Source organism: Pelecanus crispus, chromosome 4 (genome assembly GCF_030463565.1).
Source record: "Pelecanus crispus isolate bPelCri1 chromosome 4, bPelCri1.pri, whole genome shotgun sequence".
Taxonomy (NCBI): Eukaryota; Metazoa; Chordata; class Aves; order Pelecaniformes; family Pelecanidae; genus Pelecanus; species Pelecanus crispus.
The window spans coordinates 78,144,665-78,280,088 of record NC_134646.1 but is presented as its reverse complement, the minus strand read 5'-3'; the positions used below and the strand labels follow the sequence as shown (position 1 = coordinate 78,280,088).

General features: G+C 43.1%; 1 protein-coding gene across 2 annotated transcripts; it reads right to left on the bottom strand.

Annotated features, from left to right (window-relative positions):
• Window positions 1–81,879: 81,879 nt before the first annotated feature.
• On the bottom strand, window positions 81,880–114,222 carry LETM1 (leucine zipper and EF-hand containing transmembrane protein 1). Of its 2 annotated transcripts, none has more exons than XM_075708959.1 (14): window positions 114,144–114,222; window positions 109,585–109,642; window positions 107,196–107,652; window positions 102,232–102,375; window positions 101,070–101,207; window positions 97,249–97,452; window positions 96,639–96,758; window positions 95,874–96,005; window positions 94,513–94,692; window positions 93,731–93,886; window positions 90,185–90,319; window positions 89,417–89,607; window positions 87,261–87,417; window positions 81,880–85,861 (listed from the first exon to the last, which is right to left on the bottom strand). In XM_075708959.1, exons 1-14 carry the CDS (start codon window positions 114,220–114,222, stop codon window positions 85,712–85,714), a joined length of 2,301 nt encoding a protein of 766 aa, XP_075565074.1. In that variant the 3' UTR covers window positions 81,880–85,711. The 2 variants fall into 2 exon arrangements, with proteins under 2 accessions (XP_075565074.1, XP_075565075.1); XM_075708960.1 differs by having other exon boundaries at window positions 87,261–87,399.
• Between the last annotated feature and the right edge of the window lie 21,202 nt (window positions 114,223–135,424).

The following is a 135,424-nucleotide window of genomic DNA, read 5'->3' as shown; positions in this document are numbered from 1 at the left end:
GTGGAGCTGAAAAGCCACGTTGCCTGCAGGGATTCATATATTTATAAAAATATCTATATTTTTGTTGTCGTCGTTTTTATAGCTTCATGATCGTATTACCCAGCTACATAGAAGGAATCCTTTTTGGAAGAAGAAAATAAAAATAAGTAAAATGCAAATCATCATGGAGAAAGGAAAAAAAAAATGATAAAAAGAGACAGTCAAGTCATCTGAAATGGCAGCGCCTTGGCCAGGCTGGGCAGCTGCTGGCCCTTGCCCTGGGCTGGGAGCAATGGGGCCGTGCCGAGGCGGGAGCAGACCCCGGGGGCCGGCAGGGACCCAGCGGCGGCCGTGGGGGTCCCCGGGGAGGAGATCATCACCCATCCGAGAGCGGCGGGGACCTGGCTCCTGGGTGCCCACACAGCGTCTCAGGCCACATCCTGACCTTTGGGAACAGCCGTTTTGGGGGGCGGAGGGGGAGCTCTTGCTTTTTGGGGTTCGCATAGTTTGGCTTGCCAAGGGTGAGTGGGAGAGGAGCAGCTCCTCCACCTCCCCCTCGACGCCAGCGGTTTGGCTCCATCTACGTGCAGTGACTCGGAGAAAGAAGTTACGGGTACCTGTAGGCAAGAGCCTTTAACTTATATCAAAAAGGTTTATTCCAGAGAATCTGTGTATATATCTATAAATATATCCTGTATATATATAAATAAATATATTAAAAAAAAAGAATGTATAATACTAATGCAACATAAAGCAGTACTGAGAGAGAGTCTCAAAATACGAGCATTGCAATCTAGGATATACTGATCTGGGCGAAGGAAAAGATTGTTTGTTTGTTTGTTTGTTTTATATCTTCACAGTTTTGTTTTAAAAATTGTACCTTAACATGTATATTTGTAAAGTTATTTATAGACATTAACATATCTGTTCATTGGTTTAAATAGCATAGCGTTACTGTAAACTTTAAATTTCACTGAGTTTAAGGGTGGGGTTTTTTAACTTATTAAAAATGGAGAAAAAATATATTAATCAAGTTTTTCTTTTGTGTTTATGGGAAATATTGAAAGAATGTATAGGTGTACAGTGCTTTAACAAATTACATTTAATGTTATAAGTATATATATATATATATGTATTCATTTTAAAAAATATTAGTTTATCCTGGATTGCAGTGAGCAAAAGTAAGTTTATTTTTCACTACATCACCAGTGGTTAAAACCAAACAAATAGCAGCAGAGAGATGATTTTTACATATTTCAGAAAAACAGGGCCAAGAATTCTTCCATCAGTTTAACCACTGTGCATTAAGGGGGTGTGGGTGTTTATTTTTCTATTTTCAAATGAAGGTATTCTTTGTGGTCGATTTAATAACAAGTATGCAGCAAAGTGAAATGTTGACTTTGGATGATGCGGGGTAATTTTTTTTTTCCCCCTTTGCCAGTACTGTTGTATTTTGGGCTTCAGAAATGCCATGTGAGCAAAACAGCAAGAAGAGTGACACTGTTTGCAGGAGAGGTGCAACAACTGCGTATTTCTTCTGCATCTAACTCATTGGAAAATGCCAGTGATGCCTGATTTTCTGTGTTTAAAATGCTGTGCTATTTTGTTGCTTGATGTCAGATAGCTGTTTAAAAGCACAGGAGTGAACTAGGGAATTTTAGCGTGGATCAAGCTGACAAGGGGGGAGATTTGGGCTGGGTTTTTTTTTTTTTTTTTTGTCCAGAAGACTTTATCTGCTACCACGAAGAGGCAAGGCAAATTGCATCCTGAATTCTTTCTTTCCATTTTTCTCTGGTGCGTATTACATATCAATGTTTCAGAATAACAGGATGACAGCATCTCATTTTAAGATTTTTGTTTTTTTCCTTCTTAGAGCCACAAAATCCTTATCGTAAAATAAATAATTTATAGTTTGAGGTTATTTCAGTGGAAGTTTGAGAAGGTAGATTTCTATAGATTTTTGTTTTGTTGGAATAAAAAAGAAATTTTTTGTATTTTCTTACAAATGTCTGCTAATTGTGTACATTCCAAGTACTCGAAGCGTTGAGTTTTCCTGTACTGAAAAAAGAAAATGTACAAAACTGTGCATGATTTCAAATGTTACTAGATATTATAAATATATATATAATTTATTGAGTTTTTACAAGATGTATCTGTTGTAGACTTGTTGACTTTTAACATTTCTTATTCAATGCTTATATAGTTTTATAGCCTGGACTATTATCTTTAAAAGCTTAAAAAAATTAAAAATTCCAATTTCGTTACATTTTATACTGTTGATGTTACAATCCACAGGTTTGCATAGCGTGATTTTTTCAATGAGCAACTCTGTTCAGTTTATTTTAATACTGTATTTCTGTGCCTGACAGCTGCAGCTGTCGAAGGTGTGAGATGAACACTAAATAAAACTATTCTGCTTTTGTTAACATGGCAAACTTACTTTTACAAAAAAAAAAAAAATAAACAAGTTGTTAAATTTTGGGGTTTATTCCCGGTTGTGAGGGTCCTTGCAAAACAAAGTCTTCTCCGCTCTGGGATTTGTAGTGCCAGGAGTGTTTATTTTTTACAGTGCTGCTTTGCAAGTCCTGGCCAGCACAGGTTTTATATTCATAATAAATTTATAACAGGTTTGGATCAAGGGCAGTATTATTTCTTTGTTAGTGGGTATAGTTATATCCACACAAGCCACTGTGTGCATGCAGCCTATAGAGGTGTTTAACCCCCGCTCTCAGACAGGATTGAGCATGTAGCAGTAGCACAAGGGCAGGAATTGCTCATTAAACCTCTGTTCCAGATTTCATCCAGACCAGGAGTCTCCCGGCGTGATCGTGGTGGTGCTCATGACGTTGCATTCAGCCCGGCAGATGCTGGTGAAGGTGCAAGGTCCACGAGAGGAGCTCACCACCACTAGGGAAGGGGGAAGGTGGATGCATCTGGAGTGGGCACCCAGTGCCTGCTGGCATGGGCACGAGGGACCTCCTTCTGCCTGGCTTCCAAGGAGCAAGGGGAGCCCAAGTTTGGTTTTGGCTTTGGGCGGGGGGAGGTTTGAACAGGGGAGCTCAGTAAATGTTTGCTGGTAGCAGACGATGCAGGGGGATGTTTCAGCTTGGGAAACGCTGAGCCAATCCTACCGGCACTTCCATGTAATATTACCAGATCCTTACAAGTGATCCTATGAACTGCATCCCAGACACTTCCATTTTTGTATGCAAGTTTATTTACCTATGTATAGCCTGCCTACAGTAGCGGGCATTTGTAGTTTAAGTAGCTGGGCGTGGGAGTGTGTGCATCTGAGCAGGTTAGATCCACAGCACTGGGACTGGCACCACCACTGTTACATCCTAGTAGAATTTAAAAAAAAAACACACACCCGAAACATGGGGTTTAGGTCATTTCCTTGCCATTGTAAGGAAAAAAAAAAAAAAAAAAACCCAACATTCTTTTAGCTCTACTAAGATGCACTGCATTGCGGGAGGAGAAATCTTGCTATCTGGAATGGGTTGTTTCCACGCTTCAAGCACAAGCATTAATGGCCAGCCCCGCGCCCTGCCCCAGCAGGAGCAGCGTGGGCCAAGGGATGATCCCTGGCTTTCCAGGGATGCAGGTGGAGCGCTGCTGAACAGCCTTTTGTTGGCTTGTGTGCAAATGGCTTCATCATAGCAGGGTGGTGAGGATGTTGTGCACCATTTGCTGCCAGGACTTGAAAAGCAGGAGAGGGATGGATTGCTCTGCAGTTAGCTGCGGTGTGTAGCATACCCGTGCTTTATAGCTGCCCAAAAAAAAGTCCTCGACACAGAGAGAGTACAGAAGTCAAAAGTCTCAAAGAGGCAAGTCTCTGTCCCAGCACAGTGGCTGACCCACGCATGGAGCTGGCGTGATGTTTGCTTTCCCTCTTGAGTTTCATGATGTCATTCTTCCTCTGTTGACCTTCCCCCGCAGCAGTATTTGCTTGTGGATTAGGGAGGAGGGGGTAATATTTTACTTTAATTGCCCTACAATGCAGCCAGTTCTTAGCCAAGGAGGAATATTTGGCTGCAACGTGTGATGTACATTGAGCAACATGCAAAACAATCTCAAGGAACATTATAAAGCTGCTCAGCTGGGCTGTGTCACTTAGCGAATGTCCCACCGCAGCTCATCCTCCCCTTCGGTGGCCACCCAAATCGTATGCCCTTTCCACATGAAAGAGGTATTTTCCAAAGCAAAACAATGTCTTTCTTCCTCTGTGGGTGACTACACAAATAGGGCCTTGCACTGGCCCCTGTGACCTGTTTCATAGCAACATTCAAATTACTGAAATTGTGATTTATTTTTTTTAATGTGTTCCCATTGCTCATGGCTCCATGGTGAGACAGGGAGAATTTGGCAAAAGAAAGAGAAGTGTGAAGCCCTGCAGGTGTCAGTAAGAGATGGCAACTAGAACTAAAGTAGCAAAGTTTCCTGGTGGCTGGTGCCATTTTAAAACTCTTGAAGGAGGTGTCTCCTGCTGGTGGACTCCTCCAAGCCAGTTCATACCTCCCAGAGGCTACATAACCTGCAGAAAAGGAATATGGAGACACAGGTTATGTTGACATGAAAAAGGAATATAAAAGGTGAAGGATGATCTGCTCAACACCACAGAGCTACTAGCAATGGGAGGACACAAGGCAATGGCCAGAGAAGATGCCAGGACATGAAGTGCTTTCTAGGGCTTCATGGCCCAGGACCATGGGCTCACCAAGAAACAGGGAAGGGATTTGTCACTTGTCTGTACCTTCTTCTTCCCCTGCCTTCCCAGCCGTGCTAGCTCTAAGCATGGTTTCACATTCTCATGCCTCTTATTTAGTTTCTCAGTTTGATCACCATCATGTTGTTTTTCACAAGCAGCATCTTGGGTGTAAGCAACATGTCAAGCAGAAGAAGCATCAAGCCCTGCCCCAACAAGATTATTATCTAAAGCCAGGAAAGAAATCAGTGTCCTAGCACATGGTGATACAATCAGCTCCGAGCCCTGTGGGGACATTTGTGCCCACACGCACCGCTGTGTGGCCAGCGTACCTGGCTGGTGCCCACCAAAGACCACACCAGAACCATTGCACCTGTCCTAGGCCCTTGTGGGGGAGTCTGGCAACATGCAGGAGCAGGGGATGGGGAAGGAAACTATGCAAGCAGAAGAAAGATACCTTACCAAATGTGCAAGTGGGATTGGCCCAGGAATGATTTTGCTAAAGGCCAAAGTCTGCATGCATCACCCACCAACCACAGCTTGCTCCAGGTTCCTCACCAGTCCACACACAAGTGGCTTTGCCATCAAGGAGGAAGGACCCCAGCTGGGAGAGAAGAGCAGGAAAAAGGGGCAGAGTCGGGTGTATCTTCCAACCAAGGGCTACATTCAAATAGTCATTGAGCACCAAACTTGAGCAGTGAACGTGAGTTTGCAACCAGCAGAGTTAGGTACCTCCAAGGCACTGGGGTGCACCCCCTATGCATTCAGCCAGAAAATCAGGCAGCACAAACTAAAACCGGCACTAGGCAGAACAAGATAACACCATGGATAATCAACACACAGCCTCTCTGGTGATAACACACCCAGTGTAGCTGTTATTACTGGCTTTCAGCTAAATGCCACACATGTTTGCCTGTGGGGCTGCCTCACCACCCTCTGCATGCTCTCGGGGCGTGCTAGACTGAGACAGGGGCAGAAGGTGGTACCAATGCTTTACATCAAAGGTAAGCATTGTGTTTGGGTTCAGTCCGCCCTGAGCCAAAGTCAACGTGGATGTTAGGGTAATCAGAGACTTCCAGATGTTAGAGACTGTATTAAAGAGCAGGCTGCAAGCAGGGGTGGTGAAACTTCTTACTTTTTGACTCACACTGACAAGACCTCTTGATAGGAGAGGAGCAAAACTGGAAGTATTGATGGCAGAAAAATCAAGGCTGAGAAAGGCAATAGAAAACATAGCACATCCCCTGAAGACTCTGCCAGACTGGTAGAATGGGGAAAAAAAAACCAGACAAATTCCTACAAGCTCTCACTGAAGCTGCCTCAAGGAACTACCCACTTTGGAGAGTAACTTTGCAAATGCAAAGTGATCACAGCCTGCACAGAAAAAGCACAAAGCTCTGTGGAGAAGTGCTGTCGTGCACTCTTGATATGTTCACGCACATCTGAAATGGCTGCCTGGACAACCAGGATCCTGCCAGCAGCTTTCCACTTTCCCAGGAACCAGCATATCTGCCCTGTGAGATAGCTCTGGTCCTACCAAAAAAGCCTGAACCCAATCCAAGAGAAATCATTTCATGTCTTTCCTGGGTAGAACCACAGGTATCTTTTTTCCCAGTATAGCAAATAACTTGTTCAGGAAATGATTCTTGGTGCTGATCTTCCACCAGACACTTACCCAGTGTGCTCAGCAAGGCAGAAAACCCATTTATTGGTTCCAGACAGTCAATGTCAATTTTTCCACTTCCACACCAGTAACATGGAGGAGGCAGACAAATACAATTTTCTCCCAAAGTAAAAATTAGCCAGACTTTGCAGAAGTTGTTTTCAAGCAACCCCGGAATTAAACCTGCTTTAGTAGTACTGACAGGTAATCTCTTGTTATTGCAGGAATGAGAGATCTGTTTTCGTCCTCACCCTGCAGTGTTTCTGTCCTGCAGAAGATGGCAGACTCACAGATGATGGTGCCTGAGGCCATTCTGGAGGAACAAATTCAGTAAGCACTGATAGGGACTCATGGCACCCCTCCATTACAGGGTCCCAAAACAATCATCTTCCTGTTCTGGAGTGACAAATGTATGTCTTCCACATGGGAAGAACATGCATGCAAGTGCTGACATTACATGGATGATGCCCACCACACCTTCACTGTGCCCCACCATGAAGGCTGAGCAGCGGGACAGGATCAGCTCTTGAATGTGTCTGATTACATCGGGCCAGCGGCTCCAGAGGACTCCTAGTTCTCTGCCAGTCTTAAGTTTTTGCCTAATACAGTCTCCTAGGGAAGTCCCCTCTCATTTGATGCCAGTGAGGAGTTTGTCTTGTCTTAGCAGACAGCAGTGTGGCCTCCACTGCATGCTGCCTGGTCCAGCCAAGGGAACTACAGCAGAACGTTAATTACGTGGCCATGGACCTTGAGCCCTTAGGAAACCACCGAATAGGCACTGCTGAACACATCAGCAGAAAGGCACTGAGGTGTTTGGCTGGTGAGGACAGTATGGAAACCAAAGGAGAAGAGCAGCGATGGGCACATGGATGGCAAAAGCTGAGTCATCTTCATGACAGGAGGGAAACGATCAAGCTGCCAGATGGTCTCCTAAGAAAGATGCAATACCTTTCCAGGTACTTATGAGTTCACATGCTGGGAATGTGCTGCTGTCAGAAAGGGGCAGTCGTTTACACCCTGCATGTGAGAATTTCAAAGTCGTGGCAGCCTGAACGTCATCTCAGAGCTCTTGTTAGAAAAGTAATTCATATTTCTGGTGATTATTCTTCCTTGGACAGAAACCATGCAGCCAACTCTAACCTACACAAGAGATCAAGGAGGTAAATTTTAGGACTGATGGATCTGGGCATTGTAAAATGCGTTTGTGGAAATGCCCTCATCAGTATATACATTCCTACCTAATGCTTCTTTTGGAGGTTTATGGCTTGCACATGAAAAACTTCTGCAAATACCTCCCAAAGGAATTTATGGTCAAACTCTTGGAGAACACCAGGAAAATCCAGAATTGGACCATCTTAATGAGACCGTGCAGAGTCTCCCTCTTCAAAAAAGCCATTCCAGTCAGAATAACCCTCATTGCCTCAGCCTGGAGTGTATAAACATCCAACTAATAAAAATCATCTGCCAAGCAGCTCTTCACAAACTACCCAAGGAAATATTCATACCCCAGCAGGAGAAATGACAGAAACTCTTGAAAATTAGATAATGCTTTTGCAAGTATTACCACCTTCCAAATAGCCCAGGAGAGAGAAGGAAGGCTGTGCAATATACCCCTGATGACCAGGGACTTTCATCTGGCAAGGCAACCACTGAGGTCTGGAACCCTCATACTTGGCTCTTGAGCAGCACAGTGACTACTAGATAAAAAATGCAGATAAATGCAACACACGTCATGAGGCTGATGCTAAACAAACACCAAGATCCAGGCAGGGGTTCAGGTCGCAGGCTTCAAGTGAGAAAGGCAGCTCTCCTTGTACAGGCTGAGCAAAGATGTTTATGGTGGGTGGGTGAGTGGAGCTGACCAAGCTCTGGACCTCCTCCAGCCCAACAATAGCAAGAAATTGGTGTTTCTGCAAAGATCAATGTCTATGGAGAGGGCAGGCTGGTGTACCTGGAGCTGTGCCAGTAGGCATCACTCTCCTTTTCTCTGCAACAGTGGTTTTTTCTAGTAGTTAATGAAAATATAGTTATTAACATATAGTTATATCTATATGCTTGCTAGTTACAATTCCAGCATATGAAGAGTTCTGCTGTTAGGTAAATATTCTGGGAAAAAAGATGCTTTTAATATTGCTTACCAGTTTTATTGATATTTACTACTAAGATCATAATTCTGCCTTAAACTGGAGGAAGTCTCAGATGGGCTGAAACATTTTGGATATACCTCTTCCACCTCCTCCTATGCCCCCTCTAATTAGGTTGCAATGAAATTTTTCATTGAAAGGGTCTCAGAGCATAGGAGATAGGTGCACACTTGCACCACATTTTATTTTTATTCCAAATTATTATTTATTTGTGAGGATCACATTTTTTTCTCTTTTTAAAAAACAAACAGGATTTAAGAAACCTGAGCCAGTGGGAGCCTTTGGATACCAAGTCCATTTCACGCAAAGCCCCACTATCAGCTTTCACTCTTTGAGACAGATTTTAATGACATTTTCAGGAATTAGGTTTGCAAAAGCAAGGCTGTTATTGGATATTCAGAAAACAGAAAGGTAAGTGCTGTATTCATTACAACATTACAATGCTATGTTGGCACAGAAATAGTCATGACTTTTCCATCAGCCTTGTACTTAAATATAGAATTTAAGAAATTTTTACAAGGTAGAGAAAGTGCAAGAAATTATTGGCAAAAGGGGTGGTTCTGAGGTTACAGAACCCAAAATAATTTTGGTTGGCTGACCAAAAGCTAATTAATTTTTCTGAATGTGCCACAATCCTCATGTAGGTGGTACCAACTCATATTTGCCTTGCCCGGATCAGTGTATCACATAGATTTTATGAACAGGGAAGAATGTGAGAGCAGTATGAGGCCAAGGAGAGTGGGCAGCTCTCCAAAAGGGAGACACTCATCCTCATCATTAAAGTGAATCTTAAGAAACCATGTAAAAGGCCACCGTTCTAGTTGTTAAGCAAAATCTCCAGCAAAGCCAAGAGAGGTTTGCTTGTGTGGGAGGGACTGGAGAAGTAAGGCCTCCGTGCATGTGTGAGCATGTAGAACAGTGCAGAAAAACAGTTGTTTATGCAACATTAAAGTTCAGAAATGAAGCAGTCAAGCAATGCAGCGTTAGGGTTGAATGCTCAGCTGTAATGTTGCCTCCCAGTATTTAAGTGTTGGCAATGGTGGTTTTGCACATCACTCCATGCAGTAGGAAAGATCTGTGAAATATGCCGCTGTTGGGGTTGTTCAGTGACATGTCAACCTGTGATTAGCCTGCAAGGGGAAAAAAAAAAACCCAACACTTTGAGACCTCACAGTCCTTATGGCCCCATGCTTTGTGCTAGATCTCCAGGTCTGCATGAGCTGTGTCTTGGTGCAGGGGTCACTTCACACTCTCAGCAGCAGAGAATTATGCCTAAAATAAGACTGTCACTTAGCTGACCACAAACTGTTTCAGTCTGGATGCCGGAATCTGAATAAGAGTCTAAAACTGTCACTGCTGATTTTAGCTCCTGCCTGCTCTGCAGATGGGCACCAGGGAGCTGTGTCCCCCTCACTGCCTGTGCAGCCCCGCACACAGCACGTCACAGGACCAGCCTCTCCTATTCAGCATCTCCTAAGGAAGCTGTGTCTGCACTGCAGTGCCTGACTTTTCGTTATTCACTCAGTAATTAGCTGGTTTGTGCCTCTTGATCTAGGATGCTCCTCATAGCTGACATAACAAGTCAACTGTCTCTTCCTGCAAGTGCAGGAGCACCTGAAAATGGTGCTGCAGATACTCCCTTACATCCAGTCCACACCATCTCTCAGGGCTCAGCTGTGTGAGACAGCCAGGCAAGCACAGTCCCATGGCTTATGATGAGAGATTTTTTTCTCCCTTTGAGAAATGAAAATCTGTAGCTACAAAGGGACAGATCTTCCACATCCCTGTGCCTTTCAAACTTTCTGGCTTATTTTGCATATAATTCCAAATGATCAAATCTAACGCTGGTCTGACCTTCGTTTATTTTTCTTTCCTCAATGTCTGAGTGATTCGTTTGGCTCAAAAAATGGATTTAACTATCATTTCAGACAACCGCTAATTACAGTGACTGAAACCTAATACTTAATTCCAGCCTCAAAGGAGCCAACGGTTCGCATTAAATATCAGATGAGGTGAAACATCTCAATTTAGTCTGGCTATACGTTTGTCACATTTCTGTGCAGAATACACACATGAACAAGATACAACCAAGACAGAGGAAATCAAATACCACCAAGCTCTCAGTAATACTCAAGGAGCGTAACCCACACCATTTGTCTTAGGTACCTTGAAGTTCAGGCACCAATGAAGCAGATTTTGGGTGGGACATCAATTGTGCAGAGAGCAGGAACTTCAGCAACAAAATAAATTATTAATCATTCATCTCTCTATTTTCACATCTTAAAGCAGCATCTTAAAGGTGCTAAAGTGAAAAAGACTTTTGCAAATTTAGTAGAGCAAGAGCAATGCAAGCTCAACGAGCAATGTGAATTTGCAGCACGTCTCCTAGGTACAGAGAGGTAGACAGGGTCCAGTGACAAGTGGGACACAAAAGCGGCTTTTCAGATCTCTACATAATCTTTGAGGATGGTGCCAAAGCTGCCAAACTCGAGACCTGAGTTTCCACAGCTAATTACTGCAGTGTACAGACACTGAAGCTAAGGCGCATGTTTTCAGAAGGGCTGAGAGCTCAGGCTCCTAATATGGTGCAAATTAAAGAAATAGCATCGTTAACTATCTGGTCGTACATGTAACACATTGCAGCACCAGCCCTAGGGGCCGGGGCATGGGGACCATGTTGGCATGTGGTGGAGGATTAGCTTCTGGGCTCCTCCACCTTGCCTGGGTGAGGTGGCAGAGGTATTTCATATTTTTTGACCACTCCCTTAAAAAATATAAGACTTATAAGCCAAAAAAATGGCATTTTACTATTGCCAACTAACATGTGGATTTAGCTGGCTCATCTTCAAATGCTCAGGTTTGAAACTTCTCACCTTTTCTTTTTACAGGCATTTTTCTGCCGAACATTAAACCTCACATTATTCAGCATTTGCTTCAAAAACCAAACACTGCTATTTGTGGGAGGCTGCAAACTGGACACAGATTATCCCAATAATCCCATGTACAAGTATCCCAATCAGTTCCCTCAACGGGAAACCCCCATACACAGCATTTCAAGGGTTCGGGCACATCCCAGCAGTTATTTTTCCTGCAGTTCTGTTGCATCTGTGACTCTTATGCTGGAGTACGCCTAACACATCCAGCTGCCCTGGAGCCAGGGCTTTACCTGTGCTCATTCACCATAAAACCCTGTTGTTCTGTGGGAACATCTGCTCATTTGTGCTCCACCCAAACACCCCACACATTCTTCAGAAATTTCTCTTTCTACATGTCTGGTTGCTTTTTGCCAGCAGCAATGTACACTATTGACATGCTAAGAAAAATTATTTAACAGAAGAGAAAGTGCATTCCTCATAAATTATTCTCACTGCAGCATGAAGAGGAGCAAACTAACACTCCTGTACTTTAGGAAAGCTGTTTGCAAAAGGAAAGGAGCTTAACTGAGTCAGTGAAAATTAAATACCTGCCATTCCCTCTCCATAATACGCTTCAAAAAGTGTTTATGGTAATTTACCCAGGTCACTACTGGACTGAAGTGACCGGGAGGCTGTACAGCACCCTGGAAACCGCACTCCCCCCATGTGAACCCATGCTCAGTGAGAGACCGGGGAACGGATTCCTATCTGTGCTTCCGCCTTGGCTTCTGTGAAATGGGCTCTGAATTTTGGGCTGGTTTCTAGCCAACTAGGACAGCTCTCTCTCCTTAGCTCCCTGGTGGTGATCCATACCTGACACCAAAGACTGAATTTGCATGGAAAAGCAAAAGCGCTGCTCTGGTGGCTGTGGAAGAAGACACTGCTGTGCCAGAGAAATGCAGGATACAGGGTTTATAGCAGTTTTCTTTACTAATAGACCCCCACATTCACAATTCCAGCCCAAAGAAGCAGGACTTTTCATTCTTATTACTTTTCAGTCTAAGCCACCTGTTGGGGTTCTTTTTATTTGACTTTTCATTGTTGAATTTGGAGGGTACTTTCCAAGGACCATTTACAGCTTTTCTTCACAACTATAAAAACTGAAGATCATTTAATATCACTACGCCAGCATCTGAGGTTTCAAAGAAAGGAAGCAAAGATGACAGTTACCAACTCAGCTTTTCACTCGCATTTAAGATAGTGTAATTTTTTTTTTAAGACAATTTTCAGATGTGACAATATCTATAAGTTCTGAAAAACTAGCTAATATTGCAGTTCTGACTGCACTTCCCCCCCCTCCCCTTCCTCCACTGTGATGCCGGCGTTGCTTGGACTAGAACAGCCTTTTAGATGTGCAGTGGTGACTGGCAGCTAAAACTTCCGTGAGAGGTGGCATTTCACACCTGTGCTTCATGCTTGATCTTCAGCCATACAAAAGCAAGTGAGTAGTATTGTAATATTTTATGTCTGGTTGTGCTGGATTTGTTGCTAGAACCTCTCTCAGATGACGCAGGGCTGTTCTTTGGAGCTTCATTTTGTGTTTGCAGTTTCTGTGTAGTTTTCTCATCAGGATGCAAACAACAGTCTCTGTCTGAGCTGACATGGGCAGAAAGCCTTTCCTGGGCTGCTTGGTTTTAGTCTCACTATTTTATTTAAGGATCACAAGATTGAGAGCTCATGGCATTGGGCAGTGCACAAAAGCATGGCACCCAACCCCTGCCCTCCAAATGGCTGCTCCAGCAGGGGCTGAGATGGAAAAACAGGCTGTAGACAACACCAAAGGAAGTCAGGGCAAGAGCATAGGCCCTCCAGCACCCAAAAAGCCCAGCTCTGAACTTCAGACCCCTCTGCATCACTGCAAACCCCTTTTCTTAGTCCTTTGCAGAGTTACCCAACTGGTCTGAGTGTTAAGCAAAAGGGGTCATTTGTAGGAGCTACCTTCAAGCTTCAAGGTTACTCAAGAGTTGCCTCTGGTTGGATGCTCAGTGTCAGGGAGGTTTGGCAGACAGTTTCTGTGAAAACTGTTCAAACTGCAACAGTGCGCTTCTTCCCTTCGCTCCTGCAGTTTCAATTAATCCGACTTGATTTAATCTCTCATAATTGTGCAGTGCATTTTTATTTAAATTTGCCTCCAGTCTCCTACCAATTAGTACATCCATGCATAAGTGATGTCAGTACCTCAGATCTCACTGGACTGCCTCACTCATTGTTTCATCATCTTCAGCTCCTAAAATGCTCCAAGTGGCTGCCAGAAGCTGAGCGAGGGCATTTCTCCCTCAAATTCCAGACGGTCTTATGAAAAGCCTTTTGCAATCATGAGGACTACCCTGAAACAGCTCCGCATGCAGGGAAGCCCTATTAAATCACCCCCAGAGCCATGCATCTTATCAGCCATGCTTTTTCCCTGTGACTGTCAGAAGTGGTTCCCATAGGAAGCGATGTGGAGATTTTGGCTTGAAGGAGAAAGTTAAGGTTGAAGAACTGTTACTGAGCTGTTTGAACCTGGTTCCAGCTCCATCTCTGCCATGTTTAACAGCCTCCATAAATTGCTTAATTCCTCTGTAAGATTAAATGGCTGGTTATGTATGGGTCTCTCTGGATTGCCTGGTACCACAGTGGTAATGCTGGAATTTCAGCTGTGGACTGGGATGACCAGCTGATAACTGCCATCCCGGTAGAGGCTGCAGATGCATGTAGGGCATGCACCCATGTTGGCCATGATTAGGGAAAGAGTTTGGTGAAACAATCTTCAAAACCCACTTTTCTGACTCAAGCTAGAAGATTTACCAATTCCCTTAGAAGAATATTCATCGCACAAGGTTAGGCCAGCAAAGCGAGGAATGAGAGGCCGAGCACACACTTCTCAGCTCCTCACTTTATGCCCACAATGGCCTTAACCTTCTTAATGCCTGCATCCCACTTGCCCTGATGCTGGAAGGGACATTGAAGGAGCAGCAAGTTTTTCTCTAAGTCCCCCCCACTGTTCCCACTAACAATGTTGTTGAGATAAATGGGTGAATGCCTTCCTCTCTAACAAAATTTTCCATAAAAGTGGCTGGTAATTACAACCATAATGAGCACAGACACCAACTAGAGATGAATCAGTTATGTACTCTTTACCTGTCTGGAACTACAGATTATGTCTACAGTGGAAAAGTTCATCTTAGAAAATATATTCGTTAGCATGATTAGATCAACATCACCACAATATTCAATATTACTTTGCCTTTGGCAGCAGCAAGGACAGCTGGGCAAAGCAGCGTTTAACATGATGCTAGTTAAGGCATGTCAGATAATATACTTTCCAACACGAGGCAGTCTCCCACAACAGACAAGCCATAGCAAAGGAACCAGTTTCGGTGGTCACCAAATAAATGAAAATCTTTCTGAAGTTATATATATGGGATGGGTCAACACCCACGCCAGTAGGAGCCTCTCAAAGCAGGGACAGTCCTACGCAATGGCAGCTTACAGGAACAAGCCCTAGAGTACCATGCCACTGGCATCAACAGGAGCTCTGCATGCTCCCAGCAAAGTTTGAAATACAGAACTGGGCATTGCCAGGAGCTCTAGCCTGTCTGGGGAGCTCTTGGAAGTTGGTTTCCAGCTAACTAGCAAGGCACACCCGCTACAAAAGGCTTGGACACAAGAGCAGCCTGTGTCTATGCACTTGCCACAGCCTCACCCACAAGCACAATCTTCCTTGGCCTGCCCCACTTCTCTGTGCACTTCATCAGACCTGGGGCACTCTCTGCACCCTAGTTTCCATCTAATTGTGCTTCTTCCACTCTGGCCATGCTTTCTCAAAGCTGATGTTGTGAAGGTTTCAGTTGCAAATGCTGTCCATATTATTCACTTAAAAATCAAACGCTCCTTCTCTGGTTGTTACAGGCACTCTATCTGTGCAAGCAGATAGTAGATGAGGTGCAAATGCTCCTACATACTCAGGAATAGTTTCTTGGTCTGAAAGAGCTAACAAACTTTGCTGTGCCTGTAAGATGTTTCCTCACGTTGCTCCTTATGCCACCGCCCCCCTGCTCCCCCTGCCCCGCAACAAGTGAAAAGTGTCTGTTAGGTCAAAAATACACACACACCCCCTGTAACCAGTTCAGGAGATATAGAGAGACTTAAAAGCTCACAACAGTATATTACTGCAGCAAAAAAACTATTCTTCAACCATGGCAGAGATCAGCATAAGTTGGTCAACACAGCAGCAGCATCAGAGCAGCACTGGAGACCCAACCAGTGAGCATCACAACATTTTGGGCTTCACTCAATGAGCTATGGACTATGCAAAGCCAACTCTGCCAATGCATAGCCCAGCATCAGAGGTCTCTGAAGGCTGCTGTCATCATCTGAACTACATCTATATAAGCTCACTCATCATGCATCAGGATACAGGCACCACTGGCACTTTCTCCAGCTGTAATCCAGTCCACATGCTGGCAGTGGGAATTGTCCTGCACTGACTCTGCCCCACCAGAGGATTACCCAGACCATGGGAACTCTTTCCCTTGGCAGCTTAGCCAGTTTTTCTGGTTTGCTTTGCATTGCCATAGTAGAACAGAGCAGCTGGTATGGCTACTCTGACTGACTGATTCCTACCCAGCTGCCTAGGAAAACTCTACCATGGGAGCAGACATGAAAGTCAAGGTTTCAGAAATATTTGCCCTGGCTTGAGAAAAGCCAGAGAGCTGGTGTTGCAAAGAGCCTGGGGCAACAGTCTGAAAAGTCCATGTAGCAGAAGTTACCTTGCCTTCGCAGTTAGGAGAGGTTTCCTACCAGCATTTCAACCTTTGCCTTTTCTGCCAGCCTAGGTGCTTTTATGGATCCACTCAGCAGAAGACCCGCACACTGTATAGATATGCCTGGCTTAGTGCTTTCTCTTGCCTTCATTCTAAAGATGGCAAATTGAAACACAGGCTAGACTAGATAAAGGACCAAAGACTCCAAAAGAGCCTGTAGCAGAGTGGAGATAGGAACTCAGCTGAGAACCACTTCAGGACCCCAACCCAAAATCTATCTTTCCTTGACAGTGGAGTGTCTGAGCACACTGCTTAAATACCTACACACACAGGACATGCTGCTGCAGACCAGCATCCTGTCTGTAGACCCAAAAGGAAAGAAAATCCTCTACAAATCTTTGTGAACTCTTTCTGCCTGTAAGAATAAGTAAACCCTGCATTCCTTGCTATTAAAAGACAAGACTTGGTTGGTTATCTGCATGGATACAGCCCCTGCAGGCAATCATCTCCCTTTGCTCTCTAAGATTAACTCTTGTTTACACCTGTAAGTCTTTTTCCCCATGACAGGTATCAAACATTACCAAGAGGACTACAGAGTTCTCAAAAAACCTGAGTTCCCAGGTTGCAATGCCAGAAGACAAAGCCAAATTAATCTCTGAAACCCTGGGGCATCACATCAACCCTCCAGGACATCTCCCATCTCCTGGCCACACACCCTTACTCTATTCCCTATCAGACTCTTCCCTCAGCCGATTCAACACATTTGACCAGCAGAAGACTAATCTACCTCTTAAACAAAGGGGCAGCTCACTGCTGGGCTAGGAGTGAACAACTCAGAGAGGGGCAAGCCCCAGAGCTCAGGAGGGGACGTGAGAACGCATAGCCTGGGGCAGAGGTGGGAGGAAGGAGAGGAGTGAGCTAGGCAGTTGTCCTTGGAGGGGCTCTTGGGTTCTCTTAGGACGGAATCCCGGTTTGTGCTAGCAGGGGCTCTCCTCATCCTTCAGCTGTCCTCCATACGAATGGACAGATCAGATTTACCATCCCGTGCCACTATCCCCATGCCAGGGGCAAGGGTTTTCCCTCTGCAGCTGGGGACAGAACAGGAGGGGAGAAGCCCCACACTTCAGGAAGGGTTTCAAGCCTGAATCTGATATGCAAAGTGTCCCCAACAGAGTTGTGAGCTATACCGAGACAGCTCCCCCACAGCAACAGAAACAGCAGTCCCGCAAAAGAAATGTCTTTCCAGTCACAAGTTTCGAAATTATTTCTATTTGCATTGCAATGAATTTGCCACTGGCAGGGGTTGAAACTCAGGAGTTAATGTACTGCAGGTTTATGGTAAACGAATGCTTCTGGAGCCATAATTCATGTTAATTGACAGAAGCTGTCTACAACACTATGAAATATGCACATCATAGCTGCAAAACAGGAATCCCTGTGTGCATCGGAAAACAAACAGTGCCTTTTGCTTCCAAGCGCTGTGATTACTTCTCTTTTTCACATCAAATAAAAACTGCTAGTTACATTCGCATCTGAAATGAGGTGTGAATAGTCTAAGATGCATCTGTAACAAACCAGCCAAACACAAGAACTGGAAGAGGAATGTACCTAAGAAACAGCCGACCATTCCCATCCATGCCACACTTTGATCGTAAAACACACTGAACAACCACTGAGCTCAGGGCAATGAAAATCATCAGGCAATTACCATTTGTGTGACCCATTTTCATCACTTCATTAAAAAAAGGGGGCCAACTGGGGCAAACTGGCTTAGCTCCATTGACTAGAGCACAATCAGCCCCCTAAGATTTATCTGCTTGGAAAATGCATATACTCTGTGAGTAGACCACTTTTAATGACTGAACTGGATTTACAGCCTTACAGATATGTTTAGGAGAAGAGATTCAGTTTCTCAGTGAGGAAATTAGTGAAACCAGTGAGGGGATGTACCCAAGGGTCTTTACTGGGAGCGCTGAGCCATGGGTAAGTTTATTAGAAACAGAGATTTGTGAGGTGAGGTTTCAAATGTTGTGTACAGAGGGACTTCAAGGCAGCAAGGAAAACACCCTGAAATCTCCATTCTGTCAAAATGTGTCACCACATAAAATCACAGACATCCTGCAAAGACATGGGTTTGACAATGTATTTGGGAAGATTTTCTGGAAGTTTGAGGAATCCCTAGCTGAGAGAGGCATCATGGTATGGTGTGGGGTTTTTTTAAACGAGCTTTTGACCCAAAACCAGTAATGCTAACAAATCCCAGTTTAGGAAACCATTCTGAAAAAAACCTGTCTTGTTCCTATGAAAAATGAAAACTAGCTTTGAAGCTATGAAAGCTGTCATAAACAGAATTATCTGGTTACATCAATAGCTGTAGGGGACAATGTTTGGCCTTAGAAAATCCATCCTAGACCAACAAACGCAGCTAATGCAAGTTAGCTCTCACTGCAGTTGTAAATAGAGGGTTTTTTCCTCATTCAGTAATGTTCCCAAGTTCTTCCTTAACAATATTATTGAACACTAGTAACTTCAAGGAAATGTGTTGGGAAGCAAAGTGTTCTTTCTGCACAGGCAGTGGAAGCAGGCACAGGTGTCCTGGGCGGAATACAGGGAAACAGCCCGGTTGTGTAGGGAGGAGGTCAGGAAGGCCAAGGCGAGGATGGAGCTGAATTTGGCAAGGGACGTAAAGAATAACAAGAAGGGCTTCTACAGGTATATCAACCAGAAAAGGAAGGTTAAAGAAAGTGTACCCCCCTTGATGAACAAGAAAGGCGAACTTGTATCAACGGACGAGGAGAAGGCTGAGGTACTCAACAACTTCTTTGCCTCCGTCTTCACTGGCAACCTTTCTCCTCACCCCTCCCGAATCGATGGACCAAAAGATGGGGACCAGGGGGGTAAAGCCCCTCCCACTGTAAGGGAAGATCAGGTTCGAGACCACCTGAAGAACCTCAATGTACACAAGTCTATGGGACCTGATGAGATGCATCCCAGAGTCCTGAGGGAATTGGCTGATGGAGTTGCCAAGCCACTCTCCATGATATTTGAAAAGTCATGGCAGTCAGGTGAAGTCCCTGCTGACTGGAAAAGGGGGAATGTTGTGCCCATTTTTAAAAAGGGAAGAAAGGAGGACCCTGGGAACTATCAACCTGTCAGCCTCACCTCCGTGCCTGGGAAGATCATGGAACAGATCCTCCTAGAAGATATGCTCAAGCACATGGAGGACAGGGAGGTGATTCGAGACAGCCAGCACAGATTCACCAAAGGCAAGTCCTGCCTGACCAACTTAGTGGCTTTCTATGGAGGAGTGACTGCATCAGTGGACAAGGGAAAAGCAATGGGTGTCATCTACTTGGATTTCTGTAAAGTGTTCGACACAGTCCCCCACAACATCCTTCTCTCTAAATTGGGGAGATATGGGTTTGATGGGTGGACTGTTCAATGGATAAGGAATTGGTTGGATGGTCGCATCCAGAGGGTCGTGGTCAATGGCTCGATGTCCACATGGAGACCGGTGACAAGTGGGGTCCCTCAGGGGTCCATACTGGGACTGGTGCTGTTTAACATCTTCATCAATGACATAGACAGTGGGATTGAGTGCACCCTCAGCAAGTTTGCAGATGACACCAAGCTGAGTGGTGCGGTTGACACACCAGGAGGACAAGATGTCATCCAGAGGGACCTGGACAAGCTGGAGAGGTGGGCCTGTGTGAACGTCATGAGGTTCAACAAGGCCAAGTGCAAGGTCCTGCACCTGGGACGGGGCAACCCCCGGTATCAGTACAAGTTGAGGGATGAAGAGATTGAGAGCAGCCCTGTGGAGAAGGACTTGGGGGTACTGGTAGATGAAAAGCTGGACATGAGCCGGCAATGTGCGCTTGCAGCCCAGAAAGCCAACCATATCCTGGGCTGCATCAAAAGAAGCGTGGCCAGCAGGTTGAGGGAGGTGATTCTGCCCCTCTATTCTGCTCTGGTAAGACTTCATCTGGAGTACTGCGTCCAGCTCTGGGGCCCTCAGCAAAAAAAGAACATGGACCTGCTGGAGCGGGTCCAGAAGAGGGCCACAAAAATGATCCAAGGGCTGGAACACCTCTCCTATGAGACCATGCTGAGAGAGTTGGGGTTGTTCAGCCTGGAGAAGAGAAGGCTGCGAGGAGACCTTATTGCGACCTTCCAGTACTTAAAGGGGGCCCACAGGAAAGATGGGGAGAATCTTTTTAACAAGGCCTGTTGTGACAGGACAAGCAATAATGGATTTAAACTAGAGAAGAATAGATTTAGACTGGATATAAGGAAGAAATATTTTACAATGAGGGTGGTGAAGCACTGGAACAGGTTGCCCAGAGAGGTGGTAGAGGCCCCATCCCTGGCAACATTCCAGGTCAGGTTGGGTGGGGCTCTGAGCAACCTGATCTGGTTAAAGCTGTCCCTGCTCACTGCAGGGGGGCTGGGCTAGATGACCTCTAAAGGTCCCTTCCAACCCAAAGCATTCTATGATTCTATGATTCTATGATTCTATGATTCTAGATCATACACAGTGAAGGTTTTTTGCCACCACTGAACACATCAATGTAAGAGCCTAGGGGTGGCCTTAAGGAAGGTATGTTCACCAGGTATCTTACCTTTTTGCAATGACAAACAACATGCCAGCTAACCGCACCTGGCCCTACCATCCAAAACATCTTTCCAACATCTTCCCTGAGACCTGTGAAAACCCCCATGGTTTTTCTGTTGGCTGGGATCCCCTCCAGCCCACCAACTTCAGCAGAGCTCCCGCCAAAACAAGGTGCTATGCAGCTCCAGGCTGGCAAAGCAAGACTTGGGCCGATGAGGTTTGGGGCATAGCGTGGAAGGGGAGGAGGTAAAGGCGGTGTTGCTTAATCTGGGAGATTGCACAAGGCCCAGGAGGTGCTCTCACACAAAGGGTGGTTCAACTAGGTTCTACCAGATTTTGCCCTGAAATAAGTCTTGCCGTAGTCCTGCCTAAATTTTTGGACCCAGGGTCCACCTTTACATCTTACACTCCTCATGCATCAGGAGGAGCAGTGAGTATCTTGTTATTTGTTCACTAACTAATGGCAGGACTTTGTCAATCTCCTTCATATCAGGTTGTTCCTTATTCCCAAGAGGGGACCTTCAACATGAACACCCAAGGATAGAGGCGGTGCAAGTGAGCTTACTGCAGGCAGGATTTGGCCCAGACAGGACATCATATTGAGCCTTTACTTGCCCCTTTCACTAGAATAGCCGTTCTGCTGGTTCACTCCTGCATAACTAGTGAAGAACAGAGTGAACGATGATGATTCCTTCCCCAAAAGGCTTGAAACCTGTGAGCCCAGCCCTGCAAGCACCACTCCCACAGCTCTTCCTTGACTTACACAAGCAGTTCAACATGTGCATGAGGTTGGAGGATTCTTGGGATAAGACCTTAGGTAATCCTGACCCGACCTGACTCACGAAGGGGGAGGAAGGAGTTCAATCCAACTGGCCCGGGAGGTGATTCACCTTGCCAGAGGTACCCGATGCCAGTTCTTTGAAAATAAAGAATTAATCATCTTTCTGATTAAGTTTAGATACTCTTAGATGGGCAAGAAGAAATGAGTCAAAGCTGAAGACACCATCAGAAAGGAGTGGAAGAGGAACAGTAGGTGTCGGGACAAATTGTTCTCATTTGGAAGCTCAGCTGAAAAGAGGTGTTAAACTGCAGGAGGTCCGTGTTTGCAGCTAACAGCCTGGCCCGTGAAGCTTTCCTCTCCCACCCCAACCCAGACGCTAAGTGAAAGCAAACAGGGCTTTTCTCTCATTTTGAACCTGATCCTGCACCATTCAAATCAGCCAGGCTTTGTCATTAGCCCCAAGTTCACAGGTGGGGAGGGAACACAGCCCCCTACATCCTGCCTATCCTGCCAGTGGCAAAAAAAACATTTCTAAAACACGTCAGCTAAAATATTTGAACGAGCCAATTTTCAAATCCCAGTGTGGACAGAAGGAGCTGCTTTTTAGCAGGTGTTAGCAGGAAAAGATAAAGCTGCTCAGTTGAAAATATGTCATCTTTCATTTGGAAATATGTCAGTACAAGTGTCTTAGCACCTTCACGCCAAGTCTGGACAAGCCCTGGAGGAGGAGAACGGCTGAACTAGCGAGAAGAGGAAGTTGGAACTCGCTCCAGGGGCAGCCCAGTGCTGCAATACTTCAGGTAGGGGAGAGGAAGCAACTATCCTCTAATGGGAACATCTTAAAGCCAAGGGGTTTAGGAAAGGAGTTTGCAACTGCCAGCTTTTTACACCTGCTCCAAGCTAAGTCTGAGGGTTGTGTTCGAGGCAGCTGTGGCCACACAGAGTCTTTTCTGCACTAGGATTCCCAAGGCTGATGCTATTTTGGGAGCTAAACCAGGTTCAGCAGCAGTGGGACCACTACAGGAGCCAGACCCAAGTGGACGGAGCCAGAGAGGAAAGGGGTCACCTCCCAATAGCTCAAGATCTTCTTGTGCTAGCCCCTGCTGCTATAGCTGCTTTGGCATCTGAGCTGGCATTTTGAATCCCGCACACTCAGTGCAAAACCCAGCCTAGGCATCTTCATGTCCCTCCATCAATAGCCATAGCAGAGCTTCAAGTGCTGGGTTTGCTTGGCTTGTTTTGCTTCATGCAAAGTGGCTGCACAGTACCGTTCACTTGGCATTTACCCAAGCAGCTGCTGATACAGTCCCAAAGAGACACAATAAGAAGGCTGGGGGAATGTACAAATTCAGTTTAATGTGGAATGAGGGACCAGTTAATCTGATCCCTGAGGAACACAAAGATATTTATTTTCATGAGATTGTTATGAGGGTTCCTATTCCAAGACAAGAACAGCTCTCATCCCTTGGATCCACACTCCCTCTGTGCAGATATGCCCGAATGACCAGTTTGGAAGCCAGCTCCCAACCTGCTGCTTGCAACCAGATTTTGTATTTTGAGCTGTATCTCTCTTTGGCACAAACAAATGGGTATAAACGCAAGCCATGAAGACATCTGACAGCAGCAAAGACAATGTGAATTGGGATGCTCAGATTCCTATCCTGTTTCTCAGGCATACCGTGGTTCCCCTCCCATCCCAACAAATCCAGTGCAACACATCAAGTGGAGTGTCTTCTTGAATGGCTCTAAAGGATTATTAAACATATTCATGAGGTCTGAATGAAGTTATAAATAATAAATGGCCAGTGCCAATGCCTCAGTATCCGGGACACATTTCTAGGGCTATATTCCAATCCACAGCTTGCAGGAAGAAATACTTAACCTATGTACAGGGCAAACAGAACTATGAGAATATTAATCCTGATGGTCCTCTGACTATTAACATCAGCACTAATTGCCATCACCACAGCTTTCACTCCAGCCTGTTCCTCCAGGTCTGTACATTAGCTCACAGTTTCCCAAGCGAAAGCATTGCAGCCTTCCCTGCCTTGCTGCACAGCCCTGCGAGGTCTCCTAACCCTCCTCTCCACGCTCTGTGCCACAGGTATCCGGATCCTGCTGTGCCGACCCCGTGCTGGGGCAGCTGTAATTGTGTTGCCATAATATTGGATTAACAACACGGTAACTCTGAAGGTACATCACATTTTTAATTTCCTATTTGATGAAAAAAACCAGTTGCTGAAATCAACTACATTTTCATCATATTTAAGGGGGTGATCGAAGTTCTGTTACTGTGCATGACCAGAACTACCTCCTCCTTGGATAAAACAAGAAAAAACAATTTCCTGCCCAAATCCACTTGGGATACACAAGTCCCCTGAACAGGGACTTCCACCATCATGTAATGTCAGGGCCAGTTGAACATGGTGTGCTGGCATGATGAACAGCAGCTGCTGGCACCTTCACCAAAAACACATCCCAAGGGGGAGGTGGAAGCTCTCAGCACCATGGCAGCCAGGGCACCAGGCCAAGAAACAGCAAACTTGGATTCAGCTCCTTCCTCAGGGTGAGGTGACTCAAAGATATTGTTCCCATGAATCTGTGTCAACCACCATCCTGAGGAAAAGCCTAAGAGAAACCTTTAACACAGGAGTCAGGACCTCTCTGCAACCAAGAAGCACTAAGTGACCATCAAAAATGAGAACAGAAAAGGAAGAGCTGCCTTTAGCCTCCTGGCTGCAGCACTCAGCCCTGAAAAAGGGGAGATCAAAATAATTTAAAAATCAGCCCTTTGCGAAATACAAGACAGCCCCAATTCTTTACCTCCAGTGATTTTAATGGAATGACTCAGACGTTTCAAGTGCCTCAGACACCAAAATCCCCTGAAATAATTTGTAAAGGTGACATGTGGAGAAGCAGTTTTCTAAGAGGCAGTGACTGTACTGGGGGTTTAACCCTTTCCAGCAGTTCTGATTTCCACTTCTTTCAGGAGAAAAAAGTAGTTTTTAGAGCCAAATGAAACCACTTGCAAAGAAAAATCCTTCTTCCTGGTGCCATGAAGGGCTGACATGAACAGCCACACAGGGCCAGCGATGTTGATGCAGAGGCAGGGCAGGTTGGCCATGGGGACTGGCAGAGTAGGGCCAGGCTGGGCACACTGGCTTTTTGCTGCCCACAACCCACAGCTGGCAATGGGATCCCTCGAGAGCTTGGGGCAGGCCATTACCGAACTATGAAGAAGAGGAAAAAAAGCCCATGGATACCCTTGGGCCAAATTTGCTTTCTCTCCACACAGGAAAAGTTCTCAGCAGCTTTGGAGAAATAGCGTAGCAGAGTCTAAGCGTGCCGTCAACCTGAGCCCAGGTCAAATAACATAGCAACGCAAGCTCAGACATTGGTCCTCCAGAAGTCCAATAACTGAAGCAGATAAAAGGAGCTTCCTCCCCTGAGGCAAACAGTTCTTCTGAGCCATCTAGGGACAGATTTAGATATGCAGAGGAGGCAAGACAAAGTCGGTGTGTCATCTCTGTGGCTATGTGTCAAGGCAAAGCAGCTTCTCCACCACATCGGGACATGAGAAGGGACAAACCCTGCTATTACAGCCAGGTATTCTAGGTGCAGGATGAGCCCGGTAGGGCATAACTGATGAGGTTATACCTCCTAGGGTCTTCAGACACTGTGGGCTGTGTGTCGTTTGGTCCTCCCCAGTCTCTGTGCGATGGAGCCAAAGGAGGTATATTGAGGGTCTAGTCACCAATGATGCACAGGAAACTTTGGGGGGTTAAATGAGAAAAGCAATGGAGCATGAGTTGTTTAAAGCAAGGACCGTCTTTTTCCTTTGCGTTGCACAGTATAGGGGACCACAATTCCTGACTGGCAAACATAAGCACTTGTGCAATACATTGAGAACAATAACAACAGGTATGGTCATTTTAAGGAAACTGAATGAAATACAATACATTTAGGTTGAATAGCAGTCACTGTTACTGGAGTTCATTTAATAATGGAGTAACTTGCCAAAGGAAATTACAGAAGTCACATTTCAGAAGTTTTTATGGACACTGGATGAAAGAAGACAAAATATATTTTAGATACAATCCTACATTAATAGGAGGGATTGGAGGGGTTTGGGGTTTTTTTTTTATCTCTAGTTTCTGTGCATGCTCAGCCTTTTACCCAGGGGGATTATCTCTTTCTTAACATGTTAACATCAAGACTTCTCTGAAAGATACAATTCAATGAAACACAAAGTATTGAGCTTAACACAGAAGTAAATGGGTGATGTTCTGTGACCTCTCTATTTTATAGGGGATGAGACTAGATGATCTAATGGGCCCTTCTGGTCCTACTGGCTGTGATGCCATCAATGAATGACTTTTTAGAAGTGATTTCTATTTCTGGATCCTATGCAATTCTTTTTGCATCTTTACTAGGAGATAAGAGGTTTAGGGAGACCAAGTTGAATTAAAGATCCATATAACAACAAATAATTAAATATGCAGTGTTTTTGCTGACAAATTGAGGGTATCATGGATCAGCAGTTTTATTATAGTCTCAGAGAGAAAAGATCAAAAGACAGATCAACGCATCAGCTTTTAGTTGATTTTAGATGGCACGCTAAGGGATTAAGAACTCAAAGGTTTACCCTTCACTCTCAGAGAGTTTCCAGAACATGTAACAGTTTTAGGTCAAATTATAATAATTAACTTGAGATAGCATGTTGACTGGAGAGGAACTTTGCCAAAAACAATTTTGCACATCACTAAATACTGACGTTTGAATTCAGATGGGAAACTTGCTTTAGCTCACCCACAAGTTTATACAGGTTCAACCATTAAAAGGGAAGTTGGTCTTTGCAAAAAACAAGAGCTGAAAGTTGTAACGCTTCCCAAGTCAGATGGGGAGTAGTCCCAAGAGGATGACGTATAATGCAGCAGAAAGAATGTTTAAACATACATGGGATCATGCTGCTGTGCAGATAGACATAGCCTCTTAAAACTCTGATAATTAAACAGCAACAGGATCGTTAATCAGCACTTCTGTGTTCTTAAGAGATCCTCATGAAACTGGTAAATGTAAATGCCAGGGCTTATTTTTAGTAGGCAGCTCGTGTTTGATAATGAATAGATGGACACTTGGCAGGAACAGAAAATACAATCTCAGCCTGAAGTTGAAATTTTACATTCTCATTAACCAGCTGCTGTATCTCAGCCAGGTGGGATGGCCCTGCTGCAGGAGTCACCAGGTGATACCACACAGCCTGCATTAGATAAAGAGCAAAGCTTTATTAAGAGGAGAAATAGTCAGTTTTAAGGCCACAAGTAGCTGGTTTTTTAAACAGAAAGTATCCATTCCCTGTTGCTCCATATCCAAGTGAGCAAGTAGGGGGGAGCTCAAATATCTGCACTGGCCAAACATAAGTTGTGTTCCATTTTGTTTCAACCCACGTTCCTCAAACTTCAGACTATCGTTACTTCCTATTGCCCTTGCAGGCTGCTTCACCCCTTCAGAGGAGATGAGGCAGCTGGAGAAAGTCATTTCATTAAAATAAAACCACAAAAAAATCACAAAAAACCAAAAAGCAGGCATCTAGGCTCCGGCTTGAAGAATTAGACAGTCCAACAATCGCCGGGTCAATTCACATTAAGCTGAACAAAGAGCAGACTGAAACAAGAAGATGAGCTAAATGGCTCGGTGGCCGCTGCCTGTCCCTAATTCTCTGTTGACTTTCGCCAGTGCCTTGTCAGAGGGGGGCTGCAGCATTTGACCCCCCGTTTCCAGGCGCAGGCAGGGAGTTGGGGACACATGCAGCAGCGTTAAATAGGCGACTCCATCCCTGCGTGCCCCGGCCCTGCCATGGGTGACTGCTCTCCCAAGTCAGCCTATCAGGAATTTATTGCCGCTTCTCCATCACCCGGCAAAGAAACTGTCACACAGATGTTGGCATTGTAACTCATTCAGTGTCACCGTGGGGTTCTCCGCCATTGTGTCCCTGCACAATGGGGCGGCATTCAGGGAAGGGCATGGTGGGGCTGCAAAGGTAGCCCGGGGCCCGGGACGTGCTGATGCGCTCTTTGTTGCAGCTTCTTCGCCGAGGGTATCGCCTGCCCTTGCACTCCCCTGCGCCGGAGGCAAGGCCTGGAGAGGAGCTGGCAGGAAGGAAGGATTTTCTGCCTTTTGTGGGCTCTTTCTGTGCTATTTTTGTTCTCCAAGACAGCTTTTGTTGCCCAAGGTAATGATCCTTGGCCCTTATTCATATCTCTGCTTTTGTCCGGGGGCCTTTGTAGGCAATGCACCGGGGGTGAAACCCGCCAGACAGAGCACCAGGGCCAGCCCCTGCTATATATATAGCTATAAATAACTAGTTGTGAGTTATATAGTATGAAGTCATCCTCGTCAGAGTATCGGCGGCAGGTTGTACAAAAGGATTCACAAAGATACAGCAGATGCATCGTGGCTCTGCAAAGTATCCCCCAGAGCACACCCCACTGACTGCAGAGGTGAGGGGGTGATGAGCAGCATCCCAAAGCCCAGTCAGGACAGGCATCTTCACAGGCTGTCCCACAGCCACGTACTGTGGTCCCCTGGGCTTCTTTAAGTGCATGCATGCTCCTATCCATAGGGAAGGCCAAGAAAAAGGGGTTCCAGGAGTGATGTAAACCAAAGCAAAACCCTGCCCTCAAACCTCTGCTGAAACTCCTGGGATGATGCTCTCATGCCTTCTGTGTGCTCCTCCCTCGGTGCCTGCAAGGGGATGAGATGGCAGGAAACACAGGCATGCTGCTGTTTAGACACACTCATATATGCACATAAATATAAAAAAGTAAAACTGGCTTCAGTCCTTAAACGAAGAGGAGCTCCAAGGCCATGTCTTTCCTCCCCACTGCTGGCGCCAGTGGCATCCTCACCACGCTCAAGCCAGAAAGGCAAAACGCAGCGGGGACAGCCCGCGGTGACACCGCTCCTCACTAAAGCTTCCCCCCGTGCCCAGCGCGAGCTTTGCTCAGGCTCCCTACACAGAGCTCCCCCGGGCTCCAGACCTTCAAACAATTATGCAAGTTCTCACATGCATAGTATTAAGCATATTTGTTTTTGTTTTTTTCAGGTTCAAGGCCTTGCAGTGTAAGCTCCAGAGGGTAGGGAGGCTCTGCTGTTCAGACATCTAAGGCACCACACCCAGCCATGAGGAGGAGGGATTTTTTTTTTTAATATATATACTATTTTTTTTTTTAAACTCCCATCCATCAGCTCAACAGCAACAATGGTGCCAAATGCAGTCTTTCCACTCATGCAATTTTTGCGGTCTAAAATTCACCACGTGTTTAACCACGACTCCTTGGCCGGTCCCCGCAGCACCCAGGTTCCCAGGTGGTCTCCCATCCCAGCACCAGCCAAGCCTGCAACTGTTTAGTTTCTAAGATCAAGGCAGTCAGGCCAGAGTGGATACAGGCCAAATATAATATAGACACACACAGGCTTATATTATATAAAATACACACACACACTTACACATATTTTATGTATATACATATACATATGTATATAAAAATATATAAACTTACACACAATGTGTGTGTTTAAAATAGAACCCCCCAATCAGAAAATAAAATATTTTACTGCAAAGTGAATGGATTTTTTGAATGCTTAGAAAAACATGTTAAAATAAAACTAGAACATTAATGAATCCCTGTTCAAATGCCGATGAAATACACTGCTTCTTACTGACTGTAAGAGAAATTTTTACTGTTTATTTATATCACTGCTAATAGGAAAATCTCATTCGGAGTGAAATATTATACTTGCTACAGAAGGGGCCTAAGTCTTCATGGCCCACCAAGCTGTCCTCAGCAGCAAACCCATGGCACAGAGGGTCTGGAAAACTCGTGGCCTCACTGAATGCAAGCTTGAAAATCAGAACTGAACTGGAGCACATAAAGTTCACCCTCCTGGTGGGGTCCTTTTGCCCTCCTGAGACAGGCAGTTTTCTCTGAGCCTGAGCTGGGGAAAAGCCTGCCCTCCTCACCAGCCCTTTTTTCTAAGATTTCCTCTCAAACGTGTGCCGTCCACTTTGGAGAGCTGCCTCATGTCCCCGCAGGCAAGGTGACCTCCCTGAATAAAGTACTTCTCCATAGGACTGTCCATGATGTTTGCATTTGAAGAGAGGACCATCTCCACTTAACACACGCTGTTGTTTGATGGAAAGACCCTGGTGGGGGTTGGTAACCCAGCCAGAGAGGTTTTCTTGATGGAGGTAGGCTTTGCGGTCTCAGACCTTCAAACAGAAGCCACGAATTGTGTGGGCAGGTTTCCTGAATCATTACACCCTGTTATTAGGGCTTTCAGCTGGGAAGGGGAGAGACCTGGACTGTTCCAGTGGCAATTTAATTATTTTATACAAATGGAAACATCTTTAAAATTTTTAGAGCCTGGGAGAGGCTTTGAGAGCTGCGTTTGGACATTTCTTTGGGGAAAGCAAGTTCAAGTCCCATCAAGCAGAAGAAAATCACTCATGGGAGTCTCTCATATCCCAGATGAATTCTTTAATTATTGGCCTGGGCACGGGGAGGAGGTGGGGGAAGCACAGCATTACTGCTTTCTCCAGTTCTTCAACTGACAGAAGCGATTAACCCTTCTTGGGCACCAGACCAAGTCCAAGCTTGGGGCCTCCAGTTATAACAGGCACCTCTAGTCCATGCAGAAGAAACATCCAAAGGCAATAGTACACACTACTCTGAGGTGGTGATGGTCATAAGGGTCCCATTAAGCTTCCCCTGTGGTCAGTGGCCAGAGATGAGCTTCTCCAGAAGGCAAACACAACCTGAAGATGCAAATTTCCCTCTAGAGGGGTCTGTCTCTTCCCACTGAAGGAAGAGGGATCCCTGGCCACCAGACTCCTCAGGCAAGGAACCTTCTCTGGTGCTGAAACAAGGTGGGTTGAATGATAGAATCATGGAATGGTTTGGGTTGGAAAGGACCTTAAAGACTATCTAGTTCCAAGCCCCCTGCCGTGGGCAATGCGGGCACCAAACCTCAGTGTTTTCTCAGCCTTTCCCCTCCTGAGATTCATTAATCCCATCCTGCATGGTGCCCAGTTCACCACATGGATGCTCAGTTCCCCTGCATAAGGTTTATTCACACAGTGACCCATAACTTCGGCTGGATGAGAGCACTAACATATGTAAAGGATTGAGCCAAGCTCTTGGAAGCTAACGGGAAAGAAAACAAACTAATATGCTGACATAGCGCTATAATATGGAGTAATCAAGAAAAAGAGCAATGCTAACATGGCTTGAACAGCACATGAATTATGTAATGCTGACATTGAAATGCCTGAAAAATGGTGGGAGGAATCCCTTTTCCTCAGAGTTCAGAAGAACATGGTACCCTGGACTAGCTGGGGGCGGCAGCCTGCCAGGACAGGACAGCAGGCCCCTTACAAGTCTGATGAGTAGCTTGTTTTCACCAGTTTGACAAAGAAAGCTTTCAGCATGTAGATATAATGATGGTGCAACCCGAGGAGATAAAAGGAGAGGGCCAACATTCACAGTCAAAACAGGCTAGTCTGGGTCAGTTTATTATGGTGGATGTATCCGAGCTCAACCAAAGATGATTTTGAGACTTCTTGAGTAATCTGATGCAGCAAACCTGGCTAATGGCTGTGCTCAGGTCTTGTGTCAGTTGTAATTCATAATCACCATTGCATCAGGAGGAAAAATACATTAAAAGGAATTTTGCTTTGTACAAGTTAGTCTAGAACAACAACATAAATACTGAGGTTCCTCAGGGAAAAGGCTTTCTTAAGCAAAATTGATGAGCACAGCTCCCATTGATTAGGTACCTCGAAACCCCCAAGAGGAGATCCAGGCTCAGTAACCTAGGCTTTTCACCAACAGCTCTTGCCCAGGACCAAGGGTAGCTTGGGGTGTACTGAGAGCAAAGGAGTCCCAACCATAAGTGACTGGGTGACAGTCCTCCTGATACCCTCCATCAGCAACCAGAGCAAACACACACTGAGTTAGTGGAAAGAATCTCACTTACCTCAGTGGTCTTTGGATCCTGTCCCAAAGGGGAAAGCAATATCCATCACAGAAATACGCCTGCCACCTAGCTCATTCATTGCTCCTTTGTTAAATGTACTATAAAGGCTCACACAATAAAGTTCCAGAAATCATCCAATATCAACAGGTTTCAGCTGGAATGATTAACCAAAGCCCAGAAACTTGGAGAGCAAGTGTATTAATGTCTTCTGGCCACTAAATCTTTCTTGCCAAGCAATAAAAGAGCCAAAAAAAGCTAAGTAATTAGGAAGTTAGCACAATAACTCCAAATCCCAAAGAGGGTTCACTAATTGTTTACAGAAGATAGTCTGCAATGAAGGGATGATTAGAAATCTGTTAGCTGCAGGACTTTGATAGCAGCAAATCTGTCTTGGCGGGGGGAGGAATAGACTACAGAGAGCAACAGTGGTCAAATAAGCAGAGGGCAAATTACTGGTTGCTCAGCCTCAGAGATCCTGCAAACATCTATTATATTGGTCTAAATGTAAGATGGCATCAGACATATCTGATTTTTTGCATAATGGGAAACAAATTAAAAGAAATGGACACGTCGTGGAGCCATGGTATTGCCTTTCAACCCAGCTGGGACCATGTGTCCAGCTGATGAAGCAGAGACACTCCTTGGGAGCAGCACTGTACATAGCTGTTGTTGGAGCAGATGCTGGGCAGCAGTGACCCAAGGCAGCTTGTGCCATTGCAGCCATGAGAAATGAAGGCAAACTTGGGCAGCATCTAGTTCTGGTTTTCTGGACCTTGTTGGTGCTGTTGACATTAGAGGGCATGGGGACAGCCAGAGGACAAGCTCGATATCTGGGGTGCTTGCTGGGTATCATCAGTGACTACACAGTTAAGTAAATTTTTACAATCATTTTCATATGTTTGGGCCAGTGCCATATATCCAGAGCTGTGATGCTCCATAGTCCTGTTTCTTGCATGGCTGCAGCCCATCGGTAAGTGTGTATTAACACCTATAGCTTTGTGCCAGATCATGCAAACTGGAGCACAGGACAAACCTAAAGGAGCAGGTGGAGAATTCAGGGCCACTTTATCTATATAAAAAGCCAAGGCCGACCACCATCAGTCACATGAGCTCCTCTGACTGTTGCATCTCACCACTGCGGCTGTGCCAGGTACCATGTGTAGAAGCTTAAGGGATCTCTCAGAAGCACAGCCGACCAAACACACACACACAAACATCCCCATACCAAGAGGCTGATAATTTTTTCTCTCTGTTCCATGGCTTCCAGATCCAGTTGGCTCTGTTTCTATGAAATATTTTATTTTTCTAATTTTCAACACTGCAAACCCTGCCTGGAGCCCATTAAACTGTGTCCATACACCCTAAGACTCAGGGCTGTTCACAGCAGTAAAGTACAGGTTCTCAAGGGAGGGAGAAAATAGGGATGAGTTGTAATAAATAGTAACAAGGCCTGTGGGCACACAGGTTCCATGAAGAACTCTGCACCTCAGCCTGACCAACACAGCTTGTGCACCCTGCAGGATCCCCCCAGACCAAGCGGTCCCGGGCTCTCTGGTTAAACTAGCCAGCTGAAGACAATGCACTTTGCTCTGCTGTAGCTCCTTGAGACACACAGACCTTGTAGCTGGTACCGGGAATTTCTGCCAATGACTTCAAAGAGGGCAAGATTCAACTCATCGTTTGAAGCCCGGCCCCGTTCCCTGTCCTTAGGCAAGTGGAGGAGCCATGAGAACAGCTCAGAAACCTCATCTGCTTCAAAGCACATCTGCCTACCTTGGGAATCAAGAAGCGCCCTAAAAACACACCTTCCCTCTGCACCTGCAAAGCACTGGTGACCCGTTCATGCTGCCTAAGACGAGATGAATGCCCATGCCCTACTTGCCAACTGCATGGTCCTCAAATGTCTGAGTCCCTGGTATTTCACATCACATTCCAGCTCTTCCCACTGCATATTGCCACAAAAGCTGTGCCAGCCCAGAGGATTTACCCAAGTCAAACACCCATAATCAAATGAATAAAGGCATAATCCCATCTAGGATGTATGGCTTGATAGTTCGGCTTCCCTGGTAGCAGTGGTGGAAAAATAGCACAGAAATATTTTTGTAACATTATGGCAATCACCTTCTTAATTAATACGTTATTGCACTAGTTCAGCCTGCTTTCCTGCTTGCAGATCATCAGTATGAAATCACTCACGCCCAAAGGGGCTCATAATTCAGATGTTTTCCCACATGTGGTGATCCTCCCCCCATCCCATCCCATTCCACCCAGGAGTGAGGCCAAGCAGCGTCCCCATTTCCCCAGGAATTCCATGGGGGCGTTTTGCAAATGAAGTGAAACAATGCCTAAAAGGCCAAATAAAACAGGGCAAGGGGCCATTCCCCAGCCCTGGGCACACAGGAGGCTGACCAAGTGCACGTTCTCCCCCCACTAAAAGGACGAGTTTTGGGAACAGCCCTGTGCTCACATGTTCCCTTGGATGGTGCCATCTCAGAGTGTGAGTTAATGGAGGCCAAATCTGTGACAAGGCATTTGCTAACACTGAAGCTGTGTGGATGGTCTCAGGCCAGGGCACAAGACTACATGTTGGCTATGCCATGGAGCAGAAGGAAGTGCCCATATTGACCTCGTGCTGCAAGCTCAGTGCATGACTTGTTACAGACAGAGTTTAGAAAAGCAAAGGCACCAAATCTTTTGTATGAAAAAAGACCCAAAAGCAAGTTCTGAAAGAGGCTTGAGACACTGAACTACTCCTTGGAGGAGCTGGTTCAGGATGCCACTGCATGAGGAAGCACATCGCCTTGGGAAAGCTCCCTTTTGTCTCTGGGCCTCTGTTCCCCATCTGCCCAATGGGAAAAACAGCAGCACATTCCCTTCTCTCAGGGGTTGGTAGACTTGTACATCAAAGACCACAGGGTGTCCGAGTGCTGTGGGGATGGGAACCAGACAAGCACCCAACCTGAGATGAAAACACAAAGAAAGGCATTTTCAAACAGAAGTAATCTAAGTCAATTTTGTCATCTCCAACATCAAAGATACAAGCTCTATTATTTTGTCTGCTGAGGAAGTGGAAAAACATTCTTCTTGTCCAATACAGATTCATGCCGACAGCAGGCAAAACTTTGGCCTATTGAATTAATTAACATAGTTTTTAATTGAGGTTCCACATTTCACCCAGCCTGGCTTAGGGCATGTCTACACAGATGGCTGCAGACACACGCAGGCTCCTCTGTCTGCCTTTCAAGCCAGCTTGACTCAAGCTGGCTTCAGCATCACACTGTGCTCGCATGAGCTATCTGGCTACTTGAGGAGAACTAGAACATGCTCCTAACAGACAGTGTATAATATTTAAGCCTAGCACTTGGCTTCATGAACGTGGCTTCATGGCTTCTGGTTGAAGCTGGCTTGTGCCCAGTTGGCTTGGAGAGCAAGAGAGAAGCTCACATCTGTTTGCATCCATCCATGCAGGCATGCCCTTATATGCCTGTTTTCATGTTTACTAAATATCTTTTTATTTGGCCACCCACTAATGGAATTATTTTCATGACAGCTTTTAGAAACTGTACAGCTTTCCATTTTACTATTTCCTTGTACTGTACAATGCCAAAATATTGTGGTGTTCACAATAATCAGCAAAAGTCAGGAATAGAAACATACATGATCAAGACAGCATTAAATAGCAACAAATTAATTACTTTTGTAAAAAGTTTTTGTTTCTAATAATCACAGGTGCTATTTACAACACAGGTTTTACTTCATACGTGGGTATGTGCAATGATCTATTTTTTTGGTAGATTCTTTTAAAAAAGAGCACATTCATCCTTTCTTCAATAAAATACTCAACTGGAGTACAATCTATGAGACATGGAAGTATCCATGGAACTGATGCAGTCAGAGGAAAACAAACCATCCCCGTTTCATCTGTATTCGTGTTCAGCCAAGCTCAGGATAAATACACACACAGCTGACACAATCTGAGTATTTACTATGATCAGTTTTCAGCACAGGACACAGATATGTTTGGAGTGAGCCCAGTCACTGGAAAGAAATTCTCTGGACATGGAATAATAGGAAGTCCATGAAGTGTACAGAGGAAAAATGTTTTCACAGGAACACAAATAATTCAGAATTCACAGAGACATAATTTACAATGAATGTAGTAATTTACTCAGGGAAGGAGGAAACTTGCAATAATTCATTTGAAGTGGCTTTCTTTGCATAAACATTGACCAAGATAAAGCTTATCAGAGGCATTCTTATAGCTTTTGTGTGCAATCGTAGTAGTCCATGGAGTATTAGTTATTTGGCAGTTAATATGTTATTCAGATATGAAACATACAAGCCAATTAAGCAATTAAGTATATTTAACCATTCACTGTCCACAGCTGGAATAATGTCAGTGTTCCTCATGCCTCTCAACCAAAGTCTTTGCTTATGACTTTGGTATCATGATAATGTTGCCAAGAAAAGGAAAAATGAAAGTTCCTACAAAAAAAACCCATAGTCACTGGGGAAACAAATTATATGGAAAGGTTTGCAGAATTTGTCCTGTTGAAAAAAAAGCCCAGGACCACAAAACACGCTTAGTAGCACTAAGACTTTCTTCTCAACAGTAGGGTTTTTAGGCCTTTACTCAAGGCAGCCTCATAAATTCAAGCACATTCCCAGGGGACAGAAGCATTCAGAGCCACTTTGTTGAACTATGGAGATCGGATAGATCTGCCAGTCAAACGAGAATGGTTTTGCTGCTTGTGTCAGTGCCAGACAGCAACAATTTGTACAGTGATCACGAGAGATGTTGCCACTAACAGTTAGCTCTTACAATAATACAAATAGGAATTGCAATAAGGGATCAAGGCAACATCTAGCCTGTTACTACTGTTGAAAAGAAACAGATGTTTCATAGAAAGATAAAGAGAAAAAAGCCACCAAAACTCTTGTGTTTTATATTCCTCTTGTAGCCTATTCCTCTGCTGTGTACCTGTACTATTCATCCTACCATGACCCTCTAAAATCAGTAAGAAGCTTGCACGACTGAAATGCAGGTATGTTTGACCCTATGGGAGATCTCCATCCATCCTCAGATGCTGCATGGACAAGAGGTAGGAAAGGTTTATTGCTTGAACATCTGCATGGAGGCAGGAGGTGTTTCTGTAGCACCAAACCCTGATGCATCACCCAGCCTCAGAGAGACAGGGAAGAGAAAAGCAAGAGGTTTTCTCTTCTCTCATGTTTGTTATAGTCACCACTTCTTGGAGTTTAATCCAAGCTCTTCAGAGCTCACAAAGAAATAAATTAACAAGGCTGGACACTGCAGCTGCCAAAACAAAAGATTATTCTACAGTCATGAGAATTAAAACTACTCATGAGCTCAGCCAAAATCTCCTCTAAGGGGACAAATTTTCTGATCATCTCTAGAATAAAATACCCCAGTTAAATAGAGGACAGTAACTAACAGTTATTCAGACTTGGCTGAAAGGGTTTGGCCTGCAGAGATTATTGATTCCTTGTCTATAGATGACGTGCTTTACAAGACTGAGGGTTCGAAGGGCTGTGGGGCAATGTGAACAAGAAGGCTTGAGACCGTTAAACCAACAAGGTGACCGTGAGGCCTGCTCTCCCCACTGACCAAAGGTGAAGTAATGCCTCTAACTGTCATGGGATATCTAGTAGGTCTGATGAAATTCAACTTCTGACCTGAGGCCCAGCATGGTGGAATTTGATGCAAGATGAATGAGGAGACAGTTGCTTAACCAACTTCTCCTTTGAGGGTCTACCCCAAGGGTCTTTTCTGGGGACACTAGTATCAGTGGTATCTATATTTTCATTAGCTTCACTGTACCTTCAGTCAGGTCCTACTTCTATGTTTCAGCTGGGTATCAAATACAGTCTGAAGCCCACACAAGCCCAAGCTCACTAGTTGTCTTCATTGCACAGACTCCAGCTCACTTTCAGGTTCAAGACAAGCTTTGGGGAGGAAACATTCCAGCATGCAACTGTTTATAGCATGGACAGACTGGCCACAGTGTGCTGTACTATCTACCACCTTTTACTCCTCTGTTGAAGTTAACTGGTCTTAAAGACCTCAGTAGAACCTGCCACTCAGATGACTAGAAAAAATAAGTCAATCTGCTGTTGTAGAGCAGGAGCACACGTGTTTGCAGACATGCAGGTCCTGTAGTTGCCATATGGAGGTGAAGAAACAATCCAGAGTTTGCTCATAATTTGGTCCCTGCACCAAAGGATGGTATGGCCTGTCCTGCCTGCTCAAGGGCCACAAATGCACTGAGGATATCTATGGGGCTGTCAGATGCTTCCTGCTACATCACCTTTGCTACTGTGGTGCAAGCAAGGGAGGTTGATACAGACTCACCCTCTCAACTCCTTTGCCACATAAAGGGACATGAGAACAGAAGAACAGATAATGCCGCTTATACAGAGCTCCTACAAACTTTTGCAACAAAGTGCTGTAAGTAACTGCTGGTTTCAATTAGTTATTCAAAAGGCCTTTATAAGATGGTATTCTTTGCACATCAGTAGAGACTGGCAAGAGGAGGATTATTTTGATGTTCCATTTCTCTTTGAGCTTGATGTTTGTCCTGTTTGAGTACCTAAGGATGGTGGGAGCTGTACCAGGTTCTGCAGGTTTTCCCACCTGATAGGCAGGTGAGCAGATAGTTGTTGTCAACCATCACCCAACCCACAATAGCCTTACCTTGCTGCCTCACAAAAAAGCAATCTGTGCCTTCTCTCCCAAAGGATCTTACAGCGATATTTCTGACATGCGTAAGTTATTACACTGTAGAAACAACTCCCTCCTTTCTGGAACTGAATATAGCTCCACATTCACTGTCAAGCTCTACCCAAATCTTCCACTGGGATTAATTCCACTTACAAATACCGGTCTGCAATTTTCTGTCTGCTGTCAAGCTAGACCCAGCATCCGAGAAAGTTTTTCCTTGGTTTTAGCAGGAAAGTCTTGTCCTATCCCATCCAGGCAGCTCTCTCCAGATCAGGAAAGATATGCAATACTTACAACTGGAACATTCATTTTTTCTTCACACTCCACAGTTGCCAGAATAAACTGTCCATGAGATAGAGGCAAAAAAAGTTACTAACAGAGTGAGTTATGCTCTGATTGCTGCATTCCTCTCGGCATTCCCTGGGGGCTTGCTTGCTGCACAGCCCTTCAAGGAAGTGCTTTGCATACTAGGTTTATTTGTGTACCCCTTTCAGGATTTAACTCTAGCAACATCTTAAAGCAGCTCATGAATGAATGAGTGAATTAATGAATACAAAATATGAGCAAACAAAGTGCACTCAGTCCAGCTCCTGATTCTCTTTATCCCACGCTCACTGGGCCAGGCTGAGGGGGCTGGGGTATGTGTTAGTGACCCACCAGACTCGTGCTGCATGAAAGCATCCACCTTCCTATTGGTTTTGAATTCCTCACTATTGCATTTTATTGAGTCTTTCCTTACTTCTCTTTCCCTGCACTGAAAGGAAAACCAAAAGCTCTCTCATGATCATGATGCTCCCTTTCCTTCATCTTCCTTCTAGGGTAACTCATCTCAGCCCCCTCTCCAAGACATGGTGGCCAGCACCTCAGGCTGTGTGCTATATGAGGCCATGCCGCTCATCGTAGTAGGCAATACAATATTCTCCCTGTTTAGTCTCCACCTCATTCCTTTCCCTCACCTCTATTTGTTTTCTTAACTGATGAAATACACAGAGCAAAGCTTTTCCTCGCCTACAACCCTTTCCTGGTTAAAGCAGTTCATTGAAAACACTTTTCACAACCTGCACTAACCAGACCTTCTCATATCATCATATTCAGCTTTTTCATTCCTGTGGCTTTAGTCACTTTTTCAATTGTTGTTTCACCACTTTGCACGTACAGAGACGTGGCTGACTGGTTCATTCGTTCCCTGACCCTTCTTATGGTCTTTTTACACTGCAGGGCAGTTTGGGCTACACTGTGCTCCTCTGGGGTGGCATGGTGAAGGACCCACACAGCCTCACCGCTGTTGGCATCTCACTCTCAGCTCCTCTGGGAACTTGCAGCTGCCCAGGAGCTTTTTGGACAATCAATTCTATTCCGGTGACCTGAAAGACAACCAAATGGAGAGATGTCCCAGGTGTATCTCCCTTCCCCAGACCTAATGTCTTGTGCTGGACAAATCTCATGACCCCAGATTCATTATATTGTATGGACACCTCCTACTAAACACATGATTCAAAGCCTCTAAGGATTGAAGCCATATAACCATCACTCCCCTGTCCCTTCAGCAAGTTCAATACACATTTAATGTTTATAAGGACAATAGCCTAACATCAAACAAATACTAAAATCTGCTTTATGCTGCACAAGAATAGAGGCCTACCACATGGATGTGACAGTCACTCCCTTGTCATGGTGAGATGACCTTAGCACACTGATGACTACACCTATAAATAACACCATCCTTCCACAAACAACGGCAAGAAGCTGACTAGAAAATCATCTGCGTTGTGCTCCCATTCTGCTTTGTTGCAGTGTCTCCATGCTGTGCCCGAGGTTGCAGTCACAAGGTGCCAGCTGGGGTGACTGGCTGAAGCAGAGCTGGGAAACTGGGACTCTCAACCACAAATCCCTTGGGAATACTCATGTCAGGTACTTCTCAGCACTGCTGCCTGCAAGGAAGTTACTTCTGATGCCTTTTACTATGAAAACTTGCACTTCTCCATCAGTTGACCTCATCCCCTCCCTCCATTCTTGCTTCCAGCTATTTATTCACCCCAGATAACTTTCATGGCTGGCAGGGGAAAGGCGAGCCAGCTGTGAAAAGCAAACCTCCTGTTGTACACTGCATGCTGGGTGCAGATGTGTTAGCACTGCCTCTGCTCAGTGGGAGCCAGGAGCCCTTTAGATTCTGCAGATGGTGCGTGCTCCCTGCCCAAAGCCTGCCAATTTATTAATTAAAACCTGTGGTCTATGGAAAACATTGGTCTCCCAGCTGGAAGCAAGCGCTGCATCCAACCCAGGCAGGTGCCCTCCTGCCCAGCACAGCCCAGCTCCCCTGATGCTGTACACTTGCTAAAGCAGACAAGTGGCTTCATCATTTGACCTCCTCTAAGAATGAAATAGTAGCTCACTGTGATGTATTCAGGGGTGGTTTTGAGGAACAAATTTCCTTCTCCCATGACACAGATTTGCCCTGAGCAGAGGGTTGCCTGCCTTAATGGGGAAAATGCTTATTTGCTTTTAACTGTTGATGAAGATAGTTCATGTCCTCTAAAGTATCAGTAACCTCCCAGAATGACATTATTAGCTTTCTATTAAACACACTGATGTGTTATTTTTAGGAACAGATGGCACAACCTGTATAAAACCTTAAACTGCATGAATATTAAGTTTCAGAGTGGGAAGGGGACAAGTTTCTGAGCAAGCACAAGCCAGAAGAGCATTCTTAAATTAAATGGAAAGCCACTGGAATGTACAAGCACCTGGGGATGTCCTTGATATTCAAGATATGCCTTGATATCCAGTCACCACAGTGTACATATGAATTGGAACCAAGATCAGCTTCATCTTATCTATAAAGATCAATCAAACTCCTGCAACAGTTCTGGGCTTTGAACACAAGAACATTGCAACAGAAGCAAACATTTTATTCCTCAAAGCTCATTTTCTCAAGTAAACAGCAAAAATTCTGAGCTGATAAAAACCCTTTGCTTATGAAAAAAGTACCTTCAGCAATAGCAGGAGAAGTGTTGAAGATAAAAACGGTAGTTTAGGAGCATGATCTGTGCTGAAGCAGCTTTTTGAGTTGTCTGAGGATTTTAAGTTTTGCAAGACTGAGCTAAATGAGGTACATGACAGCGTGCAGAGGCAAATCACCATTAGTCTAAATGGGCACAGAAAGGATATGTGGTGTGATGAAACTCCTCAAATCGTCACTGGCAGAGGCAAGAATACAGTTTTCAGCTTCACGTTTTCTACTTTAGCCATTAAATAAAACACTCAGGCTACCACCCTGGCTCTATCTGCCGTAGTAGTCAGGCTGTGATATTTGCTAGTGGACCTGAATCCAAGAGGCGAAAAAATATCCTGAGTTTCCAGTGAAGGCAGCTATTTACAGTCTCTTTGCCTGGGATCTGTGCAGGTCCAGCTTAGCAAAGCATCTTCCTACAAACCAGGCACCAAGCAAGAATGTTCCCACCAAGTATGTTTAATCAGCATGCAAAGACTGTATAAAAGGAAAATTGGAAACTTAACCAAGGCAAACAAAATAAATGGCAGATAGAAAATAAAAACAAAGATCTAATTTTACATATCACTGGAAAATTCCACTAGCTCAAATGTCAAGATCTGCATTTAAATGCAATTTAAGCAAAAAGGGGCCGATTTTCAAACACACTTTCACTGTTTTTACCATCACCATTTGAACATCTTGTATTGGGTTTAAAACTATGGCACTAAGAGTAGATTAAACCCATGAAATTAATTCTGACTGGCTTTGATATACTAGAAAATATACCTGGTGCAGACATAAATCTATTTTATTATAGCAGCATAATGACATTAACTTTACCTTAATGCACCACACACCCGCTCAGTGCCTTGCTGAGCCTCAGTGCAGGAGATCACAGTTAATGCCAGTTCGGCTGCACCCGGGGACACAGGCAAGCAGAGATGCAGTCTGACTGCTCGGTTGGGATGGGGAGGTGGGTCCCCAAATAGTCAGATGGGAGAATAACTCACACAAGTGCTTTTGATAAAAATTCTGGGCTTAAAATAAAATGCAAAATGAGCGGGTCATTATTAGCAAGCCTTGGCTGTGGGTGCAGCCCAGGGGTTTCCACCGCGCAGAGCTGGTGTGCAATGGGCTGCTGTAGAGTCCAGCCGACAGGGATGCTCCAGCCAGCAGAGGCATCCCTGCAAAAGCCTCCCAGGGTTATCAGCACTGTGTGTCCTTCCACCTTGAATATCTCACTGAAGTTTGCAGCTGTTTGAGTCAGTTTTACATTTCTTTGCACGGACAGACACCAGCGGTGTGTCTCCACGCAAGCTGTGGCTCTGCACAAGCGCTGCAAGGCAGCCGAAGGAAATTCAGCAGCTGCCTGATGACCTCGTTGCCTTCCAGAATAACGTATTTTTCTGAGATTTTCTGGATAGAAACATGTGCTGTGCTGTGCACACCAATAAAGCTCCAGACTTTGGAGGAAAACCTCCCAAATCAGACATGCTCTGCACATGGCCTGTATACATACTGTACAGGGTTTTTGGTGAACACTTTTACCAGCAAAAGGGTTTTTAACTGCCACACGTGAGAATTGGAGGCTTTGTCAATGTTCCTACCCTGCACCTCTCCAGTCAGCTCTCCTGACGTGTTCCAGTGGATCTGTGACCTGGAGAGACACATTTGGGGGTTCAAATGTCTATTATATGGCTTCTTGCACCATGTGATCTGAATTCACCAACCCCAGTGATCAAGTCAGTTCTAGGTCTCTTAATCCTTGCTGACATGCTGCTGGTAGCTATAAAGCAAAATTTTGGGTTGCACTGACAGAAATAAGCATTACCAGCCCAGTGCCATAGGGCTGCCAGACCTGAGCTGACTGCCCTCTCTGGGGCACCACAGACCAGCTCCTGCCTGGGATGCATCCAAAGGAGAAGGAGCAGAGGCACAGAGGATTTGGGGCAGAATTTCCTGGGGCTACTCTTTCTAATATAAATAATTAAAAAAAAATTCCTGAGCAATTGTTGCAACTCTGAAACCAGACTTTTGGCTGATTGAACTTGCTAGCTTTGCAGACCTGAAAAAAAATAATAAAAGGAAACGTTCAAAAAATCCTGAAACCAAAAAGAACGGCAGTAGCTCATATGAAATCAGGCTCTGTGCACGGGACGTGTTTGGCCACGCTATTGCAACATCCACCCCGCACACAGGTTACCTCATGCAGCAGAGAATGACCCCCGTGAGACAGTTTTGGGAGATGAGATAATGCTCCTCCTTATCTTGCAGAAGATGGAAGGTGCCCGATGCAAAGGCTCACACAAGGATATTGTCACAGCCCCGAGCTACCCTATATAAAGTCTCAGGAATGCGGGCTCAGCTTTTCAGCTCCTTGCAGGAACCTCTTCCCTCCACATCAGATGTTTCTAAACAATACATAGCAACAACATTTATTATGATGCTTTTCATTAAGCATCAGTACCAAGCCTTCCTTAGCTGAAGCCTTCACAGGCTCAGCACAAAGTTATTTATTACTTTTGCTCTGTACAGGAGCTTTTGCTGACACCTTTAAGTAAAGAGCTGTGCTCCAGAAGTCATTTGCAGCTCAGCTCCCTGACAGTAACCTTAGTGTGCCGCAAACTTACAATGTTGTAATAGATTTATGGTACTCTTCTAACAAAGATGCTGCCTTGCAAGGACCATTCTCAGACCACATTTCAACATTTAAAACCAGCTGTGTCTGCTTTATCAACAGTCATTGAAGGAATTATAAGAAATAATAATGGGAGAATGAGAGAAAAGTTTCCTATCTCTCCTTAGATGCAGAGATGACTTAGTAATACTTGGCTTAAATAAGTATACACACATACATATGCTTTTTTCTAGGTGGAAAACAAGCCCAGAAAATTTCATCCCAAAAGCTGAAAATTGTAACAAATTGCTAACTGAAAACGAATTAGGATGGAAATCATTATGCAACTTTATCTTTGTTATGCTAATTTACAGCTACTATTCCCTTAGGCCTAGTATAATGCCAAACTCTAGTCTCTTATCAATCTTTCCCTAGGACAAGAGGTTCATGTGGTCTCTCATATTATAATATTATGCAAAAGGAATACTGTGAGTTGTGGTTCAATTTTGTAAGCCTGTGTCTTCAACCCCTCTTTCTGTACTGTGTTTTAGAAGAGCAAGAGCCATCAGACTGATGCTACACAGAAGTTGTCTTTCCCTGAATTCATGAGCCTTGGATAAATGTGCAGGCACACTGGGGCATGCTATGAGGAAAAATTGTACAGGTCAGAAGCACACAGCATGCTACAGACTAACTATATAAGCTATATTAACATTTTAATAGCTCAATCCCATGACAAAAATTGCGATGAGGGGGAAAGGGAGCAGGTTGAATCCACCCAAGGTGCCACGTTCATGGAGAAAAGCAAACTCTGGTTCATCATAATCCTACTGCTGCCATCCCAAAGGCTTATCCATGCTGCCCTTCCCTGAGGGACTTTTCCTGCGCACATCTGCAGGGCTCCTCTTCCCTTGCCATGCTCCCAGGTGGGCACGTGCCCAGAGGGCTCCTGTCCCACCCTCTGTTCCTCCCTTCACAGGCACTAGCAGTAGCAATTTACACCTCTAAGCTGAAGGTAATTTGCTCCAGGTGGAGGGCGTAGGAGTGATGCACAGCCCCCAGCACCACTCTCAGCCCTGTGCCCATCACCTGGTATACCGCAGGGGCAAAAATGCTCCAGGCTCACCTTCCTGAAGGCGTTTCTACCCCAGCAGCATCCACCAGGTATTTCTAAGCTCTGTCTTTTCTCACCATGCACATTAACATGCATGCAGTTGTATTTATGTAAAATGAATCAAAGTGTCCGTACTGAGCATGGCGTGGGTGAGGAGACTGGAAGAGGGGGACGGAAGGGCAGATTTGGAGCAAGGCCCCAGCAGCCTCACCATCCGAAGGGGCAGAGGGCAAGTGGTAACTTGAACGCCTGCCATTCAGCAACATGGCTTCCTCCTGAATCAGCAATTCGCTTGATGCTGTGTGGGAATGCCCACAGGACACGTTTTGGAAGGGTTAGCGAACAGTGCGAGCAACTGTACACACTTGCTTTGAAAACTTATCCTTTCCTTTCCAGGACTTTATACATATCAAGATTTAACTCTACCTGATAATCTACTCCCTGCTCTAAGGACATCCCTCACTGGCCTTTAAAATAACCATTCACCATTACATAAATGCCAGGTTGATTCTTTGCGAGCAATTTAACTTGTTTTCCACCCTTTTTTCCTGCCTGTTGAACACAAGGGAGTTATTCCCTATGTGCAGCTGCTCAGCTGGTGAGTTACCAGTGGTGCCTGAGCCCATCTGTTTGCAAACCCACATGCACAAAATCCAGCCCACATGCGCTCAGCATCACTCCAGTCCACACCTCTTGCGCTCTGTATGTTGAATATTTCTTCCAGCGGCTCCCTTCTTCCCTTAAGCTGAAGCATAACCTTTTTTTCCCCTTTCACATGAGCTCTAGGTGCAAACTTATCATCCATCTGATTTCTCTTGCTAGTGGTTACCTCTGAATAATCCTGCTGCCAAAATGGCAGCCAGCTATTGCTGATCCAAAACACATCTCTATAATTAAACCCCCTAAGTACACAGATACCTGTCCAAGACCTTTAAATGAAGATTTCTCCACTCAGTATTCAGTGCCTGATGCCAGGGGAAGGGCTGGGTTGTTCTATTTACCTTCATTTCAATGACCTACCCAGGACTGCCAAATGACACCATCATCTGTGACAATGCACAATAATGGCAGCATTTGGGACTACACACACCTGAAAAGCAAGGAATGAAGACTTAAAACCGACCTAAATTTTTTCACACTACTCCTGTGATAAGCACAAACATATCTGCATGTGTCTGGGATTGAACAACAAAATATCAAATCCTAGATATTTTGAATAGAATAGACTATTTCAGTTGGGAGGGACCTACAACAATCAGCTAGTCCAACTGCCTGACCAGTTCAGGGATGATATCTGTTGGGGTGCTTTCTTTTTCCCTTTAAAGCCATTTGGATGCACTTGAACAAAAATTAAAGCACTGTGCTATCTACTATACCATCATCTTGCAAATACTTCACAGCCATGCCCAAGAACCTTACAATTCCCATTATAATGGAGCATGAGGTCTCTTTGCAGGACTGGATTTCTATATTTAAGCCTAATGAAGACAGAGGACAGGTTGCAGATGGTCTCATAAGGCACCTGGGCGTTATTCAGAACAGTGATGAGATAATCCAGTTGACCTGACAACTCAGTTGTTTCTGTAAATCTCCTGTGCAATGGTGGAAATGGGTGGAAATTGCAAATTGGCTACAGGGATGGCTGGGTCAACAAATACTTCACCAGCAACATGAAGAGTAGTATCCCCACAACTGTCAAACTGGGCTGTACGTTGTATTTGTGGACTGGCAAACAGCATTTTATAGGAACCCTGGAAGCTGGGAGCCCAGCAGTGGTCAAACCCAGCCCTGCAGCTGGCATCTCCAGCCATGGTGGTCCGCGTTTAATTCCATGTCTCCTGGTGTCAAGGGGCACAAAAAGCTGTGCTTCACCCCAAAGACATCATGGTCCCCAGGAACCTCAGACCTCTGGGGCTTCAGCAGTGCAGAGCAGCCTGTGTAGGGGGGCACGGGGACCATCCCTTCCTGCAGCCCAGGATGTAACATGAGAAAAACCACATTGTAATCACAGTAATCCTGGGAATTTGTCACGCTTTATTCACGTGAGCGATTGTGCTGCACTTGCACTTGTGATTCCCCATAACAGCGGAAGATTTGCTCACACCAGGGTTTGAACTTCTTAATGAAAGAGGGACCCTGAGCTCCACCTGGGAACGGCACTGCTTGTTAGTCTTTAATTTGTACACAACCCACCACCACGTGGCACAAGGAAGAGGATTGGATCCAAGGGGCTGCCTGGCCCCCTGAGAAAGATTCATCTTGCTGAGGACTGCCGGAAACAGGGCTGGTGTCCTCTCCCTCTTCATGAGTTGTTGGGGGTTTTTTTTGCCTTTTTTTCTTAATTTGATGTGATCAGAGAAGACCCTGTGAATAACCTGAAGTTTTGAACCAAACCAATCCCATCTCCCTCACACACAACTCTCTACCACTCTACTTAATTTTTACAATTGTTTTTTCCCCAAAAATGTCCAGTAAGGAAAAGAATCTATAGAGAGAAAGGGTATTTCTTAAGAAACCAATTCTGCATAATTTTCTAGCTTGTATTCTTTCCTTTCTCTCTCCTATTTCAGAGAAAGCCACTTTCTTATCTCTGCTGCTGCCAACCTCCTACTTACAAGAGAATGAATCCAAAATAAACACATTAATTTCAGTGAAGATACTTTGGAACTATTTCACCATAACTCCAAGTATAATTTTCCCCCAATCTCTTTAAGCACTGTACGGATTCCTGTTATGCACTCAGATTTCAGCATGTGTCCAGCACTCTTAATAACTTAATTAATGTCACAAAAATTCAGCTATATTAGAATTTAAAGCAGAAACAGAGGCATTGCCACTGTCTTGTCTCAGTCAATAGTTGGTATTCACCTGGAGAAATGTTCAAGGCTTTTCCTTCTTTTTTTTTGTTTTTTTTAGAAAAAGAGGCATTTATTAATTCATTTAAAAAAAAAAAAAAAACCAAAAAACCAAAACAAAACAAGATTCTCTGTAACTGCCCTAGATTTAAGGGTTTTTTTCCCTGACTCATGGCAGTGTGACATGGGGAGATGCAGACAACTGGACCAGGCTGATGTCAGGATAGTGGAAGATATACTATCTTTTGGAGGTGTAGGCTATGCATTTCTGTATCCCCATTTTGGATGTGTAGCTAGCAAATGGAAACACTTACATACTATTCATATTCCCAACCTATAGGGTTTTAATTAGAGGATTTAATTTGTTGGTTTTACCTTTATTTAAAAGATATTTTAAAAAATCAAAGGTAACAATCCACATGATCATTCAATCCAATATATTCAATTCATACCATCCTGAAATTTTCTACAGGAAAAGTCAGACACGTTATTCATTCCTGTATTGGCACAAGGCTCAGAAGCTCTTGTTTAGTTCTCTTGTGTAAAATTATTAGGTACTGAAATTTGTCTCACTTTTTGTTTATGAGCACAACACACTGCAAAGCATGCAGGATACCCAATAACAACTGCGCTTCAGCTGCACGTGATCCCTATGGAAAATGGGATTGCTTAGAAGGACATGTACCAACACACAGACAACAGGATTTTTCCTTCCTAATTATCTACCCGCATGAGGGAAGGCAGGGTGTGTATATCGGTGTGTATATCGGTATATCTCTGAAGTTTGGAGAAGAATTAATACCCAGGATTAAAACTGTTACAGACACGTTATTTCTTGCCATACAACATGGAAATATCAAAGTTCACACCCTGTTATTTTGGAAGATCAAACTGAGCGCGGATGGCAGAACCTGTCTGGTTAAAAAGAGCGCCTGTTTGGGACTCATGCTCACTACATGGAAGAGGTCTGGATGGGGTTTTTTGCCCAATTTTTAATTCTTCCAAATTATGTCTAGGCCATGCATTAAACCAAGAGAAATTGCAAGGTCATTGCACCACTAGCAGTGAAGACAAAGAAGATGGACACAACCCCCTGAGCCGTCAGCGTTTCAGGACATGGTCCCCACAGCTCCATCACTCATCCCCAGATGCTCCATTTCCAGCTCTGCTCCTCCCAAATCCCACCCAAAGCCTAGGCATAGCTGATCATCACACACAGCGTTTCTGTGTTGCACTGTGCAACCATTCTCCAGTCTCAAACAGTTTTATTGCCTCCTCAAAGGCTCTTCTTCCCCCCACCCAGGAGCAGGTCGGCTTCCTTGCCCTTCCCTCGCAGCTCAGATGACTGAGACCAGCTGCACTTGTCTCAGCTGCTCAATGCTTCCCCCTCTCCTAAGCAAAAACATCCTTTTCAATTCCCCAAGCCCATCCTCGTGTGGGCCCCGCAGCTTCTGTCCACAGCTCCAAAAAAAGCATCTGCTTGCTAGATAATAGCAACAAATCGCTCTCACTGGCACAGCACAGGAGACGATGCTCCTTCCTCCTGCCTGGTCCCTAATGGGTTATTTAAATCATCCTAATCAAGTGATGGCAAACCATCACTCCCCGAGCATGGTTTTCCTGTTTCCCATTTCCCTTCTTCCCCCTCCTGAAGCCCAGGTCTTTCTGCAGGAGGGTGCAGAAGTGTAGGTGCATCAGTGCTTGCTCACCTGCCATGCAGCAGGCACCAGGCACAATGATACGGCCAAATTAAGCAGATTTAATGACTCCAGCAGCAAAAGTGCCAGAGCCCCGCACACGTGCTCTGCTTCCAGAGCCAAATGGGGAGAACCTCACTTCCACTCAAAAGGCAGTATTTTCCCATCAATAATGATAAAAGCTCAAGCTGGAGATGAACTACAGAGATTGGGCTGGAGGGTTCAAGGGTTGATAGTCAGATTAGAGGAGCTGCTTCTGCTGAGAGGAACCTGGGAGGAACTAGCACAGACTGTATCAGGAACCAGCTGTCCTCCAGAGTCTTCTTAGTAGTTTTGCTCTCATGTGCAATGTCTCTGTCTCTGTTGAGATTTGCTCCAGCTGCAGGAAAAGATGGGTTTAAGGAGAGAAGCCATAAGAACAACTGTAAGCATCATCTGGTCTCCAACACTGCCTGCTAGAAGTGCAGTTTCTAGCCTTTTTTGGTTTATTGACTAGATTTGCACTGTGGTTGTAGAGGCCTGAAGAGGAAAATGAAGTCTTGGAAGCCTCCAGAAATACCACATGGACATACTAAGTACCACGCACCAGCATGCTGTGAAGGACAGCAGTAGCTCCAGCCACAGCATGGGCTACTGGCAGGAATGGTGGCATCAAGGCATTTTGGCCAGTGTCAGACTCATTGCAAAACTTTTTTTTATTTAAAAGTCTATAAATCTCCTCTTCCCCCTCCAAAACACCAGTGTTGCCTATCAGACACTTGCAAGCAACCAGCAAAACGAAGAGGCATTGAAGAGACACGGGACATGACTGAGCTGCTGGTGCGGAGCCCACACTGTGCTGCAGACATGGATGCCACCAGAGACAGGTGGCCCATGCCACCACTGGCTGCGCAAACCTCCCAAAACCAGCTACTTCCCGAGCTGCTGATCCCGTCCAACCCTCAGCTATCAGATCCACACACTTTCCTCTGAGCTGAAGGAACTGCCCTTGGCAGCACCCTGGGATACCTCCAAATGACACTTCACAATTTAAGAAAAAAAAACAGTGCTTTTCAGAAGCAAACAAGCAACACCCCACAAGGTGCCCACAGAGTCTCAGCCTGTCTATTTTATTGCCTTTCTAATAATTTTGTCTGCTCTGGAGAAATAAAAGTTCCCCTGACAAGTGCAAAGGTGCCTGGATGGATTGAGGGGGTGGTTCAGGGACCAGCTGGCCCCTCCAAGCTCTGGTTCTCCTTCCCAGGCCCTCCAGCATCTCATCAACAAACTTTCCCAACTGGGGCACAGTCTGCTCTGCCAGGGGCTGCGGGAGAGGACATTCACTTGCAGGTGGAGGTTGTAAGGAAAACCACCAGGCAAGGCATTAAGCAATGAACTACAAGTAAACTAGAGCACAAAGTGACCACCAGCTGCAGGCAGGAGCGGTGCCAAGAAGCCAGCTAATGTCCCACAGCTACTGCATCTTGCAGCAATCCCAACTCCTCCTCTGCCAGTCCTCTGCCTTCCTCTGCCCACACCTTACCCCTCTGTGGAGCTGTGGCTTGGATTTGGAAATCTGAGAGGTAGGATTATCATCTTGGTTTGCTCTGTTGTGGTATCACAGGGCCCTGGGAATATTAGGGTACAAACAATGGCCAATTCCTCTTGCCTCGATCCAATGTGTGGCTGGCAGGCAGTGCGACAACAAAACTCCTGGCAGCAGCGCTCGCTATCACAGCCTCTTCTTGTAGCCAAAATCTCAGCACAGGCAGAACCTATGGCTGGAGATCAAAGTCACGTTTCAGACACAGCGCTCCATGGTGTGGTGGAAAAGGGCTGTTTGACCTTGTGTGCATGGGCTGCAGGCTGAGTGGCCGCAACTCTGCTTTACCCCTAAGTACCCCATCACACTGGGACCTCCAAGGAGCACCAGCCTGGAACAGGGTAACCCAGGGGCTGCTCTAGTTTGGGCTCAGTGCTAAAGAACAGGTCAAGCTAGATTCGGTTGCTTCTGCCATCTCTTCTCCATGCCTTTATTGGGAGCCACTTGGCCACTCCAAGGGCAGAAGAGGAGCCCACGGAGGCAGTGACTCACTGCCGACCCTGCTTTGAGCTGGAGGTCAGACTGGAAACCTCCAGAGGTCCCTGCCAGCCTGAATTATCCTACAACCATATTAACTCCCCGTTACCCTTCCACCCCATACTGTGACCCTCCACAGGAAAAGCCCACCCAGGTGAGGATGGGGGCACTTGGAAGCCCTTTTCCCCACAACCTGGGCACATGAGGCGGAGCTTTCATCTCAACCCCTGGTGCTTCGAAAGCCTCATGAATTTTTATCAGACACTAATGGTTTAATTCCTGCTCACATATGTAGAAACTTTGCCATGAGTCTGACCTTTTGGGGGCGGTGGGGGGAGAGGTTGTTTTGTTTCTTTTTAATTTTATAACAACTTTAATTTTACAAGTTCATAAATCAACTCTTCTTCCTTGCTTTGCCCCACACCTCTTGTCTGGGTGTGGCTATAAGCAAATGAGACCATTGAACAAAAATTAACTTTTTTCTTTCTTTCTTTTTTTTTCCCCTTCAAAAATTGCTCATGTCTCCTCACAGCCTCAAATATTTCATGCAGGTTGTGCCATGTATTTCACAAGCTAAGCCAAGCAAAACACCGCCTTCCATATACACGGCAAAAAAAAAATGTTTTCCAGGGCTCAAAGCATTTCTGTCTTTGGCAGACTCTTTTCTCAAAGCATACTGAAGGAAAAGTATGGAAATGAAATACAAAGAGTGGTTAAAATAATATTTTGGGGTAGAGATGTGCCCAAACCAAACCCCAGATTAGAAAGCCAGATACCCCCCTAGACACCATTCCCAAAATGGGGAGGTTTGTTGTGATACTTGGAGAATGACTGGGAAATGTTGCAGGTCTCCCACTGAGTTTAATTTATTAATTGAACTTATAAACGACTTAAGCCCTACTGGTCCTCACAGCTAACACAGATCCTACTGTATTTATATAATAGATTATATTTACCCAGACTGGCCCTGGGTGGACAGGCTGTGGGGGGACAGATGGGGGGCCGGCACGGCAGAGAGGATCCACAAGGCAAAGGGGCTCTGCTGAACCTGGGCTGGAGACCCAAAGCTTCCCTGGGTTTCAGTGTGGTTATATCTGCTATTTGGATCCAGCCTATCACTGACGTGAGCACAGACTGTGGTGTATTTTGGGGTTTCAGACCCAGCATTTAGGACTGGATCCAAAACTTGAATGGAAGAAATTTGGGAAAGAGGCTTTTAAGAGTTTAATTTGAAACAGAAAACCCGTGAATCTATTTTTGCCCTGGTCTTTAATTGAAATTTTTTTTTTTTTTAATCCTCTAGTATGCCCAGGCTGTTCAGGCATCCAACAGCAACTTCTCAATATTAAATAGGAGGCTTTATGCTATATGAATGGTGAACAAATGACAAACTCAGCTCTGTGTGCACCCGCTGTTCTGGAGAGGTGAATAAACAGCATGTTATGGCTTGGTGAATTTACTCAACAGTAGCCAAAGGAAAGCCAACTTTAAACAAAACCTACCTTGACAACAGATTTCAAGAGGATAATTGCACCTACTAATTCATCAATACACTGATAATGCAAGTCTTAGACTCAGAAGCATCTTTACTTTGTATCCCAGTAAAGAGTCCATGTGCGTGACCGTAAAATTAAGACAGTTTAATCATGTAAAGTGTATTTTACTCTCTAATTTAATATTTTTTATAAACCTTAAAATAACCTGAAAAATATTTGTCCTAGTACTTGACAGGATCGGGTTTGTTTTCCATTGATTCAGTGGTTGTAACATGGGTCTTGAAATAGAGTACCCCTGGGAGGGAGGGTGGTTTTTTGCTCCAGAAGCTGATTGTACACCCAGCATGTCAGCCTGCGCCAGCCCCAGTGTACGAAGCACCATGAGTCAAAATTGCCCCAGTTCCCCGCCAGCTAAGGATGGACATGCCCTGGGCTCTGGCAACTGCTCTGCTCCATCCCACACTGCACTGGGGCTGCTTGCAGCTGGTATCCACAGCACAGGCAGGTACCCGACCAAATCCTCCCCCATCTTCAGTAAGCCAGTTAACCACATCTCCGTTCCCCCACCTCGAAAACAAGGACAAGACTTGGCTAAAGTGGTGGACCTTCAGTGAAGTACACTGGATAAGTGGATGCTACCTGCTACTAGGCAAAACGAAATGTATCAGGTATGAAGGGTCTACAGGGCAGAAGAGACGACTCATTAAAAATATCCTTTTTTTCATGAGAAGCATCATGATTTTAATGTTTCGTGTTTAAATCCTTGCCCATCACAGCTTGACAATTGTTGGTCTGCAGAGTCATGTCCCACTTTTAATGCATACAAGTCCCCCCAGCACAAGCCCAGCTCTGCCCCAGCAGCAGTGCCAGCACCTCCCTGCTCCCCTCCCCAGATCCTTGCTGACACAGATGCATGGGGAGGGACTCCTGCCCCTCTCAGCCTCCCCAAGCAGTTTTGGGAACCACAGGCATCCAGGCTCAAAAGCAAACACCAGAAGCCAGTTTTGTTGCAGACAATGTTCCCGGACTCCATCAGCAACATCTTCAGACCTGGTCACCTTTAAAAAAAACCCTAACTCTGTGAACACTGCTCGCATATACATACATGCGCAAACAAAAACACTTATTAGCTTAATAGGGTGAGTATCAAAATGCAACACTAAATTATCTGACATCTTTATTGCTTAGAATGACAGATTCAAACAAAGCTAACCCTTTAATTATGTTTATATAATGTAATTTGGCATAAGTCATAAAGCACCCCTTTGGCAATGCCAGATTAAATATTTTACATTTGCTTGGGCAGCACATTACAAGATTGAAAGCGGTATTTTTGCCTGATGCTCCAGAGCAGCAACTGCAGTAGTGTGGATGGGAACAAGGCTCAGCACAGAGGCTTTCCCCGGCAGGGAGCTCTGCCATGGGAGTCACTCTGGGCTCAGGGGGAACCCAACCTCACACTGTGCTTGCAGATCTCCCCTTCACATCCTCTCATGAGGAGATCGGCAGCGCTGGTGTTTGCCAAGAGCAAAACAAAAGCCCATGCTGATGCCAATGGCACTAGAGGTGCCTCCGTTACCGCAGGCGGGGTTTCCTGGGGTAGTCACCTTTCTGCCCACTGGGGCTTCTCCAAGTCCTCCTTTTGTGTATGAAAGTGGGGGGTTTCACACTTTATGTCACAAAAATTTTGGCTAATGGGCTTTGAGAAAGTTCATACCTGAGATTTCAGAGAGAGGATGAAGCACCTAAGGCTGTTCTGCAACAAGGCAGGGAAAAAAGAACAGTCTCAATATCCAGATTCTCAGGGCCTATTTTCCCATCACTCCTAAAGTATATTCCCAAGAAAAGGGAATTCCCCATGCCAGGCTTGGTGTCTGGGTTCCGCAGTAGAAAACTCCAAGGGTCCCACCTCCAAGCTCTATAGCCTCATTCTTCACTGGTGAGCTAGAAATGTTAGTGATGCTCCTTGCCTATTTCAAAGGGATGTCAAAGAATAAACATGGCCCTTACTCCCAGAACAGGGCCCATGAAGCCACCCCTCCACTGCCAGCATATCAAGAAAGTAGATGTAGTTGAAGTTAGAACAAAATCCCTCAAGATCCAAGACAGACATTCCATTGGCCACCATAGACTTGTTGCCAGTCCCAAGGGTCTGCATTTTCCACAAGTCACCACCACCACTCTGGGGACTTCAGTCCACTCTCAGCCCGCTGAGGTACACCTGCTTACTCTGACCATAACCACCTACTCCAACATATGTAAATCCACCACTCCCAAGGACCAGGCTTGTCCAGCCTAACCACATGGGTCCTCCAGAGAGGTTTCTCTGGCCAGGTTCTGCTGCTACAATTGCATGGTAGCACAAAACAATATTCATAAGCAAATGCAACACAGTAGGACCTACCCAGTCCAGGAAGAATGCAGTTGCCCTTGGTAGATGTTTGATTGTTTGTATTACAACCTCTTCCACATTCTCCTATTAGCTTTCTTCCAACCTATATACTTCAGTAGGCTCTTTACATAGCACCAGTAGGAGCTTGAGACCATATATCCACGTTAAAACACTTACATTTAACAGGATGCATCCAAATTTGTGTGCAAGACAGACTTTCATACACCAAGCATAGATGTTTCCTGGCCTGCACGTCATTGCTACTCAAGGGTTCTTCCACACCACAAGAAGTCAGGCAGCAAGCACCCTGCCTTGGTTAGCCCATGAGCCCACACTTCACAGCCCCATCACTCCAATGTAGCCCACTAACTACATCCATGCAACTTAGTTTCTTTTACAGATGGTATGTACACCTCTTACTTTTGTCTTACCAATAGGTTGTGGCTGAGATGGTTTTGCTTGCCATTTCCCAAGTCTACCTATCTGACCCTCATGTGTCAGCTCTGATCCACACACATACCTCTTGGCCTCTGCCTTCTACTATACACCTTGCTCCCACGGTCTTGTAGTTAAGATGAAGACTGTAGCTTCACATCATTGCCTCTGTAAGTAAAGGTAGAGGAGGCAAGACAACAGTCTTACCCCTTTCTTATAGGAAATCCACTGACCCTTTCAAAACTCCAGAGATGCAAGAAGTTGTGAGGGAAAGATTTTACCCAGCCTCCATCCCAATCTCATATACTGTTGAAACTTCTTAACATAAAAGCATAAAGACCACACCTTGTAGATGGCCAAAGTGCTTTTTTTGGCGGGGGAGGAGGGTCATGTGTTTTGGGAGTTTTTGCTTTCCTTGCCATCTATGCAGTGTGAGGTTCCATCAACCATGGCAGGATCTGCATTTTTCTGAAGCTGCCACCAGTACATGAAAAACAGATGCCGCACTGCTGACGGAGATGGGAAAAAACAAAGCAAAACCAAAAATATGCAGGTGTTCAGTCCTGCAAAGAGCTGTCTGCAACAGGGAGATGGAAAGCCACATCCACAGTCTGCTGGAACACCCAGCATAAATTTAGTGAAGCCCCACTACTTTGCTTAAGTTCAGACCTTACTGTCCAGAGCTGTCAGACTTAAGCACATGCACTTCATCTAGCGTATTCATTGCACAATGTAAAGTAAGTAGCAGTTTGAATTGCTCATTATGCACATCAATTTTGATGCTGCAAGCAGTACCTGAGTCCCTCTTCACTGTCATAATAAAGCAGTGGCTGTAGAGACATCAAGAATGAATGAGGACACAGCACAGACGACAGGAACTTGAACTTCTTCAGTAACATCTGGAGCCAAACAGTGAAGACTTAACATCAAAATTAAAAAAAAAAACAAACAAATCCCAAACAAGTGGTCCCCAAAACAATGCAAAATGTACAGTTCAGAGCAGAACATTGACTAATGGAAAGAGAAGGGACCTTCAGAGTACCAAGCAGAGCTGTAGTTTACAATTCTGGAGTATGCCACGTTTTCATCAAAGTGTGTTAATTACAGAATGAATAAATCTACCCCGACGAAATTTCCTCGGGTTCTTCAAAGGCAGTCTTGACTGTTTTGTCAAAGCACTTTCCCTTTTTGCCTTCATAAAAATTACTGTGTGCAAAAAATAAGTCAATTAAGAGATAATATGAGTTATGAAATATTTGCCTGTGCATAAGCATACAAGCTTGCAAATCTCACTGAAATTCTGTTGAGTGGCATTGCCCACACAACTTGCAATCTTAGCAAAAGCCACACAAAAGGCTTTCCTCCCTATTGTTTACATGAGCATTTTGGAAACAGGGCATATATTGCTACGCAGAAAGGGAAATAGAGACAGGAGTGAAATGTAGTTTGTTGAGCTAATAAAACAGTAAGCCTTCCATTTGTTTCTTTAGTCCTATAGAGCTATTTCTGTTTAAGACTTACACGCTCTACTGTTAGCAGAGCTGGTAACAAGCGTTTTCACTGCAGATTGTTAAAGCGTGGCGGCTGGTCTAGTTTTAACTATGAGAAAGTTTCCCAGCCATTATTAATGGTAGTGGCTTAATTCGTGATTTAAGAGGTTGATATATAACAACAAAGGGGCAGAAAGCCCTAAAAAGACTGGCTCTACCATCAGCCTAACTAGCTGAACTCATCTAAAGACTACGGCAACCCTAGAAAAACATTAAATTAATCTGATTTCGGGGGTTTCTGAAGTTTGCAATGAGCTTGGCCAAAAGCAACCTAATTATTTTCATATTCTTTTACATAAAGTTACCGGTACTGCCTAATTACATGAGTAATGACAGACAACAAAGCCTCCTTCTCACACATTCAGAACTGTGGAAACACTCTTTCATGCAGCAAGGAACGGTATATATAAAATAATTAAGACGGACATCAATGAAAGCAAGAAGGGGCATGAGCTTCAGGAAATTTGCCAAACCATTGGGGCTTCTGGCAGAACACCCTGAACGTCTGTGATCTACTCGTTCAAATACAGGTGTCAATCCTACCGGACACACCCCATGCAGGTCAGCAGTCACACAAGACCACAGGACAGCAGCTGCCTCCTGCTGCCCTTACAGGTTAGCTTGCCCACTTCAGCTCTAAGACAGCAATGGCAGAGAAACTGAAAACAGATAACATAAATTCTGTAGCTTTTTTCAGAGCTATTTTCTATCAGAGGTGCACATCCTCATGTCCCAGGAATTGTGGTTGCTCCAGCTCCATCCCTCCATCTCTAGAAGGGCTCACAGATCATTTCTGAGGACACAGGCAGATACAGATGGGAAGAAGAGCCCAGGTGTCCGTCCAAGAGTTTCCTGTTTTCCCCTACCCCCAAATATTCAGATGAAATGATTGAGGAAAAATCCAATTTTACATGTATCCTTAGACCATCATGGCTGCAGCAGCTTAATGCTGCTACATACATTTGCAATGCCAATACCAAACCTTTTCACTACTCTAAGACTTATTGAAGGCAAAGGATCACCTGCTCAGCAGGGAGGGCTGCGGGTCAGCTCTAAACTGCTTCTCTTACCTCTTGGAAATCCCAGCTTATCCCCTCACTGTTGAGAAAGGAAGGAAAAAGGGATAAACAGTTCAATCTAGATCTTCAATTTCAGTATGATTGTGATCATTTGCAATAGGGGATAATGCCACCAACAGGTGAACTAGTGGGTTTTTGGTTTGGGGGGTTTTTTTGGTCATGGTGTTTTTTGGTTTAGTTTTTTTGGGGGGGTGTTTTTGGGTGGGTTTTTTTTTATTTATTTACACTAGACAGGGATGAGATTCACCACCATCAGGCAAACCATCAGGGTGTGGAAGAGGCCTCTTCAATAACCAGGTGACTTCAGTGTGTTTTACTTATGAACCTCATGTTTACACCAGAATAACCAGTCCTCTGCAAAACCTCATCTTTGTGTGTGCTGGGGGATTGGGTGAAGAATCCTGGAAGGTTTTCAGGAGAAGAAGTGAGCAAAGATCCTTTCTACAAGAAGAAAGATCCTTTCCACAGAGCAGGGCTCTAAGCACAGCCCCAAACAAGCAGAAAGCATGTTAAAGTCTGCAGCTGAGCTGGTGAAGGTCATTGGAGGTAACTGGGCAACTCCTTTCTGGCAACGCAGTCCCTTTCCTAAGCACTAACACACCACCACGCTCTTCCAATCCAGCCTTAGCAGAAACACCTCCCATCGAGCAGTACTCAGAGCTGGGTGTTTGAACCAACTCTTTTATTTTGCACCACTATCCCCCCCCGCCCCAGTCCTTGACTTGGAGTCAAAGCTTGCTTCCCATGCTTTCTCCTCACACATTCACATGACATTCCCAGATGGTTTCGTCCATGGCAATCTCAGGTGGGTGGTCACCTCCCAGCTGTGGCAGCAGTTTGCTCCTGAGCCTGCAGCCACGTGGGCCACTTGTCTGCAGCATGCACAGCTCCAGCAGCTTGGTGGGTATCAGGGAATCTGTAAACCAGAGCGATGAACTGTATGGACTCCCCAGGGAAAGTGCTTCTGGCACACGCACGCTTACACAGCTGGAATTAAAATCAGGTTTCATTTCCCTCTCTGTGTCACACAGAGTAAATCATCATTTGCCTCTTAAGCAAGGAGCCTGGGACAGCAGCTTCCCCAGCAATAAGCCTTGGCGACAGAAATACGTACCTACCAGTAGTGAAAGATCTTCTTTCATTTACAAGTGTTTTAACCTGGCCCTTCTTCCCCCACCCCTGCATGTTTTCTGCTTATGACAATTAATTGTCTCATACCTGAAGGCAGGGTTTAATCCTGCAAGCATTAATTCACAAGTACAGTGATGTGATCAGTGAGGTTTGTGGGATTAAGTCCTTGGGTCCACCAAAAATTTTCACAGGAGTATAATTATAATCAGACATGCAGCTACATGAGTGTTTAAAGGTAAGCACATGTGCAATTGCTTGCAGGTTGTTGCAGTTTTTAAAATCAGAAAAATTGTTCAGCATGAAATCAATGTCGCTGCCTGGGCAGATATGCACAGAATAGATCTGATCAGGAAAAAAAAAAAAAAAAAAAAAAATCACTTTTAGGGATCCTCCTGTTGATTCTCCTCAACCCCCAAATCCTTTCTGAAGGAGCAACTTTCCTCCATCAGGCTTTATGCTATTGCTCCTCCTGGGCTGAGCCCTTCCTGACACCACCACCAGCTGCTTTAGTCCTGAACATGAAGTCTCAGCCAAAGATGCTAAAATTTTACCTACACATCTCACTGCTTTCTTCCCTTGCAGCCCAAAGGACAAATAAGCATAAACATGCTTATTTAACATTTTGTTAATAAAGTTAACATTTTGTTAGTTATATGCTTGTTCACCTGAGCCCCCTCTATTAACCCAGAAATTCGGAAGAGAAGATCTTTACATTATCTCCAAAATGACCTGCCTGGTACAGTGTTTGTTGTGGCTCAAGAAACAGCCCTCTACTTGCCCTTTACTGAGAGCATACATCTCCCACACTTTGTTCAGCCACGTTCTGTTCCCTCTGCAGCTCAGACAAAACCCCAACCTGAGGCTGCTCACTAAAAACTGCAAGTCGCAGACGGAACAACAAGCAGGCACAGCAGTGGGAAATGCACGGGAGGAATTCCCACCAGCAAACTACAGTTTTTCATGCCAAGACTATTAAGGAAATGGCTTACAAAAGCTGCGTTCCTCAAGCAGCTGCTTTTGCAAAACCTCTTCAGTCAGACACTTTCCCCTTACCGCCTGCTGCAGCCCCAGCAGCTGCTTCTGATCTGCTCCCCAGGTCTGCCACCAAATCCATCCTTCACATCTTAAATTTCCCACATCACTGTCACAACTCCTGTACTTACAAGAATCTGGCAGTGCCAACCCACACTCTGCCTAGCCAGCTGCCTGATGCTGGTGCAATCTCCCACATGCTTTTGATCCACATTTTCAGCTGCTTCAGAGTCTTTCCAATTAAGGGCTGCACCGCAGAAGCAAACTGTCCTGACTACACCCCTCAGGGCTCTGGGGCTTGGAGCTCAGCTTTCTCCAGGTGAGCTCCATTGCAATTAGTAAATGAAAAAGACATTTCAGCTGGGCAGTCCCCCAGCCTTTCTGCCACTGAGAGCTGTAGCCCTGTTGAACACTACCTGAGACCTGTGGCTATTGCTCTGGGCTTTCCTCCAGCTCCACAGCAGGAATCAGATCATTGGGGTTGCACTTGCACCCTAACCTTGGCTTTGGACCATCAGATGTAAGCCATGGACTATGCAGCCCATGTCCTTGTTCCCTTCATGATGTTTAAAAAATAACCAGCTACAACAAATTATACAAAATTCTCACTAATTGATGTGCTACTGCAAGAGGTGGCTGCTGGGTAAAACAGACTGAATAAAAGGCACCACAGCTGCACCATAAACAGTGATCCTACATCATCAGTAAGATCTTCTAAAAATACTGGGAATGTACCTGCATCTTCCCCTTGCAGGGTCTGTGCTGGCCGCTGTCCTCTTTGACTTCTGGGCTTTGAGCCAGCGGGACAGAAATGCAGTTCTTGCACCCTGTGCAAGATTCTCCATGCCACATATACCCTGTACAAACTAACCTGAGCCTGTGTGCGCAGCATCTTGCTGATGGACTGAAATTATCACGGGTATAAGGAAAAACCTCGTACAAATTTTGCCCCCTTCTGATGGTACCAGTCATCAGCCTGTTTCATGGGCTACAGCTAAAATCTTTAAATCACAGAAGGAGCCAACTAAGTTTGATTTAACAGCAAGCAGTTTGCTTAATGAAACAGAGTGCCAAACAGGGAAATATTACTCACTCCCCTTACTAGAAGCATAATACTAATTAAAGCAAGGGTAATGAAAAAGGAAAACACATACTTAACATTTCTCCATCAGTCTGAAAATCAGACTTATTGTTCTATACCCCTTTAGAAACATTTGCCCCCTTCAGATCATGCATGCTGGGTTTTGAATGAAAAAGAACAGAGATAATCAGTATTTAAACCTCTACATAGAAGGTTTAGTTCCAAACCCACAAAAATAGCCTTAAATAATTACCTCTCCAACTATGCACTGCACAAAAATTTTGCTTTCTTAAAACGGGAATTATTAATTTCTGTACTGAGTGGCAGCTGCTCACACAGTTGTTTCTAGTGAGAATTTATGCTTGGTCCAGGCAGAGGAAAGGAGCCTGGAATTAACCTCTTGCTCTCTGCTACAGTTAATTATCTTTGCTGTAGCGTAGAGCGTGCCAAGCGCAGAGCATCCAGGCAAAGCCCTGCCATCAGCAGCAATGGCATAAATCAACATGTGACAGCATGAGGGGACAGATAAATTACTGGGGGAGAGAAGACATAGGGAAGGATAAGAGCTATAAGCAATGCAAGCAGATGAGTACATGGCCAACACCAACTGTGCTGGAGCTGTTTTGGTTGGCATCAGTTGAACATCTGGAGTTGAGCTGGGTTTGTGGTACGATCTATGCTTTGGAGACAGGAAAAATGAGATGCATTACAGGTATTAATAAAGAAATGTCCTAACAGAAACTACTTTCTTGGAAAGTAATATACAGAAGAGGCCTTTGCTCTTAAAACTATACATTGGAGCTGAGAAAATGAAGAGAAATTTTTTGTAGAGGAAGAGAGAATGAACGACAGAGAGGGATTTGGCTGTTGAGGGTATCTCATGACAGTAGGTGGCAAAGATGCCTCAGTGCTCTGTGTGACATTTTGGTGAGATGTTGTGGTTGGGAGGAAAGTGCAATTAATGCAGCAGCTTCCCAGAAATCATCTCCCAGGGTTTTATCTTAACCTCTTTCCCTCCATACTCTGACATGGACTATATTGAGGAAACCCTGAGATCAACAAAGCAGCCTGCGTTGATGCTGAAGTGTGTAACCACAGCCTAGCCCCGCTCAGCAGAAGCGATAGCAAACATCCCATTAGCTGCAGGAGCTTGAGCAGGCTCCCGGCTTTAGTTACGTCTTCACTGCCGCTGAGCCACAGACACTGTGCATGGAAATACCCACTTTGGGCTGCAGGTTCCTCCAGCGGGGAGGGTCCAAGTGCAAAGCCAGGATATTTGAGCAAGAAAGGGCAACTGCCAGCCAGCTTTATAGTTAGGGAAGGGAAATCTCTTCTTTGCTGGAAAAAGTGAAGATGCACAAATAAGCTCGCTCAGCAACTCTTCTCTTATCCCAGTGGCTAGCCTTTATACCATCAAGGTGTTTGTTTCTGGTTTGGTTTCTCATCATGAATTTGAAGACCAGGACACACTGACATACAGTGCCCAGCAAATACTGAAGATCATTACAAGTACATAAGCTGCATAATGGGGGTGAAGAAGCAGCACGACAATGACTAAGTGAAGAGAGACCATTAAACACCTGGAGGACACAGAACCAGGACCCATTAGGAGGCCAACAGGTGGCCAACATCATTTAAACTGAAAAAAAAGGAACATACAGCATTTTGTGCAAGATTCTCACTTTAGTTTGTCTCCCACAGCACTATCGAGGTCAATGGCTTGCAAAGTCCTAAAGAGAATCCAGTGATTTTGTTGGTATTAGGTCTCTGGAAGTTTTTGTTAACAAGGAATGGGAGGAGAGGGTAGGGGAGAAATTATCTGACATGTGTGTAAGGAAACACTTACAGCTGATCTATGAAAGTGATAAAACCCAACAGCACCCATAGCCAACCCCCACAGGCATTTCTCTGGGATTCCTTAACACCAGAAATTAGTTGGCTGCCCTCTAGACTAAATGGATGGTAGATCACCAGGAAAAGTCATGTTGTACTGAAAGGCGTAGGGCTGGTGTATCTCTAAAGCCAGCTTTTGATCTGTGAAACCACATTAGAATCATAGAATCACAGAATCACAGCATCATTTAGGTTGGAAAAGACCTTTAAGGTCATCGAGTCCAACTGTAACCTAACACTGCCAAGTCCACCACTAAACCATGGCCCTAAGCAAAACACCTACACGTCTTTTAAATACCTCCAGGGATGGGGACTCAAACACTTCCCTGGGCAGCCTGTTCCAATGCTTGACCACTCTTTCAGTAAAGAAATTTTTCCTAATATCCAATCTAAACTTCCCCTAGACCAACTTGAGGCCATCTTCTCTTGTCCTATCACTTGTTACCTGGGAGAAAAGACCAACACCCACCTCACTACAACCTCCTTTCAGGTAGTTGTAGAGAGCGATAAGGTCTCCCCTCAGCCTCCTCTTCTCCAGGCTAAACAACCCCAGTTCCCTCATCTGTTCTTCATAAGACTTGTGCTCTAGACCCTTCATCAGCTTTGCTGCCCTTCTTTGGACATGCTCCAGCAACTCCATGTCTTTCTTGTCATGAGGGGCCAAAACTGAACACAGTATTGGAGGTGCAGCCTCACCAATGCGAGTATAGAGGGACAATCACTTCCCTGCTCCTGCTGGCCACACTATTCCTGATACAAGCCAGGATACTGTTGGCCTTCTTAGCCACCTGGGCACACTGCTGGCTCATGTTCAGCCGGCTGTCAACCAACACCCCCAGGTCCTTTTCCACTGGGCAGCTTTCCAGCCACTCCTCCCCAAGCCTGTAGCATTGCCTGGGGTGGTTGTGACTGAAGTACAGGACCTGACATTTAGCCTTGTTGAACCTCATACAATGGGACTTGGCCCATCGATCCAGCCTGTCCAGATCCCTCTCCAGGGCCTTCCTACTCTCAAGCAGACCAACACTCCCACCCAACTTGGTGTCACCTGCAAACTTACCGAGGGTGCACTTGATCCCCTCATCCAGATCATTAAGATAGTAAACAGAACTGTCCCCAGCACTGAGCCCCAGGGAACACCACTTGTGACCGGCCACCACTTGGATTTAACTCCATTCACCCCCAACTCTTTGGCCCTGGCCATCCAGCCATTTTTTTACCCAGCGAACACTATGCCTGTCCAATCCACGAGCAGTAGAGTTTCTCCAGGAGAATGCTGTGGGAAATGGTGTCAAAGGCTTTACTACAGTCTGTGTAGGCAAAATCCACAGCCTTTCCCTCATCCACTAAGCAAGTCACCTTGTCAAGCAGGACCTGCCTTTCATGAACCCATGCTGACCAGGCCTGATCACCTGCTTGTCCTGTATGTGGCACTCAGGATGATCTGGTCCATAACCTTCCCTGGCACCGAGGTCAGACCAACAGACTTGGAGATCCCCAGATCCCCCTTCTGGCCCTTCTTGTAGATGGACATCACATTTGCTAACTTCCAGTTAACCGGCACCTCCCCAGTTAGCCAGGACTGCTGATAAATGATTGAAAATTGCTTGGTGAGCACTTCTGCCGGCTCCCTCAGTACCCTGGAGTGGATCCCGTCTGGTCCCATAGACTTCTGTGGGGCTAAGTGGTGTAGCAGGTCGCTAACCATTTCCCCTTGCATTATGGGGGATTCATTCTGTTCCCCGTCCCTGTCTTCCAGCGCAGGGGGCTGGGTACCTGGACAACAACTGCTCTTACTCTTAACGACTGAGGCAAAGAAGGCATTAAGGACCTCAGCCTTTTCCTCAGCCTTTGTCGCTATGCTTCCCCCTGCATCCAAGAAAGGATGGAGATTCTCCTTAGCCCTCCTTTTGTGGCTAATATATTTATAGAAACATTTTGATTGCCTTTTACATCAGTAGCCAGATTAAGTTCTAGTTGGGCTTTGGCCCTTCTAATTTTCTCCCTGCATGACCTCACGACATCCCTGTAGTCTTCCTCAGTTGCCTGTCCATTCTTCCAAAGGTCATCAACTCCCTTTTTTTTTTTTCCTGAGTTCCAGCCAAAGCTCGCTGTCCAGCCAGGCCGGTCTTCCCTGCTGGCTCGTCTTTCGGCACATGGGGACAGCCTGCCCTTGCACCTTTAACATTTCCTTCTTGAAGAATGTCCAGCCTTCCTGGACTCCTTTGCCCTTCAGGACTGCCTCCCAAGGGACTCTGTCAACCAGGCTCCTAAACAGGTCAAAGTCTGCCCTCCAGAAGTCCAAGTAGCAGTTCTGCTGACCCCACTCCTTACTTCTCCAGCAATCAAAAACTGTTATCATTTTGTGATCGCTGCGCCCAACACAGCCTCCAACCACCACATCACCCACAAGTCCTTCTCTGTTTGCAAACAACAGGTCCGGCGGGGCGCCTTCCCTAGCTGGCTCACTCACCAGCTGTGTCAGGAAGTTATCTTCCACACACTCCAGGAGCCTCCTGGACTGTTTCCTCTCTGATGTATTGTATTTCCAGCAGACATCTGGTAAGTTGAAGTCCCCCATGAGAACAAGGGCTAGCAATTGTGAGACTTCTCCCAGCTGCTTATAGAACATTTTGTCTGCCTCTTCATCCTGGTTGGGTGGTCTATAGCAGGCTCCCACCATGATACCTGCCTGGTTGGCCTTCCCCTGATTTTTACCCATAAACACTCAACCGTACCGTCATCATCATCAAGCTCTAGACAATCAAAACACTGCCTAATGTATGGGGCTATCCCACTGCCTCTCCTTCCTTGCCTACCCCTTCTGAAGATTTTATAGCCATCCGTTGCGGCACTCCAGTTGTGCGAGTCATCCCACCATGTTTCTGTGATTGGACTATATCATAGTTTTCCAGCTGCTTAACAGTTTCCAACTCATCCTGTTTGCTGCCCATGCTGCGTGCATTGGTGCAGATGCACTTCAGTTGGGCTATTGATCCTGCCACCTTTCTGCGGGGAGAGGCCCTAATTCCTAAGTGACCATTCTCAGGTCCTTCCATGGTTTCTAACACATCAATAACCTTCACATCTTTGCTGCCGCATGGATCTCCATCCCCTGCCTCCACTGAGATGGCAGACCAAAGGACCTCATTAGCACACCGTCCCTCAAACACTGGCATGCTGCCCCCAGGCTTATCTCTAGCAAGCCTGGCTTTATCCCTGTCGTGGTTTAACCCGAGCCAGCAACTAACCACCACGCAGCCGCTCGCTCAGTCCCCCTACCCAGGCGGGATGGGGGAGAGAATTGGAAGAGTAAGAGTGAGAAACACTCCTGGGTTGAGATAAGAACAGCTTAATAATTGAAATAAAATAAAGTAAAACAGTAGTAGTAATAATAACAATATAACAATAATAGTAATAATAATATACAAAGCAAGTGATGCACAATGCAATTGCTCACCACCCACCAACCGATACCCAGACAGTCCCTGAGCAGCGATCGCTGCTCCCCGGCCAACTCCCTGTAGCTTATATACTGAGCATGATGCCATATGGTATGGAATAGCCCTTTGGTCAGTTTGGATCAACTATCCTGGCTGTGCCCTCTCCCAGTTTCTTGTGCACCTGGCAGAGCATGGGAAGCTGAAAAGTCCTTGACTAGCATAAGCGGTACTTAGCAACAACTAAAACATCAGTGTGTTATCAGCATTCTTCTCCTACTAAATCCAAAACACAGCACTATGCCTGCTACTAGGAAGAAAATTAACTCTATCCCAGCTGAAACCAGGACAATCCCTTTCCCTCTTCAAATTGCTTCATCTGAGATTCTCAAAGGTTCAGATTTTGTTACTTCTCTATTGTTTTGGGGCTGCTGTGGATTTTTTAATTATTATTAGTTTTTACATTTAACTACTTTGAAGAACCCATCCCTGAGGACCAGAAGTCCCTTTGGAAGCTGATGGCAGCTAAGAACATAACAGCCAAAATCACGAGGTGCTTCACAAAATTTTATGCTAGCCAGGAGGGACACAAATACTTGCACTTTGGGGAATACAGCAATCATTAATTATGGATAAAAGGGGCATGCAGAGATAAAGAAAGAAGTCCATGCTATAGACAAGGAAATCTGCCACACCAACCTGCTACCCTGCTCCAGGAAAACATTTCTTACACTCCCTCCAACTCATATTTGACTTTGCGGAATCAAAATCCTGCCAGACTCCAGCTTTCTTTGCCCTTCCCCCCAGTTTTTTTGGACAGAATTACAAAATTATGGGGTTAATAGAGTGCACAGCAGCTGCAATCTATTTGGATTTCACTGAAGGACTTGATACTGTCTCCTGAAATCTTATGCTCTAAACTAATTCAAGTTGGCTGGGGCAGGAAAACACGGTCATGCCAATTGAAAGCTGCCTGAGAAGACTGTAAACATGAGGTAACGACACATGGCGATGCTTTGGCTGCGGCCATTGCAGGGCCAGAGAGCTGCTTGCTGCAGTTTAACCTCATCGGCCATCCAGGGATAAAAAAGGAATCCAAGGAGCACTGACAAGAAGTCACGGATGCAGTTAAAATAAAAGGGTGTTGCATCCATTTGGCCAGAGGGGTAAAACCCATGAGGTTGAGAGAGTTAAGAAACGTTGATAAAAGAAGTCAGCTTTCCAGTGGGAAGGGAGGGGGAGAAGGGGTGAACAACCCTGCGTACCTGTGTGGAGACAGGTGAGTGCATAACGTTTAACAGAGGAGAAAAATCCAGGAGAGACTGGTGTTAGTAGAGATCTTTCTTTCTTGCTCAAAGGCAAGCACAATAATAACTTTATTGGATTCATCAGTTTGCAGCCACGCAGCCATCCGTAAAGCCAGAGGCTGCGTGTGTTGGGTGCGTTCCCACCCGTGCTGCAGCAGGGATTCATGGCTTGCCGACGCGGGGAACTTGACCAGAATAGCTATTGCAGAATAAGCTATTCCACAATCACCGTTCTGGAACAGCTCCCTGCTCAGACCACTGTCTTCCACAATAAGAGTAATTTTACGGTGGAATAATTAATGCTCTCTTCCAGAGCAAAATAAATGCTCTGGAATACACTCCCTCAATAGGGTTCAGATGAGCAGCAGCTCCAGAGCAGCTCTTGCAAAATAGATTATTCCGGGCAATTTTGCCTGCTAGACAAGCCCCAAAATCTGAATGCTCCTGATCCATAGGCAGAAAATTCATGCAATGACTGGAGAAAGGAGTTTCATGGCTGATACAATCAGGAGTCTGCTGCCCCTGTCAGTGTCAAAATCTGCTGAGTGCCCGTCCCACCACTCCTGAAATCTAGGGGAATTTTGCTGCTTTAATAGGAGAGGATTTGATTACAGCCAGTTGAATGGTTTTCAAGGAAAAATGGCTTTTTATATTAAAATTCTTTAATCACTTTCAGGTTTAGTTGGGGATTTCTTTTTCAGTTTAATTTCAATACAATGTAAGTGTTTCAGCTTTGGAAGGGAAGGAAATTTGGACAGAAAGATAACTGAGAAGAGTTTGGGAAAGTTTAGGGGAGGGGGACATATTTAAAGAAATATGGCCAGAGAAAGATAGCTTGCATTCTCCCAAACACTGTTGATAATTGTTGTCTTTGACAGCCCTGCTTCCGCAGACACATGGTTTCCAAATTCTCCAGCAGAAAATAAAACTACAAGAAATTCCCTGGCATCTCCTGCCCAGCACTCTCCAGGCTGTGTACAAGGCACTCACCTTTGGACTTTGTGGTATTTCAGTTTTAGAGCATCCTGTGTGAAACTCTTCATCCTCTTCCTCCCTGTTTTCTAGGAGAAAACCACTGCTGCTCTGGAGGAGCTGGTACCTTTTCCTGCTCCTGCTTTGAAATACTCACCCAGTACAGTGACAGGCATTTCGCAAAGCACCCAGGTGGCTGGGGAAGCAGATTGTTCAAAGTGCTTTAAAAACTGCTTTGGTCATTTAGCTGTTGGTGTTCTTCCAGCAGTTCAGATTTTGCACCCAGAGCTCACAAGAGCAAACTAACTCCCAGCTCCACCATCTCCCCCAAGCGGGCTGCGTGTCCTGGGAGGGTTTTGGGCACCGGGTGCAGGAGACTGCTCTCATCAGTATCCCAAAGCCCAGGCTCAAGCCTGACTGAATTCACTGCAGGGGCAATTCCAGTTTCTCCTTCCAAATCCAGAAGCATCCTTCCTGTTTCTGCACATACGAAGATTAGGAATTTGGACAAAGCAGAGTGGCACTGAAGTGGGATTCGGGCAGGGTGGGTCCCCCCTGCACCCAGCAGAATGGGGATCCTTCACAGGCGAGTCCCCTGTGCTGCGCGATGCCCTGTCTCATCGCTGGTATTCACCATTGCTCAGCACTCAATACGTGGATATCTCCGGGATAGACAAAATCAACCTTAAAAAAAGCCTGATTTCTTGTTTAATGCAGACTCCATAAACAGCAAGTCACTGGGGACATGAGATTCAGCCTTCTTCATCTCTCCCTGCCTAATGTGAAGCAGATGTCTTCTATTAATGAACTAATTGCTAATTAGTAACCACTTCATTTCTCTTCCATCAGTTTTCTTCTCTAGTTCAGGCACAGAGAGGGCAGGCTGTGTAAATAAGCCAGTCCCCATAGAAATGTATTGCACGTCGAGCAATTCAAAGGCAGCAAGGTAGGAGGCGAGCAGGACAGCACCTCTTACTAGACAGGACACTTGATGGGGGTGTGGGACACCTCATTTGCCGCTTTGCATGTCTGTTGACTTGCCAAGTTGCTTAAACCTCCTGTGTTTTGGTCTCAAACCCTTGCTCATGCCTTGTCTGTTCACTCATAAACATTAAACAATGGGCATTTTTCTGATTTCAGTGCTTAGCACAAAGGGGCTGTGATGTTTCCTACCATCCTGGGAGACTGTAACAGGGCAAAATGTTATAGTAGTTTCTCCTTGCTTGCTTGCAGTGGAGCAGAGCTGAGCAATGTCAAGTCACAGCCAAATTCCCATGCCCAGCACAAACTTGTACAAAGACAACGTGAATGGACTTTGAAAGGGAACGAGGGCAAAGCCAGACCTTGTGCTCTAAGCCACAAGGACATATGGGTTAAGCTGATGTGGCATAAAACACCAGGACTTTTGCTAGCATAATTTCATCACCAAAACCAGAATTGCACACCTCCTTGGAGTCAGGTTCGCAAAGCTTCAAAAACACAGACCATCAAGGCCCTTCTCCATCGTCCCATCACCTATGGGACAGTGCATAGGGTATCATGACAGTAATACATGAGCGACTTGGACAGCACAGTGACTGAGCACCGTTAAGTGTCCCAGGCACAGAGCAACATTACTCCTGAAAGCTGGATGGGATGTGCCCTCTGTTCTTTGTCTACCCTGAATTCCCACAGGAAACTCCAACATTTGCCCCAAAAGCTTTCTGTTCAAGTTGCATCACTCTGAGCCGACACAGATATAAGCCTGTGACTTTGGATCTAGGTGGTAAATATGCCACTCATGGTCCAGAGATGAAAAATTATTCACAGTAAACATCCCCTTTTCCTGGTGGGGGTTGCAGTAAATCTGGCACAAGTCTTAAAGCAAGAGGCTGCAGCCCTCTGATCTGCTTCTGGTGCAGCATCCTCATCCCTTTGCTCCCAAGATGCTCGAGTGGGAGAGGAGAGCACCCAGCAGCTCAGACACACCACCCAGGACCCCTGAACTTGGGACTTCTGAATTCCAGTCCAAAATGTTACATCCCGGTTCAATCAAGAGAGATTATTTTCCTCTGGGCTCTGCATTCAAAAATTTGATGATGCTTATGCATTATTTATAGAAAAGGGATGACATTCTAATTCTGCCTGGGTCCCAGCCACACATTGCATCTTTCTAATGGTTTCCCAATAGAGACAGATTCCTCTTCTGGCTGCCTGACTCTCCTTTCCCCTTTCCCCCTGATACTAAGGGATCTTAAAAGCTTAGAAAGCTGCAGCCGTCTAATTTTGTAATACACTGGAACTCTTCTTTTGCATCATCCTAAGGGGGACTTACTCTAACCTGGTTCTTGGAAATAGTTTCTCCCCTCATAAAACACCCCAAATTGTAAACTTTCCAAAGAACTCCTTACATTGAGGCATTTTAAAGTTTTATTTTCGTAATCATCATAATAAACAACTCCAGTCTTTACAGAGCTTTTCATCCACAAGCATCCCAGAGTGTTTTCAACCACTGCGCAGCAACTATGGACAGGGATGAACTCATCACCCTGCGAAAAGGCAGCTCCTGGGCCTGCAGCTGGCTGCGCCAAGCAGGGCTGTGCAGGAGAGGCACCGACGTGAGAGGAAAACAGAATCTCAGCAGCTCGGCTGGTATAGTCGCCCTGTTACAATGCTCAAACCTGGCCAAAGCTGGAACGGTGCGTGCCCTCCACTTCTGCAGCATCATGAAATTGGAGCCCAGGGGCAGTTACCAAGAAACATGCTATTAATTGAGGGATTTATTAAGTAATGACTAACATTATTGATTGCACCATGATAGGGGAGAGGCAATGGACACAAGTTGCAACACAGGAAATTATAATTAAATATAAGGAAAAAGAATTCACTATAAAGGTGGTCAAATATCACAAATAGGTTGTCCACAGGGGTTGCGGCATCTCCATCCTGGGACTGAGTCCTTGAATTGAGCTGGACAAAGTCCTGAGCAACCTGGTCTGGTTGGGACCTGCTTTGTGCAGGGCATTGGATGACAGATGTCCCATGGTCCCATCCCAAATTCTTCTATGCCATAGTCTGGTGCAATAACTTAAAGCATGAGTGGTGTTGGTTTAAATTAACACATCAACTGCTGAGCTGCAGCAGCTGTCACAGCTGTTAGCTGCAAGCCTAGCAACCTCCAGCCAACACAAGAAACTGCAATGCCTCAAGTTGCGCTAGCGGGAGTCTGCAGAAACCCCACTGTTCGGTAATTTCACTGAAAATTAAATTGATTGCTCTCGTCTCACCCCAGAAGTTGTGGAGGAGAACAGAGCACCGGGCCCCGTGCAGCAAAGGTTTCTGAACTTGGGTGTTCCCTGCCTTCAGTCCCGTATTTTGTACATTAAAGCCATGCAATGCCATTAACTGTTCCTCAGAGCAACCAACCGCTCATTATTCTCACTAATCTGGACCCACTCAGGTTCATCAGTATTAGTGGTGAAGAGAAATACCCAAACCTGGCTTCAATATACTGTACTTCAGACCTCATCAACACCCGGTGTAGCCACCTCCCTTATCTCATAAGAGCTTTCCTATGAAGCTGGCCCAGAAAGCTCTTATGAGGCAGACAAACGGCGTCACGCTGTCCCACTTGGATTACAGTCTCCCATAGCTTCCAGATGTTTCTCCGTTGCTCTGCAGCCTCACCAGCTGTTGCCTCCTCTTTAGGAATTTGTGCACTGGATCGCACCTTCTTGCTTACGTCTTTGCTGAAATTTGTCTTGCTGACGGCAGGTTTGTGGTTAACGCCTTCTGAAAAGTAATTTCCCCCCCCCCCCAAGGAGTTGTGCATCCTATGCAAGGAATGACAGCTAGACCTCGGTTGGAAGACAGCACGGCAGGGAGACTCCACCACTGCCTGGGGGTTTATTTCAATAGTTAACTTCCAGCTAACCACTTTTCAGCTCACATTAGATACTCAGGAGGTTTCTATGTGGGCAAGGCTACAGCATGATGTAAAGACTTGGTAGCTAGACAGCAGCTATAGGCAAAGCCATTGCGTAAACCAAGTGTTCTGGGGCTGGGAGCCAGAGACTGTGGAACTCAATATGGAAGATATCACTGTATTTTTTGTTGATATCATTATATTTTATATTCTGTTTCATTACACTCTGAAAATACTTTTTAACCCACTGCTCTCATGGCAATCTGCAGTCACCTGATTGCTTTGTGATGCTGATCCTGAAGGATCCTCGCCTGGATTCATGCTCTGCCTAGATTTAGAAATGGACGGTTCGGGGTTTTAATCTGTTTTTTTATAACTCTTAGCTACTGTAGGGAAACAAACAACTGAACAGTCCCTACAGCTGTGGAACACTTTTTAGCAAACAGTAGCTCTGAGCTATTGAGGCAGCATTTTAATCACTGCTCTAGGGGCAGGGAGACCTGGGGCAAACAGCGTCGATATCTATAGATCGAACAAAAACCCCGAAACCCATTGACTTTGCACAAAGGTCTAGTGAGTTCCAGCTCTGCTGCACAGCAGCTTCTAAACTGCAGCTACCAGCACTGTTAAATAAGTGAAAAAAAATCTATACTGCTATAGTTCACATCTAGAAAACATGTAGGGCAGAAAACATGCGATTCGAAGGTGAATTGAAGAAAAACTTTTTGTTTAAAGTTTTACCCCATGTAGCTTAAATAATGAACAGGTCATTTTCAATTTGTAAGATGAGTATGTACAAAAATCACATAAACTTTTCAATTTATAACATTTCACGGTGATAATAAGAATACCATTATTCTTGTCATTGTAGCAACTGAACACACACCACTGCTTAACAGAAATGGGGAAAATAAAAAAGAAAACTTCCCACCAGAAAGTAATGAAAAGGAAGTTAATTACAGGACTTTAAAAAAAAAATAGTAGTTGGACATTGGCCAGAAAGCTTTCTGTTTAGACCTGGTTAAGTCTTCCTAAGGGAAGCATTATTTTTTTTTGATGCAGAGGCTTAAGTCTATTTTTAGAGCACATCTGATGAGTTTAGCACTTTCACATTTGAACCAACAGTCTATTAATATTTTTTTCAGACCTTCTATAATACCACATGGTAGTTTGGTCGCTTAATAATAATTGCGTAAATTGTCATCAATTCCATGCCTGGCATTAAACTGGCTTTACCCTGAATAACCTCTTGGATTTGACGAGTGAGACTCAACTATTCCACATTGTGCATTAACTGTGTGACCTCCTTGTTTCCATTTCAGCCCTTCTTGTTCAGTGGTGTATTCAGCGTTGCGTTCGTAATGGTCCTTACACCGGAGGGGAGGGCTGTGTGCAGAGCAGCTCAATGCACTGGAGAAACCAGCTGATGGGAACGTCAAGAGGTTGTACAAAGGCAAATGCAAAACCCTGCTTCCAGTAGGAATAACCCCATACACCAGTACTGGATGGTCATTGACCAGTTGGACAGCATCTTTGCAGAAAAGGTCCTGGTTGGAGAAGTTGACCATGAGCCAGCAATGAGCCCCTGCAGCAAGGAAGACCGACAGCGTCCTGGGTTGCATTAGGAAGGACACTGCCTGCAAGTAGAGGGAGACAGTCCTTTCCCTCTGCTCAGCACTGGTGAGATACACCTTGAGTCCTGGGTCCAGTCCAGGGCTCCTCAGCACAAGACAGACATGAACACACTGGAGTGGATCCAGCAGAGGCCCCCCGGAAGGCCGGGGACTGCAGCACACAGCGCATGAAGAGGGGCTGAGCCGGTTGGGCCTGCTGGGTCTACAGAAGAGAAGTCTTCAAGGGGACCTGACTGCGATCTGCCACTACCTAATGAGAAGGCGCAGAGAAGATGGAGCCAAACTCTTCCAGGGAGTGCACAGCAATAGGGCAAGAGGCAGCAGACACTAGCTGCAACATAGAGCGTACCCACCAGATTTTAGGAAAAAATTATCACCATGAAGGTGGTCAGACAGAGGGCCCAGGGATTTGTGTGATCTCCATCCCTAGCGACAAGCAAAACACGAGTGGACAAGTCTGGGAGCAACCTGACCTAAAATTGGACCTGCTCTGAGCAGAATGTTGGATGACCCCAAGGGTCCCTTCCACTCTGAATTATTCTGATTCTCTGATTCGTACCTTTTCACCAAGCTACATTTTTTTAAAAACATGCCTGAGTCATTTGAATCATCGCATCCAAACCGCTGAATCACGTGGATAACCCACTCTAAACTGACCTAGCATCTGATCCTAAAAATTCCTCATACCAAAGAAATGAGAGCGGACTTTCAGTTTTTGTTAACTAAGTGTTTATAGCAGTGACTAATACATTTGTTAAGCCCTTGAGACAAGAGCCGAATCTGCCTTTGTTTGCACAGGAGAGCACACCGGCACCGCTGCTTTTATAGCAACGGGAAAGTGCTGGGCTCCGTGGGAAGATGCAAACCCAGATTAGCAATTTAAACCATCACAAAAGGACCGTATCTTCAGGGGTGTTTGGATGTCACCTCTAGACGTGGAGTCAAATGGAATGCTCGGCAGCCAAGGAAGGCAAAAAACCCACAAGGCACGTTTGAACACCTTGATGGCAGTGTCGGTACTGGAGAGCTCGTAGGCAGACGCTACACGTCGCCAGCCCAGAGGGAAGGGCTCTGGGTAGGGCAGCACACAGGTCACTAACGAGAGTCAGGGAACTTTTGGAGGAGCCGTGCAGCTCCAGAGTTACCCACCTTAATGCAGCCCCACGAAGAAAACATTGTCGGCGGCTTTTCCACCAAGCCAGCTGAAGTCAAGTGAATAGAAACCGGCATTAGACAAATTCAATAGAGACAGTTTGGCTTCTTTGTTGCTTGATTTTGCAAGGGTGGGGAGATAATTTATTTTTTCTATTTTTTAAAGACTTTCCCCTCTCCCTTCCTCTGCACGAAAACCCCCACAAACCACAGAGCGATAGCAAGAAACGAGCACAAGAGCTCACCAAAGGGTTGCGGTGGATTCTCTTTCACTGTCAAATTTTAAACCGAGACCGGAGAACTTCCTAGAAATGATGCTGGAAATGATGCTGTATTTTAAAGAGGAAATTTGGGGGAGTCCAGCGGCTGCTTATACCCGGTCATTTGACCGGATAGCAAAGGTTTATTGTGGTTTGCAAGCGTTATCACGTTGGCAAGCATGAGGCGATGACACACGGGAAGAGGGGGTGCGGGGGGGCCGAGCACTGAGCGGGGAGGGGGTGCAGAAGCACGACCTTGCGTTAACAGCAGCCTCAGCGGAAGAAAAGAAAGCCTGGAGAAACAGCAAGCTGGGAAACGGGGCCCGTGAGCGCAGAACCAGACCCCGGCCGTGAGGACAGGCTGGGGAAGGCGGGGAGCGGGCTCGGCGGGGCGGGCAGGGCCTTCGCGCCGCCGCGGGGTTTCCCCGCCGGGCCGGGCCGGGCCGGGGCGCCGGGCGGTCGCGGGGCGCCACCTAGCGGGCGGCGGCCGCCCGGGCCGGGGCTGCGCTGCGGCGCCACCTAGCGGGCGGCGGCCGCCCGGGCCGGGGCTGCGCTGCGGCGCCACCTAGCGGGGGGCGGCCGCCCGGGCCGGGGCTGCGCTGCGGCGCCACCTAGCGGGGGGCGGCCGCCCGGGCCGGGGCTGCGCTGCGGGTTCGGATCCACTGCGTGCAGGGGTTTGGGGGGGGGGGGGGGTCGGATTTTTTGTTTGTTTGTTTTGGGGGGGTGTCTTGTTTTGCAGCGTGGATGTAGTTCCTGGGGTGGGAACCCCGGGGCGATGGCCGTCCCCGTGCTCGGACAGGCAAATTACCTCTCCCTCTAGCGTAGGTGACACATAGGCGCTTTATCAGCCACTGTGTTATTGCTTAATATATATAAAATCAGTTTTTAAAGACTTTATCCCATTTCCTTGAAGTCCCCGAGTCTCACCAGGGACTTCAATAAGAGTATCAAGCCTGATGGTACATTATATTTCTCTTGACTGAGGATATCTTCATATGTAAAAAAATAAAGTAAGTGCTCTAGTACCCTGCTCACTCGAGGGCAAATCACAGGGAAGAATCATAGAATCATAGAATCATAGAATTGTTTAGGTTGGAAAAGACCTTTAAGATCATCCAGTCCAACCATTAGCCTACACTACCAAGTCCACTCTAAGCCAATCAAGGGTAGACTAGACTAAACCATGTCCCAAAGTGCCACATCTACCCATTTTTTGAACACTTCCAGGGATGGTGACTCCACCACCCCTCTGGGCAGCCTGTTCCAATTCTTGACCACCCTTTCCGTAAAGAAATTTTTCCTAATTTCCAAAAATCAGTTTTAAAAGACTTTATCCCATTTCCTTGAAGTCCCCGAGTCTCACCAGGGACTTCAATAAGAGTATCAAGCCTGATGGTACATTATATTTCTCTTGACTGAGGATATCTTCATATGTAAAAAAATAAAGTAAGTGCTCTAGTACCCTGCTCACTCGAGGGCAAATCACAGGGAAGAAAGCACAACCAAAATGCTAACACCATCAGATCTCCCCCACATCTATTTCCACTCACTGCTACAGATCCTGTATGAGCCTGGGTACTTGAACTATTATTTTCCATGCCAGACTTCTCTTGATCACAAAGGTATTAGGAGGTACAAATGAGGTTTTTCTGTTAATCCTTCCTCCCCCATCAGTTATTTGAAGAGGTTTTTTGGGTTGACATCAGTCAATTGTTGAGTTTGCAAATCCAAAACCCAGATACCCAAAAGGATCTCATTTTCTGAGTGGGTGCAAAAGAGTGTCTGGGGAAAAAGATGACCCAAGTGATTTAGGTACACCTCAGCTTAAGTCATACTGAGTCACTAAGGGACCACAGTGTTAGTTTACTCACAGAATTTGGATGAGTAACTCTGGGTGCAGAATGTAGGTCTAAAAATAGGGATGGACGTGCCTTCTCTCAATGTCACTCGATTTTGAAGACTCATCCTAAGAGTGTATTTTCCGCTGAAATGCTGTGGCTTATGGAAGGGCATATGCAGTTCCCTGTGCTAAGAGCACCCAGGATTCAAAGGGAAGGATAAAAGCCTTCTGCTCTTACAAGCATTGCACGCTGAGACTGCACAGGGACCATGATGGAGCTGGTGTAATGATGACAGAGGAAGGTGAGAGCGGAGCTTGATGAAGGCAAATGAATGACTGAGTTCACACAGACCAAGCACTGAAAACCATCTAGTGAGGAGACGTTCGCTGGAAAGATTAACAGGCGCTGTATTTCAGCTCTACTTCCACCAGTGCAAAGCAAAGTACTGAGAAACTAAAGTGCAGCAAGGACTCCATAAATGTTTCCTACTTAGTCTTGCTTATTAGGTAAGGGACAGACAAAAAGGGAAAGCTTGAATGGTAGGAAGGATGGAGAAGAAAAACCTGCTGATTTGCTAACCACTTTGGGATATATTACCTGATTAAATTTTGGGTGAAAAAATCTTAAAAGTCTGGAGTAGGCTGCAGAGATCCCCAGGCTTTCTGCATACCAGGTTGATAATTCCCATCTTAATTTAGTAAGACTCTTAAGACTTTTTTTAATTACTTTTTTTTGTTGCTCATCTCCCAGTTGCCCTTCAGCTCCTTGTAGAAGCTCTCCTTAGGATGGAGTCTAAAGCTCTTGCTTAACCAAAGATCTGAAAACGTGGTTAGAAAATACTAGGAAGGAACTTGGATGGCTCTCGGGCTGGAGCTAAGACAAAAGGAGGGGGAGGGAGAATCCACAGCCCCCACAACACGCACGGGAGACCTGACATCTTGAACTGCTGGCTGCAGCATTCACTGAGACATAAATCAGGCCATTCATGAAGGGGGCTGCTCTGCCAATATACATAAAGAGAAATACTAGACGGAAAGAGGCAAATCTGAATTAGATCCATCTCTTGCATAGCAGAAATCCTTTACGCCAGTTAGATGAGAGAAACTGATGTTTGAAAACCACAGAAGGTTTGGCAAGGGTAAAATTTTACATGCTAATGAGCCCCCAAAGAATTTTGACCTGTGAAGGATATTTAACTACCGAGAAAGATTTATATCCAATAATACACAAAAATGGAAGTGAGCACAGAGTACAGGGAATTAGAAACACGCTACAAACATCCTCCTGTTCACATCAGAGTTGAGAAGTAATTCAAGAAAACACCAGAAACACTTTTCAATATATAAGCAGTGAGAAAAGTAAGATTCCTTAGCCAGAGAAACTGTTTGGTATGGTCTGTCACTGTCTCATTCAGTATTTAAAAGCCTTATCGCTACAAAATCCTATCCTAGGTCTTTGCACGGAGACACTCCGCTCTGGAGAACTTGTCATCTGCCCAGTCACCGTCAAGGAGGCTTTACGTTACAGTGGCACAAGATCCAAGCAATGCATTATTGAAATAATGGGCATTAACTGAACACAGATTTCCAAAGCCTCAGGTCCATAAAGCAACCACAAGGCTATCCATCTCTCCCCCACCGCCATGCGTACGTATTCACCCTTTAAATGGCATTTGACCAAAACCGTTTGCAACAAAACTCCTTCTACATTAATACTTTTAAGATTGTGATTTCCTGAAGTCAGAGGTTTTTCCAACCGGCTTTCTGCACACCTGCATTACCAGCCTGATGTAAAAGCAGATTCCAGCCAGTGAATTTACAGCACTATCTCCATTATCTAGTATTTCTAATTAGTGGTCAGCTACCATTCCCTCTGTACTTGCGGACAACGCACAAACTCACATCTGTAATAATGGATCATCCTCATCTGTCACAAGGGAAACATAAGAAAAAAACCCTCTTTTTTCGCCAAGAGTGATCAAACACTGGCACAGGTCGCGGAGAGGTCCATCCAGAGAGGATGCAGAGCCGTGGTGGAGTCTCCATCCTTGGAGATACTCAAACCCTGATGGAACACGGCCTGGGAAACTGGCTCTGAGCAGGGGGATGGACTACACAGCCTCCGGAGGTCCCTTCCAGCCTCAAGGTTTTCCGAGACTTGAATTTGGCTGTGCCTACCACCTACACACCAACCAGACTGGCCAGGCGCTCTGCTTGGTCCTGGGTACTACTGTTTTCTTTCCCCCCTACATCAAGGCAAGAGAGTCCAAAAAACCCCAATGTTTTTGTTAGATTGTTACAATGTTACAAATGTGTAATAAAGATTTAGAAGATAGTATAATTTCTCCAATATAACCAATTTATTTCAGCAAAGACAACACTGGATCCAGAAGTCAGTCTCTTTCTTGCCCATGTCCACATTTAATTCACAAACTCAAAGCCACAATTTCTCTGCTAGTCTGTTTTACCACACTGCTGCACAACAGTCCTAGTCACCCTATATAAGTCTGTCATTAAAGGAAATTTTTAAACAAAAGCTTAAAAGGAACAAGTTCTGCCACTTTTTAAGCCATTTATTTGATATTTGGCTTTAAGCAAAAAAAGGAAAAAGCTGCAACCGAACCTAGTATATCTATTAAGTTATTTTAAAAGCATCTCAAGGCAGGAGGCTGTTTTCAGACTCGTTGACGTACTTTGACACTAGAAAGTAGATTCAATGTTTGCGCATTCCCAAATCCTATTGGAAAGCAGGCAGGAGACTAACTGCTTATGTCAGTGCAGGCCTGTGCAACAGGACCTCCACAGCTTTTGGGTCTGGATCATCTTTGCTATGCATTGCTGTAAGCGCTGACCGCAGCTGGCCCAAGAGGAGCACCGAACCTTCCGAAACAGCAGCAATACAAATTATGTTTGAGGTAGCTTGGTTATTTCCAAGGGATCAGACGTGCACGGGGCACCTTGCTGGCTCGGGCTCTCTCTGCCTTCCTACCCAGGCTGCCAAGGCTTCAGGAAGAGAGGTAACAGCTTTTACTTGAAAAAACATATTCTTGAATATGCCCAAGACTTTTAAGTAAGTGCTGTATGCTGAGATGAACTTTGTGAAGGTTATTAGGATTACAGAGGAATACCTACAATTTTGCAAAATCAGGGGCAAGGGGCACGGTGTGTCATAAAATAACCAATCTCCGGAACCATTTCAGATGTTTTTTGTCCCCTAACTTGGACAAAGACCAAACACTGATCCTTCCTAAGGAGACTTACTTCTATTGGGAATAGATCCCAACCTTTCCATTAGTTCCTTATAGTAAAGAATACACTGCTCCCCACTTTCATACTTAAAATACAATAAAGAATGGTTTAGCACAATTCATTACACCAGGCAGGCAGTCCCACACAGGTCAAGAGAATTTCTGCAAGAATTAACACCCCCCCCCCCCAAATCCCACACAACCCACCACCCACCCTGGTTTGAAGATTTGTTCTTCACTTGCCCTATTCTACCCCAAACATTCCAGTTATAATACTCAGCTCATCACTGTCCAGCTCTGTGACTGGCATCGCATCTGAACAGCAATAAATTAACACTAAAAATCAAAAGCAACAGAAAAATAATAGAGAGATTAAGTTTCAAAATGATACATTTATTATAACTAAACAAAGGACACAAGCTCCAGTTAAATTAAAAATTTTATACTGCATTATGGCAAACACAGGACCAATATGCTCAGAGCACAGACAATGATTTTCAACTTAAATTTTTAACACAGGCTGAAATTCTTCAACTGAAAAGCAAAACTTGGAATACATACAACGAACAGAATATGGGATTATTCCTTTAATTAAATATACCCAATAATTTGATATAAACAATTTAAAAGTATTTAAATACATGCTGAAGTAGTTAAAGTTTAAATTATTAGGCAAGGTATGTAGATACAAAGTTACAAGAAGTATTTTGGAGTTGTATAAAAAAATGTAACTTTTTCCCCCAGACAAAGCCTACGTAAGTGTAAGGAACTATCCCGTCAAGAGAATATCCTCTACATGCATGCAAGTCCTGCTGACAAACTACCTATTAAATTAACTTTCTGGTACTTAACTTGCAGGCAGATTTACTCTCAAAGCATGCAGTCAGTGATGAAAATCTCACTAAAAAACACCTTTTGAGCTAATGTGAAATGGAAACAAATTTTTCAATAAAACAGGTCCTATAACCTGCTTGTTTTGAAGGGGAAAAAAAAAAATGACATCCTACTTTACTTCTTGTCCCTGTTGCTAAATTGATTTTTTTTAAAAACTTTTTAGATGTTTCACATTTTTTTCCCCTGAATAGTTTATAATCAAAATCTGATCTTATTTGAATCTGAAAGCACCCCAACAATGGTCTTCCTGATTACCTAACTCTGAGCTTAGAGGCTTTGCCTGTGTAAGTCACAAGGTCACTGAAATCTCACGCATCCTTTAGTTATTTAAACAAATATTTACATCTCCTGATTAAATATTCATTCAGGAATAAGTTCTGACCAGTTACTGTACACTTGGAATTTGTCCTTTCTCTGAAAGTACTGCAGCTTCTGGGATTTTTTGGTCAACACAAAAGACAACAAAGCACATTATCTTAAGCTAGTCCCTCAAGCCACCAACTTGCTGAAGTTGTCTGTATCGCCTGGACGGAGCTGCTCCAGAAGGTTCAAAACCAGGTAAATGGCAATCACTGAGGGCTTCCTAATCTTTTTAAGCTTGCAGAACATGTGTTGTTCAAGTCCAGCTGTCATGGGTTTGCCTACTTTCAACATCAGAAAGAAAATATTCCCTGTGAAAATGCTTCGCTACAGTTGATGCGTGTGCCCTTTAAACACTTTAGGTAACAGGGGAAAACTGACATTTGTGATTGACATTTAAATGTATTTTATGTAACCTGTTAAAATTTCACAATATGCCAAATTTCAAACAGGTCCAAAAGCTAAAAGTGTTCAATAAATGTATCACAATTATTTTAATCAGGGCATTCTTCATTTAAAAAAACCCAGCTACTTTTGGCTCCCTTATTTAATCCACAGAAAATTTAAGTGAACAGTAAACATGGAAAAAGAACAGCAGCAAAGTGTCTTAAACTCCCAAATACTAAAATCAGACAATTTACTGTAAGGACAGTTAAAGCTCTGTAAAACTTTAATCAATAAATCTTTGAAAACAGCTTTTTCTGCTACTTCCCTGTTTTAAACTTGCATGCATTAAAGTGCATACAATTCTTAGGTTTCTGATATTCCATGAAAGGTAGCAGACAATTTTAGAGTATCTTTATCATGTTTCAGGAATGTCAAGTAAGATTGTTATACATTGTTTTCAAATCGAAGATACGCAACTGTAAAATTTAGCAGACTTCAAAGCCCATTAATTCTAATTGTAAATTACACAATGTAAAATTAGTTTTTAAATTGTATTTTTGTGAAATTAGTTTTACTCTTGCATTTTCATCTAAGTTTTGGCCTAAAAAAGCATCTAGTGAAGTCCTATCTTCAAAATCTACAAAATGACTTTCATGCTGAAATCTCCAAGTTAATCTCCATTTACAAGGAAGAGAACAGCTCCCTTGTTTAGGGGTACATGAACTACAAAGATCGTACTAACTTGAAATTTCAGCTTTGTCACAGCATTTTTACACTTCAGACACAATTACAGCAATTCTCAGGAGGATCTTTCTTACTGCAAGCAGCTTTCTTTGCTAACTATACAGAATATGAACTCAGAACTAAACACTGACCCATTTTCTAGAATTACTTGTACTGTACATCTTACTGTATATCTTGCTTTGGAAACAACTAAATACAATGGTCCATCACGCAAGCCATGAGACTGTCAAAACTTTTTTTGTTCCACTAACTTCAAATAAGTTTTTACAAATAATTTAGCCAATCTAGATAAATACTGAACATGGAATTATGCTGAAATACGCTTGGGAGTCAATATTTTCTACAAAAATATGCAACTATGACTAAAAGCATAAGTACTAACTGCCCACCTTGACATCACTGTGTACAGTGCCATTGTAAGATGTGCTCTCTATAGTGTACACAAAATCAAGAATGTTCATGTATTTTACAATACTGGGTGCAAAATAAAAATAAAAGAAAAATAAACCACAACCCTGCTGGCTCAAGTCACACTGTGTATTTCATAACAGATTTTAAGAATGAGTGGAAAATTTAGGCTTCCAGGAATTATGGAACATCCCAGAGTTGGTATTTTAGTTTTTAAACTTAAAAATTTACTACTAAGGACAGACATTAATGAGTAAACCTTGACCTACTGCCAGTATTTAACCACACAGTTAAAGACAGTAACTATAAGCAATTAATCAGAAAGCCAATGATGTAATCAAATACCAGACATGACTTGCTGACTGCACATTAAGCAAGGCCATGAGATGAAAGTATTTATGTACTTTGACCATACCTGGTTAGTGATTTTATACCTGAGATGAAAGAGGTATGAGAGGTAAGAGAATTAATTATGGTGTAAATAATTATCAGATGAAAAACAACAAACATGCGAAGGTAACTGCATTTTTAAAAAAATATATGCAAAAAGATCACAACTGACATTTTCCCCTTATGATTATTTTTACTTTGCTGTTTAGACAAACACTTTAACTCACTTTACTGTGTGACAGATTGTGTTCTGAAACTATTTTAAAGGCTCCTGTGATTCTAATGCTTTAGTAATTCATGGAATTTTGAGTAGAACCGACATCCTCTACTCCCTAGACTTAAGAAATTTAAGGCACCCATAAGAAGCAAACTTCATGGGAAGTTTCCATTCTAGGGAAAAATAAATCTGATTTTCCCTTCAACAGAAAAAAATAATAATCATGAATTCATAAAAGTGATTAGAATGCCACATTCTCTGTCAGTGAGGCAACAACTTAGTGATATTTAGCTTAAATAAAACTCAATCTAAAGAGCTACTACTGAAGCCACAGAATCTTCACTAACAGGTTACAAAATATGTAGTATTGTGACAGAAGGGAAAGTTTGTATTAAATTCTGAAAAAAGTAAAAGGTAGAAGCAGAGCAAGGTTGGGGCCCATGTAATGATGAAAGAAAAATAAATGAGAAACATTTTTCCATGATAGATACACTTAATTTATGCAGGAAACTCACAAGTTTAATGGATCACTGTACCACAACAATAAGTGCAAATACATGATTTTGTGGGCAGGAGCACTGCTAAAGAAGCATATTTTGTTTTCATCTGTATGGAATGACAGTAAATCACTTCTCTGATGAACGGAAATTTCATTCCATATGTCAGAAAACGTATCTACAATTTATTACTAGAATCAGCTCAAAACACTTCCCATAATCACAAAGCTCAAGTAATATATAGCCATTAGACACAAAGATATACAAGGTTTTGGTTACAGTTGGGCTTAGCTTCAGATTCTGAAACTTAGTTCTTTGCTTCTGCAGCTTCTTTATCATGCTTCTCCTTTGCTTTCTCTTTTTCTTCCAGTTTTTCTTCTTTTTGAAGCAGTGCCATAATCTCAGCAACCTGACTGGTACCGATATCAATATCTTCTTTGTCAATCAATTCTACTACCTACATGACATAAAATAAAATTGGGAGAGCATTTAGTTTTTACATGATTGAGGCATTTTCATATCATAAATTTTTAAGACAAAAAAAGTAATCTGTTCTCTCATGTTCAAGAAAAACAGCATATTTTCTTACATGAAACAAATTCAAACCACAGCCAGTGCCTCAAACATATCCAGAGTATTAAAAAAAAAGCTAAAACTTAAAGCAAATGATCTAGAACTTTTGACCTCAGCACACAAAGACCCACATTTTAAAGCATTAGTAGAACAGACCCGTTTATTTTATCTGTTCCAATGAAAAGCTCAGATTCAGTACCTGCTGAAATAGTATTTAAGACAGTACTTATTTTATAGGCTTAATTTTATCAAAAAGACCTATTGTACTAAAGAGGCACAAGTCTACAAAAACTTGAAAGTAGAGGGGAGTAGGCCTTTCAGAAAGCAAAATGAAAAAATAATTTAGCAGGTGATTCCAAATTCCTTTATATAGCTTTTTGTACAAATGTATTCTTGGCGTAGCTCCTCAAGTTCCTAGAAGTATTCTGCATTATATGCAGAATTCAGAAGTACATTTTACCTGTGTTGCTAAATGTACAACGGCTGTTTAGAGCAACAGGGAAGATAATCACTAGTGGGACAACTTCAGTAGAGAGGAAAAATGTATTTCAAAAGGCTGATACTGTATTTTCTAGCTGGCCATAGTTTAAGTGCTATTTCTGTATTGAGCAGGAAAATAACTTGCAAGGAAGTAAGTTCCAGGACATCTCTAAATTTACCAAGTAAATTTACCAAGAAAATGAAGCAGAAATGCAGGGAAAATCTGAGAATATTCTGCAAAACGAGAAAACAGGACAGATCAAGCAAAGAACACAGGTCGTTTACAAAGGACCTAAAGGACAACTGATGTCTTTCAAGCATAGGAAATACAGGTCTCAATGAGGTATCTAAGGTATGCAAGTAGACAAGAGAAGCTGTTGTCCTGTGTTGACATAAAGTATATCTATATGCATTATGGCAAGACTTTGGCTAATAGTGTTATTCCTAAAGTACTACTTCTAAAGCTCCTTCCCATCCTCCCTCCCATTCATAAGTAGCAGAACAAAATTACCATATTTTACAGAACTTGACATAGGCATACAGGAAAACCTACAGCTTTAAAGGTAATGTGGGTAACAGACACAGGATAAAGACTCCCCCTCCCCCCACACTAAAAAATAGCCATATAAAATCTGAAGATGCTAATATGTATAAGATCTATTTACAATTTTACATTTACCAAAAACCTCACTGGCATCGACTAAAGACTCTTGCAAAAGACAGCAATATGAATTTAAGTCAAAAAAGGTACAATGTTTGAAGGATGGCTAGCCTTATTTTCTTTAAGTAGTCCACAGACTTACCTTAACAACATTATCGATATCAATTTTGCCATCCTTGTTTTCATCTAGTGCCTCTGCAATCCTAGTTAGCTTCTCCTCTGGAATCTTCTGAATTTGTTTCATTGCATTAATTAGCTCAGCAATACTGATGAGATTCTCCCTGAAGAGGAAGCACAACCTGCATGTGGCAAGCAGTTACTCCAAAGGAGTGAAGTTGACAAAAGGCAGTACTGAAAGTCACTACGCTGCAGGTCATTTGTAAAAACATTAATTATTTATTAATAATCCCGAACAGAATGCAAAAAACCAAAACTGAGTTACTGAGCAGCAAGCAGATTTCAAATGAATCTTTATCTTACCATTGAATCTTAGGCTTTTGGTCTCCATGTGCTTTATTGCAGAAATACAGGTATCCAGTAGCATTTTAAATGAAGTTTAGCACAGTTTCTGTGCTTCCGTAGATACCTAATGCCCTTTTCCCCCCGCACCCATTTACCAAAGATGCAGTGCCATGCATCTGTCATCCTTTTAGATTTAGAGAGGCTGGCCTACACAAAAGTAATTAAAGTCACAGGAAAATGAAAGCTGAGAACTAATCACTTCAGCAATTTAGCTGTTTCGTTAAAATAGGCTTTATTTGCTCATAGCAAGGAATAGACTTTGTAGAAGAAAGGACTAAACTCAACATCATGACTAGCAGGTTTCAGATGTTTCCACTGTCTGCTTACTGATCTCATGAAGCTGAAGTTGTCTGTCTCCTGCAACCCAAAGCCTCTGCTTGCCTATGTAGTTTTGTTAGTTTGAAGAACCATCTTCCAGCACAGCTCAAGCTGAAATGCAGGAGACAGTGCACCCAACAAATATTAAGCAGAAGGGCTTTATCAGTACAGTCCCAGCTCCATACCTGGCCCTAACCTCTGGGCACAGACTGACTTTTATTCAAGGAGCATTTCTCAAGCTGCCACTCAATGTCCTGGACTTGTGTTGTTTCTATGACTTTTGATGGCTTGGTAACGACTGCACCAACTTAAAGGTTAAAAAAAAGAAGCCTTTGACAATTAAGCAATATTTAAACTAATAATTTTCAGTCATCCACAATCACCTATAAAATTATCCACAAAACCATCCATTACATGAAGTATAATTACACCATACATTCAGTACAAGCAGATTCTATATTGTATTTCTAATTCACCAATTTGGATGGTTTTGATCAACAACTCTATAGCACCATTCATATGGCCACCCTAATCTTATTACGCAAAATCTAAAACAAATGACTGTTTGCCCTGGGGACTGGAAAAAACAAAGTTTGGAAGCAACAAAAGCAGAATCCTTATTTCTGTTTAGGTTATGGTCTATGGGAGCTGGGAAGCTCTTTTAATGAATCACACAAAATAGTGCAAGCATAAACTAGGTTAATACAGCATTCATAATCACAAACTGAGAATTACAGTCACAGTTTTTAGGCATTTCAGTGCCTGTAATAGGCAACATATGACCATTCAACATACGATTGCCTGAAAGACTCTCCAGTAACATTAAGACCTGGAGAAGTGTTGATAAATGACTTTTGCAATGAAACCATCAAGAAAGACCTGTCTTTAAAAACCTGCAAGTATGTCAAAGTTGAAATGAAGCAAACTTTCAGCAAGAGACCATGTAAAATCATCTCCTTAGTTCCATTAGACCTGTTCCTCCATTTCTCTCCAGAGACAGAATAGACTGTATTGCAATTTTTTTCATCACTGACATCTTCACTACTAAAGAACAAACATCAATATGCTTACCACACTGTTGCACACCTTTTCAACCAATGAGACAGGGCAAACCTATTAGGTGAGGAGCCTGACTAAAGGTATGATTTCACCTGCATCAACATTAGCGCTACAGGCATGAACAAGATGGTAAGATACTCATCGACACTTTGACTTTCAGAACCCCCTCAGAACTAGCATCTGGGGAATTATACCTGCTGTTTTCCTTCCTCATTTCAACCATATTTAACATACCTTAGAAGATAGAAAATCTACAGCACAATTTTGTTAATTTTATTTTTAAATTAAATTAACATTCTAAACACCTTCTTTGCTAATTCTTTTCTAATTGCACATCTGACAAAAGCATGACTGAAGATGAGCCGTCAGAGACACATTCAGTGCTCTCAAGTCACTTACCCAGCACGAGGACTATCGCCACCATCCAGCTTTACATCCACCGCCTTTTGACTTGTCTCTAATTCATTAATAATTTTGTCTATCTGACCAATCATTCGGTTCACTCTCTTGGTCAATCGCTTGCTTGCCTTTGACTCTTCGACTACCTCTTCCTGGCCAGTTTTAGAGAGCTCTTTTATCTCTTGCAAATCCTGAAGGAAATGGTCAAGAAAGAGAAAAGCTTTTGTCAGTGTGAATTCTCAACACCAGACACTACTGGCTTCAACTAGCGTTTCAAGACAGGAGCCATTTGTAAATGAAATCATAGATGCAAATGTATAGACATATAAAGCCAAACTAGAATTAGAACAATAAATTCTAACACTGCTGCCTTTTTCATGCACCCCTTAGATGTTATTTTCCACATCTTTCATAAGACTGGATAAGATTAATTTTACTCAACTTGAAGTATCTGTAATACTGACATCTATGCTTGATAAGAAAGAACTGCAGCATGCAGCAGTTACTCAGCACCTGTTAGTCTAGTCACGCTGGGAATAAGAGCAGGAACAGGATCCTCACCTGGTGGGAACTACACCAATGATTTTAACTAGGCTTTAAACACATTACACAAATGAGGCTCTGTATTGTCCCATATAAAGTTCATTCACTCAACTACCAGCTAGAGGCTAACAGACATCCAAGCAGGATAATCTTTTTGTGGATCACTTATGCTAAAACTAAACATGAATAGGAATAAATAAAGAACTTCCACGCCCCATTCTTCACCTCATTATACTCCTGGATATCACCCTTCAATTCCTTGAGCTCCTCCTTTTCCTTTGTCAGTGATTTTTTCTGTTCCTGCAGCTTGGTGCAAGCATCACTCAGCATGTCAATCTCCTCCTTAGTGATTTCCTCACCCTGTAACAGAAATATATAAAAATTAGTGAAAGACACATTTGTGATTTTCCTCAAGGATTTTGGGTCTTTTACCAGAAAAGACAGACTCAAGATTCTTTTTCATGTTTGGAGTCAATATCATCATAGCCATTTCCAGGCTAGTGCAGAGATCTGCATTTTGAGGCTAATGCAAAGATCTTAAATGCTAAAGCAATTAGTTTGCTATGATACATTTCTTTGCTGGGTAAAAAATCCAAACAACTAAGAAATGATTCACTATGTACAGGAAAGATAAATTACACAAAAATTTGCAGAGCAAAGTTCAGGAACTTGAGCTGGAGCAAAGTTATCTTCAACAACCTTTGAGAGAATGAGGATGAACACCCATAGATTGTGAAGTATACCTGTCTCTTGAAAAGCTAAGAATAAAAATCTAACCCCCAACTGATTACTTAAAAAATAAGACTTCAAGATGATTCATTAAAAATGCTAAAATCCCATAATACTAGCTACAATTAGCATATTAATCTTACCCAGACACCAGCTTTTATTTTGAATGGCTAAGCTCCGAACAGCCACATAAATACAGTGCATAAGTAGAAAGACATGTGCAAACAAGGATACCAGAAACAGAGCAGAAGGATAATATGCTTCCAAGAAACAACTACAGAACATTTCCAAACTAGGCATCCAGCCCCTTCGTCAACTCAGAAAGTTTCAGTGTACTGTCAATATCTAGGCATCAACCTCACTTCCGATTTTAATACAGTATCTATAGCTCACCTTAGCTGCCAAAAAAAAAAAAAAAAAGGCAAGCAACTCAGTTTGAAAACAAATTCCTCTGCCTCAAATAAAATCAGTCATCTTCAAGAAGCTGGGAGTCTTACATTTTTCCTCTAAGAGGCAAGAATGTGTTCCATGGTGTTCAAAAATCTTTGGAAGCATCTTTAGGGGACAGGCCACACTGTAACCTCGGTTAAGAAGTGCCACTCTAACTTCACTTCTTGTTTTCTCTTATCAGTTAGGGCTGTTGAAGAAGTCCTACTTGTGGCCCAGTGTCATACATTCTCACAGTGGCAGTGGCATGGCAGGCAGCAATGCGAACACGATGCCAGATACGTCAGTGTAAACTAGCTGCGAGGTCACACTTCCTTGCTGTTTCCAAACGAGATCATCCCAGCCTTGTCTGCCTCCCTCCCATGGCATTCCTCATGGCTGCACTATCATGCACCCAGGTACGCAGTCAGCCAGCTCATCACACAACAATGCATGATTTCAATGTGGATTACTTCCATTTTGTTACTACCATTAAAACCTTCTTGGCAGCATTCTAAGGTAAACAATGTTATAATAATAGCAGGTAGATAATGATGCTGTCCAGGAAAATTGACATTTTTCTACTTAAAACATCCATTTTAAAATAATATTCTTATTCTGCAGAGTAACACTAGGACTGAGAAAAATCCTGATTATCAAACCTCATGGACAAAAATAAAGTGCTCAGCTAAAAATAAAACTCAAGGTACAACTGAAACATGAAAAGGAAGCATACAAGAGGTAGAAGCAGGGACAGGTGAGCCAGGAGGAACACACAGACACTGTCTCAGCATGCATGGATGGGTTCAGGAAAGCCAAAGCCTACCCAGCATTAAATCTGGTGAAGGACAAGAAGAAGGGCTTCTACACAGAATCATTTAGGTTGGAAAAGACCTTTAAGGTCATTGAGTCCAAACCTAACGCTGCCAAACCCACCACTAAGCCATCGCCCTAAACACCACATCTACATATCTTTTAAATACCTCCAGGGATGGGGACGCAACCACTTCCCTGGGCAACCTGTTCCAGTTCTGCTGACCCCACTCCTTACTTCTCCAACAATCAAAAACTGTTATCATTTTGTGATCGCTGCGCCCAACACAGCCTCCAACCACCACATCACCCACAAGTCCTTCTCTGTTCGCAAACAACAGGTCTGGCAGGGCGACTTCCCTAGCTGGCTCACTCACCAGCTGTGTCAGGAAGTTATCTTCCACACACTCCAGGAGCCTCCTGGACTGTTTCCTCTCTGATGTATTGTATTTCCAGCAGACATCTGGTAAGTTGAAGTCCCCCATGAGAACAAGGGCTAGCAATTGTGAGACTTCTCCCAGCTGCTTATAGAACATTTTGTCTGCCTCTTCATCCTGGTTGGGTGGTCTATAGCAGGCTCCCACCATGATACCTGCCTGGTTGGCCTTACCCCTGATTCTTACCCATAAACACTCAACCGTATCGTCATCATCATCAAGCTCTAGACAGTCAAAACACTCCCTAACATACAGGGCTACAAGTACAGTGCACCATATGCAAAAGGATTACAAGAGAAAATGTGGGCCTGCTGCTGAATGGGACCAGAAACCTAATGCAAAAGGACATGGAAAAGGCAGAGGTAGTCAATGTCTTCCTCAGTCTTTACTGGTAAGACTGACCTTCAGGAAACCCAGGTCTTTGAGACCAATGGGGAAGTCTAGAGCAAGGAATATCTACCATCAGTGGAGGAGGATCAGGTTAGAGAACATTTAAACAAACTGAACACACACAAGTCCGTGAGACTTAATGGGACACAACCACAAGTGCTCAGGGAGTTGTTTGACGCCATTGAGAGCCCACTCTCCATTATCTTTGAAAGGACATGGCAATCACGGAAGATTCTTGACGACTGGAAGAAAGCAGATGTCACTCCTATCTTCAGTAAGGGCAAGGAGGAGAATCTGCAGAGCTACAGGCCAGCCAGGTAGCAAATGATTAAAACCAGCATGCTCTGACTAATAAAGCATGCTCTGATCACAGCAAAGCATGCTAATACTAGAAATTAACCTGTTACTTTAACAGTGGTATAAATTATGTTCAACATCATACTAATGAAATAGTGAAAGAGTACACTAAAAAGTTTTTATAGTGTACATACACTGCCCATATCAGTTTAGAAGAGAAAGTCGATACAAATCTAGTACAGTCTAGTCCAAACCTAGTTCCTTACTTAATTCTTTGGTCTTAGCTACACCCTTCAAGAGAATTAAACTCATCTTTACCTACTCTTGCCCTCTCCCTCCTCATGTGTTAACTATACACAGATTAAACATGCACAGGTCCATTACGTCTACAGCCAGTGTAAATGCCCCCCAAAATAGGTATATTAGTTTCAGTAACACAGATAGATAAAGGAGATACTCGGAGATATTTTGTGCTGACTTCACTTTCTGCATTGGTGGTTAAGAATTTGCAATCTACTAATTAGCCGGTTTTAACTGACAGAATGTGGTGAGAGGGTTAAAACTGAAGGACAGCCAGGCAACTTATCGTGGCCCTTACATGAATGTTTTGAATCTCAACATTAAAAAAAAAAAAAAAAAAAAAAAAAAAAATATAAAAACATACAGTTATCCAGATTACCTTAATGCCTTCCAGTACTGGTGCTGTATCTTTCAGTGTCTCTGAGTGCATCGCCATATCTGCCCTTGCCAGTTCTTGTTCCGTATCCATAGCCATCTGACTTTTTTTAACTTGCAGAGCAGCTGCTTCAAGATCTACTGCTGATTCCACCTCTTTCTAAATTTGAAAGACCCATGAAGTTTTAATTAAAACAAAGATAGCATTATCTGTATTAGCATCAGTAAAGAATGACTTCTCAAAATAGGAATGGTTGCCAAAGCAGATGCAGACATTTTTATGAGAAGACAATGTTAAAAAGCTGCAACATACTGAGTGGTTTCACATTAAAATACCCACTTGCACTTAATGAACTATGCCTGTGAGCTCCTGAGGCTTAATTCACCAGTAAAGCAGGCCAGCAGCTTTTATAGTTAAGTATTATACAATGACATTAACAGATCAATGACAAAAAGAAAGAGCCAAAGATAAGAACATTTAAAGTCTGGGGTGGGAGAAATCAAAAACCAAACAAAACCACCTTTGCTAGAGAAATAAAAGGCATCTCTTATTACTCTAATTAAGAGGAAAGAGAAATCAAAGATATGTAAGACTGAGACAATCTTTTATGTTTCACAGTGAACCGTTCTTTGTTGCAGTCTGTTTTACTATTCTCCCACATTTTCCGTATGCGGGTTTAAAGTCCAGTTTCTTGCAGGTAAAACCCAGAGCAGAGGCAGTACCTCGTAACATGCAGTTTTTATATCACTGACATTTGTTTCTCAATAGTTGAGAGCAGAACTTACCATGGCTGCAACTTGAAGGGTTTCTTTGGCTTTCTCTGCAGCTTCAGACAATCTTTCCATCTCTTTTTCTTCATTTTCTTTTCTGATGGCTTCCTCTTCCTGAAGTGTTGCTTCCAGCCGTGCCTTGTTATCTACTTTTTCACCTTCAACTTCTGCCACTTTGACCTGAGCCTCTTTGGCCTAAAAATAATGCAAGAAGTCTATTACAGTCTATATGTGTGTGTATATATATCTGTATGTCTACATAATGTAAGAAATTTAGATATCCTTACTGAGATAGGTAGTACAGGCATGCTAACAAATATAGTTAAAACCCCCCAAAGTTACCCTGGTTTTGCATTTCTCAGAAAAACATGATTGTCTGTCTTTGAAAATGAGAAGTTTTCACCCTGAAATCATAAATATTCTTCATTCTCTTTCTCTCAAGACTACCAATAATCTACTCAGATAATTTCTCTCTCTACACAACATCAACATTTTAATGCATTAATGTCTTTATATTGCCCAGAGCACAGACTGGTTTTTATATAAGTAAAAAGTATATTCTAAATCATCTTATGCTATTACTATCTACCGTCATGCAATGAAATGCCTTTTATTTCCCTCATTCTCAGATCCCTTGTCCTGGTTTTGGCTGGGATAGAGTTAATTTTCTTCCTAGTAGCTGGCATAGTGCTGTGTTTTGGATTTAGTAGGAGAAGAATGCTGATAACACACTGATGTTTTAGTTGTTGCTAAGTACCGCTCATGCTAGTCAAGGACTTTTCAGCTTCCCATGCTCTGCCAGGTGCACAAGAAACTGGGAGGGGGCACAGCTAGAATAGTTGATCCAAACTGCCCAAAGGGCTATTCCATACCATATGGCATCATGCTCAGTATAGAAACTGGGGGGGGTTGGCCAGGGGACAGTGATCGCTGCTCAGGAACTGGCTGGGTATCGGTTGGCGGGTGGTGAGCAATTGCATTGTGCATCACTTGCTTTGTATATTATTATTACTATTATTGATATATTGTTATTATTACTACTACTATTTTACTTTATTTTATTTCAATTATTAAACTGTTCTTATCTCAACCCAGGAGTGTTTCTCACTCCTACTCCTCCAATTCTCTCCCCCATCCCACCAGGGCAGGGGGAGTGAGAGAGCAGCTGCGTGGTGGTTAGTTGCTGGCTCGGGTTAAACCACGACACCCCTCCACATATAAGCCAACTTCTGTGTTTGAAGGTCACTCAAATAAACCTATCCATGGTTTAGCTTTTCAAGAAAAAGAAAGGAACCAAGAAGAACATCTACTTCTCTGAACAGATTTTCAGTGATAATACTGAAAGCTGGTTACAGACTATGTACATCAATACTTACAACACTCTCTGGTAGTGTCTGAAGTGTTGTTTTGAGTTGATCAGCTGGAGAAAGGGTATCTGGAAGATACATGGCTCTGGATAAAATAAGCAACGAAGTAGGGATTTCCTGGTTCAGGTGCAGATCTAACCACTATAAATGCAATACATAAAGAACAACTTCAACTTTTCAGTTTTTTTCTTTTTTTACAGATCAAGTCAAGCAGACACAAAAACCCCTAATCTGTTACTACCAATACTACAAAAACTACCACTACTTATCAGTCAATATCCTAGCACAGGAACTACAGGCTATAAACAGCTAAGAATTACAGCAATTGCATTGAAAATATGAAGAAGTATTTTGTTTGAAGAAGTATTTCAAGAAGCATTGAATGAATATTTGGAAAAGTGTCTTGTTTCACATGCAACTTCCTCTAAACCAGGCAACACTAAAAGAAAATGAACTGACCTACTTGGAGAAAAGTTCTTTAGAGTAATACAAATAATTAACAAGACAAACTGCCAAAATCACAAACATATTTCGGATATGTTTAAGTCCAAATATCTATTTGCATCATCAAAACACCAAGGCCCAGTCAAAAGCCAGAAACCCACTGCTACTACATACTTGCACAGTACACATGACAAAAGCTTATTAAGGAGAAAGACTGTTCTAGCCAAGTCTTTAATGAGAATAGAAGCAAAATGACTTCTCGGAATTATAACAAAAATCAGAGCTAGCAACTGAAGTTAGGTCTGTGCATTCAGTCTTGCAAAAACATACCTGTTTAAGCTGTTCCTTGAGACGCTCCTCTGTCACACCAAGAGCTCTCATACCTCGGGCACGACAAGCTGCCTGCAATTCTTTAACAGTCAGGCTATCAACCCCTTCTTCAGCAATCAGCTGCACAAAGCGTAAAATAAACTTTAGCATGTAACAACTCAAAACTGAAGAATCACCATCAATGCACACCCAGAAGTCTGTATTTTTACAACGGCCACTAGAGGCTGCTGTGATAACACAAAATAGCCTCCACTTTTTAAACGGTGAACATTATACTGCAGTCTTAACAGCTCCATAGTAGTAATGTCAATCTCTAAGTTAACATTTCTATAGGCTCCCTTACAAATTCTAGTTTCATAGAAATGCTTTTCCTTGTAACATAATTATTTTCATTGCAATTAATGGTAGACTAACAAAAGGTCAGCTTTTTCTTTACAAATAAGGCCACTTCTGATTTTAAGTTCTTCAAGTCTTTTCGTTATAAATTAGCTCAAAGATAAGACAATTAAGACAAAAAAGGAAAATGCCTAGACAAACTACATATATCCACACACACTCATTACTCTTACATGTCAAAATTATTAACCAGTGCCTATTTAGAATGACTTACTTTGTCATCTGCTTTTATGCTTCTCAACCTCATAGTCAGCTGGAAGCGGAGAAAGTTATTTGTCCCAATTGACTGAAGTTCCAACAATTTACAAAGTGCCACCAACTGAGGCCTGGTTAGATTGTCCAGGGTCAACTCATCTTCAAACAGTTTAGAGAACCTTAAGATCTCCTCATTACTGGGTCTTTCGCCAGTTTCCCTGATCTGTAAGAAAAAAACAAACACACACAAAGCTTTTCAAAGCAAATGTTATTTTGGGGCATTATACTGAACAATAAAAATACTCTCTTGGTTTGTCAGGTACTTTGCATCAATTTTGGGATAGGAAATAGGACACAAGGAAGACATGAAAGAAATTAAAAAAACCAACTTATTTACTATAAAAGGCAAAAGAGTTGATGGCTTTGATAGTTTCCAAAAAAATTGCATAATATACTTAAGATAAAACTAACTGTCCTGGTTTCGGCTGGGATAGAGTTAATTTTCTTCCTAGCAGCAGGCATAGTGCTGTGTTTTGGATTTAGTAGGAGAAGAATGTTGATAACATGCTGATGTTTTTAGTTGTTGCTGAGTACTGCTTATGCTAGTCAAGGACTTTTTCAGCTTCCCATGCTCTGCCAGGCGCACAAGAAACTGGGAGGGGGCACAGCCAGAATAGTTGATCCAAACTGACCAAAGGGCTATTCCATACCATATGACGTCATGCTCAGTATAGAAACTGGGGGGGGTTGGCCGGGGAGCAGCGATCGCTGCTCGGGAACTGTCTGGGTATCGGTCGGCGGGTGGTGAGCAATTGCATTGTGCATCACTTGCTTCGTGTATCATTATTATTATTACCATTATTATACTGTTACTATTAGCATTACTATTTTACTTTATTTCAATTATTAAACTGTTCTTATCTCAACCCAGGAGTGTTTCTCACTCTTACTCCTCCGATTCTCTCCCCCATCCCATCGGGGTAGGGGGAGTGAGCGAGCGGCTGCGTGGTACTGAGTTGCTGGCTGGGGCTAAACCACGACACTAACAAAAAATGTAGATGCACCTGTATACTAATGAGCAGGTCTGAGTTGGCACTGACATGAGATACCTCAAAAAAAAAAAAAGAAATCTGAGCAAATAAATAGTTACTACAGAAGTCACACTGGCAAGTATTCTTTCTGGTACCATACTTACTAAACATAAAAGCACATTAAAAGCATCACCCTGTGAAGATAAAGTGAGAAGTACGTCCAACAGCAAAAACTTTGCAACGTTGGTGTCCCTATGAAACACAGATTTGGACACTTACCTACCTACATTCTCTCCACAACCACATTTGTTACAATACTTCCAGTATTGTAACTTACTTCCAGTTCCTAGCTGCTCCATGGTACCTCAATGCAAATGCACTTGTACTTGAAGTTATTCCAAAGTATAAACCACTATTTGGGAAAGGACTCTGCATCCTTCTTGATGGAAGGTTCTACGTAACTGCTTGTACAAATGCAAAGTTAAGCTTTTACAAACGGCACTTCACAGTAATTAAATCCAAATACTGGAAGCAGAAATAACAGTTCAAAGAAGGAGGGAAAAAAAAAAATCATTCCCTAGTCTCATCAGGTCATAGTAAAATATTACCACCTGTATAAATGTTGATTTTTCTATCTTAAGTATACCATCAAGTGCTTATCAGTGATATTACTGAATCCAAAATCTACAGAACTTAACAATGAAGTACTCCTAGTCACTTAACACCTTCAGTCAAAACAATAAGTACACAGATATCCAGAAAACACTTTTCCCAATCCCTCTACCTTTACTTAAGCCCTGTAAAGAAAACATAAGCTGAAGTGACACCAAGTCTGAAAACCTAACATTACCTATACAGCCTGATTTATTATGCCTACCTGTTTTACTTGCCAACTCAAATCTTTTACTGAACACCTAGTGAGTACAGGAAAAGATAAAAATTTAAAAGACAAGATGGTCTTGAGTCCATTAACTGCCAGGATACTTATGTAGCAGAGAAACCAACTCAGAGAAAGAAAGGTCAAAGGCCTTGTTGTTCTGCTTCACCAGCTCCTTCACTACAGAAGCAAAAAATGGAACTTTTTTAAAAACACTGAAAGTATTTTCTTTCTTTTTTAAAGCTGAATTTTGCCAGAGCCAAGCATACATTTCTTGAGAGTACAAACCAAAACTAGTACATCACTAGCTACAAAATAACACAGATAAATTCTGGAATTCTGCAGCAAACATGTTAAGCCTGTAATCAATGGTTCTTGCAGCATCAAATACTTCACTGCAGAAGCAGCTATAAAAGAACAGCAAAAAAGTGGGAAACATTTAAGCAGCTTCTTACTCGGATATTTATTATCTAGTACAGTGAGATGAGATCAATTAAGTTTGTCTCCATGCCACAAATGAGAAATAGATAGCTGTAAAAAGCACACCCACACATAAATGCAGGGCTTGAAACTTCTTTTTAGTCATCAGAGTAACTTGGGACTTCCTCCAGCAAATGTGGAGTTATACGTCATTTATTTCCACAGAAATTAACTGCCAAATGTAAATTCTCAGTAGCAGTGCTTTCAGAAGAAAATGAAACGTTCCAAACATGAAGCATGGCAGTGGCACGCTCCCAGAGTCCGCAGTGTCAATGCTTCAGCTACTAAATGATATAACTAACCATTTAAAATTTTCTGCAGCTGAAAAAGGACAGAAACAGACGATTGCATAGAAGCTTCAAAGTACATGGACTTTGCAAGCAGATACCAACCAGCAAAACTTGCCAATATCATTATCTGAGGTAACCTACGTGGCACCATCAACAGGATCTTATTACCCCACCCTTTAAAACTTCATTCTCAGCACTGACAAGCAGAAAAAGCTCAAGCTAGCTGACAGGACTTGTAAAATTCAGGTCTGAAATCCCCAGGCTTATGTGCCTTTTTCTGTGCAAATACACACTCTCCCCAAAGGAGTGGACTACACTCTTACTTTCAACAAAGCGCCTGGTGATGGTTGTTGTCTCGACCTTGTACTCCACAGCTCCACAATTAAGAGAAATGAAAAGTGCGAGCAGACCGAGATAAATCCTATCCTGAGAAGATTTAAGAAGGCATTTTTCATGTCTCCAGGGAATACCTTACCCTTACCTACAACTTGGTGAAAGGGAACACTGTCAAACCTAAAGGCCATCAACATAGGAAGCAGGTATCTGACATTTAGTCTGTCAGCAACTACTTGTGAACGGAAAAACTTTGTACCAAACACAGCACTCACATTCTGGAAAAACCCCAGATTATACCACATTCTAGTGTGGTATACCAGAAAGGATTTCAGCAGTATAGCATCTGTGCATTTAAAAACTGTTTTTATAAGCAGAATTAATTTTGACAAAAAAACATTACTGTTCCCCCACTAAGTTTTAATCAGTTTATTAGGAAAGAACTTGTTTCTCCCACTTTTTACACCCAATGTTCAAAAAAAAAAAAAAGAGGTCAAAAACTACGTAACCACTGAGCGCATAATCCTTTTGATGTTAGAATTAACTTATTAATAAAATAAGAGAACGAGAAGAGAATAAGCAGAAACATACTGCTTCTAGAATCAAAAACAGTGAAAGTAGCAGCTAGAATACCAAAGCTAAGAACAGTAAAACTTCAGCACGCTCAAGTGTTACTTGCAAAAAAGAAATCTATCCTACAAAACCACTATTACATCCTGCTCCTTCAAATCCAACCAAATAAAGGTATCTGATGATTACCATAGACCAAACAAAACACCAAGCTATTTTTTTTGGTAGGAAGAGAAAATGGGGTTTTTAAAATTTTTACCTTTTGAAAGAACGTTGAAAAATCTTTTGTAACATTTCCTTTGGCTGCTTTATTTTTTAAGGCCATCTCCTCAATTGTGTCTTGAAGGAATTTAGCCAATTCAAGCTTTACTCTCAATTCTTTCTTCAACCTTTCCTCCTGTTAAAAAAAAATTTGGTTTTAAAAGTTCTTTCCAGAAATATGCACACTAAATACCACTTCTTCTGCCCTCAGACAAATTAGGTGGAGTACTTCTGAACTTTCCCTGTAACATACACATCACAAGAGAACATTCACTCTTACCAAAGATCCCCAAATCACACTGAAAAAATAGGTTGATCAGCTCAAAGCTCCATGAAGCATGAGATGCAATGCCAACAGAGTGAAGTGCAGCATGAGTGGCCTCACCTGCTAAAACTAACATGCACCCTATGAATTAGTAACAAAAAAAAATAGAAACTAACCAACTTTGGTTTGCGTAATTCCCAACTCTTGTATCTAGCACAGAAATCCTACACTACATCTCACCCAAACAAAGAGGAATTTATCGCAGAACCAGAAATTAATGGTTACTTAGATCCAAGTATACAATCATGATTGATTATATCTGTAACTGACTGGGAGCTCACTATGTACAAACCTCATGTAAGTATTTTGTGCTCAAAGTGAAAACTTTTGGCTTTTTGGTTTGTTTTTACAAAGCTCTAAACAATTCCCAGAAAACTTAACTAAAAGAAATAGTTTAAACAAAACAATACATCAGACACTTTTTAAATATTTAGTATACCCACAAAAAAACCTTGCATCAATAACAAAGACTACAAATGTTAAAACAAAGTCTCTCCATTTTAATACAAACTAGAAAAAGAGAGTTTCAGAGCTTTCATTTCTGCTTTGTAAGGGTCACAGAAAATGGAGATAAGGATAGCAAAAAAGACAAGAGAAGCTTACAGCCCTCACAGCTAAGCACCTGCATATATAAAAACATAAATCAAGGTAGCATCGTTTCATTATTAGATGTTAAGAGCAAGATCATCAAAACAACATAAAGAAATACAAAAGCATTCCCCAGATACCAAAGAAAAATCCTAATTTTTAGAATTTTTCTAATTTCTTTGTTTACCAAAGAAAGTTCTAATTTTTTCAAAACATATTACTGGATTATAAATTCAGACCTACTTACCTTTTTAGACTTTGTCTCAAATGTAGAGGGAAGCATATTAGGGAACAACTTAAGAGCTACTGGAAGTAAAAATTCCATAAATGGGACAACAAGAAAAACTAGGAAAGGGACCAAGCGGAAAAGATCGGCACATATTCGAAGAAACTGGAAGGGGGAAAAAAAAAGAAAAAATAAATGTATTAATAAGTGAAATGCATACATTTAAAAAATGCTTCATATGATCATCCACATTATCACTTCAACACACATATATACATTTGCTACAAAGGAAATTTAAAACACAGAAAAAGGATGTGACAAAGTCAGTTTTCAGTATCTTTTTCTTCAAGTTGCTATATACTACAGATTATACTACGGAGTGCTAGAGTTCCACCAGTTTTCAACTCTATAGAAAGTATTTCAAAAGCCTCACTGTGTCTCAATAGGATTATAGAACAAGTATCTCATTTAAACCTCTTAAAAGCACCTGAAAACAGGAGGTGGTCATTTGTTGTTGTTAAAGCTGCTTAACTTCTTTTATTCATCTTTATTTGTGCTCCACCACTTCTTACATGCATGAGCTACTATGGACTAAGTAATCAAGAATAAAATGAAAGATCCCAGCCCCTCTGCCTTATAACAATTATAATGTACATTTAAATCCAGGGTAATGAGCCTGGCTTGGTAGATTTTTTTTTTTTTAAATCACTGCTTTTCTAGAGCAGTAATCCTCTGAAGCAGGCTGATGCATTAGTTACTGAATCTTGAACTGCGTAAAATAAACATTGTCCTTCTGATTTCTGTACACCCACAAATGCATATATTAGGCTGTACAGTCTACAATCAAATCTTTCAGTACTTGTTGGAAGCTTAGTAACTTGGTTTATATTGAGGAGTACAGAACTTGCTTGACTCTACCTCATTTTACAAAGCAAATAACTGGTTATTGGGAATAATGTCAGTTCCTAAATCAGAGACTGAAGGTCAGACATACGCTACAGTACACTACTGCCACAGCACTGTCATTCAACATCATGATTTAATAAACACAGCTATGATTGGCAAAAACTGGCAACATAAATGCTATTACACAAGTAAATGCATGCTTCCCCCTCCACCCCCTCCAAAGCTCATGCCAATCCAGGGGAACAGCAGCAACAACCAGTAGATTGCATATTGCTAGGACTTCTTTGCTAGAACACAGAACCAGTAAAACCTTAACCATCATTTTCTTGGCACAAAACCAGCCAAAAATCTTAAATACAGTTTGAGGAATGCACAAACTCCACAGATCCAAAGTTCGGCATTTTTGTTAGTATATAAAAAAATACAGTTTCCCAGAAGGGATGCTTTGGTCCATTGTTTACAGGCTCAAAGATGTTTTCATTCATTACAACAATAGAAGATAAATGACTACCAGCATTCAAAAAGATGTAAGAAAGTTTGGAAGAAAATTTTAACTCAGAAAACAAGTACATCTTCCCTATAAAAAACCCTCAAAGATTTCTATAGAGTGCAATACAGAGCCCTTATTTCTACCCAGTATCTATTTTTAGACAGTGCATGCAAGTATTTGTACAAGGCAAAATCCATATCTAAAGAAGCAGTTTTACAACCGGATTAAGCTAACCTAATGCTAACCTGAGATAAGGTATAAAGAGTCATGAATGCACACCAGCAGTCACAGTGTGAAGGTACACCATTGATCCAGCTAAAACTAACACATAAATACATACACAGACAAGGGAAAAAGGATCAGTACAAACCAAAAGGGAGGGGGTGTTGGAAAACCTGATTTGAGCACCGAGCAGGACTGGCCTTTTTCACAGAGCACTGTCCTGGATCAGCTTACATAAATCATGAAACTGCACCCTCCGCTAACTCGAGGAAAACAACTTTGCACAGGAACCTAATACAATGGTGCATGATTACACACACATTATTTGGCAGCACAGCATGGAAAACTTGTGACTACTCTGTATCTGCTGCTACAGTTCATGTATTCCACTTTTCCCTCCTCTGCAGGGCTGAAGAGTTTGTAAGGCCGATATACTGGCCACAAACTCCATAGTGTTTGCCATCTCACTTCCATGTCCTGAACCGTCCTGCTGTAGCGAGCAGCACTACAGCACTAGTTTTTAACAGCCAGTACCATATTTCTCATGTTTTACTTCCTCCTGCCTTCTCTCCTAAGTGTAGATATGTGATCCTGTTAAATCCAAACCCTACCAGCAATTGTGCAGGCAGAATTTTGGAACCAACTTTTGGTTTACATAAGCAATAGCTCCCTTGCATTAGCCATGTTGCAATTGCTTGTTAATGTGGTTAGATTACTTGGATATCTTTCCATTATTGCCTCCAAAGAGGAAGGAAAGGGCAGGCAGAAATAACTCATTTGTCAGTCTGCGTGAAGATAAGATTACTCTAGGACTGTCAGTTCACATGCAGTTTAATACATTTAAAGCAGTATGCACTTTTTTTTTTAAAAAAAGTTCAGGAGCAACTTTTGCAAAGTTGTAACTAATCTGGCATCAAAGTTTTAAGACTTCTTTAAATAAGCCAGTATACTACAATTTAAGGGTGAATTGATGAAAAATGAACTGTGTTGAAACAAAATAAGGTTTAAAAAAAGCACATGTAAAGGGTTTTGTTCAGCTGTAGGCTGGTTTGCTTTTCACTGACCCTAGGTTCTATAGCCTACCATTACTCCATTCAAGAGACAGGACATTCTCTGCCTCCATATAAAGAAAAGACAAAACCTAGATTGAGAAAATAGTATTACTGTAGTTCTTAAAACTATTTTCTCTACATCATCTACATCAGACTGCGCGCATACAGACACACACACATCATTAGATAAGAGACAGGCTACATCGATATAAACACTAATTTATACCTGCACAATAAATTTCTATTGTCTTTAAAATAAGGGAATTGGTACTGAAATCACACATCTGCAAAAAAAAAAAAAAAAAAAAAAAAATTCAGGAAGGCCAAATGCCAGACCACTACATGAATATGAGAAAGACAGCTCTATCACCACTAGATGATGAAACGAAATGAATAAATCCATCTATTGACAGAATAACGCATGCATGTCCAAACATAATGTATTACTTCTAAAGGTTCATGCCTTCTAGAATACAGTCCTGATCTTTCAGCAGAAATATTTCCATGATATCCATATTTTACTGTTGTTTGTATAACTTCTCAGAAGTATGGCTCAGAGAACATGAAACAGGCAGCAAAACCAGTGGTTCCAAGTCTTGCCCTCTGGAGGATTTCTGATTCTGTTTTAAACCATGAATTAATTTGTCTCAGTTGGTTTTCCAAGTTTTCCAAAGCTCTCAATAAGCCAGCACAAGCCAGAAATGCTACTTCAAGAAGTCCTGCGGTCCTCATTCCACCCCTATCCTCAGTTACTCTTTCTTGGCACTACATAATCCCCTCTCTTATGTCAGCACAGGCTGTTATATTTATTGCTGAGCAACGTTTCAGCTGGATCAGCTGCCAAACATACTCTTGTACCAGCATAAGGAAGAGGGCAAAAACAACCAGCATGAAGATGCTGAGACCACATACCGTCAACCAGTGCTGTTGTAGAAAGAGACCAAATAATCACAGATGAAAACTGCTACATGTGCATTTAACAATTTTTGTTATTTGTCTAAGCTTGCAAATATAGGAAAAGCATTTTTGCATACTGCATTAAGATGTGATGTTTTTTAATTAGACATGAAAATGTTCAACTATGTACCAAATTTTATCAGGAAATTATTAAAAAAATGAGCAAATATTCATATTTTTGATCATTTTAACAAAATTTTTGAAGGCAGAGATGTGAACCTATGTACAGTGTACAAACTGCAGAGAACCAGACCATGACTGCAAGCTGCACTATTAACTCCTGCTGCCAAATTACATGCACTTTTCACCCTCCAACATTTCTTCTAGCACATTTTTTTCAGCAACAGCTGAAATGCCTTTTTTTTTAAAGGCAGAAAGACAGACTTGAATATTTTATCTGTATAAACTTAAACATCTTGTCGTCAAAAACAGTAAAGCAAGAACTATTATATCAGCGTGGTTGATATGTTGTTAACTGGTGAAGTTGAATACCAATACATTCTTTCTTTTAAACTACATCAGTTTTAAAACAGCTTATTATTTTGCAGTCTTTCCACACATGAGCTCACGTCAAATGTTTTTAAATATCAATGTATCTTTTAACTCTAGTTGAATACACATATTTACTTCATCCACAAACTGAAATTACTATTGAAATGCATGTATTTTATCCTAACTTGAAAGCACTCTCATTTTGCACTGCAGATTTCATCTCCATCCCCTCTTCTCTTTTCTTTAAAATTATCAGCTGCATTTTTACAGTTTCATAAATGTAAGCTACATGCCATAAAGAAAAAACAAAAGTATAAAAAAACCCCTCTTTCCTCAAATTATCTTCTTTGGACTAAAATTATCTCACAAACGTATTTATAACTGAGATTGTGCTAATAACCGATTATCATTTCATGCATTTTAGCCTGCAGCTTTTCTTCTGTTTACAAAAAAAAAAAAACCCAAACCCTGTGATAGAACTGGCACAAATCCAACCTTTACTAGAAGTGTTTTCCCTCTATTTTTCCAGCTGGAGTGAAAAAGCAGAGAAAGTGACCATGTACACAGACGAGGCACATGGATGGGAACTTGAGAACAAACCACAACTGCGGTCCACATGACAAAACATAAGAAACCTCTGCTGTTCCAGCTAGAAAATACCAAATTTATCATAAATAATGGGGAACAAGACTAAAATGTTTTGGAGTCAAATCCAAAATTTTTAGTGTCCACATAGGGAGGAGGAGGGAAATACACCTAGCAATTTTAATTCTAGGAACAGAAGACAACAGAAAGAACCAACTCAGTTCAAATAAAATGGAGCAATCACTAAGGATACTCAAATGAAATTGGTATTTACTCAGTACCTGTCTCCGTTCTCGACGAGACAAAGTGTTTCCATGAAGTATTCGCCAAAGCATCCTTGCAGCTATTTTTGTGTCAATCCACAGTAATCGAAAACCATGGTAATAGTGCTTCAGTTCATCCACAATCCTCTGTCCAATAGATTTTTTCACAACTTCCACTTCTGTTGGACTATATACAGGACCTCCTTCTTCTAACTTCTTGTTTTTGTCCTTTAAGGACTTCAGTGACTTTTCAACTATGGAGTCATCTCGAAGGGGACGTGAAGAATGCCACCATCTAACTGGAAGATACTGGGGACCTAGAACACCCATGGCTGCTAGTGGCGTCCGTGAGCCAGAAGAGCTCGTAAAAGTAAAGCATATTTGTTCAGATCCTTTAGTCCAACAACAGTAGCGATCTTTATTGGAGTATGCGTAAACAGGAGGGACACTAGTGCAATATTTAAAGTGTACAGTCCTTCAGAAGAAAAAAGCATTCAAGAATTAGTAATAGATCATAAGCTATTTATATATTTGTATATAATGCATTTGTATAGTTACGTAAATTTATGTGTTTATAAAATGCATCATTTGGGAATTATCTACCACATATTTAAGAAAAAACCCCAAACCTGTGACTCTCAAGATCAGGATGACTATATCTGAAAAGAATGCTTGGCTGTACTTTATGACAAAGAACAACCTGCAGGGAATTTTCCATTAAACAACTTTGAAAAGGTAGCTTATTTTACTCCAATTACATAAAAAGTAGGAACCAGAAGTGCTTTCCATTTAGAAAGCTACACTTGAAAATAAATCTGTAAATTCACAAGTAACACAGAGCCCCTTCTATTACTTCTCCTGTTTGAACAAAGCATGAGAGAAAAAAATACAAAGCATGAAAGAAAAAAATACAAAGCATGAGAGAAAAAAATACAAGTTGTAGGCTTGGGATAGGTGCTAAGTTAGAGGAAGAGAATTAGTATCAGAGAAACCTGATTTCATTACAGTTCCTCTTTTACTACCTCCATGCATCTAGTTTTCCTTTTTCAGCAGAAACTTTATGCACAAATTTCCATCATGGTACTGAGCTGGGGCACACAGAACCAGCACTCTTCTACCTTATTCAGAATTTTGTACAGACCAAGTTCCACCTATGTATATATCTACCTTCTGCATGCAGAGAGGAAGGGAGCTCTGCCAGCAGAACTGGTTCTGAGTCTGCAGGGGAAAAAAAATTCACAAGAACTGTGCCTCTTTGAACATACTTTCACTAGCAGGATGTCAGACATAGAACTTCTATCCAAAGCTATACTCAGTGCTTGTATCATTAGACTCCTTTACTTTTGGATCTGGGTTATATGGGTGCGGGCACTAGTTTGTTTCATTTTAAGCAGCAACATTACATTAACAGCAGCTTTTGGTTAAAAAAAGCTTCTCAAAAGAATAACAAGAATTTCTGTCTCAATATTCTGCTGCTCATATAACACACTTAAAACTGTAAGTTTCTATTTTTCCCGGAAAGAGGCCCCATATAACAATCTACTAAAAAGCAAACAGGGAATTTAAAATGCTTTATGTATTAAAAAAAACTCTCATAACTAATTATACAGTAAGTGATACAGAACTAACATGACTAAAAAAGAAAGGAATTACTTTGTTTCATATCAGAGGGTTATGTCTAGAGACACATCCTTATGCTAAAATGGAAACTTAGGAAATTGAAGAATAGTCACTGTTTCCTGAGCAGTTAGACTGTAAATAAACTAGAGAATACCTATTTTAACATTCCAAGGAAAGGCATTAGGAAATTCATATCCACAAGCATGCCTTGTGAGCCAAGTCAGGGGCAGAGAATGAATTCTGCCAACATCCAACTCCTTGAGTCCCATAAGAGCACACAGCAGCTGGACTCCTTTTCAGAAGAGGACACTATCTTCTAGGAGAGCCTCACCCAAGGCTGTAACATACAGTAAACTACTTTGGTTTAATCAGGAGACAACTTAAATGATCTACATTCCTGTCAACTATGTTTTTCAAACCAGCTTTGACTGAATGTTTACTCTATGGAATTCCACAGAGAAAGTACACAAGAAGCCCATGATATCCCGTGATGTCACCTGGAATCACTCAAGAACAAGATTAATATTCTATTGCTTTCACATCGTAAGTGAAACAAAAAAGGAGGAAGTGGGCAAAAAAAGGAAGATCTCACTTTCCTCCTCCCACACACAACCAAGCAGGTGAAGAGAGTAATACTCAGACTTCCTTTAATCTGTCAATAACACAAGCTGAAGCTAGTATTTTCACACTTTGTCTAGAAGATTTAAACCTACATTCTATGATAGCGTACTAACTGACGGTTTTGTACAGCTTTGAGTTTAGGGAAAAAAAGTTCATATTTACTCACATTTTGTTTGCCAGCCTCAGGGATGTACAGCTAAGACATGCCCGATCTCCCAAGTTACCTAGAAAAATACCAACAATTAGCATTAATTCTGAAATTCAGGAAGACATTTATCCATACAGTGAATTGTACACAATATGTGATTTAAAAGACCAACCTTTACTTAGGAATGGCTACTACTGAAAGCACAAAAAAGACGCTGCTTAACAGCAACTGGACTTCCTTATGGTGCACTGTTTGTAAGCACATTCACCTTTTGGATCACAACCAGCCAAGACTGAAAATTTTTTTGCTTTGACAATAACCATGTGAAGTACTAAAGCCCAAATACCTCATCCTATTCCAACACAAGTCAAAGCACATGCCTTGTTCTTCTAACTTCTCTCAATCTGCAATCCCAATTTACAGGATAAAAAAAGAGGAAACAGGTGGGAAGCAATTCTGTAACGCAGCTGACATCTCTGTAAGTATTCAAGCAAACTGTCCATGCACACAGTCAAACTCTGTGGACGTTTGAGGCACTGCTGCACTTGTTCAATTGCCTGATGACAGGTTTCCAAGCCCCTCAGACAAGCAACTATATTGCAGAAAAACTTCACTGAAAGCAAATGTAACTTTTTAATGGCTCTATGACAACACAGTATTAGATGAGCCAAATGGAGCACCTGGCAAGTGTCTAGGATGAAAACGTTGTGGGTTTGTTTTTTAAGCAGGACAAAGTGCAAGTATGAACCTAAACACACTTCACTAGAGAGGCAGAACCACACCACCATTTCAATATATTGCTGTCCAATTTGATTAGCACCGTATGAAAATAGCTCTATCCCTCGACCTCACTGCAAAGGACAGAAATTGTCCTGAAGGGCAAGCGACTGATCTAAGAAATATGAAAGGTTAGCTTTCCAGCAAATGGCATGTTCCCCAAAACAAATTTTATTCCAAACTTTAACTCAGAACCTGTCCTAATAATAACTAATAAAGGCCACAAAGAGGACTGACACCTATACAGGCATCCTCTCTCCACATACAGAGACAAGCAGCATCCATTCTGGCAATAAATTGAGGAGAATATCAAATGATAAATTATCTAACTCAGTTCACATGCTTCAGTAAAGGGCCACGCTTGAAAGCATTCCAACCATCTAGCACCATGGAAGCACTATCAGCTACATAAAATGCTACCTAGTGGCTGTATGCAATCTACAGCCACTGAAAATCACCCCTGAGCCCACTAGAAAAGAATCAATCTCCCTAAAAAAAATTTTTAAAAAATCTTGTATCAATACCTAGCTGCAACAACTAAAAGCGAGCTAATACCAAGTGCAAGAAGACTCCTGGACAGAAGAAATGAAGAGCACATTAACAAGACTGTAAATGCCTCTACTCTTTTGGCCAACCTTTTCAGAATTCACTATAACCAAATCAAAAATTAAAGGCTGGAGTAGGCATGCCATAGTTTGTTTCATCCATCCGGAATCCACTGTTTCTGGTCAATCCTAAGAGAAAGCAGGGTATAAAGGTCATTTTGGAGGCTAGTGGTCAACTTTTCCATCAAAGCTAAGATATAACGTAAGCTAAGATACAGCCTATGACAGAACCTGAAGTTAATTGAGAAAACACAGCACCCAAAGCTGATCACCAAAAGCCTTCTCCAAAATACCCTAAATATTAGAGGAAAAGAGATACCTCCCAAATCAGGTGGAGCAATCAGAAGGCATGGAAAGGGGGAGGAAGGGGAAAAAAAACCCAAAAAAGGTAAGTTAACTTATCAAAGAAAAATCTCAATCAAGGGATGTCCCAGGCTAAGTGGGCTTTGATGTCATTACAGCAAAAGCTATGGCATTATGAAGTCAAAGGAAAAGTATTTACCCATTTCAAGGTATATCAAACTCTTAACAGGTACTCACTGCCACTGCAAGTAGAGGCAGGGAAAAACTGTCTCTTTCTGGCTCAAAAATCAAAGCCTTGAGAATCTGTGAAGGCATTCTGATACTCCCCAATATTTCCAGAAAAATCAATAGCTGAATTTCTTGACCCAAGAGTTGAGCCATCTCAGAAGCATGTCCCTGACTTTAAGGAACAGGTGAGCAAAACAGAGAAGTACTCAAAGTCTTGAGGGATAAGTCATAGCACAGTAATCTGTCTCTCTCACCTGCGTGCCAGGAAGCACACAAAGCCTATGTGCCAAAAATAAGAGTCCTACTAGTAGAGAACATTACTCGCTATGGACAGGTGCCCCTAGGACAAAGAAGGATGATCTGGAGATCAAAACTGGCTTGGAGTTTCTTAGCTAAAACTCCATAACAGCAGGACACTTTCACTTTGCTTATCTTTTTTTTTTTCCAACCAGACTCATTAATGCTAAGGAAGGGGACAAAGAACAAAATTCCAAGGTTACCATAAGAAAACATGCTGACTCAAACACTTCCTGTCATACAGCCATTCAGAGTGTGAATGGGCACACAGAAACATCATTTCACCAAAAGATTCTGCAGATAACTGTTAATTTCAACTTTGTCAATTCTGACAACAAAAGCTCTTTATGTTTTGCAGCATCTGTTCTAACCATGTATCCAAGAGCAAGCCAGCCCTGAAATAAAAACATTTACTTTCTTCAGAAAGGAGCAAAGTCCATAGTCCTTGCTTCTTGAATACTACAGATATCCAGAAGTGTCTGAACAGGTGAATATAGCTTACCATGCTCAACACTGTTCATTTAAGAAACCTGCATTGGGATTACTTGGTTTGGAAGTAAGAAAGGCAGTAGTGCCAGAAAAGCTATGTGTTAACATACTCCTCAAGAAAAGAAGTCCTGAGAAACTTTAATTTTAAATTTAATGAAACTTCAAAAACAAATTTTTAAATGTAGAATAGCTGTGTACTGTTACTATGTTTAGAGTTTTCAAAAAGAAAAGGCTAACATGAAGTAAGTCCCTACAGTAGTATAAGCTTGCAGTACTTAACAGCTTGATCTTTAGGGGAAGAACACTTAGGATTCTTAGAAGCACTTAGCTTTAAATTAATCTTGGACTACTTACACGTAAAGCAAAGAAGATGATCTAAGTAAAGCAAAACACTATACAAAAACTTCCACCACAGAATAATGTGTTAGTAAAAGATTAACACTCCCATTAAAAACATTGATTATATCATAAGCATAGTGCATCACACCACACAAATTATTTGATTCTATCAGAGTATTTGAGCAAAGAGAATTTTCATGTGGGGTGAGATTTAAACACGCAAAAATGTAGCCATCATTAGCATTTCTTCTTATGCTACGCCACAAGAAGAATCAAAGCTTCCATTTAGTTTGAAGGTACATGGATGTGGTTCTTCCTTGGTTTAAATAAACTTTAAATAAACCGCATGGCTAAGATACCCCAGTTTTTTGTTCAGGTCACTGTGCAAGCTCAGCCTAAATAAATGTCTTTACAACAGTAGCTAAAAAAACACGAACTAAAACAAGCTACCGAACTTGACTGATTACTGGTAACAAAGAAGAAAGCTTGTTTATCGAAATGAACAAGCATCCATATGGTTGATCAGGTTCGCCAGAATCTGAATGTGCAGATACCCCGTTCTCGCTGACAGCACTTCAGTGACAAGTCAGGGCTCAATGTCAGCGACAAACCGCTGCCTGTTAAGCTTTCACTCATTCCTTGCTGCCATTCCAACTCACGGACGTAAAAAGCAGCCACAGGCCTCACACACGTCACAAGTTATCAGCTGTTTCATGTCATTAAACTCCACCGCCCAAAGATATTTAAACTGCCAAATTATCTTGATTATTAATGGAAACAGTACCACGCACTGCATTTCCTTTTTATTTTCCCAAGCTTTCAAAGCCACTTGGAAAAAAGCAAATTCCCATTTCCTTCCTGACTAAGAAAATAACCTCATGTAGTTTCCTAAAGGGTATGGAGAAGCATGTAACTAGTGACAACACAACTTCACAGCCAAGCTATACTGGGAACAAGGTAGGCAGGACTGAAACGCAGTAACTTACTCCTGTACCTCAATAAAAACCACGCGTTTTTTCTTCCTCAGCCAGCTGGCATTTAAGAGATGCACGGGTCCTGACTGCTGTTAGGGGAAAGCGTCCCCTCAAACGGCCCCGGCAGGCAAGCAGATGCGAAGGAACGAGCTGCCCGCCCCCGGCCACAGCAGCCGGGCACCGAGGGCCCCGCTGCCGAGCCGCCGCAGGAGCAGCGCGACCGGCCGAGGGCGGCAGGCAGGCCGGCCGCGCCGCGCCCAGCCCCGGCTCAGGCGGACGGAACGGCGGGGACTCAGCCTGGGCCCCGCTGCGGCCCTTCCCTCCCGCACCGACCTCTCCGCCCACACCGGGAGCCCCCAGACGTCGTCGCCGCCTCCGCCCGCCCCCCCTTCCTGCCCCCCCAGGCCTTCAGCGCCGCCGGCGGCACAGGCCTCGCGGGCCGGGCGGCAGCGCGGCCGCGCCGCACCCCAGGGCCGGGCCGTGCCGTGCCGCGCCGCGCCGTGCCGTGGGCCGGCTGCGCTTCCCTCCCCCGCCGCCGGGGCCGCCGGCCCGCGGAGAGCCTCACCCAGCCGGGGCTGGCGGCGCAGCGCTCGGGGCAGGCGGCAGGCCCGCCGGCCGCAGGTCTGTAGCAGCATGGACGCCATCTTGGCGCTCGCGCGCGGCTGGGCGTCGGGCTAGCGGCGGCGGCGGCGAGCTCCCGGCCTGCTCATGCCCCACCGCCCGGGCCCGGCGCGGCGATCCCCACACGCCCAGGAGCGCCGAGCCGCGACCGCCGGCCGCCTTTGCCTCGCTCCGCCCCGCGGCGCCGGGCACGCCGGGAAGCGTAGTCCGCGGGGGCGCCGGGTAAGCCGCCCGCGGGCGTGGGGCGCGCAGCGTGCCGGGACCTGTAGTCCCAGGTGGTGCGGCGTGAGGCGGGGCTCGCGCGGGGCGCGCTGGGAGATGCAGTCCGCCCTCAGCCGCGCCCGCCGCCGCAGCGTTTCGCCTCTCCGGCAGCTGGCGAGGGGGAGACGCGGGCGGGCGGGCGGGCGGGCAGGGTCCCGGGGACTCGCTGTCGGCAGCAGGGCCCGGGCTGCAGGCGGCTGCGTGAGCCGCCCCGGCTTGTTCACCTGAGGGGGCCGTGGAAGCGGCGTGCGGCGGCGCCGCGGCCCGCTCCCCCCCGGCGTGGCGGGAAGGTCACGCAGGCCGCGCCGCGCTGAGGGGCGGCTGCTGACCGGGAGGGCGCTGGCGCCTCACGAAGCCGACCGGAGCGGCTCGGGCCAGTGTGGCCAGCGAGCGCGTACTGGTAGCCCTCAGTACAGTACGGCAGTGCCAGACCATGCGTGCAACGATGTTCCCTCGCGTTTGGGGCCAAAATCCGGCATTTGTGCTGCTAAGTACCGCCTAGCAGCAGTTGTTTCGCTGCATGCTCGTGTACTGCTTGTGGATCTCAGGATGTGACAGAAAAAATGCCTTTCTCGTGGAGCTGGGATGCGTTTGATATAAAATAGTACACAAATCAGTCAATCGACGGATGTGCTTCTTTAATAGGTTAATTGGTTAATAGTTTGGCTACAGGTAGCACGTTATTCTTCAAATACCAGCCTACTCCTGACCAGCATTAGGATCTTTTTCAAATATTTCAGTACTCTCTGAATACGGCATTAAACAGTACCATTAATTTTGCTTAGTTTTTAAATTGTAAAGACGGATGCAGGGAATAACTGGACTCAAACTGCAGAAATTGTAATTTAATCTCAGAGTATTGAAATTTTGAAAACTATGTATGTGAGGTTTGGGTGTTAGTGCCTGCCTTGTTCTAAAAAATGGGGGAAAAGCTGCTGGAACTGTTTTTCAACAAGATGGCTGACACCCCCTGTCAACAAGATGGCTGCCTCAAGGACAGGGCTCCAAAGTGACAAGGATATCGTGGTTTCATACCTCCTATATTTCACAGGTTATTTATAATGCCAGGCATTTGTTCACCCATACACCCACCTAAGCCCCAAAGAAAATAGGTGCTATTTATCTTTATATGTAAAGGGTAGCAAAAGCTTCAGTTTTGACCCAAAACATGACTGAAACAGCGTCTCACAGCAGGAAAAAGGAAATGTGGCTGCAGTCATCCTTTCATGCTTGACACTTGGCAAATGCAAGAAATTAATTAGTAATATTTTAAAGTTATTTTATGTAGTTAAAGAAAATCCTCAGGGTTTCTCCTAAGTATGAAAAATTTAATTAAATTTATACGACTTACATTTTTAAGTCAAAAGAACATGTGAAGATGGAATATTCAATTGACCAAATCTTAAAAAAAAAGTCAAGACACTTTTTTCTCACATCTTTTGACTGTGTTGGCTACAGAAACACTATTTTTGTTTAAATTTAGTGACTATTAAAAAATTAATTGGTATTAATATTTATGTACTTACTATTAGAGCTACCTTTAGAGTGTTAGGCTCCCAAAATGTATTGCAAGCTTTTTAGGCAGCTGTGTTTGCTTTACAAGTATTTAAACATGTAGTACATTTAAATGGTTAAAATTGTTTAAAATGTGCAACTTAACAATGGTGCTTTATGTTAATATGACAATCTTAAAAAAACCAAACAACAACAACAAAAAACCCATCTTCCCAATCCACACATTTCTCTCACTAGACTGGGTTTGTAGCCTTCTCTTGTTATTCTTTTTTCTTTCTGCTTGGCTGATAACAAAACCAAATGAAATGGGGCAACTAATGGCAGTTCCTCCAACAAAGCCGCTTAATTATGTAGAAACATTATATGAAGCCTATACAAGAAGAATAATATGCTCTGAAGTCATTAAACTATTGACAAGAGGTTTCAGACAGCAAACAGATGATTACAGAGGTCTCGATACGTTTATGCAGACAAGTAACCAGTCTTTCAATAGTTTCATTAAATTCATTAGTATTCAGGGTGGCAGACAATGTAGATGCATGAGTCTTTTCAGAGCTGAATCCGTTATGTTTTTGTACAGTCTTTTGTTCCAGATTTGTTTATACCTGGAAGTTACATGGTTTTCTACCGTATATGAAAAGGAATGATAGTACATTCTGTGACAATTTTCTAAATGGATACAGTTTCAAAATACTAATTGATATTGTGCATTTACCAAGCGTCGTGAAATAACACTTAAGAAAAGACAAAGTATTAATAATTTTCAAGTAGCTGTACCAATTGTTCCCAGATGAAAAGGCCTAGTGACTGTAGGTGATACATTGGTCTTCTATGCAGGTCAATTTTTGCTTTAAAGAGAAACATCTTTCAGTCCCTTCAGACCAAGGGTCTACAGGTTCACAAAGAAAACACTCATGTGCAGAATAAACACAATACACATAGTTCCTAGGGGTTTATTTTTAAAAATCTTAAGCTGCTATGGCCATTTTAGACCTGATTCTTAAAGCAACCGTGTTGTTTGGAAGAGTCAGCCATCTTGTTGAAAATGATGTGTTTTCTAGCAGGAATAGGGTGAGAAACTAAAAGGAAGAAATGCAAACCCTTCTTTCTAGATGGATTTAATAAGGATCTGAGAATGATTAAAATAAATGTAATATTTAAACAAAATTAGGATTATTGTTTAGTATTAAACATCAAATTTTCTTTCCCTTGGATGTTAAATAGAAGCAAAAGCAAGGTGAGAGTTGTCTAAACAATTACAAAACAAACTCCAAATAACAGGACATCGTGATGCCCGTTATAGGCTGTGGGAATATTGAAACATATATTTTACTGATATTTGAGCATAGCCCAGTGGTATGCAAAAAGCAAGAATGTTTTGCTTGTCTAAAAGGTGTGTGTGTATAAGGCCTATAACAACACAGGATACGCCTACATCTGTGCTTTACTTGCATAGACATGAAAAAGGAGCAGATGAACCTATAATTCTCGCTGAGGAAGTTTAGAGATCCGTCTAGAAGTTGGGAGGCAAATGTCAATATGGACAGGGAGCAAAACTGTAAGGTAACTAGCTATATATGCAGTATTCTCTACTCACAGTGCAACATATTTCCATAGTAAATAGTTATATAGAATCATAGAATGCTTTGGGTTGGAAGGGACCTTGAGAGATCATCGAGCCCAACCCCCCCTGCAGTAAGCAGGGATTGAACCTGTGAACTTGGTGTTATTAGCACCATGTTCGAACCAACTGAGCTAACCCAGCTGGTCTATGGAATTCTTATCTGCTGTTGTCCTTTACTCCTTCCCTCTTCACCATCTAATGAGCTCTGGTGGATGGTAGGCAGATGCATATGGGGAACAGGATTCCTTTGTGGCCTGCCAAAAATACCTGCACAGTTGGAAGGGGCAGCCCTACATGGGACATGTCCTTCCCTGAGGACACGTCCCAGGAAGCACTTCCTAGATCCTGCTGATTTTTCTGGAGGATGGATAACAGGGCCCCCACGCCCAACTTCAGACACGGGGTCAGTTGCCGTATAGCTTGTGAGAGTGGCTGTGCAGCAACACCACATCTATGACACTCCTGCCAGAACCACCACGTTCCTTGCACAGGCATGGCCTCGGTTCCTCGTTACGCCCAGGTGAGAAGCCGAGCTGGCCGCAGCGGCAGCACGGGACTGGGGGGACAAGAGTCAGGGGGTGGAGGGGAAGGAGGTGCAATGCTTGATGCTCTGGGCTGTCAGCGGGAGGAGGTTCGAGCACAAGTAGCGTTTGATGAGACGGGAGACAGGTTTGCCATTTCTCTGCTGCAACGTCATGTTTGTGTATGCAGTGTGATTCTACAAACTACGTAGTGGTGCAGGTCCATATACAATATTTAAAAGTAGGATTACGGTTTTAGTCTGTAGAATCTGTTTCCATGGCAATCCCCAGGTTGTCTCCTTGAATCTATTCAACAATATGGGATTAACCTCATCTTTATTCACCGCTGTTCAGTGTAAATCTGAAGAGAAAAAAAAAAAAGACATTACTGTGTAGCAAGTTGCATTAAGTTTCCACTCGAGGGAGAAAACCAACAGATGATTAGTAGTTCTTTAAAAAATACTCCCATTCATCGTCACGAATTTTTAGGAGAGGCTCCTGGGATACTGAAGCCTGTTGCTCTGTAAATGTTAGAGCCCAAAGGTAAAAGTTCAAGTGGTCGCTGGATTACAGACTCGCTCTGTATGTACATCCAGGTCACAAGTTCACTCCTGTCTGTAACGTGCCAAAACCAAGCGGCAGTGGCTACACATTAGTGACAGCACAGAAACAATCTGCCTTGGGTGCCTTTTCAAACAATGCAGTGAAAAGCTACTCAGAGATTTCCATGACAGTAATAACGTGCTGTAAACACCCATTCCAGATCCAAGGACAATTACCTGCTCACATTCTAGTCAAAAAGTGGTATTTTAAAAGATTGCATAGGCTTGACCCAAATTAGCAATTCGGAATAACATATTAGGTTGTCATTAATTAAATTTGACGTGCAGGCAGACAAGGAGAAAACAGCTGGGAGAGTACAAACAGAAAATTCGGAAAATGTTTTCAAATTGAGGAAAAAGTAGCATTTGCAGTTCATAGCAAAAGTCCCACAGATCCTAGTTTTAACCAGCAGATGGAGCTTACGTGAAACAAACAAGCGGAAAAGATGCATAATCATCGCACAAAGCAGTGTTTTGGGGCGCTGCTGTCTACAGGGCTGGAGGAGGGCATGGGGGAAAAAGCTAGAAGGTTCTGGCCAAGGCAGGATCAAGCAGAGGTGGGAGGGCAGGCAGTGTTCAGGCTATATGCATAACAAAAAAGGAAAAGCGTAGCTATAATGAGTAAACTGATTTAGACCTTGAGAAATACGGAAGAAAAAAAGGGCAAAAGGAGCCTCCAGTGTTAAAAATGCACCTGTTAGTTCCAGCTGATATGAGACAGTCTGAGATTTTGCTGCAAAATTACCAATCCTGTATTTAAGATAACTTGTTATGCCTCCAAATGCGTCAGTGCGATTTTACGAACGACAGGCTTTAAAAATATGCATTTAGAGTTACTCTTTGCCTCCAGGTTTTTTTGAGTCTGTAAGGTTTGCAAGTTCCTGTCTGCAATTAAAAACACAGAAATCTGACAATCTTATGCCATCATCAGCCTTTCAGAGTTAGGTTTTTCGGAAAACACCAAATGTCGTGTTACTGTCAATAAAAGCCCTGAATCTGCCACCTCTGCTTTCATAAACTCATCAAGAAGCAAGACAAGACGCGCATGCGACCGGGGAAGCCCTCCCCCCACCCCATCCCAGATTTTGTAGACCTGATCCTGCACTCCTTATATATCTCCAAATTCCTGGTGAAGTCAGCCAGTATTATAGGAGTGCTGGAAAAATAGGAGGTCCCTGCAATCCAGAGATACCTTTCAGTTTGTGTCCATTAAAGAAACAGCAGAAGATCAGCACACCGTTTCAGGGGAATTTTTACTTTTGTATTCTAAAAAAGAGAAAAACCGTCTACTTCCAAGGGCCATTTTAGTGGCGATAACATAACTTTCTTTAGCAATTTGGCAAGGCTGAGGCTGCTCGTGATAAGCGCTGGTTTAGAGGGGAGAGGATTACAGCCAGCACATGCACACAGCTGTATGACTGGGTAGCAGGCAAAACGCTATGTAGTCCCATTGTCCCCCAGGCATATTCAGGCTTTGTCTGCCTCTAAGGAGGGAAGCAGAACTAAGCATTTCTGTTAAAAGAACAAATAAGAAGGATACTGAAGATGGATAGGTTGATTTGCTGAAGCCTGATGCTTAAAATTTCCTGTGCAGAATTTAGCCCTCTTGGGCCTCAGCTGCTGTTACCTCTTTCTTGCTGTTTTTGCTGATGATCTTATCAGTCCTGGCCCATATTTCTCCCTAACAATCAGCCTGAATGACCGTACCAGAATATGTCTTTCCAACCTTTGAATCGCTCTCCCTTGTTTACCTTTCAGATTTAAACTTTCTACCTTACATAATCCAGACCAAGCCTGTAACACAGATCTCACACTTTTTTATCCTGTTTTCTTTGACCTGACTAACGCTCCCATCTTCCGTGCTGCCGTACAATGACCTCCCCATTCCAGCATGCAAGCCCACAGCCCCTCCTTTATTCAAGTCAAAGAGCTGCTTTTCTCAAGAGGCCTCCCCACAGAGATAATGAAAAGCAGATTAAGAGATTTGAAAAAGGAGTTGGTTCCTTTGGAATGGTCAGTGCGCTTTCCCTTTCTACAACCGTCCTCTATACTGTAAATTTTCTAAATCAGTGTTTGTCTGGATGTCTGTGCCTTGACCTCAGCAGGACCTAAGCTGTTGGGCCCCAATCCTACACATGCATATGTATGCCATGTCCCTTTGCTATCAGTAACATTCACAGACACAGAGCGGTAAAGGAACAAGCGCAGTTATGTATTTGTAAAATCAAATCCTCGTGCTTGCCAGATAATATCATGACAGTGTTGGAAAGGGCTAAAAGTTAACATTTTTATCTTTGTTCTTGTGACACAGAAAGAACGGCAACCTCCAAGGCAAGTGAAGCGGCAGCTCTGTTGACAACACTTGGTTTGGACTGATTTGTGGGTATATGAGAATCTTGAGGGGAAATACCTGGTAAAATGCGATGCGAAGCTACAGAAAAATAACAAAGAGCCATCAGCACAAGTGCATCCCAGTGGTGCTTTGCCAGTATCCTGCCTTTTTCTTACGCGGCTGAATTTCAGGCATCAGAAACAGAAGACGCTTTGTCTGCGCTTTCCCATGTAATCAGCAACCTCTCTCCTGCCTGTCTTAGGCTTCTATTCACTTTATTACTATTATAGTATCCCCTAGAGACAGACTTAGGAGGCATTCACCCCCAAATGTCCTGTTACCTTAAAGCGATTAGTTATTTTCTCAGTAATGCATTACATGTTTTCGTCCTGGTTACGTGACTGCATAAAGTGTGGCTAGCAAGTTATATGCGTATATAAGAAAATACAAAGTTGACATAAAAGAGCTTTACTGTTGGATTTGATCAGTATCCAGGGGAAGTCAAGTCCCCCAAACCAGGCACTCCCCTCTGAAAGCAACTTCAGGAGGGAACTTTGTGTACGAACTGAAGCCTTAGCTGGGGGTTGCAGTTCATCAGCCGGAGAGAGCGAGAGGAACTCATTGGGACTAATCTGAGCAGCAGGTAAAAGTAAGCCATCCAGACTGCTCATCAGTCAGGGTGACAAGCCCCTCACTCATTCCAGTATGACATATATTGATCATTTTCTTTTTTAATCACTAATCCAACAGCTGAAAGAGGAAATACACCCAACAGATATCAACAAAAAGACTCCATTCCCCCTTGGCTCAGCCAGCAGTGCTTTCCTGTCGTGCCAAGGGAACAACCTCCTCCCCTTTCCGAGGCCTCTCCTCCCAAGGAACAGACATCTAACTCCCTGAGTGGGAAGCCTCTTTCAGCGTGCCAGCTGGGAATCAGGGCCCTGGGCTCAATCCCAGCACCTGTGCCTAGTTTTCTTACAGAGCGCAGCCAGCTGCTCTTCCAGGTCCACAAATGTCCTGTATGCCCTGTTTCTTTTCATTTCTATGTATTGCTTTGCGTAAGCAATGCAAATGTGTTGCTAATATTTGGATTTTTGCAAATACACTATTTTACATTTACCATAACCTGTTTTGTGTTAAGGACCATATAAGGGTACTGACAAACAGAGCCATGCTGTGTTTTCGGTAATCCTTCAACCAGGGTTGTTGAACCAGTACTGCCCAGAACCCCTATACTATTTTTGAGGGAATTTGAAGGTGAGCAGAATATAACTGCAGGCCACTTTGGAAACCAGTCACATGGAGTTTGGGAGGAAGAAATGGGTTTGATGGCTGGTGTTAGCGAACTTTTCTGGCATTAAGCATGGTAGCAGAGAGTATAGTTGACCCCGAGGGTTCACAGGCATTAGATAGTTGCTTTGGCTCTGACTGAGTTCACAGCACGTTATAGTCATTTCTATCTGTGACACCGAACTATCAACTGCAAACTTCCTGTGTGGAAATAATTATGCATCTTTTCCGTGTTTGCATTATGTGCTTATTTATCCAACAGTTTTTATGCAGAGAGGCAAAGTTAGAGTTAAGAGGAGACTGTTGTCACTGCTAATAGCTTGACTCTGAAAAGCCCTCATATCGTTCAAAAATCCTAGTGTAAACAGGAGCCAGACTGGGGCTTGCATTCTGTACTGCAACAGGAAGGGGATACACAGAGGTCTGGAAAATAACGAAGGTGGGAGGAAAGTGAATAGAAAATGGTTATTATCAATGCTCATAATACCATATTAATTCAAACAGTTTATCAGGGAGCAGGGTTTAAAAAAAACCAGAAGGAAATACATTTTTGTATGAACTCGTTGCCACAGGATGTTCTAAAACCCAAAAATATAAATAAAGTTCAAAAAGAAAATAGACAAATTCAAGGAAGCTAGGCTTAACGAAGTCTCTGACACGTGCTCATCTAGATGCAGCGTCTGGTTCGGAAGTTAGGAAGTCCCTAAACTCCTGATTTTCAGAAGCAGGAATGACGCAAGCGGGTAAGAGCTCCTTTTCCTATGCCCTGTTTCCAATTCTAAGCATCCATTGCTGCTCCCCTTCTTGGTTTCCCTTGAGGAAAGGACATGCCTGAGCCTGGTTTGAATTTTAAAAGCCTTCTCCATTCTGCAAATAGAGGTCAGAGTAAGAGACCATAAATGATTACCCGTGGGCAGCTAATGAAAACCATAGGACGTGAGTCCTAAATTGGAACCAAGGAGGTGTCTGAGGTGGAGTGAAGAGTCACTCTTGGTGGGTCTCAAGCCACTTGACTTGAGGCATGCATGGCTCGCCCCGTGGTGGGGGGGTATGGCAGTTCAGTTAGTCCTAGACAAGCACAACACTGTTTCTGCTGTCCTTACAACTCCAGGTGTTGCTGTCACCAAGAAAAGAACAAACAGATTAATAGTGATGGGGATTTTTTGAAGAAAAGTGTAATGAAACCCAGGTCAGGAAGGAAAAGGATTTCAGTCCAGTTGGTAACTTACACAGAACTTTGCAGCACGAAACTCTACCAGGGTAGGGAACCTGCATCTTCTTTGGCTGTCTTACCACAGTTTTCCTCTTCGGACTTCACAAAGTCCAACTTCTGCCATAATCCACCTGGCAACAACTTACAGTCTGTCTCCCTCTAGTGGGTAGTAACCCATGAAGGCCATGAGGAGACATGCATTAAAAATTTGCCTTGCACTTACTTTCCATTATCTTCTTTCTTCAGTTTGCTTTCTTCTTTCCTCTGTGATCTTTCTCACAAATACATTCAGTGTTTTCTTAATACCCTCTAAACATCATGTCTGCTCTTCCTCCATTCTTGTGCTATGTGAGGAGTTGGGCTGTTTAAGGGTTTTCTATTTGACTTTAAATGGAAATGAAAGTAAAGAAGCTGCCCAAGAATGAATTTACAATGCAATATTCTAGATATTGGTGGTGTTTGCACAGAGGGACGTGTGCAACCCCCAGGACGCTGGAGACTTAGAAATCTGGGAAAAATAACAGCCTAAGACCTACCTTAAATGGGTTCCTGAGGTCTGTAATTTATTTTTTTCTATCTGGAGCCAGTCAAAATAAATTTACAGTTGGGTTTTCTTATCCTTAAAATTCATTTATTTTGGTGGAAAATCTTCTGCATTCTGCTTAGTAGTTTGTTTGCTTTGCATTTGTTGTTCTATTACCAAAAATATTAACAGCAAAATACATAAGCCAGCTGTGTTATATCTTAAGTTAGCTCTCTAACAGCAAGTTAACTACCAAAGAGTATTCCCAGAGCAGAGCTGACATTAATTGAGAAAGATAGTGCTCTCAAATATGTCGAGACAAGATGCTATAGAAATTGATTTAACCAGACCATGCCTTTTGTCTATGGAACTGCATTTCTCTCCCTTGTAGAGCATATCGGCTAGATACTATTGCTGTTACTCCATTGAGATTAATGGAAATACATTAGGGATGAATCTCAAAGGTGTTTCCTTTCTCTGACTACTCTGATTTTTTTGTCTGGTTAAGCACATTTCAAAAAACAAGATGAACAAGCCAATTTTGTCCAAGTGAAAAATGACAGATCTGGTTGAAAGAAATTTTTAGGTCAGGCTTTGATAATAATATGTTTCTCGAGTGATAGTAGACTTTGTATTGATCATTATCTGTTATCTTTCTGTTTAAAACTTTGAGTTATCTAAATAAACAAACAGGAAAGACATTTTTCCTCCAGTCCAAGTATTTTCTAGATTCCTTGAGGCACTGATGTTTTTCTCAATTCACTGTGGCAATGGTGTTCCCCAAAAGTCACTCATTAGAATCCCAACAGAGTCTTTACTATGCAAACTTAAGTATCACAAGGAGAATGAGTGAAATGAAGATAAACTGGAATTTAACTGAAACAAAGTAAGATCATGGATTATTTGTTCTAAGCAAATTTTGCTCCTACTAACACCTATGCAATCCATATATTTACATTATTTTGTGAAACAGCATTGTACAAAAATAATTTTGCTATATAGCATATCAGGATTATCAACAGAGTTATTTTACTTACATGGGTAAGAAAATATTGTAGCCTTTGCTCCCTTCATAACTGAGATGTCAACATAACTAATTTCATTTCACTGTAATAAAGATGAAATGAATTCCAATCCTTCTCCTATATCAGTAACAACATATTTTTATTCAGCTGAGACATTTCATAAACCTGCTGAAGGTAAGAATTGCAGACGGCACTGAGACAGGATGTGAAGGCAGGGAGAAGGTACTGCAGAAGAAATTTAAGGATTTTGTCTCTAGAGCTTTACTTGCATTGATGTACAGGAAAAAAAGAATCCAGTGACTCTCAGCTTTCAAGACCAGCTTGTAGAGCTGACAGTAAGAAAATGTTCTTTTGCTTCCAAATTGAGTACGTTTGTTCTAGAATTTATTAAGATGCTGTAAACAAAGAAACTTACAGTGCCACATCCTGTTCTTTATTTAGGTTGGATGGGGGCTTCATTTGGCATTACGGAAACTAGAACAACTGCACTGGGCTAAACCAAAGGCCTGTGAGTCCCTTTATCCAATCTCTGGTCATAGCCAGAAACGAGTGCTTAGGGAAAGAGTGTGAGACATAGGGCAAGCATAGAGTGTCGCTGCCATGAGCCTACTCTGCCCGCAGCAGTGACTGTTGTATTTCATCGCTGCTGATAAAGAAACACAGAAGGTAGTCTAGTGGTCTGAGCACAGAGCTGGGAGCTATGAATCTGCGTGTTTCAGTCTTGCCTCTGTCACCAAGGTTACTTGTATATTGCTGTGTCCCAGCTCGTGCTTGCGTGCTTGTGGCAAACCTGTTCAAGCCTCCGCACTGCAGAGGCACACACAACCCACGCTTATGTGCCCTCGCTCGCATTCACGCTGTAGTTGGCCAGGTCTGGTATTATGGTTTGGAGAGATTTGTTCCTCCCTAATGAGCTGCTTAACATCTGTGATTGTTTCCTGAAGAGCTGCATAATATCCCGGTGCACTTCTTATTGTGCCCCTTTATCTCTCCCCCATTCCCTCTTGTTCCTCTTTTTTTCACATGGTTATCGGTCTTTGCGGACCTTCTGCTCTGTCTTAAGCTTGTCATCCCTCAGTTCTTACACTCCAGAACAGAAGGCTCAGTGCAGTGTAAAAACTCTGCAAATGTTTTCCCCGACTGCATAGCCCGAGTCAAGGTCAATCAATCTGGTAGCATGGAGAGGCTGACTGTTTCAAATGTCTCAGCTGAAGCTGCTGATAAAAAGGTAACGCCGTTAGATTTCCAGTACAACCACAAAGATAACATTTAAGTCACCTCCTTAAAAACTACTGTTAAAAACTTTGTTTAAAAACTATGCGCCACCTTCCTTCAGGACTACCCCGCAAGTCCCAGCACCACGAGATCAGTCTTGGATGGACCCTCAAAAAATGAATCCGTCAGCTGCAGGCCCACTTCTGGTGAGCTCACAACTTCACCGTTGCTCCTGAAACTCCGCCACCTCGTCCTCAACTGTCTCCTCCAGTGCAACCATTGTTCCCACCTCCATTGGTCTACTGTCCTTCCAGAAACACGACGTGGAGGACTGCAAGCTCCATACTCAGGGCACTGCTCAGAACATCACGATGCAGGCAGGTAGATGGGGAGTTGCCAGAACTCCTGTTTCCATCTTTAACCTTGCAATGGAGAGCCTTTACCAGTTTGATGCATTACTTGCCCTCTGTAGCCATTGGGCATGTCCTTTTTTCTGCAAGCTGGTTCAAGCTGGCTGGACTGAAGGGCAGATTTGAGGTATTTCTCCCCAAATACTTGCACCTCAGGTTGAGCAGAACCCTGGAGAGCTCCTCCACCTCCCTGCGGCCTTCAGCTGTGCCTCTGATCAGGCCAGGGGTGCACAGAAACTGGAGTAAGCCACATGCAAATCAGGGTTGAGTGGTAACCAAATATGTCTAACCCAGGGGGAAGCTGGTGGGAAGAGCAGAGTCAGTGAAAGGGAAGTAAGCGAGCAAACAGGCTGGAATATACAGGCGCTGGTACACTGGCATGTCAGCAGAGGGCTGTGTACAGTAAATAAATAAATACAGGTACACATGCTTTAGCTATTTCCCCAGGGTAGAGTGGGTAGGAGTGTGTTCAAAGAGTAATATTTGCTTTATACTGTCCTGCGAGCACAGGTTCAATACATACATTAGTAAGTATTTGTAGGTTGTGTGTGTGAATGATAAAGGAATTTAGACAACAACCTGAATAATCCGCAGCGTACACCAAATCCCATCAGTCTCATCCCGATCCCAAGTTCCTTACTTCTCAGTGTTACAATTTCACAAGCAATTAAAATGGCTACTTAGCTACATTATGTTATTATAAGCAACATCACTTGTCAAGTATTTTAAGTATGAAAAGTGATGTTAATTGTTAGGCATTACTACCCAGGTAAAAATTACACCCCAGTGTTAAGAATGCACAACAGTATACCATTAACTTGTTTAATATGATAGCTTTGAAAGAGCGATATGTTTTTCTTTTATATTTCTATTACAAGACCTTTGTTATTACTTTGTTCATTAAAATTCTTTCTGCCATAAAGATTATTCAATGATTTTGCAAACCAACCTCATCCCTAGAATGTTATAATTTGACAATTTCAAGGCTTTTCAGCATAGTCTCTTGCATATATGCCATATATCGCATTGCAGATTTCATCCAATAGCGGAAAATGTACTCTGAATGCAATATCATCTTATCAGTATTCCAGCACCATAAGCTTTCCCACTGCAAGCAGGGTACTGTTCATTACAATGAAACTGAAAATGGAATAACTGAAGGATTGATTTATATGACCTTCACTCAGGAATGTTCTAATTCTGACATAATCTGTCTGACTGAAATCCTAAACACTGTATAATTTTGATTTATTACCCTTAAAAGAAGGAACTTAGATCTATAGATCAACAGAATACCTAGCATGAAAAAAGAGTGGTGCAACAGCTCAGGAAGACTGCAAGAAAATGCAGATTGATCATGTGACTTTACTCCAAACATTGTCTCAGCCAGCAAATCCAAGAACGGGGCTGAAAGCAAGTGGAAAAACATTATGCGGATGTTTTCACAAATCCACTCCATCACTCAGAAATCTCTCTTGATTATATACATTTCTATAGCAAAGATAAGGCATGTTAATAAGTTAAAGCATGAACTGATCTGTTTACTAAAAGTTGCAGGAAATGTTTATTAAAACAGATAATTTATGGCAAAACAGGGCCAGAGCTTGATTCCCGATATACTACACAAAAGGCTGCTTTGCCAGGCAGCTCTGTTTTCCTCCCGCACCAGCAGTGTAACCTATTCTGTGCTATTCTGTCCTAGCATCCGCTCGTCACGGGGGCCTGCGGAAGGCTTATCTATGGTGTGAGGGTACCTTGGACCCGTCTCTGACTGCTAGCAGGTGAAAGCTAGAGCAGCCCTGCAGTGTCCTGCTTAAAAATAATAGCCAATACCTTTAAAGGAAAGTAGCTGGATCTATATCAAGTAGAATCTGATTGAATTGAAAGTTTTTTTTTGGTGAGGTAAAGAGAGCAATTAGAAGAATGGACAGATACAAACTATTCACGACCAACTGGTTGATAAATGTACATAAAAAGCCCAATGAACAGAGTTTGAATACCTTCCAGAATTGAAATCAACAGGTCATTTAATTTTAAGCGGACTAAGAAACAGAAATCTGGCCCCCACCCGTGCCTTTTTTCTGTTCTTAGTGTTGGGTGAAATGAATGCTTGCCTCCTTCCCTCCCACGCGCTCAGCTCACGGTTCCCACTTAGCCACTTCCCAGTCCTGTTTTGGACAGATCTTTACCTTATCACCCTTCTCTTGCAAATCCTTCTTCTCTAGAGCACTTAACATCCTCCTCTTTCACAAAATCCACCTTTTACAAGTGGTACCTGATCAATCTTACTTTATCCTAGCCGGAAAATGACGGGTTTTATTTTAGAAAAAAATCTTTTTATTCAGTGCATTTTGTGGCTGCTATGAATACTTTGTTTAATTCTAGCAGATGGTAGTCTCCCCTATGCAGGAACATTTGTCTGCTTCACTGTATTGCACAATGCTAGTCCAAGCATATTATTCTCACCTATGAATGGGCCTGTCCCTTATTACTCCCAAGATCAAACCTTACACCATTCCTCCAGGATTTTTCACTTATGGACAGTCTGAGCTACAGCTACTGCAGCCACTGTAAAAGCACTACAGCCTCAGACAGATTATTCCTTCCTTCCTGAATATGTTGGAGTGGATATACCGGGAACTAAATTTGTGCTTAGGGATAGCAGGAAGTGCCTGGTTCTTTTTATGTATTTGTAGAAAGGAAAAAGAAAAGGGGGGAGGGAGGAGAAGGAACTTGGGTGGAATCAAATTTAGGACATTTATTCCCTCAGCTATATGGACACAGTTTTCAAGAGCAATAAAGTATTTCTATTACAGACTGTTTTCTACTAGAATGACATAAAGGCCTGTAAGCAGCGGACAAAAGAAAAAAAACAGTGCATATTATTTTTATAATCAATTAACACCATAATTATATATGGTGCATATCAACATATATGAATACAATACAGACAATATTTGATTCTTTGGACTAGAAAACTTAATGTAAAGCCCAGTTCTGCAAACCAATCCTGGCATGCTTGATTTTCAGCATGAGCTGTTTATTGAATTCTCAGATGAATGTATTTATCGGTAGAAAAATCAAAACAGCAGAGGAAGTAATACAGTCTTAGATTTCCCAATGGTGAATTCATTAGCGGAGTCAATTCTGGATTCAGCCTGGCATCTTATCCACCAGACAACACTCGCTTTCCAGCATAATAACAGATGATCGTAAAAGCTTAGCAGTGTTTTGCTATGCTGGTAAAGCAGATAGGGATGGGAGTGAAGAGCAGCACGGTATCTTCTTCTTCGACCAATGGCAAACCATTAAGTGCAAGAGATTAAGAACTAGACTTTATTAGGATGATTATCATTACCCTCAACAACAACTATAAAAAGCTCCAGGTCAAATGGTTCTGACTCACTTGTTGAAGGGTACTAGCATCTGTGGAGGAAATTCTGGGTATGGGCTGTCACCGGTGGCTAATCCCTGTGGAACAGGTGCACAGCCGTTTGCCAGTCCCATATCATAGCAGGGCTGGGAGCCAGGGGATCCAGCTCATAAAAGAGATGCCCATTTGGAAAAGAGGGGGAACAAAACAAGAACGGGCACTGCCTGTCCTGGCATCTCTCCTGAGTGGCTTCCACTGGTAAAGTTTTGGTGCCTAGCACAATTTGGAAGCTTTTCTCCCCTCAGTGCGCGTCAGTGGTAATACCCTACCTGCCCTTCCCCAATACCAAGTTCTCGTGGGCCACAGCAGCAGCTCTTGGGTGAAGTACTTTTGCAGCCAGTATGTTTGTCATTGTAAATTCAACAGATTCTCTATAAACTGGTGACTGTTAATATTTAAAAGTATCACTAGAATGCATAAGTAGCAGATCAGTCTAACCTGACTAAGGTCAAAGAACGTTTATTGAGCCCTTTCAGGACAGAAGGCAGAAATATTGCCAAATTGACTTTCAAATGAATGAACAAGGAATACAGACACAAAATCTCAACTCTGGCAGACACTGAACCCAGTGTCATTTGCTCTTCAGTAGCACTTAGGTGTCTGAGTAGGTCAGCTGAAGCAGAAGGAAACCTTTCTCAAAAATTATTGCTCTTGTTCAACTAGTCCAAACTGGTGATGTCTGAATAAGAGAAAAACATTTTCTTACATTATAAGTAATATAAATAAAATAATATCTATGATATAAAGTCTTTTCACTGGTTCAGATACACGTATTAAAAATTACATCTTATAGAGAGGACCTATCTTCAGACCTGCACTAGGCAGACTGAAAGACTTCTTGAAGGAATTTTTTTTTTTTTAATCTGAAATACAACATACCTTTCAATACAATATTTCTGCCCAATTAAAGTAATTCCATTGATGGAGAGTCTATCAGTCATAGTTTGATTATGATTACAATTTATTGTAAACCTATTGTATCCATTATTAACCTGAGCTGTAAAAATATTAATACTAGTAATTATTAAACTTGAGAACAATGCAAAAAAAAAAAAAAGGTAAAGAAAAAAAAAAGAGAGAAACGAAGCTGATTAAATGTCTGGCTCCCATTGATTGCCAATAGCTGCTAGTGTTAAATTAAGAGGTTATTTTATGGTCCTCTGCAGCCAAGCTCAGCCATACTTCATTCAATAACCAACAATTTAGGTCTTTGAGTTAATAATAATTACAATAAAAGTATTCCCCACTTTCTGGCATGCTGTGTTTATTTTAGGATATTAACACAGCAATCCAAATACAACACGTAAGATTCCCTCAGGGCTTTCTGTCTCACATCCCAGACCTTCTGTTTCTTTATAAGCTTTAACAGCCACAGTTATAAGAGATATAAATAGTCCGAAGCACCAGAGAATCTCTCTTCCCTGACAGAATCTTTATTTACAAGCTCTACAAACCTAGGCAGGTCAAATAGCCCCTTGCTGGCAGGTTAATAAGGCCCACCTGCCAAATAAACCCACCAGTGAACTCCACGGAGCCTACATAAATCCAAAAAGCTTGGACAAGAGATTTTCTCCCTAGGAATCATACTGAGATGGGAGTGCTTGTCTACCTGGCACATACCCATGAGTGTGCAAAAAACATGGTTCTTACCTTCAGGAGACACCATTATTTAACATTTACATTTCAATATTGCTTACAGAACACCTACATGCCGAGGGCTCCTGTACTGGTGCCATACAAACATGTAAGACTTTTAAGTCTCTGCCCTTGAGAGTTTTTAAAAGACAAGTATAGTTGGGTCATAAATCAAATCTTTAAAATTATTTAAGACAACATACAACTAATTTGCCTACAATGCCATGAAAGAGAAATGGAAGAACAGCATAACTGTTCTTATTTAAGCTGACCTAGAAATTAATTCTTACAAGCCACAGTACATCTTTAAATGAATATTGACTGCTATCAAAGTGGAATTCTGTTCCGAGACCTGAGCTGTTCAAACACTACTCTTGGGTAAATGTTTCCCACTGAATCAATGACTTCTTTATGTTCTTTCCTGAATCAGCTAGGCCCAGCAACTGTCCCAGTGTGGGCATACCCATAGACCTTTCAGGAGGTCTAGTCACTATGTTTATATTGCATTGTAAAAAGCATCTCCAAAGCGTCCTTCAGATTTCCATTTGCTGTTCGTACAGTCAGCAAACAGGTAAATTCTGAGAGCATGCCTCCTGATTTATTAGACTTTTAGGATGGCATCAGGCAGATTAAGGCAGACGGCCATGCAGCAGTGGATTGTAGCTGGGCAGCAGAAGCTCCCTAGCCCAAGACTCTGAAGCAGGAACTTGTGATCCATTCATGAAGGGAGTTAGTTTACCTTTGCATGCCAGGCTGAAAACTGCAGCAGTGCCCGAGCTGATTCACAAACAGATCATATGTCCCAGCCTCAGAGGTGGCAACAGCAATCACGGAGGGCGATATGTGGCTGGAGAGGCAGCGTGTGCATATGGAGGGTGGGGATCACAGGCCCAATTTTAACAAACCAGCAACCGTCTAATGAAGTTTTTTAACATATCGTGAGAGATGTGTCCATAGCAGGCCTACAGGCTGTCTGCTGCCTGCCTGTAAAAATCCTTGGGGACAGGTTACAGGCAAATCAGGGAACACATAAAAAGGTATGCAGCTCTTCCTTCCTGCAGGTCTAGAGGGGGCTAGACCAGACTCCCCGCAGGCACTGGGGATTACAGCTGTATTAAAACATATGGGATTGGGGCTGCAAAGAGACAAGTCACATACTTAATGCTAAGTACATATATTTGCCAGACTGACTCCAAATATAAGTCAAATGTAACAGTTTGACAAGTGTACGTGAAATAAGGAACACATGTCGAATGTGCATTTAAGATGGTACGCTGTGGCAAAGCATTTAGTGGCACTTTGAAGGCCTCTATGTCAGAACACTGGAGAGAATGCTGGGTTTCTGGATTCTGGTATTTTAGGTGAGCTGCATGCTGGGAGTGGTGTGCTTTTAGTCAGATCCAAAAGTACCTCTTCTAGCCCCTATAAAGGAATTCTGGGGTGAGACAAGCTGGGGCTTTGAATCACAGGTTAGATTCCTGAATTCTAAGTGCCATTTAAGTGCCTATCTCCTCCTTTGGACCAGTGCAAACAGTTTATTCCTGCCTTGAAGAACCAGCTCAAACCCAGAAGATGCACGTAACCTCAGCCCTTCAGCAAATACCGCATGCCCAGTTGCTGTAGCAATTGCAAAAGGAGGAGTGTCCAACACACGGTGGCTCGTGTCCATGGGAATGATGCTATTGTTAGCGCAATGGTACTACAACCATGCCCAGCTTCAGTGTGAGACAACAGAGAGTGGGTGAATCTTCATGTAGGCTGTCTCCTACGCGCTGGCCAAGCCCAACACCTCTTCTCTGCTGAGTACATTCTTCATTTGAATCACAGTTTAGTTCAGCTGCTGTAAATGCAGCTGAGACAGTCCAATGTTTTTTTACTGTGTGTAAACTGGATGCAGATTTGGCGCTGGCGGCAGAACTGCCACAGTGGGATCACTCTTGCATATAGGGTTGAGCTGCTGACAGTGAACCGCAGTCTAACTCCTGCAGGCAGCTCATCAGCCACCTTTCACTCCTTGCTAGGGCTTGTTCACCAAGAAAGGCTGTCTCATAAAATGCCTGCGCTGATTTGCAAAGTGTAAGCTCTGGCTCGTTAACAATAACTGAAGCGAACAAATATAGCTTAGAGGAGCGAGCATATCAAGCTCAAGACGAGTGTAAGAACATGGTAAAATGTGCAAGAAACACGTCCTACTCCTTTCAGTTTTCACAGCAAAACCAGCACAGGTGATAATTTAGCAGCCAGGCCTGCATTTGCAAACCTGCTCATCCTATGCCTCAAATCCAGTTGTTTCCGACCTCATTTGTCAAGTACATTTGCACATACTCAACAACAACACAAAACAAGTGCTAGGCATCTTATATAAAGTCTCCAAACAGTTCTCAAAATTAGTGGATATTTCTGAAAACGTCTGTCAATGAGCATTTTTCTCAAGGCCTATATACTGAGTAAATGGGATATGATCACAGCTACAATTTCTCAGTACAGGAAATTGCCAGCCACCAACATAATTAGAAACAGTTCATATGATCAAATTAATCATTCAAAAAAGAGCAATTACTGTTAACAGAATAATGGCATGCCTTAAAAAAGAATGAAATTAACCTTTAGGACCGACATAGCTACCCTCACCATTCTGTACTGAGGCAGCAAAGATTAATATATATGCAAAATAAAACACTGCATTAGCGTCTGCTGAAAACAGAAGTAGCATTATCTATCTGGCCTATTCAACCCTTAACAAACTTTATTCTTTGGCACTGGCATAGAGTGGAAATATCAATAGTCACTTTTCTGCTAAAAAAGGGGGGGGGGGGGAGGGGAGAACCCTTCAAGACTTCCATTGCTGTATAACTTACCACATTGTGTTTATCACTGAACAATAATCACATGAAGATTAAGCATAAGTCAGTAATTTGAAATGCAGTAGAATTAACATTCAAACCTACATTACGGCCCCTCAAAAGCTGAGGGTTTTAGAGTTACGCTTTAGCCTTAACAAGCTAAGATCTAGAAATGCATACCAAACATACTGCAAAAAAACTGTAGTTTTGCTCTGTAGTGCTAAACATTCATTCCAATTATGAATGTATTTCAGTATTTATACTTCTAATGAGATTAAATTTATGTTTATAAACACAGTAACATACTATGCTATCAATAGATTGAAGAGTTAATGTGTTTTGAATCCTCAAGCTGTGTGTTTCTATATAGATTAGATTTATTTTATTCTGAATGTCAGCAATGTTTAAATTAAGTCATACTGATGTTGAAGATAGAGACATACAGCTTCTATAGATAAATTTATTAGCGCACTGAAGTTACTTATACCAGGCTGGAGCATGTTAGCTGCTTAGAACTGGTATACAGCTGGTTTTTATCATCCCAGCGCTGGAAAACAGCAGGGACGTGCTCCTTAGTTTTCCTTTCTCCTGGCCTCTGCCTTCCCCTGAAGATGTATCCCACTCCCTCATGTGGTCCACTTTCCTCTTGCTTTTGCTCCCTCTTTGACGCTTCCTTTCCTTCCACTCAGCACAAATGATGCAAACAGAAGTAGGTATTTGCAAGAAAAGTAACATTTACTCCATTCTTTTCCTAACTGAAAAAGTATCTGGTAAACAGACTGG

Coding starts and splice junctions, on each gene's coding strand:
- LETM1 (XM_075708959.1), bottom strand. CDS start 114,222: ATGGCGTCCATGCTGCTACAGACCTGCGGCCGGCGGGCCTGCCGCCTG. Junction 102,376..107,195: donor CTCGTCGAGAACGGAGACAG/GTACTGAGTAAA, acceptor TCCCCCTTCCAG/TTTCTTCGAATATGTGCCGA. Junction 96,006..96,638: donor TCAAGGAACAGCTTAAACAG/GTATGTTTTTGC, acceptor TTGCATTTATAG/TGGTTAGATCTGCACCTGAA.